The 144,179-nt window shown below is 33.4% G+C and overlaps 1 protein-coding gene across 2 annotated transcripts; it reads left to right on the forward strand.

Moving 5' to 3' along the window:
- The first annotated feature begins 15,805 nt into the window (after positions 1 to 15,805).
- On the forward strand, positions 15,806 to 117,724 carry LOC129946097 (chitin deacetylase 1). 2 transcript variants are annotated; one of them, XM_056056132.1, is made up of 8 exons: positions 15,806 to 16,184; positions 42,818 to 42,909; positions 43,244 to 43,355; positions 48,932 to 49,065; positions 58,466 to 58,608; positions 78,755 to 78,974; positions 79,094 to 79,479; positions 116,988 to 117,724. In XM_056056132.1, exons 1-8 carry the CDS (start codon positions 16,115 to 16,117, stop codon positions 117,316 to 117,318), a joined length of 1,488 nt encoding a protein of 495 aa, XP_055912107.1. In that variant the 5' UTR covers positions 15,806 to 16,114; the 3' UTR covers positions 117,319 to 117,724. The 2 variants fall into 2 exon arrangements, with proteins under 2 accessions (XP_055912107.1, XP_055912108.1); XM_056056133.1 differs by having other exon boundaries at positions 48,938 to 49,065.
- The last annotated feature ends 26,455 nt before the right edge of the window (positions 117,725 to 144,179 follow it).

Genomic DNA, 144,179 nt, shown 5'->3' on the forward strand with positions numbered 1-144,179 from the left:
CGCATCCCAGCCTTTTTTATTTTTACAAATCTTAAGTACAATTTCAAATTAGATACATAATGATCAAGGAAGTGAACCTTCTGTGGGTACCCTTAAAGCCAAATTGTCACCTTAGGAACTTTAAAAAATATGCAATCAAGTTTTAAAGAATTTTGTTATTTTTATAATATTTTTCAGTTTATTTTTTAATTCCTATAAAAAGCTTATCAATTTGATTTTTCTAAAAATGTTACCACTTGTCACAAAAGTTTTTGGCCTTAGGTGGCGAATACAGTTTTTGATCTATAAGAACAAGGTTAACATATTGTTTAACGTGATAGCAAACAAATATGTTTTTTTAAAAAATTAACATTAACGCTTTTTTTATAAATCAAAAAAAGAAAATTTTACGAACAAAAATGATTTTATCTCTAAAACCGTTTTGTGCAAAAAAAAACGTGTTCGACATCTGGTAAAATGTCCATAAAAATCGAATTAATATTTTATTTTACAAAAAATAAAAACTTACAAAAATTAATAAAATCTTATTTTTCGGCTCAAATAACTTTTTAAAACTTAAAGACATTGGTTTTAAATTAATTTTTTTTTTTTTAAATATTGTTGACAAATTTGAGTCATATTTTAAGAAAAATCGAAATGACAGTTTTTTAATAAAACCTAAAAAATAACTAACAAATGTACGTATAAATTAATTTTCGACTTAAATATCTTTTAAAACCTTTGAGATTTTGGCTTTAATTTAATTTTATCTTAGGACAAATATTTTTTTAATATTGTTTTGAACATTCGGTAAATGTTTTTGAAAAATTAAAATGAAAGTTTTTTAACAAAAAATAAAAACCTTAAAAAAGCATTTCTAAAAGTTCGTAAAAATTGATTTTCGACTCAAATGTCTTTTCGAAAATTAAAAATATTATTTTTAAACTTATTTTATCTCGCATAAAATATTGTTTTCGGTATTCAGTAAATTTTTGATAAAAATCCAATAGTCCGTTTTTTCATACAAAATAAAATCTACAAAAAACTAGTACGAACATTTGGTAAAAATGATGTTCGGTTCTCGATATCTCGTGAATAATAGAAACATTGACTTTAAATTAATTTCATTCATCCAATTTGTAAGTGTTTATAGAAGAAATAAAAACTTTTAAGAAACTTTTAAAATTGGTTAACGACTAAAAAATCTCGTTAAAAAAATTGATTTGAAATCAAACTATTTCGTCATATGGAAAACTTTAAATTTTTAATAATAATTGAATTGTCAAAATTTTTAACAAACCACGAAAGCCTACATACCTTTTAAGTAAGACAAATTGACTAACGGAATGGGAAGTTATCAGTGTGGGTCGGATCCCAGCCTCTTTTTTTAGTTCTGTAACGAGTACCTTTTATAATTTCAATTTTTAACATTGCTAAATTAACCGGTCTGTTATGTTTGAAATACTTATTTTATTTTGCTACCCAACACAGACACACAGACAGACATTACGTAAAAACTTGTCATCTGCAAAAATGAAGATCAAAAGCGAACAGAAAAATAATAAAACTTAAATATTAAAAATATAAAAGAAACTTGCTTCTTTCTCTTTGTTTCGTTTCATTTTGTTTTCTGTTTTTCTTCTTTTTTTACTTTCAACGGTCATCATAACCGAAAACTTATTGTCAATGGATGGCAAAATAAAAAAAAAAACTCCAACGGCATAACAGCGACATTAAGTCCAATTCACCCAATAACATGCGGAAAGGAAGTAGGTAGGTATATGTATATAGCCGCTTTTGTAGTAGATAAAGCTACACTGGTAGTCAATTGTGTTGAAAATATTTATTGATTATGAAATCAACGACAAACGACTATGACTGCCAGACTACCGCTGCTGCTGCTGCTATAGACGAACACGACTTCGAAAACGACTTTGGTGGACGTTGTCGATGAAGCGACTATAATGTTATGATGGTTATGGCTAAAGTTGCATGAGTGCCGGTTCCGGAAGAATGTGCCCCGAGTACATTAGTTAGATACAATATAACAATAATTTACTAATTTGATTTTGATTATCCAAGTGAAATATAGAAATAGTGTTGCCTAAAGGTTGGCTGACTTGCGGGATATGGTATGGTATGGCATGGCGCCGCGCCATTATGTTCGACAGATTGTTTAGGTTTTAGACAAATTATATTATTTAGTTTTTTGTTGTTTGTTTTATTTTTTGTTTCTTTCATTTTGATGGTGCATTATTGTGGAATGTGATGATAGGCAATTTGAATGCAATTAAAATGTTGTACGAAATAGTTCAAGTGTTTTTTCAAGTTATTGAATTAAGAATTCTTCTACGATATATTAGGAACTGTCCCTAGTCTTATAAGTTAAATTCTTAGATTTAATTTAATTTTTGAGTAATTTTAAACATGTTAAATGATGAAAACTAAAAACAAATTACTTTTTTTCGTAATTAAGAGCGATACATGATCGTTACAAATTTTCGTTCTAAGTTTGGACTTTGTCATTAATTGTGGAGAAAAATATTGCAGCCTAGAGCAATGTTGGTTGTTTTCTAATTCGTCAAGGATTTTGAGATTACTGACGTACACATCATATCTTACAAAGCCTTTAAGAAAAATGGTATCAAATTGCATGATCTTGGTGGCTAATTAACATTACCAAAACATGAAATTTAAAGCGTGTAAAAAAAAATTTACTAGTGATTAACACCTATTAATCATTCTTGTGTTTGATGAAAGTCAGGGATAGAAGGGACCTACAATGGGAATGACTTTTTTTAGAAAACACTTTTCGTGACAACTTTTACTCTTGGGTGATTTGTCAATGCATTGCAAGAGGCGCCACAAGTAAAAAAACCTTTAGGTGGCAGGGATTGACCGCAAGACATTTGGCGTAATAGTGCTTAGCGATAACCATCTCGCCATAAGTACTCTACGGGCACATAAAGTAACAACTATTTAGACTACGTTGTTGGTCATAAGGTTAGAAGTAGGCATTTTTGAGTACTAAAATAATGGATTAGAAAGAAAAAACTATGGTAAATAAAAGACTATTTAGTTGACAACAAAACATAAAATTTGCTTATAGGAGAGATTTAGCTAACGGAACTTTTATGACAAATTGAAAAGTCAAAAATATGCGAAAATAACTTTTTTAGATTAGAAGCACATCAAAAAAATGAAAATAAAATAGAAGTATTTATGTTTTAATACTTTTTTTAGCTTTTGTTTAATAACTCCAAAAATTCGTTTTTTTAGGGGTTTATAAAGAGATTCCAAGTAATTCAGTAAAATTTCACTCTAAACCAATTTAATGCCATGAACTAGTGCTTTCTTGTCATCGTATTGCCTCACTCTCTCATACACCTCACGTGAAAGCTAGCTCCACACATTTTAAATTATGTTAAGGTTTAGAAATATGGTGACTATATCAGCAAGTGGACGTTTTGGTTAGCGAAGAAGTATTTTACCTCTCGGGTTATGTGTATGGGTGCGTTGTACTGCTAAAATATCCATCCAATTGGCCCAAAAATCTAGTTAATTTAGGAAAATACTTATTGCAGCAAGGTTTTGTAGGTTTTCCTAGTCATTTGGTATATTGGACTATAAATCCTATAGCGCCATAAAATGAAATTGAGTCGCCGATCATAACGCCTCCTTCTCTACTATGGTGAGGTTTTAAGACATGATCCTCTTTAATCAGGTCATTAAAATAATAATTATAACCATATGGTCCATCTAGGTTAAATTTGTTCGTGGGAAAAAATAACCTTCCACCAGTTATTTGCGGTCATTCCAATTTGCACATCTCACCTTATGTGATCTTTCACGAAACAAACCGTTTTTTTCCTTATTTCAATAATTTTTTTTGAGCTTCAGGTACTTTAAGTGGTTAGCATTGTGAATTGTGCAGTACCAGTAGAGAAGCTGTCCTTCCTTCCTAATTGTAGCTGCCGATAAAGCTTCGCTCTTTTGTTTCTTGGGCTAAAATAGGGCAAAAAAAATATCTATAGAGCAATCAACATCTATTCTTGCCCTTTCCTCAACTGTCAAACAATCTATTTCGTTCCTCAAAAATGAATGCTTCTAACCTTATGACCAGCAGCGTATAAAATACATTACAGACCTTAAGAAATCAATAAAACTTTCTCCCGTTTCAACTTCACTATTTTACCCATTGCTCACAAAGTCGACGACGACCGTAATCTCTTGTAATGCTCGAAAAAAGGCTGCGTTGATTTATTTATTTATTTATTTATCATCAAGCAGAGAGCTAACTCTTACAGACTAGGATTTACATAATTTTTTTAATTTATTAATAATATAGATGATGTTCAAATGGTAGACATGTGCATTCAAGAGGACACAAGCGTCCACAGGTTTTTCTCAAAACCCACCTCTGTCTATCAACTCCTACTCTCACCTCCCCGCGGTGAACATCGGGTGCCTAGTACCTCAACTTTAGATTGGGTTCCAACCCCAGTGGAAAGTTGTTGGGGGCAGCAAACGAGAGAGGGGGGGAGAGGTGTTTCCACTAAGGCACCTCTCCTTATCCAGGCGGCAGCGGACGAATTCTCGAGATAGAATCAACGGTGGCGTCTACAGTTCCAGTAAGGTCGAACTACTTAGTGAACACCTTATAGGGCTTCTTCGACATATTCGGAGCCCAGGCCTATAAGGAGCGGTTCATCCGGCTCCCCTTCCTTGGAGTTATACTAAGGATCTGGCCCTCCAGGTTGGGGATTGTGCCGTCGGGGTGACTTCCTGGCCACGTAAAAACATCATAGTTTCGAAGCAACAACAAGCCTCGGATACGGACGGATTCACTGTTGACAACCCACGCAAACGAAATAAGGACAACGAACTTCGGATATGTACGTGGAATGTTAGGTCCCTTAACAGACCACGTGCAGCCGAACAATTAGCGGAAGCCCTAAACTGCTGCAAGGCAGATATTACAGCCATCCAAGAAGTGCGATGGGATGGACCGGGTAAACGCAAACTAAAAGACTGCGATATCTACTACGGCGACTGCTACCGAGAACAAAGACAGCGTCTATTTGGGTGTGGATTTGTTGTTGGAACTAGGCTCAGGCAAAAAGTCTTGAGTTTCAACAGTGTGAGCGAGCGCATCACGACAATCCGCATCAAGGCTAAATTCGCCAACATAAGCCTAATATGCGCGCATGCCCCAACAGAGGAGAAAGATGAAGACACCAAAGATATGTTCTTCGAGCTCTTGGACAAGACATATGAGCAGTGCCCTGGCTATGACATTAAAATTGTCTTAGGAGATTTTAATGCCAAGCTAGGAAAAGAAGACATCTTTGGTGGCATAATCGGGAGATACAGCCTGCACGACACCACCTCCGACAACGGATTCAGGCTGGTCGATTTCGCTGCGGGGCGAGACGTTCTGGTAGCTAGTACGCAGTTCACGCATCTTAATATCCACAAGGGGACATGGAAATCTCCTGATCAATCAACCGTCAACCAGATTGACCACATTGCGATCGACGCACGACACTTCTCCACTATCCAGGATATCCGAACATTCCGAGAGGCCAACATTGACTCGGACCACTACCTCGTTGTAGCCAAGGTACGGCTACGGATATCCCGATCCAAGCCAAAACAAGGAGGTACTGTGAGAAGATTCGACGTTAGACGGCTACAATCGCAAGAGACTGCCATGTCCTTTTCCGATCGAGTCTCTAGTAACCTCCTAAGGAGTCCTATGCTTCCTGCAGTAAGCATTGAAAACCAGTGGCAACATTGCCTTGCAGCCATCAGAGATGCCGCCTCTGAAGTGCTAGGTTTCACACGGCCACCACAGCGAAACCCCTGGTTTGACGACGAATGCCGGCAAGCGCACGCAGCGAAACAAGAGGCATACAAAACGGCGCTGCACAAAAGGACTAGAGCTGCTCGCGAGCTCTACGAGCAGAAGAGAAGAGAGGAACACCGGCTTCTTAGACGAAAAAAAAGAGAGCATGAGAAGCGCGCGATCGAGGAGATAGAGGGATGTCACAACAGGAATGAGGTTCGTAAGTTTTACCAAAAGGTAAAAAAAACCTCCCAAGGGTACCAACCACGAACCGAAGCCTGTAAAGACGATCAAGGGAACATCGTAGTAGAACCACAGTCGATGCTGAGAATATGGAAAGATCACTTCTCCAAATTATATAACGGCGATGAAGAACCGAATTCCGCTGTAAGGGAGATAGAACCACTCAACCTCGGCGACGCAGATCAACAATTCCGCCTACCCGACCTTGACGAAGTGAAGATAGCTATATCTTAACTTAAGTCAAACAAAGCTGCTGGAGCTGACGGCATCACCGCCGAACTATTCAAAGCAGCAGGCGATGACTTGGTAGGGAGCATGCACCAACTCATCTGCAAAATATGGTCGGAAGAAAGCATGCCCGATGAGTGGAATCTCAGCATAGTGTGCCCGATACATAAGAAAGGAGACCCTCTAAACTGCGCCAACTACAGAGGCATCAGTCTCCTTAACATTGCGTATAAGATCCTCTCTGCCATATTATGTTAACGTCTGAAGCTATTCGTCAACAACCTGATTGGTCCTTATCAGTGTGGCTTCAGACCAGGAAAGTCCACTATCGACCAAATATTCACACTACGGCAGATCTTGGAAAAAACCCAGGAGCTTCAAATCGATACCCACCATCTCTTTATCGATTTTAAAGCCGCGTATGACAGCATCTATAGGGAAGAGCTCTACCGAGCAATGTCTAGTTTTGGCATCCCTGTCAAACTTATCCGTTTGTGCAGAATGACGATGGAGAATGCACGCTGCTCTATCAAGGTCGGAAAAGATCTTACCGATGCATTTGATGTCAAAAAAGGTTTTAGACAAGGCGATGCACTGTCATGCGACTTCTTCAACATCGTTCTGGAAAGAATTGTGCAAAACTCAACCGTAAACACTAGAGGCACAATCTTCCAAAGATCCATCCAATTACTCGGATACGCAGATGATATTGACATAATTGGAAGATCAAAGCGTGATGTCAGTGGAGCGTTTTTGAGTATTGCGAAGGAAGCGAAGAAGATGGGTTTAGTGGTCAATGAGGGCAAGACCAAGTATATGCTGTCATCAAAAAAGGACACTGAACGACGACGTCTTGGACAAAACGTCACCATGGACAGCTATAACTTTGAGGTAGTTAAGGACTTTGTCTACCTAGGCACCGCTATTAATGCAGACAACGACACCAGCGCTGAAATCAAACGAAGAATAACTCTTGCAAATCGCTGCTTCTTTGGACTTAGAAGGCAATTGAGAAGTAAAGTCCTCTCTCGAGCATGTAAAATCACCATCTATAAGACACTCATCATCCCGGTTCTCATTTATGGCGCTGAGGCCTGGACCCTGTCAAAGAAAGATGAGAGCGTCTTAGGATGCTTCGAGAGAAAAATTCTTCGGGCGATTTTTGGTCCCGTACGCATAGATGGAGAATGGAGGAGAAGATATAACGACGAGCTGTACGGGCTGTACAGCGACACTGACCTAGTTAGCAGAATCAAAGTCCAACGGCTTAGATGGCTAGGTCATGTAGAGCGGATGGACATCAACGCTCCAGCCCGGAAGGTCTTCGAATCCAATCCCGAGGGACGGCGCAGTAGAGGAAGACCGCGACTCAGGTGGCGCACCCAGGTGGGAGAGGACCTCAACCAACTTGGCGTGCGAAACTGGAGACAGCTAGCTAGGGACCGAGCTGGCTGGAGACGCTTGTTGGTTGAGGCCCAGGTCCGTCCCGGACTGTAGCGCCACCTTAAGTAAGTAAGTAAGTAATAATATAGATAATATTTATATGAATTTTCTCATTCAAAAATAATAAACTCAACAATAATATAATAATAACAACTAACAAAAATATTAAAGTTCAGCTGATTGAATAGTTAATTCATTTAAAACATAATGTTTTGAAGGTATTTCTTGAACAACTTTTAAAAATATCTATTTTATTACATACAGCATTAGTTTCCCTGATGCAACGAGAAATTGGCTCATTAAGTCCATAATTTGTGCGATGAAAATATTCATATAAAAGGTTAGATTCACGAACATTCCTCTGAGGAACACGAAGTTTTATAAGATTTAATAAATTAGGACATTTTATGTGATACGTTAAAATATCTCTGATAAATATAACAGAGAAGCAAGTACGCCGACTTTCCAGAGTTTTAATATCGAATAGTGAGCACCTTGTTTTGTAGGTTGGCATATCAATTCGCCAATGTAGTTTAAAGATTAAATATCGAGTAAAGTTTCTTTGAACTTTTTCAATTCTATTACAGGAGTTTCTATAAAAAGGATTCCAAACTACACTAGAATACTCCAACACAGATCTTACCAGAGAATTAAAAAGTGACTTAAGAGAATATGGATCTTTGAACTCTCTTGTGTTTCTCTTTAAAAACCCGAGCATTTGATTAGCCTTGTTAACCGTATAGTCAATGTGTGGCAGGAATGAAAGTTTAAAGTCTAAAACGACTCCAAGGTCCTTTTTACATTCAACTCGTTCTAGATTTACAAGATTAAGTTCATAATTGAATAGAATAGGGGTAGTATGTCTAAAACACGACATAACTTGACATTTAGAAACATTAAGATGGAGGAAATTAGACTGACACCATTCTGTTAATCTAAGTACATCTTCAAGAAGTAAATGACAATCAGATAGACATTTAATTCCACGATACAACTTAAGGTCATCGGCAAATAAGAGACAAGGAGAATCACCCTTTAAGTAGTTATATATTGTAAAAAAGTTATTAGATTGTAAAGCTATCAATTATCAGATATGCAAACATTAAACTAATATTATGACATTTCAAATGACAGCTGAATCTGACATCTGTCAAATTATAGCTATTAGGAATTTATAAATTGCTCTTTTGTTCTTAAGAAATAGTAATAATAATCATCGTTTAGTCTTTATTTCTGTGCGAGAATAGTCAAATAAATTCTTTTAAACATTTTCAAACTAACTTAATTAAAGTTAAAAAGTTTTCTAAAGTTACTTACCCGTGCTTAACAATATTTCAGTCGATAAATAAAATAAAATAAATTAATTAAAAAATCAAGAGCTGCCTTCAGAAACAACAAAAAATCAAAAATCTCGTATGCACAGCTTAGTTTTCTGCAATAAAAAATTTAACGAATAAAAATAAGAAAAGATATGAATCTGGTTTTGGCTATTAGCCAGACAGGTTTCCAAAATACCAAAAAATAAAACAAAATACAAAATATACTTTTTTGTAAAACTTTTACTTTTGTTTCGAATCCTGTTTTCGTTTTCATTTTTGTTATTATTTGTATTGGGAAGCTATTCAATAATCACAGTTACAATACCAGATATGTCACACTAAGATAAATATTATAAAATATTCAAATCAATTCATAAGATTCAGTTATTGCTTCATATTTTTCAAGCTGGCAAAAATCAACATAACAACAAAGTATTAAAACGTAACACTTATACTATAAACACTATGGGAAGCCGGTTTCTTTTGATAAGGAAGGTCATAGAATCACTTAATGTTCAATAAAATTATGTTATTAAATTGCTTGCAAAATGTCAACGAAATCACAAAGAAATTATAGGGTACAAATAAAAAACAAAAACAAAATCATGAAAAAGGAAATAAATATCTAGTAATATTATTGATTATATACAACTTCATAAACAAACCAGTTGCAGCAAATTTATGTTTTTATTTTTGATAAAAATTCAATGTCACAATAAAAATAATAATAAACTCGTGACAAGAACAAGAAAAGTTGGTTTAAATAAGATTGTTCCTACAAACTTGTTGGATTAATAAGAAATACGAAGATAGTAAGTAGTGATTTGAAATTGTTATTTAATATTAAAAGCCTTAAACTCTTAAGGTTGCAGTTTGATAATCAATCAAACAGGAAGATATAAACTTACCTTATGTATTTAAAGAGTTATATATATATATTTTAACAGTTTAAGTAGCTTGGTCAAAGAGCGTTTTGTAGGTTAAACTTCCTATATCTATGTCAATGGTCATTGTTTTAAAAACACTAAACAATTGTTATCGAATTCTTAAGGAACACACAATATATTTTCTATTCTTGAACCTTTAAGAAACTAAATAAAGGGCTATAAAATAAAACGGACCGGCGGCCACTAGGAACTTGCTCACTTATTCAAAAAATCTGTTGAAAAGTATTTCCTTTATTTCAAGATTTAAAAACAAACTTGCAACATAAATTCGTTCTGAAAAATTTAAACGCCATTTTAATCTTAACACAAAAACTTAGTTTTTCATATTAATCGATTTAATTCCTCAAATAAAAACTTTATTTTTCATATTTTTTAATATCGTATATGTACATACAATTTTTCAATTTTATTTTAACAATATTTGTAGTACCCATGCATTTATTAAGAGGTTTTTAGTATCCGTTTTACATTTCAATTTTTAAGAAAATGATGACGCATTGTCGAAAACAGAATTTGCAATATTTTTTTAAGAATCAAAAATATTAACAATGGCATTTTTGATCATCACATAAATGGTGATTTTTAGCTATTATCCTTTTGGCAATACCAGTTTAAACAGCTGAAAAAAGTTTCTTGTTTTTTTACTATCAAACATCTTCAGCTTGGTCTATAATTTAACCATGAATCGTCTTACAAGGAATGAATCGTCTGTAAAGGAAGTTCATTGAGCGCTTCTTCCATTATATGGTCAGTTTAATCGACCCACTGAAGCGGCTATTCTTGCTATTGTGACTAAATTTTGCACCAAATGCATTGTTGGACATTAAACAACTAACACGCTTACGTAGAGTGTAAACTGAAAAAAATATCGCAGCTGTGTCGGCCAGTATTAATGATGACCATTCGCAGAAATTGACCTCTAATACTTAACAACGTGGGAAGTTTTTTGGAAGGATTTAGGTGTTATGCCTTTCAAAATACAGCTGGTGGAAGAATTGAAGCTAAATGACCTACTGCAAAGCAAAATTTTTGGTGAATGGGTCGAAGATGCTTATTTTTAGCTCACTGAGTACGTAAATGAAAAAGTAGAATTGTCGATTTTAGAATGAATATCAGCCAGAAGCATTGCAAGAGCTACCAATGCATCCAGAAAAAGTAACAATTTGGTGCGGTTTATGGGCTGGTGATGATGCCATTGGACCGTCCTTCTTCAAAGATGATGCGAATCGTAACGTAACTGTAAATGGTGAGCGCTACCGTTAGATGATAACCAACTTTTGTTTGCCCTAAATGCAAGAGCTTCACTTGTATGACATGTGGTTTCAACAAGACGGTGCCCCACATAACGCACAAAAATGGACTTGATTAAAAGGCGAGTTTGGTTAACATTTTATTTCACGTTCGGGACCGGTCATAAGGCCGCCTAGATCGTGCGATTTAACGCCTTTAGACAGTTTATTGTAGGGCATTGTTAAAACTCTATTCATGCAAGCCCACTTTAATTGACGCATTGGAAGACAACATTGAATCATTTATTCTTGAGACACCGGCCAAAATGTTGGAAAGAGTATGCCAAAATTGGACACAGCAGAGGGACCATTTGATGCATAGTCAAATTTACATGAACTAATCTTCAAACATTAAATTATATGAACCGTACTATCGATTCAAATAAAGATTTCATGCATTACAAATCAGAAATTGTATGTGTTTTTTTCAACTTTCCTACAGCTTTTAAAAAATCATGACGGTTTATGAAAGAAACTTAATATAATCGATTTATTAGTATTTGAGTAAAAAAAATGGTGTTACCTTTCTGGAGCAATGTAAAAATATTGTTTTTATATTTAAAGAAGCCAAATAAAGAATACAAATTAGGGAAATAAAAAAACATAAAATGCACGACTGGGTCGCACTAACTTGCTCCTGTATGCAAAGATTCTGTTTAAAATACCTATGTACGATTTAAAAATATACCTGTTAAATAAGTTTGTCTTCAAAGATATAAAAGCCATTTGACTACTCAAAAACAGCCCGATTCATCCCAAGACACAACTCATCCTAGGGCAACTCATCCCGTAAATGAAAAATGCTTGTAAGCACTTCATTAAAACATTATTTGTGTATTCAGCTTTTTCCTTTGGATAGCTTAATTTTAGTTCAATATTAGAAGAACCAGGATGGAAAGTAAATTATCTGAAGATAAGAAAGAGGAAGAAAATGTACATATGTTTAAATTGTAAAGCGATCGCCTATTGGTTGTGTAGTTAGGTAGGTGTCTAAAACGGATAAAGAGTAGTTCATTGGCGTGCTCAGCTTTATGCAGAAAGATAGATAAAGACATGTTTATGATGATAATGAAAGAATTTTATTAGAAGTAGAAGGTACTTACTCCAATCCAATCACATTCCTTCTTTCCTACAAGGTTTCAGCGCAAACAACGAGTTATTACGTTCAGTTTATTTTATTTACAACAAATTGCTATTCATGTGTTAACAGTCAGGCTCTTATGCGTTTTGGATTTAAGTTATGAAGTTACACGTAAGCAATAGTTGAAGAGGTTGTACGTAACACCAATACAGGTATAATGTGTAAACATACGTTGGAAAAGTGATTCTAATAGAAAATACATTTCCTCCTGGATATGTACAGAATAACGGTTTTATAAGCGGTAGCTTTGCAGAGCAATACAAAAATATTTGTTTCTTATTAAAAGAAGCCAAGTTAAAAAACAAAATTTTAGATAAAATTTTAAAAAAATCTATCGGTTTGCTTGTGAGAAAATTCGAATTTTCGTTTTTTGACCAAAAAATTTGTATCGGGGCCGCTGTTAGTTTTGACCTTTAAAAAAATGAAAAAAATACCTAACGCGAATTTCTTTAAAACCTTAACATCCAAGTTTTAACTCAATCGACCCAAATGGCTGTAGGAGCGTGGACAAACAGACAAAACAGACCGGATGGAATCGCGGGACCCACTGTTTTACAGATAATAACATCGATTGATGAAGAAAGAACTTTTGTGTTTTTTATTATGACGATTCGAAAAACAGTGTTAAAATGTTGGTTGACCTCAAATGTCTGACAAAAAATATCGACTTCTATTAAATTGTAAGTTATATAATTTGCCGTTCGACTACTCTACCATCGTAATATCATGTTTGATTAAAATCTCGAGTTAAAAATTTTGCACGAATGTAAATCTTGTCACATAGGTCCTATATGTCGCAAGTAAAAATATGTCGGTAGGAATGTTCTTGAGAAAATTCTTATTTTCGATTTTTGGCCAAACATTTTTTCAAAACCTTAATTTAAAAATTTGAAGTCAATCGACCCAATGCTTTGGATTGTAGAATCCAAGACAGACGGCATTAGGGACCCACTTTTTTGAACCTCTCAACTATAGCAATGTCATGTTTGATTAGAATCTTGAGTTCGAATTTTGGAACGAATGCAAAATTCGCCACATAGTTTCATAATACTTAAAGGAACAGTTTACAGTTTTAAGGTTTTAAACATTCAACATTTAAAAGATTTTTATCAACATATTAATATACTCGTAGCACTACTGTGGTGTGAGATAAAATTAAAGTTATTAACTTGCTTTCTCGAAAACCACTGTCCATTGAATTTTTTAAAATTACAACAAGTTAACAACAATATTTAGCATTTGATAACACAAGTTTGATTTTTATACCTGCTGGTTTTTTTAAAGGAAATTAAAGTCAAAAACCGATTTTTATCAATTTGCTGAGTGCATTTGTTTCTTAAAAAAATAGATTAGATTTTCTTAGTAAATTATATAAAGCTGCATAAAATGAAATAATTTTTAAGTCAATATATTTATTTATTCCCGAGATATTCGAATCGAGCAATATTTGTTTGCCTATTATTTTCTGAAGATTTTTATTTAAAAAAAAACTGAAAGGTGGATTTTTTTTAATTTACTTAATATCGAAAATAATATTTTAAAATATGAAATTAGTTTAAATTTTTGACAATTTTCAACAACTGTAGGTAGTGCTTTTTTAGAATTTTAAGTTCTTAATTTATTTTGCAACATTTTACTAATTTGGTATTACGCAAATTATATAACTTACAATTTAATAAAAAACGATAGCATTATTGTTATTGTCAGATATTTGAGGTCAACCAACATTTTCACATCGTTTTTCGAATCGTTATAATGCAAAAACACAAAAATTCTTTCCTTATCTATCGATGATATTATCTGTAAAACAAAATGTATGAAGTCGATGGAAACACTGTAAAAGGACTACTATAGTACGGAAATTTGATTTTGATTCTAGGAAACTTGAAAGAAAATATCAAAATCTTACGTTCGACTAATCGGACCTATTACAATATCCGTGAAAGGAACATTGCTGCCAACTTCCCATTGGAACCATTAAAATGACTTTTGCTTACAATAATTCAAAGCTAAAATAATTTTTTTCCAAAAATGTCTATTCTAAATATTTTACAATAATCTTCTGTTTTAAAGGCCATTCTTATCGACTGAATCTAAGAAGTAATAAACTTGAATTAAATTTTAGAATTTATTTACTCAGAACATAGAGGCACTTCAGTGATTAAAATTCATCCAGAATGTCCTCCAATAACCTTTTTCGTTAACTAGTTGAGAGACAAAATTGTGCATAGCATACAAACTAGAAACCTTACCAACTTACTTATATTGTATAAATTCAGAAGACAAAACGCTGACTGCATAAATATAGAGCGTAGAATATGCTTTAAAAATGCACAAATAAGAAAAAAAAAAACAAAACTATCTAACTCACATTTTTCTAGAATTGGGATGAATTATTCAACACGAGCTGTGGTGGCTATAGTTGAGATTTAAAACCATGATCGTGCTCTTACTTCTTTATCACCGCCATTTAATCGACTTCTTTAAAGGTCGGTGTTAAAAAAGGTTTATCCTTACCAACTTACTTATATTTTGACTTATTTCCAGGTCGGTGGTTGAACGGGTTTTTTTTCCGTTTTTACTTAAAAAATCATACAAAAATCCATAAAAGTCCCCCTTTTTTTGTGAAATATTTTTCTGTCTACGGTCCTTTTATAAAGTTCGTACCTCTGAATATGAATAATAAGAGATGTACTGCAAATACATTATATACTATGTTTATAAAGAGTGTAAAAATAGAAATAAAAAATGTATATAGTCGTGGTAACCCCCTCTTCCACAGTAACAATTCAAAATGGAAAAAATAACCGAGTTCTTGATTTTTTTTGTTGGTTCGTTGATTTATGTCTCCACAAAAATAGTGACGACGACATATCAATGTAACTCCATAATCAATGCTCTTGGCCATATCCCAAGTTACCACAAGAAAAATACAAAAAGATGAAATAAGTAAAAAAATTAACAACAATGATCATGAATTGAAGGTAAGGCCCAAATCACCAACGATTTTCCAGAACCACACCGGTAATATGCCACCGTCATCGTCATCGTTGCCGTTGTTGTCGTTGTCGAACTTCTACGTCGACGTTGTCAATCCACCATGCCGCCACCGCCAAACATAGCAACATCACCACCAACAGCATAACGATGAGCGGGATGTGTGGTGGGGCAAAAGTTGAAAACCCCTAGACAACCAACCTGTTCCAAACCAGTACCCGATTTTCAATCCAAGAAAAAATTATGTACGCGAAGAGGTGGAGATTCCAATAAGTTTTATGTGTTTTTTGTATTATTTGTACTAAATTAAGCCGAGCTGAGCTGAGCTCAGTTAAGCTAAGGCTACCTTCTTGCAGTTTCTCTGACCAACTTGGAGTTCAGTTGACGGTTTGATTTCGTATCGCTACCAACGGAATCGAAGAAGGTGTCTCTAGGTGTCTCTCGATATTTCGATATCGTGTGTCGTGGTTAAACAAAAATAAAAATACAAAAAAAAAACGAGAGTGCTCTGTGTGCTGTGTTTGTAATCGATCGCACATTCCTGTGTGACATTTGTATCTACAAGATACAAAATCAAGAAAAAAGATACATCAAATTCCTCCTCCCCTTTCCGCACCGTGTGCCTGTGATTCGTTGCAGATAAAATAACACTAGATTTTTGTCATAATTTTGCAAGCAAAATGGTGCGTTTATCTGTTGGATTAGCTTTCTTAGCATTAAATATTTTCTGCATCAGTGTAACTGTAAATGGTAAGTTTTTGGACTTTCATTTTTTTTTCTTTCTTCCTGTTTTTTTTTCTCTCCTTTTTGTATGTGTGGCAAAATTTATTACATTTTTGTACTGCAAAACTTAATCGAGAACACAATTTGATCAAAGTTCAGTCAAATTTGGTTTTGAGATCGATTCAGATTACGCAAGATTTTAGATTTATATATTTGCATATTTTATACAAAAAATTATCATTTCTTCGAAATTGAATATAAATTAGATTATTTTGTATTTTTTTCTTTAATAAATATCTTTACTTACATAAAATGTGATATGTGAGTTTTAAAATATAAAAAGAAAGTCAAGATAAAACCTTCACTTGGTTTTATTTGTATCTTCTTTTTTCTTTAAATTTGATGTGAAAATATCTTGCACTAAAAAAAAAATATACTGCATCGTGTGTAATGCAGCGCTCCTGCTGCTGCGTTGCGTTGCATAAACAAATAATTGATTTTTTGCCATTCGGTCTCTGCGTGATGCACTGCACCTTTTTTGTAAAATATACAAAAAAAAACAGACAACTTATGTCTTTACATCTGCGTATGGATATGTTTTTGCAGAATGAGTGTATCTTAAGAAATTATCATCCAGCAGCGGCAAGGCGACTTCGCACGCTGTGCTAAAGCTTGATGGCTGATGGTAGGCCGGGGCTGTGCGTCGACATACATGTTTACCAATTTCACCGGATCAACTTGATCAGTGCACCTTTTTAATGCATCTTCTTCATTTTTTAGGTAGATATAAGTTTTATATTTAAAAATTGTGTAGGAATACATAATGATATGTATGTTTTTTCTTGTAAAGGCTCTTTTTAAGTTACAAAAGAGTAAACATTTTTTTTTCTTAAAATGTAGGTCGATCGTGTTTTATTGACTTTAAACAACAAATGTATTAATCGCAATTTTACAGTCGAAATCGTGTGTCTGTTATTTGTTTTAAATATAAAATTAAATCATATCGCTTTTTTATCTTTATAGTTTAGTTTATGCATTTTGATCAAAATAAATACATAAAACTAGTGAAGTCATTTCATTCTTTAGTCTATGCATCCATGTCAAGGTGCAATATTCCTCAATCTTTCAGTTGAATCAACTTACTTAAAATCAAGAACATAAAATATCTATAAAGACGGATTCACATTTTTGCTACACCCATCTTGAATTTAACAGGACTGGTTTGCTCCATTGCAAAAATGTTGTGTTCTCTTGAAGACAACTTTATTGATTTTAATATAATTTGGTAAATAATATGAATTATATTCAAGAGTTTCAAAAAGCGTTGGATTTTGTTTTAAACAATTTATAAAATTATAGTTGAGGGCATTCATTTTTGAACAAACTTTTTGTTTGATATTTTTAGATGTATTTTCTTACAATTTGGATCACGAGAATTTCTTTTAAACAAAATATAATGTTACTGAATACCCCATACAATATTAATGAATTAAAATGGCTCATAAGGTCAACGAAAACTAAAATCAATAATAATATTTACAATAAATTGAACAAAAACAACAATTTTTTTAGTTGAAAAAATTATTATATAAAATTCTCCTGTCACAATGTTAGTTGCCATACTCCTCCAAAACGGCTTAACCAATTTCAATGAAACTTTGCATTTCGGCAGGACAACGTTGATTCTTTTTTTTTGTATGCACCAGGTGGAACTGGGAAACAATTCCTTATTTTGCTAATTCTTGAAAAAATAGAATCAATTAATGGTATCGCAATGTCTGTTGTATCTTCTGGCATTGTGGTAACTTTTTTGGATGGAGGCAGAACAGCTCATTCAGTATTTAAACTGCCACTAAATATTCAAAATAAAACAGACGCGGTGTGCAATATTGAAAAACAATCATCCATGGCCACAGTGCTGAAACAATGTAAAACTATCATTTTGGATGAATGCAATATGGCACCCAAATATTCGCTTGAGGCGTTGAACAGGACATTGAAAGATATAAAAAACAACGACTAACTATTTGGCGGTACTCTTTTCAGTTGATTTTAGACCAACATTTCCCGTCGCTTCAAGTAAATCATCGCCACTGTGGTGTAATGTTGAAAAAGTACAAATGAAAGTTCAAGATCCATCAGCTGAAACATTCTCAAAGGAACTGTAAGATATAGGCGACGGAAAAGTTACTACAGATGAAACTGGATTCATAAAATTACCGGTCGATTTCAAGATTATTGATTTACAACACGCTCTCATTGACCATATGTTTTCCGATGTACTCAGACAATGTACAAATCATGAGTGGCGGGCAGAAAAAGCAATTTAAGCAGCAAAAAATGTATATGTCAACGAATCAAATCTTAAGAAGCAGCATTTGTTAACACGGCTGTGCAACGTCACGGTATTAGTTATTTAAAATTTGGTGAAAAATGTTTTGAAAGCCATAATTCTAAATGGAAAATTCCGAGGTGAAAATATATTATTAACGCGAATCCCTATTTTACCCACAGATGAGCCAATTCAATTCAAACGCTTTCAATTTCCCATTAGGCATTAGCAATGACTACCAATAAGTCTCAAGGCCAAACAATGAATGTCTGCGGTTTAGATTTAAACCCTTCATGTTTTGCACAAGACAGGGAAAGGTCATATCACAAAAAATATTGTACACTCTGTTGCATTAAGGGATTAATATTGTTTTTTTGTAGTATTGTCATAACTAGAGATATGTTTATAATTTTAAAGAATTAATTTAAATAGATTTAAAAAAAATTGTTTAATGACTTGTTCGTTTAATATTTTGTCACCGTTTACAGTGCTCTTCACATCTTCTACTTATATACCACATCCTTACACACTAACAATAAGACATTTATTTGTAGTAAAATATTCTCTAGAAATTGTTTATATGACAAAACAACGTGTGTCGGGTCAGCTAGTGATCAAAAAAAGAAATGAAGCATTTCCCTCTATTTCTGAAAAATAATAAAGTTGTACCGTCAAAGTTCGGAATTATTATGTATATTGGAACACAACAGGGTATTGGATCATTTGATAGACTAATTGAATTTTAAACGATTTGGATGATTAGCACCAATTTAGACTTATAATATCTGGCGAAATGAAAATTACCGACAGGAAATATGTAGAAAATTAAATAAACCACATCTTTTAGATGCCGTTTATGTTTACGTTAGATTTTGACAATGGTGTTTGAATATTCTTTACAATTTTGTTCCAAATTGTATGACGATTGGGTTTGTACCAAATTGTAACGATTTCCTAGTTACAAACTAGTCATGGGTGCATTAAAATAAGATGAAATGAAATAACTTTGAAAAAAATACCAAATTTCAAAAATCGTCTTAATTTCACTTTACAAAAGTGGTATAACACTGTAATACCAAATTTGTACGATATATGTATTTATGTATGATTTTGGGGTTTGAACAGGGGGATATGTTGAAAGCCCCTAGCTTGATGACACTTATGGATTTCCCATAGGAAAAGATTGTAATCGGTCGGATTTGTCGAATTGAAAATTTTGACATTTCTCGACGTTTCAAAGTTCCTAGAGTGAAAATAAAAGATTTTAAGAGTGATGTCTGTGCGTGCGTGTGTACGAATGTACGTTCGTACTTCCGTTAGTCTGTTCCTCCTTACGTTCACGACGTTTTTTTTGCTGTCCATAGCTCAAGAACCAGAAGAGATATCGACTTTTTTATACAGATAATAACGCAAAAAGATGCAGAAAGGGCTCTCAAGAAAATTGCTTGGGTGTTTTTTTACCATAGCAGTTTAAAAAAATGGATAAAGTTTTGGCTAACCCTTAGTATAATATATTGTAACGTGATTTCAAAGAAGTATTTTTTTTTTTTTTTGAAAAAAATCCATTTAACGGTTTTTTTATAAATCAAAAAACCGAAAAAAAAATGTGTCACCTCCAAAATTTTAAGACTAAAATATGATTTCATCTCCAAAACAATTTTGTGCACCGAAGAATAATATTTTTGACCACTCATACGATTTTGAGAAAAATCGAATTGACAGTTTTTTTTGTTATAAAAAATAAAAATCTAAGAAAACATTACTCAAAGTTGGTAAAAATTGAATATCGATTCAAATATCTTTTCAAAAACTTGAAATTTAGGATTCAAATTTATTTTATCTTATAATAAATAAATAAAAATAAAAAACTAAAAAAAAATTATTAAAAGTTAGTCAAAATTTATTTTCGACTCAAATATCTTTTCAAAAATTTAAAATATTGGCTTGAAACTAATTTTATCTTATAAGAAATATTGTTTTCAACATTCGATAAAATTGTGAAAAAAATCGAATTGACAGTTTTTTAACAAAAAAAAAAAAAACAATACTAAAACTTGGTAAAAATTTAATTTCGACTCAAATAGCTTTTCAAAATTTAAAAATATTGGCTTCAAACTTATTTTATTTCACAGAAAATATTGTTTTCGATATTCAGTAATTTTATATAAAAATTTAATAGTCCGTTTTTTTCATAAAAAATAAAATCTACAGTACGCAAATTTGGTAAAAATTGATACGAGTACATATAGAAAAACTTTTAAGCAAGACAAATAGACAGACGGGATGAGAGGTATCAGTGTGCCTCTTATTTATATTTGAAAATAACTTCGTTTTTTTCCTTTTTTTTTAACTAAGACAAAGTTGGTCATATTTCTGAAAGAAAACTGTCCTTATTTCAATATTCCTTTTTAGATTAGCTTTTTAAATTTATCTCAAATTGAAGGGAACTAGGGAAATCCTTAAGAAGTATTTTACTCAAAAAACTTGTTTTCAAAAACTAAAAACTATTTTTATTAGCTTGTTGTTTTTTTTTAAATTTCAAACTGATTAAAAAACTGATAGTTTTAAATTTTGTACACTTTTGTTTTACTCTTAGTAAAATTTGTATGATCACAATTTTTTTTAAACATTTTCAAAATATGCAAATTAAATAAAAGTATTTCACAATTTTTTTGCCAAATAAAACGGAGGAACGATAAAAATTGTATTTATGAGTCTAAAACATCTTAATTTAAGATAATCTTTGAAATAAATGTCAAACAAAAAATTATTAAAATAGTTGACCAATATTTTTTTCTTTTTCGTAAAATAACAAAATTTTGTTAATTTTAAGAAATCTACTTAACAAACTAAAAACAATACAAAATATTAGTTTACTTGAAATACATTTTGAAATTTGGAAGTACTTACAATGCTAATACTGCTAGTATCATACCAAATAACAGCTTCAAATGATAATTCGTTTTAAGTCGTTTGCAATTCCCATGTTTTCCAGAATTATTTGTTTATTATGAGTGGAATATTGTATTTTTTAAATATTAATTTAAATTCGTTAAACTTAATATAAAATACATACTAAAGTTATGCATATTCTCATGTTTATGTATTTCTCTCCGTAATAACCAATATCTTTACGTATATCTAATTAATTGCAATTAATATTTCCTTATCTATCTATTTCCTTATTTATCTATTTAATTTAACCAAATTAACAAAAAGCATTCATAGTTTTTGGACAACTTTTGAAATATTTGAAAAATACGTAAGGTTATATCTCAAAAATAATCAAAACAAAAACTAAGATAGAATATTTAGTATTAACGACAAAATAATATTTTTGCAAAATAGAGTATCTATGCATAGTTATAAAAATATATTTCACACTGTTTTTTTTTTTTATTGAAATTCAAACATAAATACGATTCAAATTCCAATATCTAAATATGAACGTTTTTATTTTTTTGCATTTATTCTTTTTATTTTATTTTATCGATATTTTATTCACTGCTGCGTTCAACATTTCAGTAAATTTGTTTTCTGTTTTTAAAATATGACAATGCAAAAAAATATTAAATCCATTTCGAATGGCAATCGAAGAAATATTGAAATATATCTACAATCCTTATACATACATACATATGTACATTCACAAAAACAGCATAGTCATTGACAAAAAAGGAAAATTAAATTTAACAGATATACGACAAAAATAAATTTTAAATAAATAAATATTTTTGTTGTTGTTGTTGGTATTTATTCCAAAAAATAAAGCTTTCATAGACATGTGCATGAAGTTATATACATGTTTTTTATGAACATTCACATGTTCCTAGGCTCATACACATGAGTGTATTTTAGGTACATTATACACATTTAATGGCCTAGCACCCTTTTTGGCCAAAAAAATAAAATATATACCGACATTTTGCAGGTTTTTTTTATTTCTTTATTTATATCTTTGTAAATATTTCCTTGTGAAAAATAAAAACAAAACAAAACTTTTTCAATGAATAATGACAGAATAAGGACATTTTTTTTTATTTTTTTGGTGAGATACACTGAACTCACTGAAAATAATGGCCAAAAAAGATATCGAATAGTAAAGGTTTTTCGGAGTGACCATATTTTCAAAACTCAACACACAAAATATTATCAAGTTACACTCTATTTTGTTATTGTGCAATTCTCTAACTTCATCGTTATAATCAATTAGATTGGAGTTCGAAATGATTTGCACCCTTAATTGTTTAGTAGTTATGAATTAAAAAAAATAAGGGACCTACTTTAGCTACCCTTAGGTACACCATGTTAATTGAAAAAAAATCAGTATCTATACTATAAACAAAATTGTTAGCTTACTTACTTACTTAAATTGGCGTAACAGTCTAATATGGACCTCGGGCTCATCCAAAATGCTTCTCCAGTCCTATTTATCCTTAGCAAGATGTCTTCAGTTTCGAACGCCAAGTTGATTGAGTTCCTCTACTTAAACACCCGGTCTTCTTCTACTGTACGGTTCCTCTAGATTTAATTCAAGGACTTTCCAGCCTGGATCGATGATGTTCATTTGCTCTTAGTGACCCAGTCTGAATGACTTTAATTCCTTTGGTGCTGTACAGCCCGTAGAGTTCGTCGTTGTTATTCCCCATTTGATTTTAGCGCTGGTGTCGTCATTTACTACTTTAAAACGGTAACGTTTTGTCCAAGACGTCTCGTGTAATATCCTTTCTTGATGACAGCACATACTTGACACTGCCCTCATTGATCACCAAGCTTATCTTCTCCGCTACCGTTCCAATGCTCAAAAACGTGGCACTGACATTATGCTTTGATCTGTCAACAAAAACCCAGTTAAAGAAAAAACTCCTATGGGAACCGTTTGGCAATATGAAAAAGCCAATTGGGACGGTCTCAATGAATTCTTCAGGAACTTTAACTCATCACTATGCTTCCTCGATAGTGACGTGGATTCCAGCGCAGAAATGGTAAAAACTTCAATTCTTTGTGGAATGAGAAATTTTTTCCCGAATAGGGTGAAATCTATCAAACCCAAAGAGAACTCATGGTTTGATTCGAGCTGTAAAGAGGGTATTAGGTTCAGAGATGTAAGTTTCCGTTGTTATAAAGCCAACCCGACTGAAGAAAATTGGAATAAGTTTAAATAAGCTAGAAAGACCTGTAATGGTCATATTCGACCATTATTAAGGTAGTAAAAATTTCTGGTCATTTGTAAAAAACGTACGAAACACCACGTCATCCTCGGTTCCAACGCTCGTCCACAATGACACAGCCAATTTGCTTGCAGCACATTTTGCTGTTAATTCAACGCTGCAGGAGAGTGCCATGAGTCCTCCTGTTCTTGAGAGCGTAAACGATTCTATGGGACAAATCTTCTTTCGCACTCGTGCAGTCAAAAGAGTACTGAAAGACCTTGACATACACAAATCTGCTGGCCCGGATAGTATTCCACCTATTGTTCTGAAGAGGTGTTCTTCAACGTTTTAAAAACCACTGCGTAAGCTTTTCCATCTGTCCTATTCTACAGGTCTCTTCCCGAGTGGATGGTAAACGGCATTTTTCCAGCCTGTCCCTAAAAAAGGCGAATCCTCCTCTCCCTCAAACTATCGTTCAATTGCACTTACGTCCTTTCTGTCTAAGGTCATGGAAACGCTGATTAATTTTCAGCTTAAGAAATATCTTGAAGAACGGAAGCTTCTTAAAGACCGACAGTATGGCTTTCGTAGCAATAGGTCCACTGGTGATCTAATGGTTTATTTCACCGAACAGTGGAACAAATCTTTACATCGTTTTGGAGAAAGTAAGATTATTGCACTTGATAATTCAGAAGCATTTGATAGAGTTTGGTACCAAGCTCGTGCGTGCTTTTGGTATTGATGAATCTCTTCTTCGTTGGATAAGAAATTCCCTTTCTAACCGTTTAATACAAGTTGTATTGGATGGTTTCAAGTCTGAAATTCATAAAATAAATGCTAGTGAGCCCCAGGGCTCCGTTTTGTCTCCGACTCTCTTCCTTATTTTTTTTTTTGTCTGTCACTTCTAATCCATTAAACTGTTTCGCCGACGACAGTACCCTCAGCTTTTCATATTCGTTTCTAGATTCACATCCTTGTCCTTCGGATGTGGAATTTAAACGGCAGGGTATGATAAGCTCATTAAAGTCTGATCTTGACAGCATTGTCCAGTGGGGAATCAAAAACAGTGTAGAATTTAATGCTTCGAAAACTCAATGCTGTCTCCTGTCGTTAAAGCGTAACCCACCCCCGGATCCGCTATCTACTCGGTATGAATATCACAGATCACCACTTATGGAATGATCACATATTCGATATCGCCAAAAATGCTGATAGGTGCTTAGGATTTCTTCGACGATGCAAGAAATTTGTCACCCCTTCTGATCTGGCTATAATCTACAAAGCTTTATTCCGTCCAAAGCTTGAATATAATTCGCATATCTGGGCAGGTGAACCCAAAACAAGTTTAAATCTCTTGGATAGAATACAAAAAATTGCTTTAAAAATGATAGGCGATGTTTCATGCCTTTCATTGATTTATAGATATTTTTACAAGCAATGTTCTGTCGCATTAGCCAGTTGCATTCCACCCCTTAAACAATTCAGCCGTAATACTCGCACTTCTAGGAATGCTCATCAGTTTACCCTTGAGCTAAATTTCAGGCGTACTGTCAAGTATAGAGATCATTTCTTAAATCGCACATCGAGAATGTGGAATGCTTTGGCCAACTCTGTTTTTCCCTCCCATTTTGATGTTCAGAACTTTAAGACCAATGTGCACCGGTATCTCCTTTTAAATCCTTCCCTATTTTCCTAACGCTAGCACTGTCTTTAAATATAAACATATAAAGGGTACTAATAACCCCTTGAGTGATTAAAAAAAAAAATCATCCAAGTATTTGAGTAATTGAACAGGCCTTTAGAAAATTGCGCCTCAAGTGTTGACGAACAATGGTGAAGAAGTCACATGACAATGCACCGCTTTGTACAAAACGTTTTTTTGACATCAAAAGCATTGGAAAAATTTTCTCCGATAGCGTTCCTTCTTAATCGTCATTCTTTAAAATCAAAAAAAAAATTATGGAAATTTCAAAACGCATTGCTCTATAAAGTTCATCTCTGTTCGTTGGGTTTTTCATTATAGCCGTTATATATACCTCATAGTCCCCCTGATTGTCTTTATAGGCGTCTATTCGTGACTGACACAACTGAGAAGTTTTTTTTTTTAATTCTTGTCTGTTGATACATTAAACAATAAGGGACCTAATTAGCTACCATACGGCACTCCATTTAAATAATATTGATTATATAGCAAAGTACCACGATTTTACACTTTTAAAAACGCTATAATAATTTGACTTGGCTTAAATCAATTTCATAGGCTGCAATGGTCACCGTACGATTAGTTACGTATTGTATGCGTGCTTGCAATGTGATACGTTGCGTTGTGTAGTGCGAAGGCGGTGAGGGTAGCGATTGTGTTCCGATTCTTCGATGGTATCACAAGCTCAGTTAATTTTAATTAAACTCATTTTTATAGTTGACAATATTAACAACAATTTTCGATAATTATTGTTGGTTAATTAAAAAATATTATCGTGCTCAATAACATTGCACAGAAGAAACACAAAAAAACACCATAGGTAGATGTTTTCCGAGCTTCGTTTCCTGAATACGGATGGTGGCAGTCCAGCAAAAAAGTAAAATAATTTGCAACGTGAGATTTTTGTAGTTGGTAAGTTGGTATATGAGCCAAACCAACAAACAAAAAAAAAACAACAAATAATGTTTAATTATTTTTATTCTTTTATTCTTTATTTATGTCCAGGACATACAACGTGTCCTTTTGCCTACGTTTTGGTCGTTTTTGTCCTTGTTTTTTTTTTAATGAATGGCTTAATTTCGAATCTTCTTTTACCTACCTACATTTAGCCACGTTCGGTTGGACGGTTGAATTGGTTGAGGGGTTGGCCATGATGATGGTAGAGGTGGAGGCGCACCATCCAGGAGGTTTTGTTTGGTCAATTCTTTTGGGACGTATATAAGCGCGTGAAAATTATAAATGTAGCTATATCATTGAGCCTTTTATAGAGACAAAAGCTGCTGGAACTGATTTTATTTTTGCAAGATTTTTTAAGCGCCATCCACTGCTCCACACAGTACCTCCGTCCGATCCGCTTTCGTCCTGCGGGAATTTATGTTGCGTTAAAAATAATAAATTGCATAAAACGTGTGACATGAACGTATTTTAATGCCACCGACCCAATCGTCGTCGTCGTAGTCTACCGCCATCATCATCATCGTCCGCTGACGCTTCTTTTGCTGTTGGGCTGGTAAATATTATTTTATCTTTTGTTGAGCATCCCAAATTGGGATGTTTTTCTTTTTTTTTTTTTGTTATGAAATAAAAGTGTGCCAAGGTATTATAAATCGTTAAGAGTTTTTTAATGGGAAATTAAAACAAAGCTGTGATTTACTCGTTTGTTTAAAGAGATTAAGTTGTCTGCGAAGGTGAATGTGGGTAAACGTAGGTTGGTCTAGGCAGCTACTGTGGGTTTTGTTTTAACTTTTTTGGGTGGAAATAATTTATTATCATTCAGTCTCGGGGCAGTCGTGATGATGGTGTTGAAGAATAACAATACACAAAATTACAAAAAGAAAAGTTGTTTAAAATATTGCACAAAAATCTCGATTAAGTGGTTCGGTTTTTTAAAGCACATAATTAAAAATAAGAACAAAGCCATAAAACCGTAAGAAAGTAAATTAAAATTAAAAATTAATATAATTACTTTAGCCACATCAATCAATTTTTCTGAAAACATATATTAAATTAATGGACTATTATCCTTCAGATTCGAGATTCAAAATTGCATATTAATATTTTTTGAGGTGGTCAAAAATCCCGATAAATTTAGTAGTACTCCTGAGGGAGCAATTAACTAACAATATGCATAGGATTTTGTGTATGAAATTCTGCATATTATATTACTCATGAAATTTATGCTAAAAATGGGCGGGGCAGAGCTTCCGATTGTAAAAACTTTATCATTTCTCTGGTTAAAAACTTATGTAGCTGCATTTTAATGACAATCAAATTTTTTATAACAAAAACATTTAACAAAAATCAAATAAAAAAATAAAAAATGTTTAACCTTATTTAAAAATATATGTAAATATAAATATAAGTATTAATATAAATACACATGAAAATAAAAATATAAATATAAAAATAAATAATATAAATATAAATCTTCACGAAAAACAATGAAAATAGATCAACTTAATTGTTTGTTTTGGCGACGTTAAGTCCAAATGTAACTGTCATACCTTTTTAAAGACACGACTCTTATAGAGCCGATAAAAAAAAACACTAAAGAGCTATAAATCTTATTTCTTAAGGGCAATTTAGTTAAATTCAAACACCTAAAACTATATATATTGTCTTAGTCTTGTCGAGGTAGAAATAAGAAGACTTTTTATTGATCATAGATCACTTTAGCTCAGTCCTTTGGTTTGAGCTATAATCTTTTCATCTTAACTCAAGTTTAGATTTCTTACATAAATTCAAGACCAAGCTTATATCGACCCTTTAAATTGTGTGGACTATATGTTTCTTGATATTTTTTTTCAAGTTACAAAAGCCTTTTTGTCATCACTTCAAAAGGGCCCACAAAAAAAAGAGAAAATAAATAAAACACATTAAAGTGAAATATATAACAAATTGTCTTTATAAACCGAGAATAAGGCAACAATTTTTGTTTCAACATTTTGTTATATCTTTGAATATGTTTTGATAATAAAACATAAGCCATTACGTTGGTCGGTCTTCATTCTTTATATGTATTCCCCTTATCCCAAACTCCTTATAACCATTACCACAATTCTATTTTATCCAAACTCCTACAAACATAAACCCTCCCCTCCTCCCCACAGAACACTATTTATTTGTATTTGTGTGTCCTTTTAACATTCGATCGTAGGAATATAGATACATATAAATTTTCTTAACCCAAACAACATTATTTGGGCTTAAAAACGCATAAAACGTGTCCTGCGATTTGTTTCCTTCGTATTTTTGTTTTTATTTTTATTTTCTTCTCAAGCGAAAGACATCCTTTCTTTTTGAATGCCATTTGAGTTGAATTTACCATTTATAACGTCTTGATATAGCTTGCACTTAGTTCCTTCTTCTTCAATACAATGCTCCTCCTTATATCTAAGAGATGCTAAAAAAAGGAATAAATATCGATTCATAAATGTTTCATGAGCCTTGAGATTTTTTGTCCTTAGCTTTCTTATATGTTTATCAAGGTATAGAACAGATAGGAAAACTCCATCTTTACATATATTGCCAGAAAAAAAACACCAAGAAAACGTCGAAGACGAAACAAGAGATTTTATGGAAACATAAAATCATATCAAAGAATAGAAAATATTTTTACGACTGATGATGATTTATGTTTAATATAGACAAGTCGGTAAGGTAGTCAATTTTTGGGGAATGAAGCTTGAATGATTGCGCTTCTTTAAGAAATTGTTTATGCATTTTATGGTCTCATTAGACTTTTTAAAAAGACTGAAAGAAAATGAAGGGAAAGACTGATAACTCGGTTCTATAAACAAATATTGACTAGACAAACACTAAATCGTCAAAACACCAAATAAATTTTCTTATCCTCTTTCACTTAGACATGTAACGTTTTAAGAGTACACATAAAATTTGAAATGTTGAAAAGTCTTTGAAGGTAAAATCAGTCGAAATTTATTTTGAGCAGTTTATTGACAAAGATATTGTTAATATTTTTTTTGCGTATTTTTATATTTTCATTTCGATAATTTTTTAAAAATATACTATAAGGTCATTAGATTTTTCATATGTTTAAGATATATTATTGTATGTCACGGTTTTGACCTTAAAAAATATCCTCAGTCAATTTAATATTACCAAGTTTTCCAATTTCTCACAAACTCTCGCAAAAAAACACTCTCAAGTCTAAGGTTGTTGGCCCTTTTACCCACATTAACTTATGTTGACTTACGATATTTAGCAAATCATCTTGCATCAACTTAAAGATTCTTACATTTTCAGTCCAAACCAGCATTCTAAATAATTTATCTGGTGTTTATTAAATTTAAAGGAAAAACGCTCTATAATTTATATTTTTTGAAGTGTGTGTGCCAAAAAGACACACTAACGTTTCAAACAATAAAATCAACAAATCAAACAAAAAAAACCAACTAAAACCACTAACCAATAATAAATTGCTGATTAACTACGTTAAGTATCCACAAGTTTTATATCTTGACACATATTATAACCTAAAGCACCTATAGCCTCAGCCTCTATACCTTAAACAATAATTGTAGTTGTAGTTCAAATAGATATAGAAGCTATCTACTTGTATTTAATTCTTTATAGCATTGTTGAAAAGTATCTCAAGTTCCACTTGGCCATTTAACATCATCGCATCATCGCATCAACAATCAAACACATACCACCTTTGAAAAACATAACATAAATTCAAGTAGATAATGTACTTTGGTATAGACACAAGTTCAAACTAAAAGTACTTTTGAATAATTCAATCCAAAATAGGTGCCATGATCTGGACATAAGTCTATATAACATGCGGAATGTGGAGAAAAATGCGCGTGTTGATGCTAAGCTTCTATTTGATTTTGGCCTGATTTTTATACAGGGTGTTTTCTCAACTTACAACTGCATGACTTAAAAAAATGTCTTCGATATTTTGTTTGTGAGGTGTTTTTGTTCAGTAAGATTCTGAAAATTGGAGACCTGGCCATTTAAAAAATGCCTCACGATAGGTAATTTAATTTATTTCAAAAGTTCATTTGAAAATATTTAAACAATTTTAAGAATTTTGGAATTTTAAGTTCCCGCATTAAGTTATTGTAAATGGTCTGAATGTCGCATTGAAAATGTTGACATTTCTCACACTTTTAAAGTCCCTATAATTCAAACCAAAGATTTTTAAATAATGCAAAGTAATACCGAATTGCTATAGTTTTGAAAAGGAATCATTTAACTGTTTTTTTTTTTTATATAAAAAAATGTAAAAATATTTGTTCCCCCGAATAATGTTTTTAAAATCTGCCGAAATTTTGAGAAAAATCAACGTAACAGTTATTTTAAAACTTTATTAACTTCCCATAGGAAGTTATTGTAATGGGTCCGATTTGTCAAATTGAAAATTTTGATATTTCTCGACGTTTCAAGGTCCTTAGAGTCGAAATAAAAGATTTTTAAAAAGATGCCTGTGCGTGCGTGTGTACGTACGTCCGTACGTTCCCGACGTTTTTTTCGTCGTCCATAGCTCAAGAACCAGAAGAGATATCAACTTCAAATAAATTTTGTTATACAGATAATAAGACAGAAAGATGAAGAATGGGCTCTCAAGAAAATTGCGTGGGTGGTTTTTTTACCATAGCAGTTTGAAAAAAAGGTGAACATTTTGGTTAACCCTAAATATCTTACGAACCAAAACTCTAGAGACTTGAATTAAATTTTATACAATATATTGTAACGTGATATCAAAGAAATATATTTTTTGAAAATAATCTATTTAACGGTTTTTTTTTATAAATCAAAAAAAAAAAAACTGAAAAAAAAATTTGTCACTTTAAAAATTGTACGACTTAAATATGATTTCATCTCCAAAACAATTTTTTTCAACGAAGAATAATGTTTTTGACATCTGATAAAATTTTTAGAAAAACCGAATTGACAGTTTTTGTACAAAAAATTAAAAACCTAAAAAATATTTAACAAAAGTTGGTAAAAATTGAGTTTCGACTCAAAAATCTTTTCAGAAATTTTGAATATTGGCTTCAAACTAATTTTAAATTATATAAAATATTGCTTTCAACATTTGATAAAATTTTGAAAAAAATGGAATTGGCAGCTTTTTTTCAAAAAAATAAAAACCTAAAAAAAAAATAAAAGTTGGTAAAAATTTGTTTCGACTCAAATATCCTTTCAAAACTTTGATATTGGCTTTAAGTTACTTTTATCTTTCAAAAAATATTTTTGTCAACATTCAGTAAAATTTTGAACAAAATCAAATTGAGAGTTTTTTGGTAAAAAATGATTTTTGACTCAAATATCTTTTCAAAAATTTTAGATAATAGCTTCTGATTAATTTTTTCTTATAAGAAATATTGTTTTCAACATTAGGAACAATTTTTGAGAAAAATCAAATTGACATTTTAAAAAAAAAAAAATAAAAACCTACAAAAAAATTAGTAAAAGTTGGTGAAAATTGATTTTCGACTCAAATATCTTTTCAAAACTTTGAGATATTGGCTTTAATTTACTTTTTTCTTTCAAAAAATATTGTTGTCAACATTCAGTAAAATTTTGAAAAAAATCGAATTGACAGTTTTTTTACAAAAAATTAAAAACCCAAATTGATTTTCGACTCAAATATCTTTTTTTTTAAATTTAAAATATTGGCTTCAAACTAATTTTATTTCACAGAAAATAGTGTTTTCGATATTCAGTAATTTTTATACAAAAATTCAACATTCCGTTGAGTACATATAGACAAACTTTTAAGCAACACAAATCGACAGACAGGATGGGAAGTTATCAGTGTGGGTCGCATCCCAGCCTCTTTTTTGTTATGAAAACATTACAAAAAGTTGGTAAAATTTTAACTTATAGAAAATACTGATTTTAACATTTAATACATTTTTTTTTGAATCCAAAGGTACGCTTCATTTTATACAAAATTATATTATTTATGTAAGATAATGTTTTAAGAAAAATCCAATCGGTGTTTTTTTTTACAAGAAATAAAAACTTTCAAAAAATGCTGTTAAAAGTGATAAAACTTGTTTTTCAACTTAACATTTTGGGCCAAAAAAAAATTCATATTCAAAATATTGCTGCTAACTTATATTTATTGTTTCGAAAAATACAATTGGCAACTATTTTTATAAATCACTAAAACTTTGAAAAACAACAAAAATCTTATAAAAGTAAAACGACTCAAGTATTATGAGAACAAAGAAAGGTATTGACTTTTACCAAATTTCAACACTTTTCTGGGACGTTTATTGTTTCATTTTTAAAAATGGCGTAGTTCTCAAATAAAAAATGTATTCAAAATGAAACTATTATATAGAATGTTTAAACAAATCACTTACAAATTTAATCCTGGTGTAAATTTTGAGACATTTTTGTTGTATTCTTTTAATAAGTGAATTTCGCTTTTCTCTATAAAACCCTTCTTAACACAATTTTGTGTTCAACTTCTTGTTAATAGAACAGTGCGATTTTTTTAAATCAATTTTAGGTTCAATTTAAAAAATGTCTGTTTACCAAGTCAAATTTCTGAAACACCCTTTTCAAAGTCTACACCGGTTCCACAAACTTTGTACCTATGTCTCTACAAACAAACTCGCACGAGTCTTTCTCTTAACGGTTGACTGTCATTCCCAATGACACTTAAGTGTGTGTGTCAAGAGATTTGTTTTCTCCCTCTTAATACATAGTTTGTCCACTTTTACTCTTTCGAATGACATTTTCAAAAGACAAAAAAAAATCTATTCCCACATCTGCAACACTATAGGCGACAATTAAGTAGAAGACAGAAAGATACTGTATAAAAGATATGTATATGAAAACAATTTAAATTCCGAAAGTCCAGAGATAAAAATGAAAAAGAAAATTTTAAACAGGTGTCAGGTACCGGTGTGCGGTGTAGTGACAAAAAGGAAAATAAAAAAAAAGAAAATTATTCCCACCTCTGCTGAAGTGCGGACGACACACATGAAAGAGGACTTCTTTTTAGTTGCCCTCTTGCCAAATGCATAGATACAGGTATAAGCTAGGTTAGGATAGGAACGACTATGAGACGACTAAAATGAAAGAATTGTCCAGGATGCATATGGTTCTGCATTTATTTTCGCTTCACCAGCATCTGGACTTTAGACCTAGAGCACGAGTTGACCAATTTCTAGATATAGAATATTTTTCTTTTGGTCTTGAATGGGGCGAGTTTTCCTCTGCATTTTTTAAAATCAACATTGGAATATATGCATAGCCAAGAACACACTGCTACCCCCCCCCCCCTCCCCTCGTCAGTCGTCACCACATTCACATGAGGATTTTAAGGATATAAAACATTAGTTCTTGTGCTTGTACGCATAAAAATGATATATTAGATGTTAAAGGAGTATTCACATACCCAACGTTTTCACCATACAGAGTCTTGAAATTGGGTGTGTTGGAGGCGAGTGAGGACTCCCCGCCTATTATACACCTGAAGAATTTTTTTTTAATGCTCGTTAGGTAGTTGAAGATGGTTTGGTTAGTAGTTGTGCAAATTGCTGAAAACTAGGTCACATCTGATTCATTTGGCAATATTTCAAGAAAGATGTTTTTTTGTTAAAGTCGTAGTTTTGTTGAAAAGATATGAAATAAGGCTGTGGAATTATTAATTCCAATTATTTGGTTTGTGAGAAACTTGAAACAATTTTATCAATATTAACATACAAATTAAAAATAGCTAGTAGAAACTTTTTGATACAATATGTGAAAATTCTATATAAAGGAAATATAAATGATAAAAATGTGATTTGGTCAAAAGCCTCTTTTCCCTATTACCGAATACTTTTGAGGGTAAGGTGTCATAACAATTTTTCAGTAACCAAATAAAAATAAAATTATGGTAAACAAATAAGCTGGGAAGAAATTTGTGTGTGGCAGTCTCTTTACACTTCAGTTTTCAAAACATTCAAAGCTTTTATATCAATAGACATGACACGTTTGTAATGTTTTTCAATAAGCCATTACTTTAACAAGAGTGTCACTTTTGCTGTTTTTGTATCTTTAAAATTCGTGTTGAAATCTCTGTTCAGGAACATCTAAAGCAAATTCATTTTGAAAAGTTGATTTCTTTAATTTTGTACGATCTTAAAAGTTTTATTTAATAAAAAATCAATTTTGAAATTTATGTAATGCCCAACTGGTCGCTCGAATTTATATTTCCAATATATTTTAAGATTTCAAAATGTACCAGCAAAATAAGTTTTTCTCAAAAATTTAAATGCTATTTTATTTCTTAAAAAGAGGCTGGGATGCGACCCACACTGATAACTTCCCATAACGTCTATCGATTTGTCTTGCTTATATGTTTGTCCATATGTACTCGTATCAATTTTTACCGAATTTGCGTACTATTTTTTGTAGATTTTATTTTTTATGAAAAAACGGATTGTTGAATTTTTATTTAAAAATTACTTAATATCGAAAACAATATTTTCTGTGAAATAAAATAAGTTTGAAGACAATTTTTTTAATTTTTGAAAAGCTTTTTGAGTCGAAAGTAATTTTTTACCAAATTTTAGTATTGTTTGTTTTTAGAGTTTTATTTTATGTAAAAAAACTGACAATTCGATTTTTTCAAAATTTTACAGAATGTTGAAAACAATATTTTTTATAAGATAAAATTAGTGTGAAGCCAATATTTAAAATTTTTGAGTCGAAAATCAATTTTTACCAACTTTTGTTAATTTATTTTCGGTTTTTAATTTTTTGTACAAAAACTGTCAATTCAGTTTTTTTCTAAATTTTATCGAATGTTGAAAACAATATTTCCTGTAAGATAAAATTAGCTTGAAGCCAATATCTCAAAGTTTTGAAACGATATTTGAGTCGAAAATCAATTTTTACCAACTTTTGTTTATTTTTTTTTTTAGGTTTTTATTTTTTATAAAGAAACTGTTAATTCGATTTTTTTCAACATTTTTCGAAATGTTGAAAACAATATTTCTTATAAGATAAAATAAATTTGAAGCTTAAATTTCAAGTTCCTGAAAAGATATTTGAATCGATATTCAATTTTTACCAACTTGGAGTAATGTTTTCTTTAGATTTTTATTTTTTATAAAAAAAAACTATCAATTCGATTTTTCTCAAAATTTTATCAGATGTCAAAAACATTCTTTGTTGCACAAAATTGTTTTGAAGATGAAATTTAAGTCGTAAATTTTGGAGGTGACAATTTTTTTTTTCAGTTTATTTTGATTTATAAAAAAAAACCGTTAATAGGATTTTTTGCGAAAAATATATTTCTTTGATATCACGTTACATTATATTATATGCAATTTAATTCAAGTCTCTAGCGTTTTTGGGTCGTAAGATATTTAGGGTTAAACAACATCTTCACCTTTTTTTCAAACTGCTATGGTAAAAAACCACCCACGCAGTTTTCTTGAGAACCCTTTCTGCATCTTTTTGCCTTATTATCTGTATAACAAAATTTATTTAAAATCAATATCTCTTATGGTTCTTGAGCTATGGACGACGAAAAAACGTCGCGATTGTTCGTACACACGCACGCACAGACATCTATCTAAAAATCTTTTATTTGAACTCTAGGGACCTTGAAATGTCAAAATTTTCAATTTGATAAATCAGACTCATTACAATAACTTTCTATGGGAAGTTAATAAAAATGCTAATTAACTAAATTTTATTTCGAAAATCATTAAACCCGCTCGGTTTTTTAAATTAGTTTTTATATATACAATTTTCGAGTCGTGTCCTTGAAATTTTTTTGGTATGCAGTTATTTAGTGTTTGGAAATATACATTTTACATTTAAATTTCGTTTGGAATGTGCAGCCCTCTCCGAGATATCAAGTTTTGTAAAAAAAAATTGTATTTTTTTAAACATTAATCAATCAATAATTAATTTGAATATCGATAAGAGATTGATCTGAGAAGATTATCGAAATCGGTTAATTACTTATTTAGAAAACTTAAGGGTTTTATGAAAGGTACTCTTCTGGAGCAATACCAAAATATATATTTCTTGTAGAAATAAACCGAATTAAGAAAAAAAAATTAAAGAAAGTTTTAAAAGAATCTAAAAGTCATTTTTGAAAAAAAATTAAACCAACAAATTTGTAAATGAACTGCTGTTTTTTTCGATATTAAAAAAATGAAAAAAAAAGCTTATCTGTTAAAAAGCTTAATGGGCATAGGGGCCAGGACAGACGGACGGACGAAGACGGGGGACCCTCTTTTTTTGACTTTTCTACCATCGTAATGTGATGTTTGATTCGAATTTTCTTGTGTCGCAGCAATTTAAAAAAAAAACTTAACATAAAATTGACGATTTCCTATTCAAGGTTTCTTCTTAAAAAGCTGAAAATTTCGCTTTATATGAAAATAAATGTAATGCAAATAATTTAAAGCATTACTAAAGTTACAAAAATTTTAAATGTTTTTGACAGCAAACCAGTTTTTGGTGAATGTCGTTAAATTACTTAAAAAATTTTACTTATACCACTTAACTGTATAAGCTCTATGGCTCGTATGATCCCTCACTGGATCGTCTATTGGTCAAAATATGAAGAATTTGTGCTAAGCTTTTGAAATAGAGCTGAATTTCCGATTCATATTTTGTTCTTGGCCAAGTAGTCAGTTAAAACCGGTACTTTTGGCAACAACGTTTTTGAGTGACTAATGTGAATTATTATGGTTTCTTCACAAAATATTTGTATTTTAATAACAGCTTATAAATATCAACGAGATTCATAACTTAAATTTATATGGAAATATTGACACACAATTCTATCATCTAATCTTATTCCATTTTTAAGTTCCACATCAAGTTCCCTTGATATCAAAAATCTTATTTGATTGATTTACAAAAAACAAAAAATTTGCACTTCTAATGACTTTCAACACGTTATACAACGTTCCTGAATAGTAGAAGAAAATTTTAATTTTTAATTTTTAAATGCCTTTTAAAATGATCTTAATTTCCAAATCTTAAGCATTAATAGCTTTAGTTTCCAAAATTTGCAGATAAGATTCCACGATTCTGTATTGACACTACAAATTGGAAATCGGAAAATTATTTCAGAATCACTGGAGTTCTTAAGTTTCTCGCTATTTTGACGTTCTACATGCATGTAATTCTTATTGTCTTAAAAAAATAGTTTTTACGTTTTTATATATATTTCAGACGGTATATGCTGACAATCTAATAAACAACAATTTTAATAGTTAAATATAGCAAACTTATTCCCGTTTTTAAGATACATAGATACTTACATTACATTGTATCTGTATGAGAATGCATCTTTTTGAGCAGTAAACAAAATAATAACAAAAGTTTTATTCTTCTCAACCCCTGAGGATTTGAATCCGCTATACTACACATATACATAGGTGCAGCAATATGCAAAATATTTGAATTGAAAACTTCTTCCACAAATAACTTTATTTACTATTTGTTTGAAAATAAAAATTACAAACTCATCCAAATCAGTTCTTTCTTCTTCTGGTTTCAAGTGAAAAGTATCTTCTATAAGTATTTTTTTTTACATTTTTTCAAAACGTCCAGAACTTTAAAAGTGTATTCAATAATACAAAAAAAAAACACCTGGAAACACCTGCTCTAGTCATTACCTTGTTTATTTTCATACTCTGAAAATTATTACTTTTCCATGTTGATGTCGATGTGGAGTGGATGTCGTTAGATATTGTGTTGGCCTTTCGAAAGTTTTCTTCCTTTTTTTTGTGTTGGTATATTGAATTATACTTTGTTTTATTCACTTTTTACTTAACTTGAACATGAAATTTATGAAATAGTAGGTTATAGGTGAATTGCATGAATAAGTTAGAAAATTGTATACTTTGTTTATTTTGTTGGTTTTGTAAATAAGTTCTTCTTTCTATCGGTACTCGCACTCTTTCCAGTTTTTCGGTTTCTCTCTTTGTTTTTCAAAATATTATGTTTATACAACAATAAAATTTATATCAAAATAGGAACTTTATTTGAGCATTTATTCAGTTTTTTGGGGTGAAATGATTAAAAAGGGTTTTTCATGCATTCTACATTCTGTTTATATTTTATAGATGGTGCTTTGGTAGTATGATTTTGTTGAGAATTCTTTGGATGATTTGTTTCAGTGGTGGATTAATTACACTTAGCTGTTTCATGGGCCGTAAACTAATTCAAATAATTTATTTTATAAGAATACGGAAAGAAAATTGAAAATATTTCATGGTATTTATCGCAGTTCTTTGCTAGCCAACTTTGAGAGTATGAGAGTAATTATAATTTTACTTTACTAATAAATTATAATTCTCTTGAAAAGATTTGAGACATATTTATTATTTGAGTTGAAAATAATGATATTCGTTTTTGCTTCGAACTGATACTCAAAATATTGTAATATTTTTCAAACAATATTTTAAGACATGGTTTGATGCGGGCTAGAGTAAAGTAAATCTGCTACCCATGTTATAAAACTAACCCTGCTGATGAAAACCAGAATAAACCTAAACTATCTTAAAAGATCTGTAACGGTCATTTTTGACGTATTAAATTTTTGTATTAAAAGAAATTACGGCAAAAAATACAAATATCTCAAGAAGATATTCAACATTCCTGGTAATTTGTGGAAAACATACTCAACCCTTTGTCATCATTAATTCTGACTCTTGCTTTTAATGATACTTCTTTTGTAAGTTCGATCGATAAAACCAATTTGCTTGCAGCACTATTAACTGTTAATTCGACAATGAGTGACATGGCTCTTAGTGTACTGGAAAACATAATCAATTTTCGTAAAGTATAGTTGACAGAGTTTTAAAAGATGTCACTAGTCCGCTGGCTCGGATAATATCGCTTCTATTGTTCTGATAAGATGTTTAACAATGCTTGCAAAATTTGTAAGCTTTTCTTTCCTACTCTACTTTTCTTTTTTCTGAATAGATGAAAAACTGAATTTGACCAATAGATCCCTAAAACAAACTAATCTCCATTTTTCATTAACTATTGTCCAATTGCACTTTTCTCCAAGTGTCATGGTCATGGATACGTTGATCAATTTTCAGATTAAGAAATATTTTGAAGAATGAAAACTTAATTATGACCTGCAGTTTGGCTTCTTTAGTTTATTGGTGATCTCATCTTTGCATCGTTTTGGAGAAAGTAAGAATTTTACACTTAATATTTTAAAATTTATAAAGTTCAGCATTAAGCTCTCTTTTTGAAAATGCATGCATCATGTTTCTTCTTCATTGGTTTAGAAACTTAATTTCGAATCTGATACTTTCAAAATAAACGTTGGTCTGCCCCAGGGCACCGTTTTGTCTCTGGTACAATTTCTTATTATTTAGATATGATGATTGAAGAACTTGTTTTTCGGATATGGATCTTCAATTTAATGGGGAATCAAAAACCCTATACAATTGAATCCTTTGAAAACACAATATTGTCCGCTGTCGCTAAAGTATAAACTTCCTCCAAAGCCACTATCCATATCGATGGGAGGCACTACCTAACCTATTCTACCTATAAACTACTTAAAACTAGAACAACCACAGCAGCAATAACTTTCTAACGTTTTTCAGATTTTGTTGTCTTTTTTTTATTGCATGTTATTTTTTTATTTTTGTTTGTGTGTATATTTTTTTTGTGCCACCATGTTTTTTCTACTAAAAATTAAGCCCTAATACTATAAAACAAGTATGTAATCCAGCCAAGGCTTAAAACCCCATCCCGAATACCCACTATCAAGTGCCGATTGAAGCCACCAAAACTGGTTCTCCTGCTTCACCCTATCAGTTCGGTCCCGTTCGGACACAGCCCTATTGAACCGAAGGAGCTCTGCTCCGCCTTGTGTCATGACGTTCCGATTGTATGGGAGTCGCCTATCCACGGTTCGTCACCTGACGTGGTAGATTAGCGGAACTGTCAATCTATCCTGTATCAGACCGCATTTGTCTAAAAAGAGGAATGCCTCTGGTGGAATGAAGCCGCTCAAGCGTGCACTTTCAAAATATCTACTCGTCGTTCGGATAGAACGCCCCGAAAATTAAATTGTTGGTCGAAGCTTTAGCTCTTGCAATGTGACCTCGAACGAGTTTTATCACGAAATTATCAATTCTGTTGATTCGAGCCCAGTTGTATAGGACCTCGTTGGAATAGTAATGCACATAAGAAGACTCGGCTGTTCGATATAAGCCGGTACAGCGTCGATAACACTGCCGCTCGAAACTTCTCCATCTGGGAAGGAGCAACGTTGAACCATACAGTACAACCATAAAGGATCATTGGCCGTATGAGGGTCATGTAGCAAATTACCTTCACTCTGGGGTCAAGCCGACTGCTAAAAAACAGCCGTTTCGTCAGAGCAAAAGCTCCTCTGGCCCTGGTCAGAGCAGCATTTATATGTCTGTCGAAATATAAATACTGATCTTACCAGATACCAATGTAATTCACTACACTTTTGGTCGCTAATGGCTGCCCGTGAAGATCAACGATGACCATCTTGCCCCAATTCTTGGCTCGTGGCCCTAGCCAACGGAGTCCGGAACAGAATTGTCTCTGACTTCTGGACATTTATTTTCAGTTTCCAGTCGTCGCAATATCGCTGAATCTTGTCGAAATCACGCTGCAAGAGAAGTCTAATAACCTCAACCTTCCGGGCCGTTCTGTACGCCATAAGATCGTCGGCGTACGCAATTGCCTTTGTAAGACTACCTATCAGATCGCTGGTGTAAATGCTGAAGAGAATCGGCGAATTCTCCTCTCCCTGTTGAAGACCATTTTTAATCAAGAATGTTGTGGTAAAAGTTACATTGCCCCTTTTGACAACAAACCTTCTACCGTTAAGCATATCATAAAGTATATACAACAATAGCTTGCTAATGCCAAGCTTGCTCAGTTTTAGGTAAAGACCCGGTGTCAAAGGCCTTTTCCAAATCAACCAAAACTGCAACTGTGCATTTTTTTTTATTTATTCCATTGGATATCAGAAACGAGTTTAGACGCAGCATGAATTGTATCATGACCCGCCTTGAATCCGAACTGTTTATCCGGAATTATGTTGTTGTTCGCAGCAGATCTTTTCGTAAACTTTGCTGATGCACAGAAGAAGACTTATTGACCGAAGTTTTGACATGCAGTCCAACGCACTAACCATCATGCTACGGGTACTACAGAAGGAGACTGCACATAACTAAAGTCCATATAAACGGTTTTAAGTTCTTTGGTATTCTTAGTCGATGTAAATTTAAATAGACTTTATTTAATTTCAAAATGTTGACAGGTATTGAGTCTCTTTTATAGAATTGAAAAGAAAGCTCTAAAAATGATATTTGACCGTTGTCGAACTATAATGTTCCTCTCGATCACTGCTGCTGCAAGGCTCCATGCCTTTCATCACTTTAAAACCAATGCTCTAGCCAATTTCATTCCTTCTCTCAAACAATTCAACCGTAATACCCTTTGTTTTAAGAATTGTCATCAGTTTACGCTTAGGTCTGATTTTGGACGTATTGTAAAGTATAGAGATTCTCTTCTTGGTCGCACTACACGAATGTGGAATGCGACTGAAAAAATGAAAACAACACTTCCGAACGTGAATAATTGTATCAGACTGACAAACATTTCTGGCTTTTGGGCGCCATATCCTTCGATTTGCTCCTTAAAATCATTTAATTGTGTGTGTGTATTTTTAAATATCATCACCTCTATACAGAAAATTTACAACAACTCAAAACCATAACCCAATGGAAAATCAAAACCTCATTTTCTGTTTCATAATACAAAACCAGATACCCATATGAGTTTACCATTCATGTAAATTATACAAAACTTTAAAAAAATACAAACATAATTTTGAATAACAGTTCATTAAACATTTTGATTCATTGACTTGCCTCAATGACTTTTATGTTTATTTGTGGTTTTTCAGTAATCTATAGTTACAGTATATTTTTTTTTTTTTTTTTTTTGTCAATTAATATCTATTGAGTGATTGAGTAAAAAATAACTTTTAATCATTACTGAATTAAGGGTATTTTTTGTTAAAAGGTATAATTGTTTTAATCTAGTTTAAATTAATTAAATCCACCTACTTTATGCTTTTATAGCATAATAACTTAATCGAAAACATATTGCTTATTATTTTTTTAGAAACTTTAAACAATCGGTAATCATATTATATTATCACTCATATCGTCAATTAACTCAAACGTGTCGATGAAACTTTATGAACATTCATTTGAATTTACAACTTTTGATATATTTCGTAGAATTTTTAAAAAATAACTAGAGTAGTAGTTTGTCGTGGGACGTTTTTATGATTATTTTAGTTTCCATTCATATTTTTCTTAAACAAAAACATGCATGTTTTAAAGGTTCTAATTAATTTTTAAAATGTGAAATATACAAAACTCATACAATAAATCCTCTTAAAAATTATTTAATTAATATTTTTTAAAATGTTTTTATCTTTCAGCACAAGCAAAAGAAAAGGACGAATTTACCTGCCCACAACAAACTGGAAACGGAAACTTCGCGGATCCTGCTTCATGCCGTAGATTCTATCAGGTTTGTAAATACATACTACATTAATAAAACAATTATCCTATTTTATTTAAGTCCAGTTATTAGGAAAACAAAAATTATTAATTATTTGCTTCTTAAACTTAACCCAAACAAATAAGTCTTTTATGAAGAAATTATATGCACATAATACCACAAATTCATTTTCTTGTCTCGTATCAGTTTTATTTTCCTATGGCAATTTAATTTATTCTCTAAAATAAATTAATTTCTTTTATACCTCAAACTATTTTTTGCTGTATAAACTTAATCCATTTATTTATGTACTTCTAGTTTATATATTTATTTTATATGGTATCCTTTTTTTTTCTTTGTACAGTGTGTAGATGGTTTTCCATACATGAACCGATGCCCGTCAGGATTATACTTTGATGATATAAACAAATTTTGTAATTTCAAGGATGAAGCAACTTGCGGACCACTGCCAACTAGTAAGTATCTTATCGAAATTTTGCAAGTAACAGAGCTATAGGGCAGTGTGTCTCTCTTCACAAAAGGGTTGATGGAGAGGTACACTGCTAAAGCTGTACGTGCCCTTATATATCTTTATAAAAATGTCAAGCATGCAATGGATACATTTTATTATATAATATTTTATAAAATCTAAAGCTAAAAAGCCTGTTTGGACCCGAAATGCACTTTTGTGACTATAGAAGGGAATATAGGAACAAAGTTATCTCCTTTCAAGTAACAGGGTTTTAAATCTTACTCATCAAATATGTAATTCAATTTAAAAAACAGTGGTGGCTTTAAACTTCCAGGGAAAAGCTTCAGTTAATAAATCCGTGCTTTGTTTACTTCTAAAGGAAAGCCTGTTTCAATTTATAAAAAACAATGGTTTAAGGACTTAGATACTTAGACTTTTAGTATGTGAAATTTTTGAGTCCAAGATTAAAAATATGCATTTTATTTAATAGAATTTTGAAGTTTTCATAAAAGAACATGAAGGATTTCTTTTATATATTGGTTAGGTTAGGTTAGGTTATAGTGGCTGTCCAAGATGGAAACGGGCACACTTAGGCCAGTTTAATGGCCCATTGTGATACCACATGAATCTTGAGGCTTCCTCCTAAGCTCAATGGAACCAGCTTGAGTCCCTTACGAAAGGTTAGAGGCTGATTATGACGACATGATTTAGATCGCTTAGATCGTTAAAAAAGAATTCTTCTAGGTAATTCTTGAGTTTTCGAGCTAGAGCAGGGCATGTGCAGAGAAGATGAAGAACCGTTGCTTCCTCTTCCTCGTCCATACAGCTTCTGCAAAAGTCATTTGAGAATACGCATAGTCTCGTGGCGTGCTTTCCTATTAGACAGTGTCCGGTTATGACACCTATTATCGAGCTTATATGCGATCTGCTTAGAGAGAGCAAGCACCTTGAACGTTTTAAATCCATTGTTGGCCAGATTTTGTTTGTAACTTGACCATGGTGATGTTGTTCCACCCTCCTCACAGCATATTGCATTAGCAACAGTTTACAAGTAGCGATTGGTATGCCAGTACTTGCCAAACGTGGTAGGATCGGCTGTACTGTACCGTTCCTGGCGAGTTCATCTGCCTTACAGTAACCTGGAATGTCTCTATGGTCCAGCACCCAGCAAAGGTGAATATGAAACTGTTGCACCATCTCCATTAGAGATGATCGACAGTTATGGACTATTATAGAGTTTGTAGAGACAGAGTCCAGAGATTTGATAGCGTCCTGGCTATCAGAGAAAATACGGATATCAGATGTTGATATCACGTTTTCTTTGAGCCAAGACAATACTTCTTTTATCGCCAAAAGTTCCGCCTGGAACACGCTTCAATGATTGGGAAGGCGGAATGAGAAACTTTATTTCAGTCGTTCAGAGTACACACCTCCACCAACTTCTTCTTTTGTTTTTGACCCATCTGTGTAAAAATGGATTGACTCATCCTCCAAGAATGTCCTATACTCCCATAACGATCTGGTAGGTATAGAAATCTGGAATTTTTTGTCGAATTGTAGTTGGGGGATGGTGTAGTCTGTGTACTTTGGAATTGATTCAAAGTACCTTAGAATTACGGAGTGGCCAATGTTGTTGTTAGTCCACTGCGACGAAGCATTGGAGCGAATAGCAGAGCTTGCTGCTATTAGTTTGCTAAATATGTCAAGAGGTGTAAGTTAGAGAAAGTTGTCTAGTGCCGCAGACGTGGTTGTGCGAAGCGATACTCTTATACATAGGCAGGCTGAACGTTGGACTTTATTTAACCTATCCCTGTTTATACCTTTCTCTAAAGCAGTCCACCATACAGCCACACCGTACGTTAAAATCGGTCTGATAACTGATGTGTATAGCCAATGCGTGATTCTGGGTTGTAAACTCCATTTATTACCAATAGCTTTTTTGCAACAAAAGAGAGCTACAGTAGCTTTTTTGATTGTTTACTGTACGTTGCGTTTCCAATTTAGTTTTTTGTCAAAGACAAGACCCAGGTATTTAGCTTTGTCTGAGAATTTTAATTGGATTATTTTAATATAGGGAGGGTTGACAAATGGAATTTTGTATCTCCTCGAAAATAAGACCAGTTCGGTTTTGTGTGGGTTAACACCCAGTCCACACCGATCAGCCTAAAGTATTAGTCTGCCCAAGGCATTTTGTAAGAGTTCTTTTAGGATGTTAAGATACTTTCCTGAAAATGCTATAGCAATGTCGTCCACATAGGCTATCACTCTTAAACCCTCCGCATCCAGACTAGTTATAGGATTTCAATTACCACTAGGTTCCAGAGGGGAGGGGAGGAGAACACCATATGCGGTGTCCCTCTACTAACGAATTTATATATTGGAGAATGTAAACATTTTGAGATAAGCTACATTAACGTCCATTTAATCTGATAGATCAATTTTTTCCACAGAATGATAATGATAACCAACTACAAGCATATGAGCTTTTTTAATTAAAAACTCTATTTTTACTAACTTTTTTTTAAATTTGTGCATACTTAATTTTTGTATTTGCAAGAAATCTGCAAAAATCTTTAAGACTCAAAAAATGTAAATAGATTTTTTTTTTGTTCACTTAGGCGTAGAGTGCACTTTTTTAAATAATTTTATTTAATTTTTGTTGTTGTTTTGGTAAACCAAAAGATTATAACAAATTATAAATTGAAAATCTGCAAAATCACTTTTAATCACACAAATTTTAAGTTCATTTTTAAGCTTCAAGAAAGCCGTAGTGGCAAATGTATTGTGAACTTACACAAAAAGCATTATTTATTTTCAGTATTTTAAAAATGCGTTAGCCTCAGTTTTTCAAAGTAGACTTACATTCACCAAATTTAATCAAGTAACACTGAATTCTCTTATCAATTAAGTTTTTTATTCTAATTTTTTACCTCAAAACTAAAAACTCGTCGATGTGTTTGAAGTTTATTTTTTAAATAACAATTTTCCTCTGAAAATCTATTAAAAAATTTGGAAACTTATTTTTTACCATAATAATTATCTGTTCTGTATTATATTTATTTTTGGGTCCCACTGTTCCTCCTTTAAAACGTTATTATTTTAGGCTTTAAAGTTGAACTCTGGATGCTTCTCCACTCTCAAAAAGAAATTAATTTTGCAACCAATGAGTAGCGTGATGTATAGGTCCTTGTGCCTGTGCTTTTTTAACCTTTTCAACAAAATAAGCTAGATCGACTATATTACAACATTGCATGCAATCATCCTTGCAAAACCATGCAAACTATGTTACCATGCTACCCATCATCAGATAAAAATATAAAATGGGACTGAGAATGAGTATGAGATTGAAATTTAGTGCAAAAGACCCTTAGAATGGTCTTTTTATAAATATTTTCAACTGAAAAATAAAGCTTTTTAATCACAATCACTCAACTTGGTGGGTTGTTCGTATACCTATAACATCTGGTTTCACATATTGATATAACAATAGATATGTATTATATATGTATATATAACATGTATACATACCCATTTAAACCATTTATAGTTCCTATAGTAAATATATACCTTCATAGCCCCAAGTTTAATTTTTTTTGTGTGCTAAAATTTAATTTGAAAATATAAATTAGAAAATTCCATCAGGTTTTTAACAATCTGGAAGTGTTCTCAGAATGTATACATTGACATGTTGACATCAAATGACAATCTTTGTATACAAAAAGATTGAAGTAAAAATAAGAGTGTGTGAATTTTTAATTTCATAACTCAGAATAACTAAACCGTGAAAAACACAGAGAAGACATATTCCTAATTAGAAAAATGTATTAGTTTGTTTTTGTTCTCAAAAGCTGTGTAGTTCCAAAATTACCTTACACGACAGCATTTCACATCTGAAAGAAAAAATTACAATCATAGTTTTTAGAAATTCAGTATGACACTAAGTACTTTGCTTTTCAGAACATCATGAATCAGAAGAGAAAACAAATACGAACAAAATTTTAAAATTCAAAACTTCAAAGATAGTTTATAAATAACTTGATAACCCTTTAACCAACTTTAATATTTTTAATGTAAATAACATGATCTTGTTAAAAATTGAATTTTAATTAATTTTGAAGGAACTAAAACAACCATCTTACCATTTGTTTAAATAATTCAATGTGATTGTTTATGTTTATATCTTTTAAGTAAGGAAAAAGAAAAACTACTTCTCATTCCAACACCTAGACAAGACACATTATCTCAAATTCTGTATGATGTCTCTCAAAAGCTGTGTAAATAAATAAATTCAAACTCATAAAAGTGTCAAAAATAGCAATTCAAAAACCATTTCTTCTGTCAATAAGAACACACAAAAAGACACATCTAATTTTTATTAAATACTTCCTAAAAATTTATTGATAGAAAAAAAAAAAAAAAACAAGAAAAATAACAAATTCAAAACATTTCTTCGCAACAAATCCAATAAAAAATGTAAACACAAAACTGGATTGGGACTAAGTAGTTATATGTAGGTTGTTATCCTTTTTTGCATTTTGAATTTGAAGATGATTTCAAAAGATATGACACATCCTATAACTCTCTCTGCAAGACATCACACCCTTCCAAAAAAAAAAATTCAAAATCAAAAACAAAATAAAACAACATCAACATCAACTCTCTATCTGTTTTCTGTATATCCTTTAATTTTGTATGTTTTTATTTTTATTTCACATCATCATAATAAAAAGAAAGAAAGACATAAAACCACCAGCATTTGCACATCAGTTATGCTCGTATGGAAATTCAACACAAATACAAACAAAAAGAAGCGAAGAAAACAAATCAAAGGAGATAAAAACAAAAAAATGGGAAAAAATAAAAAGAAGATAGAAAAGTAAGGAGAGAGAGATAAATATTGAGTAACAACTTGACAGAAAATGGATGTTTAAACATTTATCGCTTCCGACAATCAATTTAGACAAAACGACTCAAAATGCTCACAGCTACCCCCTGCTGTTACTCGCAGCGCCCTCTGCTCATCTTGAAATTCAAACAAACTCAGATAAAATATACACACACACACATATACGTGTTCACGCATACAAATTTATAAACGTATATTCCCTCAGCGTCTATTATTTTTCAATCTGCTTAAGAAGAGGTTTAGATTTGCTCGCACCCACTTCACTCCTTTACCAAAATCCTCCCACTTCCCGTCCTTCCATCATTCTACAAAAAACTCCTTCTAACTTCAGATAGAAAAAGATACACAGAAGTAGGTATTTGCAGGAAGTTTTCAAAACACAAACGTTTTATTTTCAAAGAATCTCTCTCTGCATGAATCCTTTTTGCACCACCATCATCAGCAGGACTCAGGACCAGGATATTCATGTGACATAAAATTCAAAATTTCATCAAATTTCATCCAAAAATGCTTGACAGATTTTACTTAGAATTTTCATTCAAGTATTTATGTATGTATTTGTGTGCCTTTGTTGTAGTCTGTGTTTGTGTTTGTGTATGATGCTTTTATGAAATTTTTTTGTAACTCAACAAATTGTTTTATTGAAATATGCCTTCCTTTTTTTCTTTTTATTGACATAGCTGTTGCACCCAAAACAGATGCCCCTGTAGACTTGGCCCAGAGGTGTGATCCAGCTCAATGTGAATTGCCATATTGTTTCTGTTCCAAGGATGGTACTCTTATTCCTGGCGATCTCGAACTGGACAAGGTAAGTGGATGATGTGTGCTTTGTGCATCGTCAGTATACGAGAATATCTATGAATAGAGATTTCCCAGGATATTAATAGAGATACAAGTTGTTATTGATTTTCTGAGAATCTATGTATGTATAGATGGGGGGTTGGAAGGTAAATATGGCTACAAGCTGTCATCCGCAGTTACGTAAACAGTCTTTTTTTGTAATTTATTTATGAATTTCGAGCCAAGTTAAACCACATATGTATAGTTAAGTCCACCACCTTCAACATAATACCACTCTGAAAAGGAGGAAACTCCGGAAATGACATTCCTTTAGCTCCTTCCCTCGCTCGGTCTGTTTCTATAAATTGTCCTGTCTGTCATCGTCATCATCGTATCGTCATCAGTCTAGGGAATACTGCATTCCATAGGTATACATACACTTCCCTACCTACTTTAACGGATCCTTGTACAATCAAAAGGGAAATAGTATGAGACACACTTTTAATTAAGGATAAATCCTGTGGATGTTAGTTCTGTGCATATATAAAAACCACACATACCTACACATTGGGGATCAAGCTTTACCAACTCGCAATACCTCATACCTACTGATGCATACTGCTGTTGCCCGCCCTCACGTCTCTCAACAAAGTTGAAATGTGCAATGGAAGTTTTCGAGTCCCTATACGACCGAACGACGGTATACCTACTCCTACTTTACTTTCGTCCCTGCACAAATACTTAGATGACAACAACAACAACAAAAAAGGGCTTTGGGATTCATGGACTTTGACAAAAACGTCAAATAGCATTGGGGCAACAATATGATGATGGCATGTTATGGACAGACATCCAAATATTTACTATACCTTAGGTATACGAGTATAAGGCTCAGTCAGCATCCGGATATTAATCGTGCCTTGATGTGAAGATTTGTATACACAGGGAGAGTAGAGCAAGATGTAGGAAACTTTAAGCAAGTTTATTTCAAATCAACAAACTTGAAATTTTTGAAATTTAGACAAATTAAATGGATTTAATTAGAACTTTAGCTAAGTTAAAAGAGTTCAAAAGTTTTAATAATTTTTATTTAAGTTTCAGAATTCGCTTTAGAAATTTAAAGTAGCCAAATATTAGGATATTTATAATTTATGTAAATAAGATTTTTAAGGCAGCATTATGAAACCTTAAATGGTACAACAGAGGCCAACAATAAAAATATCGAATAAGTTCAAGAATAATTAACAAAGGTTACAAAATTAAATGCAATTCAAAATAAAAAACAAATTGATTCAGCTTTGCTCAGGTGAGTTAGGTCTAGGGTTCAATCCCTGTCTGTGCCATCTAAAGTTTTTTTGCTCGGGTATTGCCTCTTGCAAGGAATTAAGAAATCCCCCAAGAAAAATTAATAATGTTGTAAAAATGTTGGTCCCCTTTATCTCTTACAACATTACTCGCACGCAGGAATAATTAAAAGTTGTAAGTCAATAGGTAAAAAAACCTCCCAAGGATACCAGCCACGAACCGAAGCCTGTAAAGACGATCAGGGGAATATCGTAGGAGAACCCAGTCGATGCTGAGAATATGGAAAGATCACTTCTGCAAATTATATAACGGCGATGACAAACCGAATTCCGCTGTAAGGAGATAGAACCACTCAACCTCGGCGACGCAGATCAACAATTCCGCCTACCCGACCTTGACGAAGTGAAGATAGCTATATCTAAACTTAAGTCAAACAAAGCTGCTGAAGCTGACGGCATAGCTGCCGAAAAATTGAAAGCAGCAGGCATTGACTTGGTACGGAGCATGCACCAACTCATCTGCAAAATATGGTCGGAAGAAAGCGTGCCCGATGAGTAGAATCTCAGCATAGTGTGCCCGATGCATAAGAAAGGATCCTCTAAATTGCTCCAACTACGGAGGCATCAGTCTCCTCAACATTGCGTATAAGATCCTCTCTGCCGTATTATGTGATCGTCTGAAGTCATTCGTCAACAACCTGATTGGTCCTTATCATTGTGGCTTCAGACCACGAAAGTCCACTATCGACCAAATATTCACACTACGGCAGATCTTGGAAAAAACCCAGGAACTTCAAATCGATACCCACCATCTCTTTATCGATTTCAAAGCCGCGTATGACAGCATCTATAGGAAAGAGCTCTACCGAGCAATGTCTACTTTTGGCATCCCTGTCAAACTTATCCGTTTGTGCAGAATGACGATGGAGAATGCACGCTGCTCTATCAAGGTCGGAAAAGATCTTACCGATACATTTGATGTCAAAATAGGTTTTAGACAAGGCGATGCACTGTCATGCGACTTCTTCAACATCGTTCTGGAAAGAATTGTGCAAAACTCAACCGTCAACACTAGATGCACAATCTTCCAAAGATCCATCCAATTACTCGGATACGCAGATGATATTGACATAATTGGAAGATCAAAGCGTGATGTCAGTGGAGCGTTTTTGAGCATTGCGACGGAAGCGAAGAAGATGGGATTAGTGGTCAATGAGGGCAAGACCAAGTATATCAAAATCAAATCAAATGGGGTGGCGCAACAGTCCGTTGTGAACCAGGGCCTTGTGACTTACAACTCTCAACCATTCCTGTGTGCGAGTACTGTTGTCAGGAATGGAAGGGACCTACAATTTAAGGCCGAATCCGAACGGCTAATTTGAGAAAGCACTTTTTCATGACAAGAATTACTCTTGAAGGATTTGTCAATTCCTCGCAAGAGGCAGTACCCGCGAAAATTATTTTTTAAATTAAGATGGCACAGGCAGGGATTGAACCCAAGACCCCTTGCATGACAGTCCAACGCACTAACCATCATACCACGGGTACTGCAAAAAAAAGACCAAGTATATGCTGTCATCAAAAAAGGACACTGAACGACGACGTCTTGGACAAAACGTCACCATGGACAGCTATACTTTTGAGTTAAGGACTTTGTCTACCTAGGCACCGCTATTAATGCAGACAACGACATCAGCGCTGAAATCAAACGAAGAATAACTCTTGCAAATCGCTGCTTCTTTGGACTAAGAAATCAACTGAGAAGTAAAGTCCTCTCTCGAGGATCTAAAATCACCATCTATAAGACACTCATCATCCCGGTTCTCATTTATGGCGCTGAGGCCTGGACGCTGTCAAAGAAAGATGAGAGCGTCTTAGGATGCTTCGAGAGAAAAATTCTTCCGGTGATTTTTGGTCCCGTACACATAGATGGAGAATGGAGGAGAAGATATAACGACGAATTGTACGGCTGTACAGCGACACTGACCTAGTTAGCAGGATTAAAGTCCAACGGCTGAGATGGCTAGGTCATGTAGAGCGGATGGACATGGACGCTCCAGCCCAGAAGGTCTTCGAATCCAATCCCGAGGGACGGCGCAGTAGAGGAAGACTGCGACTCAGGTGGCACACCCAGGTGGGAGATTAACTCAACCAATTTGGCGTGCAAAACTGGAGACAGCTAGCTACGGACCGAGCTGGCTGGAGACGCATGTTGGTTGAGGCCCAGGTCCGCCCCGGACAGTAGCGCCACCTTATGTAAGTAAGTAAGTCAAAAGGCCTCAATAGACAGTTGCACAACAACAAGTTCCATATTTAAAATTATTTGTTTTCACTTTTACTTTTGAAAAGTTTTATGAGAAGTTGTTCACTTTGTAAATTTAGAGCTATAAAAAACAATTTAACGTAGAAAGTCATCGCAAATAATAAGTATCTATGTCTTTTATTTGAAGATTTGATAGAGCGTAGCTAGTTTCAAATTTTTTATAAAATATCAATGAAACATAGAAAACATCGTTAAGCGAATTAGAATTTGTTAATATTCTTGTGGATTTGGACAGGTTGAAAATTTAATCTATTCAATAATGCACACCTTAAATTTTTCTAATTTTTATTTCGTCCTTGACATATTTTCTATTACCACTCAAAAGAACACCTTTTCATCGAATGATTAAAGAAGCACTTTACTTTAAACATATTATTGTCTTTTAAGTCTATTTATTTAAAAGGTAGGTAAAGGTTTAGACTTGAAAAAACTCCAACAATTGAAAAACCATAAATAAAATGTCAAGAAGCCTTTTTTTATAAATATTCTTCATTCATAAATCACAAAACGATTTAATCTCAGAATTGAAGAGCTCATTATAAAGAGTTGAAATTCGAATCTTTTTTAAATTAATCATTTATCATAAAAATAAATGAATGGAAGATAAGTATACTACATCTGCCTCTTTTCAGGTCCTTGGAAATAACTCTTCTTTTACAAGTAGTAATGTACTCATTTTCAAATAATCTATATAAAATAGATAAAGGTAAGATACTACAGCATCACATATCCCTTCGCTATGAATCAGAAGAAAAAAAACTCATGAAAAAGAAAAGCTTCAGAAAAATGAAACCTAGATCCTTCCTGTCAATGCACAGCAAAAAAAAACCACCATGACTATAAGCATCATCAACAGAGAGGTTCCACAGTACCTCTTATACCTAGCTTCCTCTAGATCTACCTATCAAGCAACCTTTCAAAAGACCACATTATATCAACCAGCGGTCATCTTTTCTCAATTGTTCACTTCATTTTGTTACCGGCGAACTCAGTGTGTTTCTTTTTTTTTTGTATTATCCTGTTCATATTCCACAGCCTGACATGTCCTGTCCATCCATATCTACTCTCCTTCAATATCTTATCCTCTTTTGATTGTTCGTACTTGCAGGCTACATCAGAACACAAAAAAAAAGGATTTTGCAACACAAAAAAAAGGACGATGAATGAAGAGAAAGGATAACAAATGGAGCAAGAATCCAATTATAATCATGTAATATCCCTTTTCAGGTGGTTAGTCACCACACACACTTAATAGCAAAGAAATGAGAGGGAAAAAATATGTTTGTATAGTGGATCATCATCAGCGAGAACCATCAATTACAGAGGTTTCCACATTGAATAGGAGAGGTACCTTTTCTACCTTCTCTAGGATAAAGACATCCCCAAAGGATGATCTGGGCCATTTTCACTCTTGTAATTAGATGGTCTCCCTACCTTCAGTTTTTTCTTTTTTTTTTTTGTTAACTTTTGCATGAGAACGGTTAAGCTATGTTTACAGGACACACGATATAAACTCTTTGCAAAAAAATATAGAATAGACTGAGATGAGGCGAGTTTCAATTGAGGATAATTTCCGATTAAATAACGTTTCCTTAGCTGAAAATCCTTTTTTTTATTGTTAACAATGTTTTTCTCTTCGTCTTTCAATTGGGAAAAAATGTATTGTGTTCGAGAAAATGCTGTCCATCATAAGTTGAGCAAGTCCTTTCGACCATTTTGTACATTGATTATTTCCTTTTTAATATACTATATGTATTGGGTGTGTCTGTGTATGTACAAAGGAGGTGACTTATTTTCTTGCTGGGAGAGTGAAAAAATCCTTTCTATTGTTAAAAAAGGCAACATTGTGTTGCTTGTATTAAATTCATTGAATGGAAAAGGATAATTAGAAATCGATCCACCATCCACCTTGGAGGCCATGTCCGCTTTTTTGTGTTGTTGTGGAAGAATTTACCTCAAGGCTCTGAAGCTACTTAATTGTATGTACAAAATTGTTCACTTCAGCATGTCCTTTGATTTTTCTTGTTTTTTCAATCGATAAATACAAAATTATCAAACAATTCTGGGATAAAATCAATTAAGCTTAGTTTACACTACTAATTGAAAATTTGACGTTTCAATCGATAATGACAACAATTGCCAGACTCCATTTTTTTAACTTTCACTAAACTGGCAAAGAGTTTTTTCTATTTTACATTTTTTGACACCCTTAATATTTCAAAGGTATCCAATTTTTTCAATTTTGTTTAATGGTTTTAAAAACTTCTACAAAATTCCCTTTCTTTACATCAAAGACACTCCGGTCCTGCCTCTTACCGGAAGAACTTCAAAGATGGTGTATTTATGTTTTGTTTAACTTTCTGCGGTTGGAAATCAATTTTAATCTGTTAAAATCTGGCACTGTGAACGATTAGTGGTTATTATGGTACTTCGTTTATTTTGCTCAATCGATTTGTATTTTTGTCAATTATTATAATTTTATGTTGATTTGGCAATAATAATTGAAACATTCTTTTATGAAGACATATTAGCTTTATAAATATTTTGGTTGAATTTTCAGTGGTTAAGGTAGCGGTTGGTAAGTGGCGGAATTCATTATAATTTGAAAACATGAAGTTGATGGGTTCGTGTTTTGAAATTTGAAATGTTAGCCATGAATTAATTGAGCAATTGTTTGAATAACTTTTTAATTTAAATGTGATTTTTGACATTTATGAATAGTAGTATTTAATAGTAGTAGTAGGGCGGAGGAGATGGTTTTTCTTCCTGTAGGAATATAATATCTTTCCTAAGGACTTATTTTTTACATTTCTCAAATAATTATTTTTTTTTTATAATTGTTTCTCAAGCTGGAAATCTAAATTACATATTCAGTTAATTTTCAAGATTCAGAAAATGTTGTTCTAAAAACTTCAGTCAAATATAAGTTCAGTTATATTAATAAGAACTTAAAATAGTCAAATGACTATTAAATTAATTCCCTAAAAGCATCCTGATCACCATTCAAATCAGAGAGAAAAAATGACTTTTCTACTTCTCTTCATCATTTGGATGGAATATAATTTTTCTTTTTCATTTTTTCTTTTAAAAAAAATCAACAAAAATTCCGTGACTCTCTAAAAAATCATTATAAATCATTATTCATCACCAATAATAATAATTTTCTTTCTCTAAAATAAAATTGCGTTCAAACGTTTGTCGTTTATTTGAATCCCATTGCGGAATATTAAGCTATCCATCGACTGGTCACCCGCCATATCGCCAACCCATCATCGTTTTAAGTAGATATTCAAACTAAAGCAAACAGAAAAAAAATAAGGATAAAGATAAAATTCGATCAAGGATATCCGTCAAAAACAACAACAAATCCTGCCGACAGGGAGCAGGACTTTTACCATAACGAAGAACGACGACAACTACGACGATACGACAACGATATTGGATTATGCCAATGAATGAGTAAAACTATTTCAATTTCCACTATTTTCATGGCTCTATAGATAGAGACGAGGATGAGAAATAGAAAATATATCTCCTAGATATAGGCAAAAGAAAGAATTACCATCAATAGTCACACGATGCGCGCTAGGACTCTGAGCTATAATTCCGCACTCTGATGGCATATCGCATCGATATATCGATACAATTATAGTTTAAGACCAGAACGTAGCTATGAGAACTGCAGACGTGGACAGGACAGACGATAGTGATGTTTAGATGAATGTGATTGGATGAATGCATTCCTAATACCATCCAATTTCATTTAGTGCCACAAATGTGGGTCATCAGTGGCATTAAGAACCAGGATTCAGGATTCACCCAGGAACCATCAACATCACCATTGCCATCACCATCAGCATCATCATCATCATCATCGATTGCACTTTCAAACAAAATCGCGCAAGGAAACGCGAACTTGCATATCCTTTTCGTTGGTATTTACGCTGATTCGTGATTGAAGTTTTTCCAAGAATGTCCTTTGGATAGACAGACAGACAGCAAAGCAAGCAAGCAGGCAGGCAGGCAGCCCAGCTAGATATATAGAAATACGATGGATGCTGCTCCGCATCCGACAGTAGTCGATTTAGAATATTATACGCTCGTTAATCTTGAATCGGATGATTATGATGGTGAAGGATTCTGAATCTAGATTCACATGACCGTGCTCTGGCTCTCACTTGCCATTCCTGAGCCAGACCAATCGACCACCAGGCCTCTGAGTATGCGAGTGGTGACTAGCGAGGGCGAGAGCTAGGGTGAGGGCGAGGGTGAGGGTTAGCAGGATAATGATGGCCAATAGATAAGGAATTGGAAGTGATTTTGCATTTTGTTTGAGGCGGATCGAACATAACATCTGGCCAGATGCATCCAATGACAGAATAGAACAGCGATGCTTCTGTGTTTACTCTCATCCTCATCCGTCTGTCCGCGTCCGTCCGTTCGGTCGGTCGTTGTCGGTCGTTTGCCACCGTCGTAGTCATTGCCGGCTTTGTCCTGCAGTTTGCTTTAGCTACTCCATGAAAATCTCTATAAGGATTATTGAAATTGATTTCAAAATGCATCCGCACTAAGTGATAATGCGAAAGCATCGTTGGAACTTTCATCGGGTAATGGAATTGATTTAGAGAAGCATTTGCAGTTTGTATTATTCGATTGTGGAGATTAAGTTGATGGAGGACCAGTTAACGACTAAATGGGACCAAATAAATATGTATCTTCCGATTGGAAAATAGTATTGCGAGTAGTTACTATACTGAATGGTATTTTAGTTGTGAGAGGCAAGCCGAGTGCGGGGGCAGCATCAGCTCATTGCTGTGACAAAACTTTCAAGTCTTAACTGCTGCACACTGACCAATGCTGCTACTGCCGCCAACACCGCTTATTATTTCAATGATAGTTTTGCATTGTTTTTGTTTCGTTTTATGTAATGGAGAGAGAAAGTTTATTTTAGTTGAATTTTCTAGGATTGCAATGATTTTAATCAAGAGATTATTAGTTTTGTTATCTGTAATAATTCATGACAAGTAATATTTTATGAATATTCCATATCAAACCTCTAGGTTAGATATTTCTATTGATAACAAAATTTTATTGTGTTAATGAAACAAAAGAGCTGATGTACGAACTTGAGATTATAATTAAGCTTCCATTATAATCACGGTTGTAATCAGACGAGATTTGAATTCGGTATAGTGCTGAGTTCAATTTAAATTAATTCATCTATTTAATTAACTGTAGTCTATTTAAATAAAGGGTATCTCAAAATGAAATCAAAATAAATGTTAGTCAATAAAGTTTAAAATCCGCCTCAAAAGAATATATGACAGATGTCATTTAACTGTCAGTGAAAATGGAGCACTATTTTTGAAGTATTGTTCAATTTACATAAGCTCTTTTAACTATGTAATCATGTCAAGTAGTATTTTTTATTGATTTCTAATAATTAATAAATAAATAAGTAAAACTGTTTGGCCAATTTTATAAATCATTTTTTAATTCCTCAAGAAGTTTCAAAATACATTAACAGCTTAGCAACTTCTAATAACCAAAGCCATATTATATTTAAAAGGCACACAAAATTATTGTGTTTCCATTTTCGTGTGACTTTATTTTTATATTATGAAAGAATTCAAATCTAAGCCAAAAGCATAAAAACCAACAACTTCTTGTCTTTATATTTACTGAAATTCTTTTAAAAATAAAAAAAGTCAGCTAAATGATTTTCTTTATTTTCTTCTTTAGAATTTTTTCATATTTTATATTTTTTATTTTAATTTTGGTTTTCCTGTGTATTCTTACAGATTCCCCAAATGATTCTGCTTACATTCGACGGTGCGGTAAATTTGAATAACTATGAACATTACAAAAAGATTTTCGACAAAAAAAGGAAGAATCCAAATGGATGCGAAATTAAGGGAACATTCTTTATTTCCCATGAATACAGGTAAGCGCACAAGAAAGGAAGAAAGCAATAAGTATATCATAAGAAAAAAAAAATCAGGTAATTTAAGCCGCCTTTTCAGTCAGTGAAAGAATTTGGCTTGTAGCCAAAGAGCAGTCGCATGGTTTCCTCGATGGTAAATAAAACCGAGTAATTGGTTGTATGTTGAAAGTATTCATTTTTTCGCCCTCTTTTTCCTTACATTTTTCTATTTACTTGTGGACAATGAATGAAATTTATTATTTGAAGTGGAAAAGCTTTTCTTGTTTTTAAAATTATAACACAGAGTACAAAAAGGAATATTCAAATTACGCCTCCACAGAATGGATCTCTGGAAACTGACACTCCTAATGATGTGTCCTAATTGCCTGCCGGCGATATAATTGCACTTACATAATAACCTCATTTGTTTTATCTGTCTAATTCTCAAGTCCCACAGACTAAATCTTCTTTCAAACCAAATTCAACTTCCAACATGACTGAATTTTGCGACAAGAATAGCCACTGTTGAAATATTAAAAAAAATTGAAGGTCCAACAACTTGAGTCTTTATTATATTTTTGATCATTTTCTGACAAATTCACTTCAACTCTTGTCTTGTCCAACCGAACCACACTACACATCCACAGTGTTATAACATTGTAAAAACATCCCAAACCTTGCCCTTTTGGACACTTTACGTCGAAAAAAAAGCAAGGGAGAAAAAACAAGAACAAAAAAGTTTAAATCATTTCCATCAGGACTCATGGCAGTGACAAAGCCATTCATTTCCCTTATCTGAACAACACTTTCCCTCCCATGGTCGAGAGCAGGTCCTTTTCTTCCCTTTTTTTTCTGTGCGAATCTGGGCTGGTGGTAACCCCTCGCCATATACATATAAAATATAAACCATTTAAAGGTTGGTCGTTGTTGGAAATTTCAATTAACATGAAACTGCGAATGAGTGAAAAGTTAAAGAAAACAACAATGAAATAAAAAATGGAAAATGGAAAATGGGGAATATACTGGCCAGGGCGATGCGATGCAATGGTGGATGCTGGTGAGTCAAGTGGATTCAGACATCGTAAAGTTAAAGGATAGGTATCTCTCTGTTATTTGCTTTGTTTAAATTTTTTCCAGTTTTTTGGTGCTAAGAGGATTGGGCAACCGACACGGAAAAATAAAGTTTTCGACAAGAGTGTATAACTTTAAAGGGTAAAGAAATTTGAATGTGGTTTTTGCAACAAAAAAAAAACAATTGAAACAAAATGTTTCTTCGAAAAATTTGATATTTCTGTATTTGAATTTTTGTTCAAAATTAGAACTCGTAGTTTCATGGAAGATTATGTCTTTTGATACCAACACATATTTTGTGTTGATCTTATGACAAATTCTAAAATCTTTATTCAAGGTTAAGATTGTTTCTAAGTGTAATGGTTTCTGATTTTTAATTTGTTGTTTTTGCATTTTTAAACAAATCCTAAAAAATCAAAACAGTGTGTAGTTTTCGTTTAAATATTTAAAAAAAACTGATCTAAAAAATAATTTGTTTTTATATATCACTATTAAAATAAGATTTATCATTGAAAATGAGATAGGTTGAAGTACTACCCCCTATCATGAAAATTTTCTTATCTATTTCCCACAATTGTGACTGTATGTCCTCTATAGCTTTGATTATTCTATCTTCAAGATTTTAAATCAAATGTGGAGCATTAACATAAACCTTATTTTTGACGCGGTTTCAAGAAAAAAAAACAAACTTTGAATGTTTTAAATCACAAGATCTTGGTGAGCGATTTCGACAACCTCGTCGAGAAACAACAAGGTCATTATAATTTGGTTAACAAAACTGTGAACTATAAATGCAAAATGTTCACCAGTTCTGTAACTAGTTATTATCAATTTCATAACATTTCTGAAACGTGAATTGTTAAATTCTTTACAAAGGTGATGCATTTAGCTTTCAATCATCAAAAGAGAACAGCTTTAATAGTGATTCCTTTTTTTGTAGAATTTTAAACTTGTCGTGAAAATTTGTATTTAAAAATGAATTTTTCCAAGTGGGTGTCCCCTTACAATCATCACGTCAAGGGGTATGTCACAATATTTTACAAAACATATTACATTGAAGAAATATTACTACTACTACTATGGGGTGGCGCAACAGTCCGTTGTGAACCAGGGCCTAGTGACTTACAACTCTCAACCATTCCTGTGTGCGAGTAATGTTGTCAGGAATGGAGGGGACCTACAGTTTATATGCCGAATCCGAACGGCTAATTTTTGAGAAAGCACTTTTTCATGACAAGATTTACTCTTGAAGGATTTGTCAATTCCTCGCAAGAGGCAGTACCCGCGCATATTAATTTTTTTTAAATTAAGGTGGCACAGGCAGGGATTGAACCCAAGACCCCTTGCATGACAGTCCAACGCACTAACCATCATGCCACGGGTACTACCCAGAAAGAAGAAGAAGAAATATTACAAACTTAAAATAAATTTCTCCTTTAATTATTTTAAAACCATTTCAAATTACAAAACACCAACAAAATATGAGTTTTTATGTTGTTGTCTATAAGGGGTAACCGTCTTTTGTTTTGACACCTCAAACACTTTAAGAAAGTAATCGAATTTGAAGTCCATATTCAATTATATTGTGCTTTAAGAATGTCTCCTATCTCCTTGCTTTTGATATTGATAAATCTACCTACCTTTCTAATCGTTCAAAGCAAAAAGCATTACACGGTTTCAAATCTAATATCCACAAAACAAAAAGTGGTATGCCTCAGGGCTTCGTTTTTTCTCCGACACTCTTTCTTTTTGTAGTACTTTGATTTTGTAATTATTATGTTGAGACAAAAAAAATGGGACGACTTGAGCCACATTTTGCATCAACTATGCAAAGCCTTTTTGAAATTCATACTGTTTCTATTTTGCATTTTGAAAACAAATGGGAAACAATATTATATTTCAAACACCTATATTTGCAGACAGTTTGATAAATTTTAATAGAACTCAAAACTCAATTTCTTTTTTTTATTATATAAAAAATAAAAGAAAAAAATATAAAGTAAAAATAGTAAGTATACGACCAAGAACACCATAGATTGAATGGACTTCTGGTGAAGATTCACTTGAAATCAGCAGACACTTTTTACTTTTACTACACAGTTACATGTGAAGTTAAATTTACTTTATTAATTCTCAGTTCACAATTGATTGAAGTCAGTTTTGTTACGAAACGTGCCAAATCCATAAAGTTTAGGTTTGTTTTTCGAAATTTTGTTGTGATTAACGTTGAACCAATGTCTGTTAAATTTTGTTTCCTTCAATCCAATATTATAATCAAAACATTAATTTACTGTTAAGTACAGAATATAGCACTATTTCCTTATTAAAACTTTTCTATTTTACCAAAAATTATTTTTCTATTTCTAAACCTGTGATGAATTAGGGTATACAGAAAGTTACCTCAAGTCAAATTATTTTAATCGAGCTGCATCGTATTAATATATAGCACAACACACTGCCCAAATTTCATCTACGAACATATATTCGCATACAAAACAATGGCAAAAACCCCAACTTTTTTTGAAAATTGTTTCAAATTAATTCGGAACAATAAAATATACCTAAACAACATACCTAGTTTTTAAATGCCATAGAGTTTGAAATGGTTAGTCTGGTCGTTGCCCGTTACATATATATTCTCAATTTAATTCACTCCCTAGACCATTATATTTGAAACAATATACATATCTTTACCAATAAAATACTATATTTTTGTTATATATCTAAATGCATTGCATTTTGTTGGCTTAAAAATAAAAAACAGCAGCAAAATGTTATGCTTTAGTGTACATTTTGCTGCTGCTGTTGCTGCTTCACTTTTAAATGAATAACAAAAATAAAATCTCACCCAAACTTACAATCATCAAGGCACGAATATAAGGTACATTATACCATTAAAACACAGAGTGAGTTGAAGCAATGTAGATATGTTAATAAATATATAGGTTCATTTTGGCCAGTGGAGTAAATTAATTGTAGATACCTACCTACCGACAAAACAAAATACCCGAAATAGAACACAACAATACAAAAAAAGGTTCTAGATCTATCTCAAATAGCCATTTCAATATAACCATCGAAATACAGAACAACATTGTTCAGTAGCGTTTCAATAATTTAACAAGACTGACGGGGAATGACATGGGCTCCTCTATAGGGAAGAAGAATCGAGTAAGTTTGATAATCCTCAAAATATACGGTTCTAGAGCATTTACACAAATTAGTGAAGTTATGATTTATGACACATATTGCATGTTACTGTTTAATGATACAGTCTTGAATTATATTTCACAAATTTATATAATTTTCCATATGAGAAATTCACATACAAAATTTAAAAACTACGGGAGTTAAGTTTACTCTTAGTATTTTTATGTAACATATATAATCAAAAGAAAGTAATGGAATTTGAAGTCCATATTCAATTATTTTGTGCTTTAAGAATGTCTTCTGTCTCCAGTCCTTGCTTTTGGTATTGATGAATCTACCTACCTTTCTAATCGTTCAAAGCAAAAAGCATTACACGTTTTCAAATCTGATATCCACAAAACAAAAAGTGGTGTGCCTCAGGGCTTCGTTTTTTCTCCGACACTCTTTCTTATTATTATAAATAATCTTCTGTCGGACATTATTCGCCACTGCATTGTTTCCCTGACGACTTTTTCCTTAGATATTCTTTTTTTAAATTTTCTTAATTCTCCCTAAATAGACAATGGATGATAAGCTCATTGGTCAATGTATAATAAGCTTAATAAGTTCTGATCTTGATAGAATTGTCCAATTGGGTATCAAAAACCATGTTGAATGCTTCGAAAACTAAATGTTGTCTTCAGTCGCAAAAGCGCAACCTTTCCCCAATATCACCATCAATGGGTTGAACTTTTATGGAAAAACTGAAAAACTTTCAGTTCTAGTTATGTGGATTATATCTTCAAAAACGCTGTTAAGTGTTAATGTTTTCTCCTTCGATGGATGAAGTTATTACCCTTTATGATTTGACTATAATTTACAAATACCTTATACAACCGAAATTCTATTTCAACTCCCATATTTCTGTTGGTGCTGCAATAACTCACTTGAGAGTCTAAGACAGAATTTAAAAGAAAGCTCTTAAAATGGTAGGTGAATGTTGCATTACTGAAACACTGCCGATGCGGTTTCATGCTTATCATTATTTTATCGCTATTTTAATAAACAATTATACTCTAGTGAAATAGCCAGCTGCATTCATCTCCCCAAGCAATTCAACCGTAGCTCAGGAATGCTCAATAATTTACCCTTAAGCCCGATTTCGGACGTGCTGTAAAGTACAGAGATTCTTTTTCATCGCACTTGACAAATGTGAAATGCTTTACCTGCGTCAATGTTTCCCACTCATTGCAATTTTCACACATTCAAAACCAATGTCAATCGATATATTCTTAAACTTATTTAGAACAGTGCAAGTTATTCACTATCCTAAGTCATTATAAGAGTATTAATTATGCCTTGAGTGCTCGTTAAATACAGGGTTATCCATTTTGCGTTTTCAAAAGTAAATGTTAATAAAACACATACAAAATATTTTTTTCATGATATTTAATTTGTATTGTAAAGTTTGAACGTTGAAACACTGCATCTTTTTTTAATGACTACCACGCTAATTGTTTGATGTAATTTTTGACCTCTTTTTGACACAGACTGTGCTTTATCTAAGCCACAAGACTTTTTTAAAAATCGTAGCCCTACAAAGTCCAGTGGTGTGAAATAACATGATCTTGGTGGCAAGTTGATATCGCCACGACGAGAAATCACGCGGACAGGAAGTTTAACTTGCAATACAGCCATATTTTTTCGAGTTATGTAGCATGTTGCATCGTCTTGTTAAAAAAACATTGTCTCGGAGTCGTATTCTTCAATAGAAGACAAACAATAGTCTTTTCAATGCCGTTTTCAAAGAAATAAGATCCAATCCCACTTCCAGACCAAAGAGCGCACCAAACAGTGACTTTTTGTGGATGTAATGACCTCTCTTCAATTACTTGAAAATTCTCATAACCCCAAATACAACAATTTTGTTTATGAATATACCCACCGAGTGAGAAATGTCGCTGAAGAAAATTTTGTTCCAAACACCGCCGTCAAGAAAACATTCGAAGTACCTACGACGTGGTGAATGGTCAGCGTGGTCCGTTGTTGCACGAGCTGGACCTAATCTGGATAAAGGATTAGATCCAAATGCAAAATACGCCAAATGTACCGTAAGACAATCCTAATTTCTAAGAATGACGATGAATCGACACATTCGGGTCTTCGGCAACACTTTCACTAACAGCAGCAATATTTTCAGTGGTACGACCAAAACATTTATGTCAGGCCTTACAATATCTGTAACCAATCCAGTGTCTTCAGATTTCTTCACAATTCTTCACAAACTATATGTGGATGTGGTAGAGTCGCCATTTTCGTATAGGTTTTAACAGTATTTATGCATGGTGCGATAGTTAAGAGATCCATGTCAAATGCCAGGGCTATACTTTTGAAGCCGGAAAATTTATAACTTGTTATATATAAAAAAAGCATCTCCACTTTTATTTCAGTTCTCTGAGCTAAAATCTTAATGTTTTAATTGAACTTAATTATGTTTATTTTAAAAACGAAACCACACAAAATGAAAGATAGTACAATAAAAACAAATTCAAAATTAGTAAATTTACACAAATTCAAAGACCTGTCTATCATCCAACTTTTTTCCTAAAATTTGTTCAAGATTTGTTTTAGAAAGGCCCCAATTTCCTTTAGCAACTACGCTACTGACTCTTTTTCCATTACCGCCGCCATACACAAAAAGAGAAAAAAGCGCAACATACAATAACCGCGTGCACTTTACATTTTAGTAAAGAAATTTCAACCCCGAGCATTGCAAACAGCGAGCAAATAAATTCAGCCAGCAACAAAAGTACCTAAACAAAATTTACCTGTAAAACCTCAGGCCTGATAGACTGGCGAAAAAAAAAACAAACAGAAAAAGAACATCAGCTATACATATAAAGGCGAATAGGAGAGAGAACCCACAGGGCTTAAGAAACAATAGAAGCACCCCCTACCTACATATACCCTAACTTCTCGTCGGCTCACCATAGATGTTAGGGGTGTTAGTTGGGTTATGTACCCGTCTATACGGGGGGCGCTAATGTTGAAAAGATGGGTGTACCGGCTCAGGACCCAGTCCAACTCTATACCTACCTACCAACCTACATACCTACCGCTATACCTATCAGAAACTTAACTTTTCACGCAATTAAAATTGTTGTGCAAAACTATAGCAGGAGGCATACAGTGCTGCCGATACCAATGCTGCAACTTCAACTGAAAGGATAGATACTGATGGGGGATGCCTTTTGCTTTGAAAGCTTTTGCACACTGAAGAATGCAAAATTACTTTCCATCTTATCGGAGTTAAACTTTTTGAATCTCAGCATTCTTTAGAGCTGAAGCTGCTGAATGCATCCATTCGGGACCAATTCTCGGCTAAGGTTCGCACTTAAAAAGGCGGTGAGATAGTTCTTGTCTTTGTTTTTTAGTTCTTAGTTTTTATTTTATTTTATTTCCTTCGTCCTTTTATACTAAGTTTTGTTTTTTTACTTTTTGAAATTTTATTTCAATTCTTTTTTGTTCATAGTTTTTTCTTTGTGTTGTTTGTTTGGCTAGTTGCACTCTGCTGAAAAGTGTAACTTCTTCAATTAAAGTTTCACTATTGTTCGCATGAAGAATAGCGGTAGTAGATAGGTATAGACTATGCACTATAGTTGGGGCATCAGATGAAGTACTCCAAAGGGACCCACCCACGCCCACTTGCCACACGCCCACCTACTCACGCCTATTATCTGAGGAAGTGCAACAAAAACTTGCTACAATTCACAAAACACAAAGGATGTTTTGGCAAAACATAGTCATCAACTAGCTAGCTACTGGCAGCGAGAGCGCATTCAAACAATGCAAAATGTGTTCTTTAGTCTTTGTTTTGTTTTGTTTTTCGTGTTGGTTTATTTTTTGTGTTTTTTTTTATTTTGATTTTCTTGCTTTTGCTTTTTAAGAGAAATGAGTCTCATTTCCGACAAAAGTGTCCCACAAGGACTCCTGGCACGGGATGACGTTTTTAAGTACACGCAAACAAAAATATGTCTTGTGTGTCGTTCTTCGTTTCTATGTCTTTTGTTGTTTTCGAGATGCGAGACTTGGGGGAAATGATAAAGATGAAAGAAGAAAAGCATTGACTATGGTTAGTGTATTAACACTCATTTCAAAAAGTCTAGCGTTTTAGTGGGTACGTTTCAAACAAAGATATACATGCATATAAAATATATGGTTTTGGGATTTGTTAGCTTTGAGAGTAACAAAAAGCGGGTATAATCAAATTTGTTGTTGGCAGATTGAGATTATTAATCAGGGAAGAGTTGAAATGACTCTTTTTTATAGTTTTTTGTTTGTACAATCCTAATGCAGCAATAAATTATTTCGCTAATTTAGGAAAAAAAGGAGAATGAAGGATGCGGATATGAAAATTTCAAAGTGCTGTTTTTGAGCATCAACTTGGAATTTTCTTGGGAATATTACTTTTCAAAATCTTTTAATGGCTGAAGTTGTGATGCTTAAAGATTTAATGGAGGAAAGAAAATTTGTTTTGTTTTAAATTCCTTATCTATATTCATACGCAAATAATAAAATATTACATTGAATTTTATAATAAGCATTACTTTTAAGGTTATGTTAAAATTCCTAAATCTATTCGCAACTTATTTTGAACCTATATTATTCAATCAGTTATACTCTTGAATTGCGTCTATACCTTATTTCTTTTTTAAAGTATGTTTTATAAAAATTAAACCATCCATATTCATCAATTTCTTTCATTTTCCGCAAATGATGAATTGGTTCTTCAAAATGACTACAGCGTTCATAAAAATAATGAACGTTTTTGAAAAAAATTCTTCAAATACTGATGAATTTATTCATCAATTCCTTACAACATTGATAAATCTATTCATCAATATGATAAACAATTTTCAATTTAATGAAATATTGACTGGATTCATCATATTGATGACCAAATTCATAAGTATGTATGATGACTGATTTCATAAATATTATGAACAAAATTCTTCAATATGATGATAAAGTTTAATGATGATTAAATTAGTAATATAATATGATGAAATACATTGCATGAAATATTTCATAAACATGATAAATATTTTTATCAATGTGATGATTTTAGCGTAAGGAAAATTATATGATGAATGTAATCACCAATATGATGGACTAATTGTTAAAAAATTGTTAAAAAATCGTTTATACATAAGATAAACATATTCATCAATGAGATGAACCAATTGGTAGTTACATTCGTTTATGTGATAAAAAAAAAAACATTTATTAATATGATGGATTAGTTTCATATATGTGATGAATGACATTAAATAAGTCAAATATATGATGAGTACACATTGGTCAATTTGATGTATCAAATTTGATGAAATGTAGTAGGGTAGATGTTGAAATGGAATAAAATAAGCTGTGTGTGAGGTGGTGCCCAATTTGTATTAGTCGCTAAGCACTTATTGCGTTTGAAATATCACGCGGAGCACTTCGTTGCTGCGCATATATGTACTATTTTTTGCAGCTACATGTGGCAAATGAAATAACTTTTTTTTTTCAAATTTCGTTTATTTTATTGAATTCAGGATCCATTTTCTCCAACAAAAAACACAAGAACAATGTTAACTTAACTTAATTAGGAATAACATATTTAAATAGCATGCGTACTTATTTTTGCATAAAGCTGAAATATTGAATTTGGGACAACCGTATATCAGGATCTGCATGGAGACGGGATTTATGTTTTATTTAGGTTCCAACATATGCAGGGAACCCTGCTTCGTGCATGTATGTTGTTGCAAACGACAGAAGAATTATTTAAGCTTTTATGTGAGAGTAAACTAAACTCGTCTTTCAACAAATACCAGAATTCTGATAGACTTCTTTGTTGCAAAAATTTCTTTTATCGAAGATATTGATGTCAGGTCAATCAAGCTCTCAAATTACAGCAATGTCAGGGGAGGTGGTTTTTCCAACGCGACAAAGAAAATAGTGGATGAAGCTATCCAGAAACCTTACTAGGTGGATATGAAACTCATTTTAAATATCATCGGGAATGTATAAATCTATTTCTCCTCTAAATTCTTCAAGCATTGGAAAGCTGTCTAGGTTTTGATTTTTTATAGATTCAGCCCAAAACTGGCATCGAGAAAATGTATTGCCTTTTCCTGAAGTGATACCTACACTCAAATAATTCATTTTTTTAAATATATCTGACAGATACGCCAATTTCGATAACTAACGCTCATTACACAACATGTACCCAAAAAAAAAGTTGTTATCAATGAGGAAGGATCTAACTTCACCTCTAATTTTGAAAAACCGCGTCAGTGTTTTCCCGTGAGAAAGTCACCTCACTTCTACAATAAAAACAATTTTTAATCAAATTCAAAATTTTAGCACCAGTTGTAGTAGTTGGCAACGGATTGCAGAAGAAATCTTCTTGAAAAGACTAGGTAGCTGAAGGTCTCGTTCCGAGCGGATGCGGATGGAAAACCGCATTTGTCCAGTCTATTCCCACAAAAGGCGAATCTTTCTCACCGTCTAACTACCGACCGATTGCACTTACGTCCCTTCTTTCGAAGGTCATGGAAACGCTGATTAATTATCAGTCTAAAGAAATATCTTGAAGATCGAAAGCTTCTTAATGGCCGTCAATACGGCTTTCGTAGCAATAGGTCCACTGGTGATCTCATGGTTCATCTCAAGGAACAGTGGAACAATTCTTTACATAGTTTTGGAGAAAGTAAGATTATTGCACTAGATATTTCAAAAGCATTTGATAGGGTTTGCCATCAGGCTCTCTTATCGAAAATGTGTGCTTTTGGTTATCATGAATCCCTCCTTCATTGCATTAGTAATTACCTTTCGAATCATTCAATACAAGTTGTATTGGATGGATTCAAGTCTGAAAACCACAAAATAAATGTTGGTGTCCCCCAGGGCTCTGTTTTATCTCCAACACTCTTTCTCATTTTTATTAATGATCTCTTGTCTGCAACATCTAATCCAATACATTGTTTCGCTGACGATAATACTCTTAGCTTTTCATATTCGTTTTCAGATTCACACCCCTCTTCTTCGGATGTGGAACTGCAACGACAAAATATGATAAGCTCATTAAATTCCGACCTAAACAGCATTGTACAATGGGGAGTAAGAAACCGCGTGGAATTTAATGCTTCAAAAACTCAATGCTGTCTTGTATCGTTAAAGCGAAATAAACCCAACCTGCCATTATCCATAAATGACACTTGCATCGAGGAAACTGAACATCTCGATATTCTCGGTATGTGTATCACCAACAACCTTTTGTGGAACGATCACATACGCGATGTCGCCAAAAATGCCGCAAGATATTTGGGTTTTCTAAGGCGATGCAAGAAGTTTTTCTCCCCCTCTGATCTGGCTGTTATTTACAAGACTTATATACGTCCAAAGCTTGAGTATAACTCCCATATCTGGGCTGGTGCTCCTGCAGCTTACTTAAGCCTCTTGGATAGTATTGAACGTAGAGCATTTAGACTGATTGGTGATATTACCATCATAAGATCATTTACGTCACTTGAACATCGTCGAAATGTTTCTTGTCTCACCCTGTTTTACCGTTATTTTAATGGTTTATGCTCTAGAGAAATAGCCAGCTGCATTCCTCCCCTTAAACAGTTCAACTGTAATACTCGCGCTTCTAGGAATGCTCATCAATATACCCTCGAGCCCATCTTCGGTCGTAGTGTCAAGTATAGAGATTTGTTCTTTAGCCGTACTATGCGAATGTGGAATGCCTTACCACACTCTGTCTTTCCCAGCTATTGCAATATTCAGGAATTCAAAACCAATGTGCACCGACATCTCCTTTCAAACCCTCTCTCCTTTTCCTAGTGCTCACACTGTGTCTACATAATAAGGGTAATATATCCCTTTGAGTGTGCGCTTATTATAAAAAAAAATAATAATATTAAGATAGCCAACCCTGTAACATCCATTGATTCATCCATTTTCAGCGCAGATTTTGTGACTTTTATTAAGTAGGTCGTAGTGTCAAGTATAGAGATTCGTTCTTTAGCCGTACTATGCGAATGTGGAATGCCTTACCACACTCTGTCTTTCCCAGCTATTGCAATATTCAGGAATTCAAAACCAATGTGCACCGACATCTCCTTTCAAACCCTCTCTCCTTTTCCTAGTGCTCACACTGTGTCTACATAATAAGGGTAATATATCCCTTTGAGTGTGCGCTTATTATAAAAAAAAAATAATAATATTAAGATAGCCAACCCTGTAACATCCATTGATTCATCCATTTTCAGCGCAGATTTTGTGACTTTTATTAAGTAGCTTTCACATCCTCCGCTAAGTCTCCGATAAATCTTGATATTGTGTTAATTGACAAAGGAACGGTGTCAACTAATTTTTTGGCGTTTTCATCCCACACACATTCAACTATGTCCTTAACACATGAATTAATTAAGTTTTCAGCAATGGTATTGGCTTCAACAGTTTGCGTTTTTTGGAACTTATCAAGTAGGATGCCATCAACGCATTTTCGTTCACTGCCTTGAGTAATAGTAATTTGAAATTTCAGCATACTTTATTTTGAAGATATCAGTCGGTTTGCTTTTGAAATCTGGATGAATCCCTGCAAAGTGACGTTTCATTTTTGCTGGAAACATTGCACTGTTCGGCAACACTTTGCCGCAAATTACGCATTGAGGTTTTTTATCACTTGTCTCAGCAAATCCAAATCGAACCATATGTTCGTGATACTTGGTTTTATCTGATTTTGTTCTGTAGCATTGATCAGCGTGAAACTAGTACTACGCAAACTATCAAACTCAAAACCTTAAGAATTTTCTAACAACGCTGTCTCTATTGCGTCATTTTTCTTCGCACTAAAATAAGTACATGGGAAACCGAAATTTAACAATCAAAATATGATCATTGAAATTTTTTTGTGCGGTTATACATACTTAAAAAGCAGAAGTTCTTAACCGGAGATTACTATTTTACGTAAATTATGATTTTGTTTGGACATACCCGTGCAGATTAAGATAACACCTTCAGACTTGATGAGTGAAAAACTAAGGCTACGAGAAGAATTATTTTGTTGAAACTACTAGAAACATTTTAAAACTTTTATTTATCGAATAATGTTCTAATATTGGTTAAATTATTGACTTTAAGATAAACCAATCCTGGCAACTTGAAACTGTGAACCATTTCTGGTGTAAATGAAGCAAACGAGTTTTTTGTTTTAATTCTAAGACAAAGTTCAGAAATTTCTTCGCAAGACACGATATTTTATGATGCCTTTATCCCTATATATGGCATTTACATCACATCATGCAAATTTGAGAACAAAACTGGAGCTTTAAAATCTTGGCTTGGATAAAATAGTTTGAGGAATTAGAAAAATTACTACGAGTTATGAACAATTATTGGAGGTATTGAGTTCATTCTGAACTAAGTAACAACCTTAAAGAATAGATAACTCATTAAAAAAAGATATCAACTAAGTTCTAACTTCTCAAAAACTTCCATTGAGCACAGGTTGCATTGTTGATTATACCACTTCTCGACAGACTGATGCATACTTTTAAATTAAACAAAACAAAAAAAGTAATAGCAAACTTATGCAGCATGATACGTACAACCATTAACTTCAAAATTAAATTTTATAACCTGCACATAATTCATTTCAGAAAAACCATAATTCCTCGAAAAAGCCAATCTCTAAATTTTAAAACTTTTCCACCACACATCCCACCATACTAAAACCATCAACATTTTTTTTTTAGTTAAGGGTAGGATTTAGGATAATGGCAAGCATTTTTAGTGGTACTTTATTAAACTTCTTCTTATATCACCTCTACCTACCTACTTAACCAAAAAAAAAAAACAACTCATATTGTATCCAACCTCTCAAGGATACACATAACATTAAAAATAAACTTTTTTGTCCGCCTCCAGAGATTACCATTCAAAAATGTCCTAATTCAGATAAATTTCAGTCCCCAGGTCACACATATAGTATTTTTTTTTTTTTTTTGTTCTTGGCTTGGATGACAGCTATAAATCCTCATAAGCATTCTAGTTAGGTTAGACATGTTGAAGAGAAAAGCTCAAGACACGTCGCATCGTCAGTTTCTTCTAGGTGTTTTTTTTTTGGTAGGTATATCTATTTAAACCAACCATTGCGCTGGCTGTATGCAAGTATTTTATATGACGACAGCAGCATCAGACAACAAAAATCCAAGCTGAAGCTAAACTCGTCACCGGAAGCTAAACATTTTCCCAACAACCCTTTTTTCTAAACCGCGACCGTTCCACTTATAGGAATTAAGGTTCTAAAAGTGCCCATCAGCTCATTCCAAATGGACTTTTCTTCATCTTCTTCCTCTTTTTCGTCTTACTCACTAAGCTCAACTTGTATGGGAGTAATAGGTTTGAGGAACCAAAAAAAAAATGAAAACATAACTGAACAACCCCCATAATGACCTAAAGTTTAACAGCTGTCAGAGAACTTTACATTCACCGACATTATTACTATAAGCGCGAAGGACTACGTGATTCCATATACTCGTACACCTCCTATGAAAAGCTTTGAAGAAGAAAACCCTACCCAAGACCGCACAGAGAACATTTTACCTCCACTATACGTCTACGTCTACTTCTACCGCTACACACCTTTTATAACTGGAAAACCGGTGCTAGCTACGTGAAAGGACCTAACTAGAAGTAATATTATGGAAATTTCCTTCTTCAAATAGACGAATAAAATAAAAAAAAAACAAGCTGAAAGGACGAACGACGATGATGAGGATGATGGCGGTAACGGTTACGGTAACGGTAACAGTGACGCTCGGTACGGAGGCGGAAACGACACAAATTCTTTAATAGATGTGCACTTTGGTGGTACATGATGATTTGGCTTTGGTTGTCTAAAAAGTATATGCTAAAGTTGAAGACGAAGCCCCTCGAGGGATGTGAAGTTTTTTTTTTATTGTAACGAAGATGTACAGGATACACGTCCGTCAGGGCACTTAACCTAACTACCTGGGATGTTTAATTTTCTCTGCGTCTCTTGCAGTCGAGGTGGTGCTGGAGGTGCTGTACCTGCGCTTTTTTTTTCTTTGTTGTTGGTTTATTTCATTTTTATTATAATATCTTTTCTTTCCTTGTCTTTTATTAACTACGCTATCACCTGATAGTGTAGCTCGTGCGGTTAATAGGAGTTGTTGCAAGTCTTAAAACAACAGTTTATTGTAGGTCTTTATGTAGTGTAAACATTCCCTTATGGACTCATTAGAAAAGCAAGGCTGCACTGTTGTCAAATTGGTATGTTTTGGCATAGAAGATAATTATTCCAAGTTTGCTGCGGGGGTATTTCTGAAATTAGATATTTTATTATGCAGGTCAAATTTTAAATCAACAGGAGTGGCTGGGATATGACAGAAACTATTAACATGTGTTTTTTTTAAATTCTTTCGAAAGTTGGCAAGAATATTTTAACAAGATAAAATAAAAATTTAGTTGATAGCTTTATTCATTTTCTAGATATTCGAAAAACGATTTTTAATTTTGTAAACAAATCTGTCGCTTCAAAATTTCCAAAAATTACACCAGATATCAATAACGTATTCAATTATTTCGGAAGCAATACAATTTTATTCGAGCTGACAAATATTTTACTCCAAACTGTTTGCTTCACTAAAAAAATGTTGGCTATCAATTGTTTACATGTTTATATTAATTTGGTAACATACAATTTATAAGAAGTCGATAATGCAATTGGTTTGTTAGATAATCGGAGTTAACCAAATTCTATACTTTTAATAAACTTCGGAAAATAAATTTTATAAAAAATGGTCGGATTTGTAGTTTTTAAAATTTTGAAATTTCTCCACGTTTCAAGGTTTCAAAAACTTACCAAAAAATTGAGTGCTATAGTAATTAAAAGAAAGGGTACGAATTCGGTTGACCCCAAATATATCATGAAACAATTTTATCTAAATTTAAATATTTCACAAAATATTGTTTTTATAATTAATTAAATTCTTTTAAGAAATATTGAATAAAATCTTCAAAAAATACTACACGAATTTGTTCAAAACCGATTTTTAACTCAAATATCTCCAAAATCAAAGAAGGAATTGAAAAAATTTTTTCACTCTGCAAAATATTTTTGTTTAAATCAAATAATTTTTTTAAGAAAAAGTAAAAGAAAGCCTTCAAAACATGGCTTACTTAGATCCTAAGACTAATACTAACTAACGTCTGTGTTAAGTATCGGGTAATAGGCCCTCAAATACTTCTTCCAGTCATCGTGTGCGGTTTTAAAAGATGTGTTATAGCTCTTTCCAACTCTAGCCTAATTTAGATGATTTTTCCTTGACTGTTCTTCTCCACATGCTCCGCCGTCTTCTGACTTTTCTGCCTTCTTGAGTGTGTCCAACTCACTTCCACTTACACTTTCGTATAATGGGTTTACGAATCGTTACTCTATATAAATACATAGTTCTTCATTGGATATAAGATTGAAACAGACTAACAAGATTATATGAAGATACCCATAAGAATGAAGATCTCCGATTTGCTGTTATTTTCCAATTGGTATTGTACTGATTTGAGGTTTGAGCGGGACATTTGTAGCTTTGCCTTTAATCTACGAGAGTTGTTCCTTTACACTACCCGAACGCAGCGTTAGATTTTTAGCGACATCTTGTTGAGTTCCCCATTCAGTTGAGACCAAGATACTCAAAACTCTTCCTTTTCTTCTAATTGTTGAATAATGTTTACCAGAAAAGACGAGTGGGAGTTTAACAAGATAATCATCGCTTCTATTTTGACGACAGTGGGTGAAACGTAAATCCCTTTTCAGTTTCCACATTCCATCAGGTCTCGTTTATTTAGAAAGCTTGATATTTATTCTCCTTTTCTACTCTTCAGGAAAGCTTTCAATATCCAATTTATTTAAACTTTATGTTTTTCAGCGCTTTTATTTTTTGCTGAGGGGGTTGTGTGTATTTGGAAATGATTAGAAGATACCAGTTGCTCTCAAATACATGGTTCGAAACCAAAGCAAAATGCTCCTTCTACCTTCTAAGCTGGTTCGCTTGTGTTCAAACATAGTGCCACCAATCACAAGACGGGTAGCGTTGAAAAATTTCACACATTAAATACCGGCAAACACCACTTCGTCGTGGCTGGAAGTTGGGCTGCTGGCTTCGAAAAAAATGGGTCACATTTGGTTTTCAAGTAAAATATCTCGGGGACAAAAACAAAAAACTTTTTTGCACTTACCTATGGGAAGGTATCAGTGTTTGTCGAATCAATATCTCCTTTAAAATCATCACGGCTTCATTTCTCTTCAATAAAAATACAAAAAAAAAACAGAACTAAAATATTAATTTTGTAGCATAATAAATTGAAGAGACCAAGTGTAAGAAGAACATTAAACTTGGTTTCCACTTCACCGATGGCAGCTACGCTTTACTTTATAAAATTGTAGCCAACTTCATTGTAAAAGTAAAATAACCGCAGCCAACTTCATGAAAACGAAGATGAATTCATTCGAATTATAGAAGCCAACGGCCATTGACGCCATTTTTTTAGGATATTTTCCTTAAAAGAAAACTAAATTATAAATTAAAAACAGTCAATAAACGTGTGAAGCACCTAAACTTCTTTGTATTATACCTACTTTATTCTATACCCAATTTACAAAACAACAAATGTGTCAACACATAAGTTTCTATCTTCTCCAGAATTTACTCAATCTGGAATATTTATTTTTAAACAGAGATATTTTTACCTCTTCATATGACATTTTCACACAAACCGTTTTCTTTTCATAAAATTAAAATTAAAAGAATTAAAATTTCACCATGAAATTGTGTTAACTTGTTTTCAACTTCTACGCTTTTAGATCTTAAATTATTGCGAAATCTAAAAACAAATAACTTCACACAATAAACCATAAAAAAGTAACTTTTTATTAACTAGAAATTAATTTATTTAAAAACTATTCCAAACCCACTAAAGTGAAGTAATTCCCCGTCAATTCCTGAGATTTTACTTCCCAGAGCCTTCAAGAACAACATCATTTATCCTCATTTGTTAATAAATATGAACTTCATCAGTATAAAGAACCTCATAAATTGTGCCATCAAATTACATTAACTGTCAAATTTTATTGTTCAAAACTATTCCACTTCTGGAACATAACAAAACATTCCATTTGATTTCCAACATCACTCTTTAGTAAATTTTATAATGCATAAGCTCTTAACTTAATTTCCATATATGTACTTCAAAATGCATATTATCCTGCGTGGTAAACTGTTATCAAACTTTTTCATTTCATAAACAAATTTATAAAACTAAAACTCTATAAGCAAATGAAAATAATGAATAAAGTCATATTCTTCTGTGCTATACGGTGGTTCGGGTTCTGGTTCTTTCTGGTATCTGTCAAATCTTACATGTGGCTACATCTTTTACCTAGAAACAACACATGAATGAATGCAATGCATAAAGCGGGTGACCAATTGTAAATTTTGTTTTTAATCAACTTCAAAAAACAAATTACATTGGGAGCTAAAAAATTAGCCAGGGTTGCCAAATGCTAAAACAAATTGTACGAGAAAAGCAAAAGTTCAAAATATTAATTTTATTAAACTCTCTGAACCTCAAAACTTAGACATATATAAAAATATTTTAATCCTACCAAGTGGCTGGCTCAGAAATTTAAGCAATTGCTTCTTTTCTTTGATACTTAAAGGAGAATTTGCTCTGAAAAATTGTGTTGCTACCAGTTTTCTTGAAAGTATAATTTTTCCAAAGCCTCGTTGTGATTAAATAAGTCAATGCTAAAAGTTGTTAACGAAGCATTTGCTCAGAGCACTTACTACGATTTATTTTTAATAAAGTAACTTAAAGTAACCTTTATGAAGCTCATTATCAATTAAAGGATATATTAGCATATTGAATTGGAGTACTATCGCCGACTTCATTGAAACTCCCCCAAAGTTCTAGATTCCCCTGATGGCAATCTTGAAATACTCTAAGTCGCTTAGAAGAACAAAATCACAACTCCTTATATGATCGAACAAGTTTATTGGCAACCTTAAACTTATCTACGCTGTGACTTCCTCGCAAAAAAATAGAACAAAATTCCTCCCTTTAATAGGTTAAGGTAGTCCCTCAACTATCGTTTTGTGTTTAGCTAAACCCTCCTCATTCTAAATGTATACCAACACCAGAGCTATGTATACTATAGGTACCACGCATCAGAGGGAAACAATTCTCATCTAACTGTCCTTACTCCGGAGATGCTCTTTGCGGACCATTCAAAACGTATTAAAATGTTTTCTAAATCTCATCGCTTGTCTGTCTCTGTTTCTGCAACTTTAGTGCTGTGATGTGGAGTCTCAGAAGTGTGCAGAACTATTGCTATTTTCCTAAAACCCATCTCTTGGGAAGAGGTATACACCTCTGAATTACCACATTTCACTCGAAAATGCTGCACAATACTTTTCCATGCCACATCAGATACGTATACACATTTATTTTTAGGAAAACAGAAGGACAAACTCATTTTGGGGTACCCAAATGCAAATCCCTCTATACACAGAATAGATAGACATCTGAGACATTTCTGGGAAAATGGCCAAAATGGACCATTGAGGGTTTATAGAGACAGAGTCAGAGTCAGAGTCGTATATGCACAACACAGGCACAGGAACCATCAGGAACTAGGAACCAAGCCTCACTTGCAACCATATTATTATTATCGTCAGAGAAAGCTCTGAGGGACATTTGATCTCTCCCATCACACCCACAACCACCCTCTTCCTCCTCCACTCTCTATCAATTCTTCTAACTTTAACTGAAAATGAAAATGAAAACTTGTGTATCAATTGTATAAATATATATTTTATCCTTATCTCCATTGCAGCAACTACCAGCAGATCCAGACCTTGGCCTACGAAGGACACGAAATCGCTACCGAAACAATTTCCCTACAAAACGGTCTACAGGACAAAGGCTACGAGGAATGGGTTGGCGAGATGATCGGAATGCGAGAAATTTTGAGATTCTTTGCGAATGTTTCAGTGAGTGAAGTTGTTGGTATGAGGGCACCATTTTTGAAACCCGGCAGGAATACCCAATACAAGGTATGTAATTTTCATCAGAACTCAGCGACTCGACTCGATTCAAGCTCGATTCGGGTTATCATTTTTAATTATATTTTGTGATTTTGTATGTGTGTTGTCTTTTTGGTTTTGGTTGAAAGGTTATCGAGGACTTTGGCTACATCTATGACAGTTCAGTGACAGTTCCGCCAGTAAATGTTCCAGTTTGGCCATACACCTTGGACTTTAAAATCTCACATGAATGCAAGAGTGGTACTTGCCCGACAAGGCAATTCCCTGGAGTATGGGAAGTGCCATTAAATACCCATTATGTTGAGGGCTATGAGGGTGGTCATTGTCCTTACTTGGATCAATGTGTCTTGCATAGTCTGGATGAGAATGAAGTCGTTGAATGGCTGCAGGAGGACTTCTCTCGTTATTACGAACAGAACAAAGCCCCTTACATGATGCCCTTCCACACCAACTGGTTCCAGACCAAACAGTTGGAACTTGGATTACATAAGTTCCTCGATTGGGCTTTAACTCTGTGAGTATATTGTACTTTGATGATGATGATGATTTGGACTTTACTATATTATATTTTACACCGTTATAGGTCATAGTTTTGTATAATGAGAAAAGTTAAAATGGTTTAGGATGGGGATTGCGCGTGGAAGCCCTTAATTTTTGTTTTTTGGCTAGGGAATCCTTTATATAATTCCGTCAACTAATTTGAAAACTTGCTGACGAAATAATTACGTATTAAATTTTTAATTCCAAATGAAAATAATCTAGAGGTGGAGTAGGTTTATGTGTGACTTGAAGTTTATAGCTTCATATAAATATATTAGTAAAAAAGTCAACATCCAGCTCCAGCCCTAGCTCCAGAGTATAGGTGACAGCGAAGGTGACATAAAATCAATGGCTAGTGTTTGACACTTTTTGTGTCAAACTGGGAATGGAAAAACTAAAATTGTGTTGACAAGGCTGGGGCTACACAAAATACCATTTAAACTTTTCGTCCTCTCCACCAGTTCCATTCCTTATATCGTTGCTATTGATGTTATGGAGTTGGTTGGTTGGTTGGTCATTTTGCAAAGACCAAAGGACATCAGGGTGAAGTATTGTCATTTTTTGTTTTCTATTCGGTATATTTTGCCCCAGGTATATTCAAGAGGACAGAAAGGGGGTTGGGGAGGATGTTGAAATTCTTCATGACATGGAAAAAGTTTTTCGTGCTAAACAATGTATTGGTAAACATTTGCAGTTGATGAAGTTTTTTTTTAGTTTTTGTTTTGTTGTTGTTGTTGATATATATTTTTTGTCGGGTAAGGTGACAAGAGTATTTAATTTGTTTACGATGGTTTTCTAGGCATAAAGATCCTTAGGTGGTGTAGGGAAGAATGTGGATGGATATAAGGATGAAGATGATGATGATGATGATTATATGGATAAATGTAAGTTTTACTATGAAAAAGTTTATTTTTTTGGTTTTTGTCTATTTTGCACCTTAGGTGTTAAGGTGTTCGTGTTGTCTAGAGTAGAAATGAGAAGTTTTATTTTTTTGTAGTTTTCTAGTTGTTGATGGAAAGTTGAGGTGTTTGTTCAACATAGGTTTCCAATTAGAAAGTTTAAGTTTTAGTTTAGTTTTTTTTTTTTAATTTTAATTGTATTTTCCTCGGGAGGAGAAAGACATGAGAAGGATATTAAATAAGAAAAACAAATTATTTTATATTAATTGGAATGTGGTGTAGTTAAATAAAGTATTTCTCTTATGAGAATAAATAACATGCAATTTAAAGTAAATAATTAATTTTTTGAGGGAATTTCAACTTTTAAATGGAAACGTTTATATGGGAGAATCTAATTTAGGAACTTTCCACACGTGGATAACAATTCAAAACCAATTACAAAAACATTTATTGGGGATTTAACTTCCTTACCAAGGAGAAGTTTTTTTGTTATTTTGTTCCCTTAAAAGTGGTGCCAATATGGTTATAAACAGCTCGAAAAATAAAATGAAAATCAAGGCTCTACTACCAACTATTTTATTGTTGATAGAGTCCAGTTGCATTTTATACAGTGTCAAAATTATTGAATTTATTTACAAACCTTTAAACAATTAGAACTTTTAAAGAAATAGTTAGAAGTCCACTTGAAAACATCACTCATTTTCCTCAAACTTCTTCATTTAGACTCAATAACTTTCTAATTAATGACTTTGACATTATTATATATGTATAGGTCAGGTACTCCCTAAAAACTACCCTTATGACCAGGTTAATTGCCTATACATACTTTTAATAGCAAACTACATTATAATATGTAGTAATCTCATTAATTATAAGGACACATACCCAAAGTGATGTACAATCCTGTCGGCAATTTTGTTTTTATTACTGATGTCACACTTATGTAATTAATTTCAATCTAAAGCATTGATTTAATTATGATCCCCCTTAACTTTAGAGTCACTTATTTCTATTATATATATTTGTTGTTTTTGACCTTTGATGGTTTCAAATCATGCAATGATGTAATACAAAGATTTATAGAAGACAAAGTGCACATTCAATAATTAACTTATTCGATAAATAAATCAAATAAAATAAAAGGTGAGAATGCCAAGTGAGATTTCCAATGAAGCAGTAAATCATTTAACTTGTTTAAATGATTCAATCAGGAGAACTTACGCATAATTGTCTAAGAACACACTTTAATAACCTAAAGTTTGCTGATTTTCTGTAGTATTTGTTGTTAAAAAATAGAAGCAGCATATACTTCATAAATATTTTAATCTTTTTGTAATTAAAAACAAAAGATCAAATCGGAACCGATAAAAAGGTTCGGGGAAATAAATCCACGGGAACTAACTCACATGCTAACTGGGAATCTAATTCCGAAAAAATGTGTGATTTAAGTTCTCTTTGAGTTTAAAAATTAATTCCCACTTTTAAAAGAAGAAGCAAGTAGAATATAGGAAACTGTTAACAATTTTATAAGTCAAAAACGAAATAAGTTTCATAATGTAAAAGATGCTACCAAATTTAGTAAGCAAAATTCTTAGAATTTCGATTAAGTAGAAATATACTTAAATATAATACAACAAAAGTCAAAAAAAATATAATGCATGTCAGAAAAAAATAAAAATGAATATATGAATACATAGTTAAATAAAATTGTTTAAATACATATAATTTACAAAAAAACGTTCAATAATCCCTGAACTATTGTTCTACAATATGGGCACAATACGGGGGATGCATCGTTTCTTGACATTGTATCGTAGCAACTTCCAAAGATTTTAATGTGGTTACACGGAAGAAGAAGAATGTCGCGAACATGTTCAAAACCAATAATACACAATGGGGTGTTGATTTCATTGTTTAAATGTTGCTCAAGTCCGGCGCTTCCTGGCTCAGAATCTTCTTCTTCGGACACTTCCAGTTCTTTGTCATCAAGTTTGTTGAAATTTTTGATAATTTGTGGAAGGTATTCAAAAATGTTTATACGCTTGGCATCGACTTTAGATATAAGGGTATCTGTTTTTGCATCCTTTTTTTTGCAAAAAACGGATTTGGTGATGCAAACATAAGCAGAGTTTCAGCGTCTACAGCTTCCATAAAATCGCGTGTGCAGTTGTACTCTTCGTCGATCAGGCAACTGATGAATTTAAAAAAATTCCGTTTTTAAATAGTTTTCTTCCTAGGCGACTATTGTAGCCCTCCAGGGTGCTTGTGGCTCGCATTCGGTTTTTATACACAGAAAATGACTGCGGAGTTTCCTATTGAATAAACAAATATCACGATGAAAATGTACATTTATTACAGATTAATTGTTCTTACCCACAACATCCGCTGACGTTTATAGTAGGCCACAAACGAAGATAAGCTTACAGAGAAAATTCTTATTGCTTCATTTTCAATTATCGAAAATGCTTTGGAAGCTCAATAGAGGCAGTGTCAATAATTGTTGCAAAATGTTTTTAACCACTCTGTCTCTCCTTATTGTTCTTAAAAATCAGGGATTCTCGCTCCTTTTCTTCTAAAGGCCTTGGTGTAGTGAAACCAACACCCGTTTAAAGAAGCATTTGGAAAATCCGTTTTAAAGGCGTTTCGTTAATTCTGTTCGTAATCTGTTGTCAATGAAGCTGCATGAAATTCGTAGAGGTTTCGCTCAATAATTTCGAAAAGATGTGTATACATATTTGTAGACTTATTTGTGGCTGAAATATACAAGAATGGGTATACCTAAAAATATATGCAATGAAAAATATTTTTGAATAAAAAAAGTAAAAATTGATTTCGAAATATCGAAATTCGCCCGAATTCTTTTATTTTCACACTGCAAATTGATTCTATTTTGGGCAAAATTTTTCCGCTCGCGTATTTATTTGATCATTTTCAGAATTTTGAAAACGATATTTCGAAATAAACTGTTGATTTTCTAGATTCTGAAAATACAAATCGGCCTATCGAGTTCCAAATAATTTTGGGAATTATCGGAATATAGGAGATACTTAAGTGTTCTGCATAAGAATTATAATTAATTGGTTGTACCAACATCAAATGTTCCATCTATAAAATAATTTGTTGGTAATGCCTCAGGCATTTCTCTAATCATATTTGTATTTTTAGAGCCATTAAAATTGTGTAGGCAAATTCTTTCTCCAAAATTGTGTGCTGGTAAAAATTGTCTTTAGAGATTAGTTTGGAAAGTCCATAGCTTTCCTTTTTTTACACTTTTAAAATTAATATAAATTGATTTATCACTACACAATCTCAGGAGCAGTTAGCCTCCGCTTAAAAGGTGCGCTGACACAATCTTTTTTCATAGCATTTAAAATTTTCATTTTTTTCATGGTTTTTTCTTGATTTTCATGTGGATGATGAGCCTCATTCGGTTTTATTAGTTTTTTATCACTTTGCTCATCAATAACTAAGCTCCCCTTGCAATTTTGACCATAATAGCAAATGTAACGTAAAATATTATCTCCAGTATATTTTTTAACATACATTTGTTTTTCTTCACGGTCATAAATTAACACACTATTCTTACAAAACGCCGTAATAAATTCAATTTTATTTTTCCATGCTTTTATTAACTTCCCCCAGGAAGTTATTGTAATGGGTCCGATTTATCAAATTGAAAATTTTGACATTTCTCGACGTTTCAAGGTCCTGGAGTCTGTGCGTAGATGTAGATGTCTGTGCGTGCGTATGTACATACGTTTAAACTTTCGCGACGTTTTTTTCGTCGTCCATAGCTTAAGAACCAGAAGAGGTATCGATTTCAAATAAATTTTGTTATACAGATAAAAAGGCAGAAAGATGCAGAAAGTTCTCTCAAGAAAATTGCGTGAGTGGTTTCTTTACCATAGCATTTTAAAAAAAAGGTGAACATTTTGGTTAGCCCTAAATATCTTGCGAACCAAAAACTCTAGAGACTTAAATTAAATATTATTTAATATATTGTAACAAGATAGCAAAGAAATATATTTTTTTTTTAAAAATCGAAGTAACGGTTTTTTTATAAATCATAAAAACTGAAAAAAAAATTTGTCACCTCCAAAATTTTACGACTTAAATATGATTTCATCTCCAAAACAATTTTATGAAACAAAGAATAATGTTTTCGACATCTAATAAAATTTTGAGAAAAATCGAATTGACAGTTTTTTTTATAAAAAATAAAAATCTAAAAAAAACATTACTCAAAGTTGGTAAAAATTGAATATCGATTCAAATATCTTTTCAAAACATTGAAATTAAGGCTTCAAACTAATTTTGTCTTATAAGAAATATTGTTTTCAATATTCTGAAAAATGTTGAGAAAAATCGAATTGACACAAAAAATAAAAACCTAAAAAAAAATAATAAAAGTTGGTAAAAATTGATTTTCGACTCAAATATCTTTTCAAAAATTTGAGATAATAGCTTCTTACTAACTTTTACTTAAAAGAAATATTGTTTTCAACCTTCGATTAAATTTTGAGAAAAATCGAATTGACAGTTTTCGACTCAAATAGCTTATCAAAAATTAAAAATATTGGCTTCAAACTTATTTTATTATACAGAAAATATTGTTTCCGATATTCAGTAACTTTAAATATAAAAATCCAACAATCCGGTTTTTCATAAAAAATAAAATCTCTAAAAAATAGTACGCAAATTTGGTAAAAATTGATACGAATACATATAGACAAACTTTTAAACAAGACAAATCGACAGATGGGAAGTTATCAGTGTGGGTCGCATCCCAGCCTCTTTTTTTTATTTTAATTTAATTCACACTAAGCACGGTTTTTTTAATTTGCTTAAGACTGATGTTCGACTGTATACTAATCAAAATCGAACAAGTTTCAAGAATCTGATAACTAACTGTGATTTGAAGCTATTGTTGTTAGAAATTAGTTCCACCTTCATATTTTTGAATGTGTACTAAATTCCCATAAGAAAGTGGAGTTCGTTCCCACTTAGCACTTTAGTAAAGTGTATTTAGTTCTCACTAAGTAGGAACTAAATCCCTCTGTGGAGTTAGTTCGCGTGGATAAAAATTTGTCAATTTGATTTTTCCAACTAAGAGCTAACGACAAAAAAGGGTGCACTAATTTGTAAACTTTTCTAAGGCATAGGCATGTCAAATGAAAGGTGTCAAGGTGTAGAGCAAAAACTAACAAGTCTGTCTAACTGTACTAGTGACAAAAACGAACAAAATTTCACTCGAAGGTGTGACAAAATAACCCTAGTTCAGTTATGTATTTGAAAAAATTTCATACATTGTACGTAAATTGATACTAGTTATTTTATAGCCAAAGTCTAACGGACGTAAGTTTTAGATTTAAGTGACAGAAGCGTTTAAAACTAAACAAACCTATTTAAAATGTCGAAAACACGACTTTTACTAGCTTTTTTTTTGTGTTGCTTTTTTATGCTTCAGCTTCTATCTAGAAACGTATGTGAGCTGCTCAACATTATATTTGAAGAATACACTTTTAAGCATGATTGCCAAAAGACAGACCGATATGGAGTGATGAACACCCTGGCACCTTGTTTTTTTTAATATTTGTAATTTTATATTATGAAATGCGTAGTATTAAAGTAAGCCCAGTTTTGCTGTTCCTTGTATATTTTTAACTTCCCATAGGAAGTTATTGTAATGGGTCCGATTTGTCAAATTCAAAATTTTGACATTTCTCGACGTTTCAAGGTCCCTAGAGTAGAAATAAAATAATTTTAGAAAGATGTCTGTGCGTGAGTGTGCACGTATGTTCGTACGTCGGTACGTTGGCGACGTTTTTTTCGTCGTCCATAGCTCAAGAAACAGAAGAGATATGGATAGTAAGACGAATTCTCCTAGGAGATTTTTTCATTTTCGAGCCAGAGCAGGGCATGTGCAGAGAAGATGAAGAACCGTTTCTTCCTCTTCGTCGTCAATACAGCTTCTGCAAAAGTCATTTGAGCATACGCCTAGTCTCATGGCGTGCTTTCCTATTAGACAGTGTCCGGTTATGACACAATAAATAAAATTTACAAAAAATAGTACGCAAATTTGGTAAAAATTGATACGAGTAAATATAGACAAACTTTTAAGCGAGACAAATCGCCAGACGGGATGGGAAGTTATCGGTGTGGGTCGCATCTCAGCCTCTTTTCTCATTTTAAATGAGCCTGTTTGATTGTGCTACTGAACTATGATAAAAACCAAAAACAATGAAGTGAACTAAAGTCTATTTTGATATAAAAGTTTAAAAAGTGGTGTCCAAAATTAAGGCATTGAGAGTAGAAAAGGCGTTACTCTAAATTGCATTTATTTAGAAAATCGCGATTTAAAATTTAACGATAAAGAAATGTTTGTTATTTGCTGCCTATTCAAAAATATTCAAGCCTTTAATCTATTCTTTAAAATATTAGTTACTGGATTTAATGTGGGTTACTCCACTATCACTTCTTGGGTACTGACCTACTTATTTGATAACAAGATATGGAAAAACAAATTGATTTTCACTTTTAAATACGATATCATTGGAAAGTTAAGTATAAGTTTACACTACTATGATAGTTACTCACAGTTCAGCTTAACGTCTCTGCTAATGGAAACAGTTTTCAAATTTGTATAAAAGTCGTTGTAATTCGGTGGGAGAGAATTAAGACAATCCAATAAGTCTTTCTTTCTTACTTTACTTACGGCATTTCCTACAGGAAACAATAATTCGAAATCTGTGATGAGTTCATATGTTTTTGTTTTCAAAATCACAGTATCAAAAAGTACTTATATAACATATTGAAATGTGAATCTTTCAGAAATCGAATGCAATTAATTTTAAAATATTATACTTTTTCCTTATTAACATTAATTTTCCGATTTGCTATGTTCTTCCGAAATTGTTTATTTGAAAACATCCAATCATAATAATAATTTCAAATGTATCCTTCTTTTTTGAAGTTGCTATAAGCCGTTGGGTCAAAAATGTATTTTAAATACTTCTTTCGTTTTTTGATTAGTTCAAAGTCTTCGGCACAAGGTAAGTAAGAGTGGCCACTCATAAGAAATTTGTTATCAACTTGATTAACAAGATTGTCACTTTGAGCAAAAATATATTGTTGGAAGAAAGCTGACATCTTAATGTTCCTTTTTGCCACCATATTGATAATTAGCTTTGGAGTGCTAAAAAATATGTTATTGAAATGTAACAAGCAGCTACCAATTTTTTGGGGCAACTCATTCCAAATATACATGTAAGGACAGAAGTCCAAAGTTGACTCTTGTAATAGAACACACCCGTTGTAAGGAACTAAGTGAACAAAGTCTTTATGAGATCAAATGCAATCACCGCAAATGTCAGCAGATTGTTTTGCTATTGTCGAGTCATCATCTTTCATGAACTTTATTGCCAAAACCGCTTTTTTTAAGATGAAGCTTGTTCAATTTTGTTATTTGTTTGTAGTTTAACAAATCACACATCTTCCCAGAATTCTTTATTAGAGCAAGGAATGAAAGGTCAAAATCATTATTAAAAGATCGCTGGAATACAAGCTCTGATGCAGGACTGCCGTAGGAATACTTATACAAATTGAACATTTTAGATATGTTAAGGCCAGGGTATAAGAATTTTTTCGTTTCCAGACTCACATCCCTCCTCTTTGAATGTAGAACTGCAACGGCAAAATACGATAAGCTCATTTAATTCCGACCTACACAGCACTGTAAAATGGTTAATACAAAATCGTGTGGAATTTAATGCTTCGAAAACCAAATGCTGTCTTGTATCATTAAAGTGAGATATACCCTCTTTGCCACTATCCATGAGTGGCACTTGCATCGTAGAAACTGAAAATCTCAACATCATCGGAATGTGCATCAGCAACAACCTTTTGTTCAGCGATCACATACGCGATGTCGCCAAAGATGCTGCAAAATGTCTAGGTCTTCTGAGAAGATGCAAGAAATTTGTCTCCCCGTCTACAAAACCTATATACGTCCGAAACTTGAATATAATTTTCATTTCTTGGCTGGTGATCCACTAAATTATTTAAGCCTCTTGGACAGTCTTCAAAGAAAAGCTTTTAAAATTATTGGTGACATTAACATCATTAATTCGTTTACGTCACTGAAACATCGACGTAATGCTTCTTTTTCCAACCTTTTTTAACTTTATTTTAATGGACTATGCTCTACTAAAATAGCCATTTGCATTCCTCCCCTCAAACAATTTAACCCTTAAGCCCAACTTCGGCCGTACTATGAAGTACAGAGTACGCAAATGTGGAATGCGCTGCCACGCTTTATCTTTCCCTGTCATTGCAATGTTCAGAATTCAAAAATCAATGTACACCAACATTTACTATCTCACCCTTCCCTCTTTTCCTAATGCTCTTACTTTGTCTTTGGCATATTAAAGGTATGCAAAACCCTTTTAGTTTTCGCTAATTACAAAAAAAAAAGAAGAAGTGGTGTAAGTCGGTTAAACCATTTCTGATCTTTGAAAAGTTCCGTTCAGAAACGATGTTTTAGCAGTTTTGCAATGATTTATGGGATAAGAAAATTTGAGTAACATCATTTCTGCTTTGGAGCAACATTTGTTTTTGACCATTCTGGAATAAAAACAAAAAATACATAGAATGAGGGTTACGTCAATTCTGCTGTCAATGCCTCAATTCGCCTCCAGGATCGTGTGATATTATAGTCATTAAATTTGTTTCCTTAGAGTTGGGTGAAAGATAAGATACAGGCCAATACTTAGCAAAAAATGAATTCAAGACTTTGGAGATGGAATCTATTATGTTATCAAGGACATTGATACCAACCACTATTGTTTTCTTGAATTCTCTTTTAAATAATCTTTTTTCATGGTTTAATAATGTTTACGCATTTGTAGACTTTTTCTGTTTTACAGATGAACTGATTGCAATGCAATTCTAAAACACGTTAAAACGTATCTAATTGATGACATTTGATTTAGTTAACCAAAAAACAAAACAATTTTGACAACTGACATTTAAGGGCTATTCAAAATCGATCACAAAAAAAGAAAGGGTTTCATTTTTTTAGCTGATGCTCCTTTTAATTGTCATGCCTGTCAATTAGGTTTTAAAGGTTGCCACCTACCCTACTTCAATCGCTTGGGAGTGACTTTTTAAATGCTTCTCTTTTATTTTTATCACTTTCAATCAAAGCTTTGAAATAATATTAAATTAAAGAAAGTGGCAAATATATTCATGAAAATGTCCTGGGTCAATGTAAATTGAATTTCATATCCCACATCATCGGCTTTTTCTCTTTACAAACGAGAAAACAAACACCAACAAAAATAAACTAACTTTGTGCTGGTGTATGTAGTACGAGTATAGTCATTCAAAGAGAACGCGAAAGAATGTCAAGTGTCCTATTAAAACGGTTGATGGGCTTAAAGTAGGTAACTTGCTTTTTTTTTCTCTTTAACCCTTATATCTAAGTTATTTTTTTCTTTTCTCCATTTTTCTTTTCCTTATTACTTTCCACCATTGCGCCATCATTGTTTGTCTTCGGGGTCGGGGTCTTCTTTTCTATTTTCTTGGGTTAATAGTATAAAAAAAACAAGAGGAGAAAAAAATAAAGAACTAGCTAAGTATCCTTATAATTTCATTATCATACTTTTACTGTGACCTTTGTTCTTCGTTTTTATTGCTGTACGTTGGCGTTTCTTGGCGTTGGCGTTGGTCTTGGTGCCACACAAAATGCAAACACCAAAAACACACCCTTGATCTCTCTCTCTGTTAGGACATTAGTTGGAAGCTTGGCCGCATCTTAAATGTGGGACATTGTACTTGAACTATTTACTTGTTTCTTTGTTTTTTTTTTCTTCCATTTAATAAAAACAATGAAGTATTTAAGATGAGACCATAAACATGATGAGGGAGGTTTGTTTGTTTTCTTTTTTTAGAACCTTAAGTATGTTTTTGAGCTGTCAGTTATAAGTACTTATAGAGTTGAAGTTCATTAATTATACAGTCAGTGAAAATAGACTAATTTAGCATTTAATTCTTTTTTGTTCACTTTTTTATATACTTAGGTGTTAATATAAAGTTTTGCTTTTTAAAATTTTGCTTTGATATGCTAATAAATACTTCGTAGAAAAAACTAGTATAAAGACAGGAACTATGTTTGACAAATTTTATAATAGAAAATTTTAAACACTTTTTTCATTGAAGAGTATTTTTGACTAGTTTTTTTATTTAAAACACAAACTTTTTCATCAACTTCATTTAAATTTTGTTTTAGAAATATTAACGTGAAAAGATGCAGAAAGAGCTTTCATACAAATAATGTGGATTTTTGTACATATATAATTAAAAAGTGAACTTTATTTGACCCTAAATATTTTACAAACCAATAATATATTGTAAAAGTGGCTGTGATGCGACCCACACTAAAAACTTCTCATCCCGTTCATCGACTTATCTTACTTACAACTTTAACAAAATATTAATAACTATATTTTGTTTAAGATACAAAATTTTAAGTTAATACATTTTTTTTCCTCCTAATGCTCGAGTCAAAACTATATTTTTATTAGTTTTCTGTTGTTTTCGTATTTTTTTTAAATTTGTCAGTTCAATTTTTATTAAAAATGCCTAAAAACTACCAACAATATTTTTCACATGATGAAATATCAAAATCTATTTTCTAATGAGATTCTTAGTATAAAACTTATTTTTACTAATTTAAGCATTTCTCAAAATTTTGTATTTCATATAAAAACAAATACAGATTTGATTTTTCTTAAAACAATATCTTACGTTTGCAACAAAATTTAGCGCAGAAAGAAATCATTTTTGATACAAAACCTTCATTAATTCAGGAGGTATTTACCAATTTTGCGTACTATTTTTATCGATTTTTATCAACATTTTACCAGATGTTGAAAATATTATTCTTCGTTGCATCAAATTATTTTGAAGAGAAAATAATCTATTGTTCGTAAGATATTCGAAGTCATAGTTTATTTTGTTCAGTTATTTTGATTCAAAATAACAGTTAATTGCATTTTTTTCAAAATTATTTTGGTATAATAATAAACAACTTAATTCAAGTCGCTAGCGTTATTGGTTCGTGAGATATTTTGGGTTAACCAAAATGTTCACCTTTTTTAAAATTGCCAAAAACCATCAACTCAATTTTGTTTACTTCATTGCTGCATCTTTCTACTTTTTATCTGTATAACAAACAATTATTTAGAGTCGATATCTTTACTGGTTCTCGACTTTGAAACATCAAGAAATATCAACATTTTTAATTTGACAAATCAGACCGATCACAATAACTTTCTATGGGTAGTTAATAATGTGACATGATAGCAATTGACTATTTTTTCGAAAATAGATGAAAGTATTGAGTTAAAAATTGTGTTGTTAAAGTAAGATAATGGTCTTCAAATACAATGGATCTTTTAAAAATAAAGAAAAAAAAATTTAAAAAAAACTCTGCCAAAATAAAAAAAAATAATGTTTTGGACTAAAAACGTCATGAAATTTGTAATTTTTTTTTTAAAAATAGACTCAATTTTAAAAAATTCAAAATTCTACTTAAACGCAAAGTCTTAGTGATCACATATTTGATATCGCCAAAAATGCTGCTTAGTTTGTGGGTTTTCTCCGACCATGCAAGAAGTGTTTTACCCCATCTGATCTGGCAATTATTTATAAAGCCTATATTCGACAAAAACTTGAGTATAACCACTATATTTGGGCCATTGCTTCTATAACTCACTTCAGGCTCTTGGACAAAATTCAAAAAAGATCTCTAAAAATGATGGGTGGCCATTGTCTTACTGAAACATTTGCATCTCTTATTTCATGTCTCTCAGTATTTGTTATTCCTACTTCCATAAGCAATGCTCTAATGAAACAGCCAATGGTATTCCTTTGCTCAAACAATTCAAACGTAATACTCGTTCATTTAGGAATGCCCTGCCCATCAATTTACCCTTAAGCCCAATTTCGGCCGTACTGTAAAGTACAGAGATTCTGTTTTTAATTGCGCTACACGAATGTGGAATGTTTTACCAGACTCAATATTTCCCACTCATTACAATGTGCAGGCATTCAAAACCATTGTGCATCGGTATCTCCTTTCAAACTCTATACTCCCTTCCAAATTACTCGGACTGTGTATAATCATTATTAGGGTATTCATTATGGTGTCCCGTCGATGTATGAGAAAAATGAGCTATCAAAATTTGTGTAATTTTACATAGATAAAGAAAACGTCAAAAAAACTCAAAGAACATGTTATCTTGGGGGTAGTACCGGGCTTTGAAGATTTTTAAATTTCATGTTTTTACTTAAACAAATCACATAAAAACAAAATAAGCAACAAATAATTTTTAATTAATGATATAACCTTAGAATTTAAACTTATTTTTGTGTCCAAATTTGGCATTTCTGCACGAGATTTCAACTTGTTTTTAATAAAGCCATCTTTAGAAGTAGGGTCAGTTCACTCTGTGATGCCCCTGTTACCAGTTTAACACATTTTTCCACAGATTATCTTTTGCCATGATGTAAAGGTCTTCAAAAGAAATATGTCGAAGAACCAGGGGTGATGTTACCTGACATTCGTTTCACAAAATAATTTCGGTATAATCTTTAGCAGAGAAGTTGATCTTTGGTGGTATATATATCCTGCGTTTGTTGATATTTATTTCGATACAGCTCTATAACAAGAGTTCAATCTTTGGAAGAAACCAAGCCGATATCAGCCAAAACAGTAGAAGCGACAACAGCCGCAGATCTCGTCGATAAACCGTACCACATACCTTGGCAACTGTTGGCAACATCTTGAAGTCAATGGTGCCTCTGTCAAAGGGAGGATTGTTGGGTTTGCCTTTGTAACCGAATGTGTTTCTGAGGAAGATTCACGCACCAACTCGTCATTGCAGTTTCTTGAGACAATATCCGTTTCCTGCGTTTTCTTTGACTCTTCAATTTGCCTCTGCGGTCGTTTCTTCACGATATTTGTTTCTTTCTTGTCAACCCCGCTTATAGCCATTTTCATTTCATTTCTTTGATCCAACAAAAAACTTCTCTCATGGATGGGAACTTTCTTTGGTTTTAAGCACGAACAAGTTTCAAATGAAGTGCATTTACAAGCAGCAACGTCGAAAAGCTTCTCAGATGACTCTAAAAATCACTTCAGTTTGTTTTTGAAACTGGAATTTTATTTGCTTTTGGGGTATCGCTTCACAATATTGTACCTTTCGAAACAGGATTTAAGTAATTGAATAAATCTTTCCTTAGTTACAATTGGAATTGAAGCTTTAGCCCAAATATTGTCGATTTCTTCAAAAACAATCGCATATACCTATATTTCTGAATGGGAAGGATCCTTTTCATTGAATTTAAGTTTTAGTTCGTTCCTTACAAACAAAATTAATTTAATGACATCTCTTGTAGTTGGTAGCTGCCGATCGTCAAGTTTTTTTTATGATCCCAATATAGCACAACTAGTCCCACTACATCTTGAACTCATTATTTAAAAAAAAAATCACAAACATTGCTTTAAAAACTGTTACAACGCACTTTACACAACCCGTTGAGAATCTCAAATGAATACTAAGGACTTTAAAGTGTGGCTTTTGTATAAGATCAGGTCTACAAATTATGGAGTTCAACAACCCATTTAGTCATAAGCAAAGGGCGAATGAAAAACCTCTACGTTTTCTCAATAAACCACATATGTGGTTTTTCCCGTATTTGTCCTCCAAGCCGACTTTATTACCGGATTGAATTGTGTAGATATTTTACAGGTAGAAAACGGCCTTCAGTTTTAAATCCGACTTTATTACAGGATTGAGTTGCGTATTTTACAGGTTGGAAACAGGTAAAAACCCATATCCTTAAAGGACATCAATAAATTAAGTCATTTGTGTAGATAGGCCTTAAATTTATAAACAAATTTTTCTTTAAAATCGGATAGGTATAGAAACTTTAATTCATAGACCAGTGGTTTTAAATTCCAGGAAAATGATGATAATAGCAATATGGGCCAAAAATTAAAAAAATTCAATTTTGGTCACCAATTGGGGGTATTTTAACTTAAAACCTTATAAATTTGAAACCACTGGAAACGTATTGTTGCATGCAAATCAAAACGTCAAATATGTTCTAAACCTAATAAGATCAAAAAGTTAATATTTCATAATAAATAGTAGCTCAGAAACCGAAATTAAGGAAGGGAAAAAGCATGAAAATATCAATTTGTCAAAATTTTGAGGGTCGGTACAACCCCATAGACAAATTTTAATATTTTGTTTGTATATTTTTGTAATCTAAGTCCAATTATGCAAGTTTTGAAAGGTCTTTTGTGTGGAAAGTCCAACAAAAATTTTTCGGGACACCCTAGTATTCATATCCCCAAAATCAACAAACGTAGTATTAAATTATTGCTTCCCATCCATTTTATGAAATTAGAAGTATTTTAAGTAATTATTGTTTACAAATTTCATTTCCAAACATAGCTAACCAAAACAATATTTGATTCGCTAGTAACCTCCAACTTATGTGAAAAGTGCAATAGTATGCCTTCCAGTAAAATATTTTCCCGACATTGCAAAAAACAAAATTAGAAATAAAAAAAATAAGAAATCCAACTCTTTGAATTTCATAGCAAATTTAACTTTAATTAGGCCATGGATATGATATTGTTCTAAAAGTCTTACTTTCGCATTCATATTCCGATTTCAAAATTTTTAACTTTTAAATACTAAAGAAAAACTAAATCCACTAAATAATCATAACAATGTAGAATATACTACAATATCGCATAAATTTCTCCTTGAAACAAAAGACAGTTGAAGGATAATTAAAACTTTTTCATGATATACTTATAGTACCTCCGTATCCTTATAACTATCATGATGCTATAAAAACAAATAAAAACTAAATAACTATACTCAAGTATACCACAAACTATGTACCTATATTTAAAAACAAAGCCAACAACAAAACAGGAAAAGAAAAAAATTAAACAACCCAACCAACCTAAGTAAAAGATAGAACTAGATTTCATTAAAATCCTTTAAGGGATTTACTTTCATGTTTCGTTGGTAAAGATTTACACCATAATCATCGACAGGACAAACAATGGCCGAAGGAAAATCAACCAAATAAAAAAAACGAAAAGAGTAAAATCCTTAACAAAAAAAAAACAAGAAAAACACTGAACTTCAGGGACACCGAGGAAGATTACTTTTCTACATAATTTAGTCCTTTTTTTGTTTGGTTGTGTGAACGACGACGACGAGGAGGAAGTTGAAAAAAAAATATTAATTAAAATAAAATACAAAATAAGCAAAGAAGAACAGCTCCTCAATTTCTTTGTATATTTTGATTCTGGTTTTTTGTTGTTGCTGGTTTCTCATTTAGTATGAAATTTAAAGCCAGAGTTGCCACAGGGATTTTCTAAGATTAGTTGTTTTCAGTAAAATAAAAAGAAAGACACAAGCGTCCACAGGTTTTTTCTTAAAACCAACCTCTGTCTATCAACTCCTACTCTCACCTCCACGTGGTGAACATCGGGTGCCTAGTACCTCAACTGGAGATTGGGTTCCAACCCCAGTGGAAAGTTGTTGGGGGCAGCAAATGAGAGAGGTGGGGAGAGGTGTTTCCACTAAGGCACCTCTCCTTATCCAGACGGCAGCGGAGGAATTCCCGAGATGGAATCAACGGTGGCGTCTACAGTTCCAGGTTGAACTACTTAGTGAACACCTTATAGGGCTTCTTCGACTTATTCGGAGCCCAGGCCTGTAAGGAGCGGTTTTATCCGGCTCCCCATCCTTGGAGTTATACTTAGGATCTGGCCCTCCAGGTTGGGGGTTGTGCGTCGGGGTGACTTCCTGGCCACGTAAAAGCTTTCAAAGTTCCGAAGCACCAACAAGCCTCGGATACGGACGGATTTACTGTTGACAACCAACGCAAACGAATAAAGGACAACGAACTTCGCATATGCACGTGGAATGTTAGGTCCCTTAACAGACCACGTGCGGCCGAAGAATTAGCGGAGGCCCTAGAACGATATAAAGCAGATATCACCGCCAATACGATGGGATGGGCCGGGCAAAAAGAGGATGAAAAACTGCGATATTTACTATGGTGACTGCTACCACGAAAACCAACAGCGCTTATTTGGATGCGGATTCGTCATTGGAGCCAGACTTAGGAAAGAAGAGTTGAGCTATAGGTGCATCAATGAGCGCCTCATGACCATACGCATCAAGGCTAAATTCGGCAACATTAGCCTGATATGCGCGCACGTCCCCACAGAAGAGAAAGACGACAACACCAAAGATATGTTCTTCGAGCTCTTAGACAAAACATATGAGCAGTGCCCTAGCTACGATATTAAAATAGTCCTGGGCGATTTTAATGCCAAGCTAGGAAGGGAAGACATCTTTGGTGGAATAATCGGGAAAAACAGCCTGCACGACAACACTTCCGACAATGGATTCAGGCTCATAGATTTTGCTGCGGGGCGAAACGTCATGGTAGCCAGTACGCGTTTTCCACACCTCAACATCCACAAAGGAACTTGGACTTCTCCAGATCAATCTACCGTCAACCAGATTGACCATATTGCGATCGACGCCAGACACGCTTCCAGCATTATGGATGTACGAACTTTCCGAGGAGCTAACATCGACTCGGACCACTACCTCGTTGTAGCCAGGGTAGCACTTCGGATTTCCAGACCCAAGGCAAAACAGGGAGGTGCTGGGAGAAGATACAACGTCGAACGGCTACAATCGCCAGAGATCGCCAAATCCTTTTCCGACCGAGTGACAAGTAACCTCTCTCGAAGTTCTCTGCCGCCAACACAATGTATCGAAAACCAGTGGCAACATTGCCAAGATGCAATCAGAGAAGCCGCCTCTGATGTGCTGGGTTTCAAACAGCCACCAACAAGGAACCCCTGGTTTGATGAGGAATGTCGGCAGGCAAATGCAGTCAAACAACAGGCACGCAAAGCGGCGCTGCATAAAAGGACGAGAGCTCTATGAGCAGAAGAGGCGAGAGGAACGCCGACTTTTCAGAAGGAAAAAGAGAGGGCATGAGAAGCGTGCGGTCGAAGATGTTGAGAGGTATAAAAGCAGGAATGAGGTTCGAAAGTTTTATGAACAGGTGAAACGAAATTCACAGGTACATAAACCTAGAACCGAAGGCTGCAAAGACGAAAGTGGAAACATAATAGTGGAACCGCAGTCAATGCTGAGGATATGGAAGGACCACTTCTGCAGACTGTATAACGGCGACGAAGAACTGAATCCCGCTGTCAGGCAGGATGACCCATTCGATATAGACGACGAAAGCCAACAATCCCGTCCTCCCGACTTAGACGAAGTAAAGATTGCCATATCTAAGTTGAAGTCTAATAAAGCCGCTGGAGCAGATGGCTTGAATGCCGAGCTCTTTAAAGCAGCTGGAGATAAGTTGGTTAGGAGCATGCACCAACTTATCTGTAAGATATGGTCGGAAGAAAACATGCCCGATGAATGGAACCTCAGTATTGTTTGCCCGATCCTGAAAAAAGGAGACCCTCTAAACTGCACCAACTATAGAGGAATCAGTCTACTTAACATCGCCTATAAAATCTTCTCTGCCATAATATGTGAACGTCTAAAGCCCATCGTCAACAACCTGATAGGTCCTTATCAGTGTGGTTTTAGACCAGGAAAGTCCACAGTTGATCAAATATTCACATTACGGCAGATCCTGGAAAAAACTCAAGAGCACCAAATCGACACCCACCATCTTTTCATCGATTTCAAGGCCGCATATGACAGCATCTACAGGGACGAGCTGTATAGAGCCATGTCTAGTTTTGGCATCCCTGTCAAACTCGTCCGTTTGTGCAGGATGACCATGGAGAATTCACGCTGCTCCATAAAGGTTGGAAACAACTTAACAGAACCTTTTGATGTCAAAAAAGGTTTTAGACAAGGTGATGCGCTGTCATGCGATTTTTTTAACATCGTGCTTGAAAGAATAGTGCAGAGCTCACACGTCAACACTAGAGGCACTATCTTTCAAAAGTCTGTCCAATTACTGGCATATGCTGATGACATTGACATAATCGGAAGAACTCAGCGTGATGTCAATGGGGCTTTTGTGAGTATTGAGGCAGAGGCGGCAAAAATGGGTTTAACGGTTAATGAGGGCAAAACAAAGTACATGCTGTCGTCTAGAAAGGACATACAACACCGACGTTTTGGTCAAAACGTCACAATCGACAGACGTACCTTTGAGGTAGTCAAGGACTTCGTCTACCTAGGCTCCGCTGTAAACGCAGAAAACAACACCAGCGCTGAGATCAAACGCAGAATAACTCTTGCTAACCGCTGTTTCTTTGGACTAAGAAAGCAATTGAGTAGTAATGTCCTCTCTCGAGGGACCAAAGTGTTGCTATATAAGACCCTTATCATCCCCGTCCTGCTATACGGTGCAGAAGCATGGACCATGACAAAAGCGGATGAAAGCACCTTGGGTCGCTTCGAGAGAAAAGTTCTTCGTGTGATCTACGGTCCCGTATGCATCGAAGGGGAGTGGAGGAGAAGATGGATCGACGAACTGTACGGGCTGTACAGCGACGTAGATTTAGCAAGAAGAGTAAAAGTCCAACGACTAAGATGGCTGGGTCACGTAGAGCGCATGGAAACCAATGCTCCGGCCCGGAAAGTCTTCGAATCAGCACCCACAGGACAGCGCAGTAGAGGAAGACCGCGGATCAGGTGGCGCGCACAAGTGGAAGGTGACCTCACCCAACTTGGAGCGCGAAACTGGAGACATCTAGCTAGGGACCGAGCTAGATGGAGAAGTTTGTTGGGTGAGGCCCTAGTTCACACAGGACTGTAGCGCCACCTTAAGTAAGTAAGGAAAAAGAAAGAAACACTTAACTAAAAATAAAAAGCTAAAAGGTCAAATTGAAATTGTTTCAATTTCGGGTCAAACATTTTTAAGTTTTCACTTTTAGTCAAAATTAATTTTTCTAAGAAGATATTTCTTTATTTTTTGACAAAAAGTGCAGTTTTTTTTCATTTCTAATAGTGCAACACTTTTCGGCTCCAACAGAGAAGATTCAAAATGAAAAATATATGTATGTTTAGTGAAGGTAACCCAAAAAGTGTCTTTCCTAAAAAAAAAACAATTTGTATTATAATTAAAAAATTATACTCATTTTCAGAAATTGTCTTACGTTTTATTGGAATTTTGTTATTAAAAATAAAAATACTGCCTATTTCCATATTTCAAATAAAAGCTTTAAATCAAACAAATCAGTATTCCTTTATTCATAATGCGGTAACCCTGTTTGTATCTAACCAAAATAACAACGGCTTAAAAGGTGTAAAGAACAATTTTGTTTAAGAGGAGATATTATTCTTCCTGTTTTTTTTTTTATTTTGGTAGGTATTTTATTTTAGGGACAAGGTGATTGACAAAATGGAAAATAGCATTTTGCGATGAAGTAGAAACATTCTAAGAATTGAATCAGAATCAGAAGAGAATGAAAAAAAACAAGAAAAAACTAAACAAAGGTAGAAAATTGAAGATGAACCAAAATATTTTAAGCACCAAACTTTTAAATTAAAAATATCTTTTGAAAACTTGTTTGTTCTTTTTTCTGTTTAAGAGTTTGGGAAGAGGAAATGTTTCTTAAGAAAAAAGAATCACAAAATAACTTAATTACAATATTCAAGTTGAATCCTTTTAAATGATAAGATTTTATATAAATATGCATACACCTAGTCATTTATTTACAAAATTAAAAATAGTCATTTTTGATTATGAATTATTATTTGGACTATTTACAAGCTTGTTCAAAAAAAAAAAACTATTTAAATCAGTACCTACATTAGTTAATTAGAAAATTTAAAAACAAAATAACAGTTTTATAGGAGGTACCCTTCTGGAACGGGACAAAAACATTTTTTTTATTTTAAGAACAAAAATTTAAAAGAAAATTTCATAAAAATGTATTGGAAAGTTTTTGTTACGATTCGAATTTTGATTGTTGCTTTTGGTCTTAAAAAAAATTAAAGATGCCTAACGCAATTCTGTTAAAGACCTTATTATCTTAGTTTGAACTCAATTTTTTTAGACTTCTCTACCAACGTTTTGTTTGACTAAAATCATGTGGAAAACGTATTTAAAAACTGGGAGCAGTGTTGACTTCTCAAACTATCAGAAAGTTAAAAATGTAAGATAAACTGATTTCGGATAACAGACGCTTCTACCTATTTATGAGCACACAATCCGATGGTATATCCTCAAAATTTAAATTACTGGATAAGTAATCTGCTGACGCTGAGATTATTACAAATCTTTTTGCCTAATTCTTCAGCTAATCGTATAGCAATCATCTTCGAGAACCCGATCCTAGTTTTTTTGATTTGGGTACCTTAAGGTATATCAAGTGTGGTGATAGTGTTGACAGTACCCTTGGGGTGATGGTTAGTGTGTATTACTCTCATGGTCTTGAATTCAATCGCTGCCTGTGCCGTCTAAAGTTTTTTAACTTGCCATAGTTCATGGGTCCGATTTGTCAAATTGAAAATTTTGACATTTCTCGGCGTTTCAAGGTCCCTAGAGTCGAAATAAAAGATTTTTAGAAAGATGTCTGTGCGTGCGTGTGTACGTACGTTCCTACGTCCGTACGTTTTTTTCGTCTCAAGAACCAGAAGAGATATCGATTTCATATAAATTTTGTTATACCGATAAAAAGGCAGAAAGATGCAAAAAGGGCTCTCAAGAAAATTGCGTGGGTGGTTTTTTTACCATAGCAGTTTAAAAAAAGGTGAATATTTTGGTTAACCTTAAATAACTTAAGAACCAAAAACGCTAGATACTTGAATAAAATTGTATATAATATACTGTAACGTGATTCCAAAGAAGTATATTTTTTGAAAAAAATCCATTAAACGGTTTTTTTTTATAAATTAAAAAAAAACAGAAAAAAAATTGTCATTTGTTGTAAAATATAATTTCATCTTCTAAACAATTTTGTGCAACGAAAAATAATGTTTTTGACATCTGGTAAAATTTGAGAAATATTTTTTATAAAAATAAAAATCTAAAAAAACATCAATAAAAGTTGGTAAAAATTGAATATCAATTCAAATATATTTTCAAAAACTTGAAACTTATTTTATATCATAAGAAATATTGTTTTCAACAATCTGAAAAATGTTTAGAAATATCGAATTAATAGTTTTTTTACAAAAAATAAAAACCTTAAAAAAAATTAATAAAAGTTTTTAAAAATTGATTTTCGACTCGAAGATCTTTTCAAAACTTTGAGATATTGGTTTTTATTTACTTTAATCTTTCAAAAAAATATTGTTGTTAACATTCAGTAAAATTTTGAAAAAAATCGAATAGACAGTTTTTGTACAAAAAATTAAAAACCTAAAAAAAAAATAACAAAAGTTGGTAAAAATTGAATATCGATTCTAGTATCTTATCAAAAATTTGAAATATTGGCTTGAAACTAATTTTATCTTATTACAAATATTGTTTTCAACACTCGATAAAATTTTGAAAAAAATCGAATGGACAGTTTTTTTACAAAAAATAAAACTCTAAAAAAAAACAATACTAAAACTTGGTAAAAATTTACTTTCGACTCAAATAGTTTTTAAAAAATTAAAAATAATTGGCTTCAAACTTATTTTATTTCACAGAAAATATTATTTTTGATATTCAGAAATTTTTATATAAAAATCTACAAAAAATAGTACGCAAATTTGGCAAAAATTGATACGAGTACATATAGACAAACTTTTTAGCAAGACAAATCGACAGACGGGATGGGAAGTTATCAGTGTGGGTCGCATCCCAGCCTCTTTTTTATATGGGTATTGCCTCTTGCTAGGAATTGACAAATTTTCCAAGAGTGATTTTTGTCATGAAAAGTGCTTTCTTAAATTAACCGTTCGGATTTGGCTTAAAACTATAGGTCCACTAAATGCCTGACAACAGTACTCGCAAACAGTTGTAAGTCACTAGGCCCTAGTTCTCAATGGATTGTTGCGCCACGAATTAAATTAAAATTGTCGACAAATCCGATCAAAATTATGCAAACTCAAGAGATCCTCAAGAAAGTACCTTGGTCCTTTAACAATTGGCCTAGCTATCAACGACATTATCAGTGCCATTGATATTTCAAAATTCTCTACTTACGCTAATGACACGAAAATAATAAAGAATATTTTCTACTTCATCTGATTCTATCTTATTCCAAAATAATCTTGATTCATTTTAGACTTGGTCCCGCAAAAAGGGATAAAACCTGCCCTCCTAAACTAACTTTATCCACATAAGTACTTAGTTTTTGTTTTGAGACAATTTTTATATTATTAAAAAACAAACTCATCCTTTTCTTCATAAAACGTTGGCTTAAAAAATTCTCGAACTTCTAAAAAAAAATAAAATTGGGTGGCCTAACAGCCCATTTAAAACAAGGGCGTAGTAACTTACAATTCTCAACCGACCCTGTGTGCAAGTACTGCTGGCAGCGATGGAGGGGACCAACAGTTTTAAGCTGAACAGGAAAAATATTGGACTTGTATAACACAGATTTCTTCAGTTTGCACACCACAGTGTTTCTTGGGGTGATAAACTATTCTAAACACCTTATGAAGACCATTTAAAATAAATAATCTGCAAACCATTTTTGCGTTCTTGAGCCTATCTCAGAATGTCAGAATGCTGAACTTCAAGAATTTTATTTCCATATCAGTCCTTCCTCCATTATAAAAAACAATCTTTAAAACTCACTCCGGATTTTTTTGATGCATTCCTAGGACCAATTCCTAGAACCAGATCCAACGTTCTTGGTAGTCAAAATGGCTTGAGCTCTTCTACTAACTGAACTTTAGAACTAATTATGCTGTAATATTTCATTTGTTTTTGATTAACATAGAATGCTTCGATTTTTCCCATCGTTTACTTGTTTTGAGACTTTAAACATTTCCACAAATGTCGCTATTATTTAAAAATTTAAGAAATTTCAATGCGTTGTTGAAGCGAATATTGTTCGATTATTAGTAATGGTGTAAATCCGTTTGTATCCGAGGATTGTTGGTGCTTCGCAACGAATCAGTTGGCGCGCACAAGTTGAAAATGACCTCACCCAACTTGGAGCGCAAAACTGGAGACATCTATCTAGGGACCGAGCTAGATGGAGAAGTTTGTTGGGTAAGGGTCTAGTTCACATAAAACCATAAGAAAATTATTAATGGTGTAGTTTTTGCTTTTAAAACTTAAACGCCAAACAGGGAACAGCTTTAAAAGTGATAATTGTGGGCTATAAAAAATATGTATTCTATTTAAATAAAAATATTTTTTGAATTTATTTTCTTTAAGAATCTTTAACTTTCTCTTAAGTACATATTAAAAATATGTTAAGTATGTATATATAACACAATTCAAAGTAGAAGAATTGAAAATCCTAATACCCAAAACTTCATAAGTAATAAAAGGCAAAAGCAAACATTTATCCCACTTCTGAATACCTACATACATGTAGAATTTACAAAAATATTTGTTATTTACATTTGATTTTTAATTCAAAATTCATTATTAAAAATATTTAAGCAATTACGGAACATTCAAAGATCATAAAAAGAGAATTATCTTGTATTTTGCCTAACATCAATGTTTCTAAAGTCATCGTACTTCTGCTCTTCATCATTCCTATATCCAAAAATAACTCTCCTCGAATTTTCGAACATTCTATCTTACTCCAAAAAATCATTTTATTTTACATAATGTACATATTTCAATTTCAATGCAATTTTTGTGTGGGTTTTTTTCTTTTGGTTTAGTTATATGAATGAAATAATTAAATTCCCTCGTGCAGATATATAATTCTCGACTTCGTACATAACTCAAGTGATATATCCTTTTAATGAGAATTCAAAAAACCACATTTTTGGTGGCGCTCTTCATCATCAAAATTAAAACAAAAAGAAAAAAATAACAAACTTAATTAGCTTACCGCATTTTGTCATAATTATTTAGAACTATTTGGTTTTCAGGTTTTTCGGGCTTAGAAAGTCTTTTTAGAATTATGCTACTTAAATTGTTTTTTTAACTCTACTTAAAAACATTATTTGTATGCTTTGCAAAAGTGTGTTAAATATAATTAAGTTCTATTTATCTTAGTTAGGGTATAACGTTCAAGCTTACCTTTTTAAAGAGATTACTTTAGGAATTAGATAAGATTTAATTTATTTAATTGTTTTTAATTTATAAATGAATTCATTGCACGAAAATGTGTTCTTTTTTTTAAATAACCAACTTGAATTTAATTGCCACAAGCCGAACCAAAACCAAGAGGGCTTAGGTCTGAGCTTAAATTGAATACTAAATTTTATTTGAAAATGTTTTTAGTGATGATATTTTAAATAATCAACTTTCCATATGCGTACATGGCCGGATCATTATGCAAGTTTAACAAGTAAACTGTGATTTCCAGCGACAGTAAACGCTCTCCAAATCTTTACTATAGTTCCGTATTTTTAAATCTTTTCCAAGTTAGTTTTTGAAAAAATATTCCACTTACGATAAATTTCTTTATACATTTTTGAGTCTCAGACATTTTTACTGCAATCATTTTCATTTAATTCTTTAAATATTTTTGTAAGTTTAAACTTTTTGTTGATTTCAAATTTCATTGTTGGGTTTTTGTCATTTGAAAGTCTAAAAAATTTAAAATGGCTGCTTAAACGTCAACTGTCGTTTGTAGTGGTAGTCCTACTGCCATTTTCTTTACATTTTGACAGTTTTTCAAATTTTTTTTAACATGACAACGAATGTGGTTAGAATTCCTCAGTCCAACCCTGTTCAGAAACATTCAATATCCTTTATAATTTTGCCTTAAAAATACATCACAAAATATGGAAACACGTGTGATAGCAATATTTTAGTTTGTTACCTACAAAAGAGTAATTAAAATATGAAAATAAGTTTTTTTTGTCTCGTTTTAATGTTTTAAAATGTTTTAATCCGGTTGTGTGGCAAAAAAAAAACATGAAGCTCTATAAAATACACCTCTAAATATCAGTTTAAATTAATGCAAATAAACTTTAGGTATGCACGATATGGAATATAGAGTATTAAAAGTCCCTTATTTCTAAACGAAAATATAATTGCTTAAAATATGCTGGGATTTATTTAATAATTAATTTATTTTCAAAATTTCCTAGAATCATATTTTGTTCCATTTTCGTGTTGTTTGTTGTTGTCATTAAATAAAAAAAAAACAAGAATATTATTTTCACATAGAAAGAGTATATAATATGTTCATTTTATATATGTATGCAAATAGTACTAAGTGATTAGAATAATTGGCAATTAAAATTAATTTTTATCAGCGATGATTTTGCATTTAAATTAATTGCATAACAATAAGTTTAAAATATTTCCCATTGTTCGTTTTACATTTAATGTTAATTTATACTATTTAAAAATAAAAAAAAAATATGGTCAATAATTATTATTTGATAAATGAATAATAAACGAATTATTGGTATTTATATGTTTTCTATACCTTTGGGGGATATACGAGTAGATATTTGTTTTTGAGGTTCGTTGCACTGAATGAAGGTAAAATGAACATCATTTGATTTATTATTTTTTAGTAGGCGAATTATTTACTTTTAATTGTAATCAATCTTCTTTATTTTAAATTAGCTCATATTTTGGATTCTAAAAATTATTTAAATTAATGAAATGGCATGCAATTAAAATAAAACAAAAAGTAAAGAACACTTTTAAGAGTTGCTTAGAATTGTCTTTTAAGAAAAATAAGACAATAGCTGAAACATTAGAAGATGGTGGGATACGACCCACACTCAAAATAAATGTTTAAGGTTTAATTTTTTGGTAAAAAAACATGTTGGTTGCATTTTTTTTAAAACACAAATTATCCATACAAAATTTTTAATTTAAGTTTGATGATATGTGGACCGAAGGTTTCCCGGACGCTTGGGTAACTTTCGGGAAAGATGCATAAAAGACTTTCAAAAATGTGTAAACTGTGTTTTTTTACTACTACGTACTTAATTAATGCGTTATTATAGTCCTGTATGAACTAGAATCTCACCTAAAGAACTTATCCATCTAGCTCGGTCTCTAGCTAGATATCTCCAGTTGCGCTTTGTGCTCGCCAACTGTTCAGCAGTCTTTCTGCATTTCTGTATGTGGGTTAGAAGACTTTCCGGGCCGGAGCATCGGTTTCCATGCACTCTACGTGACCCTTTTGGCTAAGTCTACGTCGCTACACAACCCGTACAGCTGTCGTTTCATCTTCTCCTGCACTTCCCTTCTATGCATACGGGACCGTAGATCACATGAAGAACTTTTCTCTCGAAACGACACGAAGCGTTTTCATCCACTTTTGTCATAGTCCATGCCTCTGCGCCGTATAACAGGACGGTAATGATGGGGGTCTTATAGAGCGAACACTTTCGTTTCTCGGGAGAGGGCCTTACTACTCGAGTGTTCTTTCGTAGGTCAAAGATCTCAGCGCTGGTGTTGTTTTCGTCATTCATAGCAGAGAAGCGTTTAAATTACGTTTTGACTGAGGCGGCCGGCGTTGCGTTGGTTTTCATTCACTTTTTTGGTGACAGCTTTGCTTTCATTAACCACTTAACCCATTATTGCCGGCTATGTTTCAATACACGTAAGAAACCTTTTAACATCATGCTAAGGTCTCCCGATTAGGCGAGTAATTGGGCGGACTTTTGAAAGATAGTGTTAACTAATAGCTCTGCAATATTCTTTGAAAGACGATCAAAGAGTTTGGTTAAGTTATTTCCAATCTTTATGGAGCAGCTGAAATTCTCAACCTAAACGCACGAGTTTTGCAAGCATGATGTAACTAGACATGGCTCTCTGCTGTTTTTTTATTTATTTATTTATTTATTCATACAAGGATATAAATCTTACATATTACTGATAATTTTGATATAAAAATATAATTAAATACTTAAAGCTAATTTATAATATGCTTTGCAATTGGACTTTAAATTCACATCTGTGTGTAGAAAGATCAAGTTCATTACTTATAGTGTTGAAAAATTGTATGCATCTAGAAAATAGTTCGTTGCAACCATAATTACATCTATGTTTAGGATTGTTAAAGAAATGACGAAGACGCAATCTTATTTCCGGAATATAGATTTCAAAATTAAAAATGATTTGTTGGCATTTGTGGACAAACAGTACACATTGAACAGAACGCCTTTTTTGTAATGAATCAAGTCCAATCAAAGCACATCTTGACGGATATGAAGGAGTATCAATTCTCCATTTCAGTTGCTTAAAAACAAATCTTGTGAAAGCGTTTTGAACTCTTTCAATACGAGTTATTCCAATGGAAGTAGAAGGACACCAAACAATTGAACAATACTCAAGGATCGGACGAACTAATGACATGTACACTCATTTCAGAGCATAAGGGTTAGAAAACTCGTTGCAGTTTCGCTTGACGAAACCAAGCATTGAATTAGCCCTTGTAATTACATAATCTATATGTAACGAAAAAAAACAACTTCGGATTAAAAATGACTCCAAGATAACGAATCTCACATTTGCGATTAAGAATCTGGTTGAACATATGGTAGTTGTGAATCATGGGAACTAAAATACGATTCACATTGGACTTTTAATATTCAATGGAAGGATATTCCTATCACACCAATCAAAAGTGGTCTCAGATGGCTACCTTGAGAAACTCCTGATAAGCTTGTATGATATTAGAGAAGAATTTCCCTAATTTCACACATTGTGTTCTTTTATAAAGGTAGCTGGAAATCCATTTCAGAAGCAATTTTTTGTTAAACCCTCTCTCCTCTTCCTAGTGCTCACACTGTGCTTCTGCATAATAAGGGTAGTAATATCCCCTTGAGTGTGCGTTTATTATAGGTAGGTAGAAATGGCGATCTCAAGGCAATCTAGCCTGAGATCCAATTAGCGCTGTAGTGCGCCGTTTTGATACCAAAAACTCATTTGACCTTTGATTGAAATTAAAGATTTATAGAGAAGCTTCATAGCTATTATGTTAGAGCCATTTTGTCGCATTGAGAAACAAGATTAGTTCTCTAGTCTTTGTCTCAGATAGCTCATCAAGTTCTTGAAAGAATGCTTTAACAAAGTATTTCATTCTAGTGTTTGTCAAAGTAGGACATTTGCAGAGGACTACACCTACGGCAAAAGGTGTTGTAAGAGATACCCAACTTCTCTGCATGAACTCCTATAGGCCAATGTCCGGTACAAACCGCAACAATCCTGGCTATGTCTTGCCTTGGCCTGCATAGAAGATCGTTTGTACGGGTTTTGTTATAGTTAGGCCATATCTTCCTAGGTAAAAGGCAGTTGGGTTAATTTCTCCACCTTCGGTTTAATTCAGTTTGGTAGATAGAAAAGATTTTGCCCTTCATAGCACCAAGAGGAATGTTAACCATTTCCGCAAGTGAGCTATAAAGGGCCGATCCTTGCCTGGCTAGCTCGTCAGCCCGTTCATTTCCCACGATACCACTATGGCCCGGAACCCAGATCAGGGTGACACCGAGGTTAATATTCAGGCTCGCAAGCTATCCGCGGCATTGCTGGACCAATTTAGATGAGGATATGGCTGAGTTAATGGCTTTGACAGCTGCTTGACTGTCTGTAAAGGTCGATTGGTAGAAGATCCAAAATAACGTTTAAGGCGTCCGTTGGGCAAGTACGCATGGCACCTGTGGTGCCACGCAAGCTGTTCTCTGAACCTTCTTTAGCTTATTAATATTATATGCTTAGCTAAAAGCAGGCCACCACACAATCGAACAATATGTTAAGATTGGGCGTACTACGGCTGTGTACGTCCATAAAATCATTTTCGACTGAAGTCCCCACTTTTTGTTGAAAGTTTTGCTGCAGGCGTAGAAGGCAACACAGGCCTTCTTAACCCGTACTTCAATATTTAGTTTCCAGTTTAGTTTAGGGTTGAGTATAACTCCCAAATATTTTGCAGTAGAAGACAATGATAGGATTTGACCGTTGAGTCGAGTTAGCGTGAAGGGCGGTACTTTAGTTTTATTGGTAAAGAGCAACAGTTCAGTTTTACTTTGGTTAACTCCTAGTCCACAACTCGTGGCCCAGTTGCTAACTTTCTTCAAAGCTGACTCCGTTATTTCACTAATCACAGAGGTGTACTTTCCTGACACCAATAGCACCAAATCATCCGCGTAGACTACCGCCTTTACTCCACATCTCTCTAATTTAACGTGAATTGTATCCATGACCAGAAATCATAGAAGAGGCGAAAGGACTCCACCCTGGGGTGTTCCCCTACTCACGTTTTTTGTTGCGATTGTATTGCCTAGAGTGGCTCGAATATTCCTAACACTGAGCATGGAAATAATCCATTCTCGAATGAAGTCTTCTACACCGAACTGAACGAGCGATTCTTCTATGGATTCTGTAAGGACGTTGTTAAAAGCACCTTCTATGTCAAATATAAAAGCATTTGATTCTATTTGTCATGAAATTCTTCTAGCTAAACTTCGAGCTTTTGACATTCCCGTTTTTTTTTTTTTTTGTGATTATTATAAAAAATAAATCAGTGAATGCCAAAAGTTCGAAGTTTAGCTAGAAGAATTTCATGACAAATAGAATCAAATTCTTTTATAAAGTCTGTGTAGATAGTATCTACCTGATAACCAAATTCTAATGAATCGACGACATATTTACAATTAAGAATTAGATTTGTTGAAGTAGACTTGCCTGACATAAACTCATGTTGTTCAACGCAAATATGCTCTTTTATTATTTTAGTATAAAAGAAAAACGATCTTTTACTATAAGCTCAAATAATTAAGGTATTGCAGAGAGCTTAGTTATAGCGCGGTAATTTGTTACAAGATTTTTTGAATAAGCTTTGTAAATAGGACTTATGTATGAGATCTTCCACTAATCAAGAAATACGCCAGTACAGAGAGATTTTTTAAAAATTATTAGTAGTGGGAACAATAATCTGAATTGACATTGCTTCAGAACCAGAGATGAAATTCCATCTGTACCAGGATTTGAGCTAGATTTTAATTTTGAGATACCATTAAGAATGTCAGACTCAAAGAGATGAAGTTTTGAGATATTAGCATTGTTAATGCGAACCCACCTCTGTCTATCAACTCCTACTCTCACCTTCCCGCGGTGAACATCGGGTGCCTAGTACCTCAACTGGAGATTGGGTTCCAACCCCAGTGGAAAGTTGTTAGGGGCAGCAAACCTCTCCTTATCCAGGCGGCAGCGGACGAATTCTCGAGGTAGAATCAACGGTGGCGTCTACAGTTCCAGTAAGGTTGAACTACTTAGTGAACACCTTATAGGGCTTCTTCGACATATTCGGAGCCCAGGCCTATAAGGAGCGGTTCATCCGGCTCCCCTTCCTTGGAGTTATACTAAGGATCTGGCCCTCCAGGTTGGGGGTTGTGCCGTCGGGGTGACTTCCTGGCCACGTAAAAACATCATAGTTTCGAAGCAACAACAAGCCTCGGATACGGACGGATTCACTGTTGACAACCCACGCAAACGAAATAAGGACAACGAACTTCGGATATGTACGTGGAATGTTAGGTCCCTTAACAGACCACGTGCAGCCGAACAATTAGCGGAAGCCCTAAACTGCTGCAAGGCAGATATTACAGCCATCCAAGAAAAGCGATGGGATGGACCGGGCAAACGCAAACTAAAAGACTGCGATATCTACTACGGCGACTGCTACCGAGAACAAAGACAGCGTCTATTTGGATGTGGATTTGTTGTTGGAACTAGGCTCAGGCAAAAAGTCTTGAGTTTCAACAGTGTGAGCGAGCGCATCACGACAATCCGCATCAAGGCTAAATTCGCCAACATAAGCCTAATATGCGCGCATGCCCCAACAGAGGAGAAAGATGAAGACACCAAAGATGTATTCTTCGAGCTCTTGGACAAGACATATGAGCAGTGCCCTGGCTATGACATTAAAATTGTCTTAGGGGATTTTAATGCCAAGCTAGGAAGAGAAGACATCTTTGGTGGCATAATCGGTAGATACAGCCTGCACGACACTACCTCCGACAAATGATTCAGGCTGAATGCTGATCGATTTCGCTGCGGGGCGAGACGATCTGGTAGCTAGTACGCAGTTCACGCATCTTAATATCCACAAGGGGACATGGAAATCTCCTGATCAATCAACCGTCAACCAGATTGACCACATTGCGATCGACGCACGACACTTCTCCAGTATCCAGGATATCCGAACATACCGAGAGGCCAACATTGACTCGGACCACTACCTCGTTGTAGCCAAGGTACGGCTACGGATATCCCGATCCAAGCCAAAACAAGGAAGTACTGTGAGAAGATTCGACGTTAGACGGCTACAATCGCAAGAGACTGCCATGTCCTTTTCCGATCGAGTCTCTAATAACCTCCTAAGGAGTCCTATGCTTCCTGCATTAAGCATTGAAAACCAGTGGCAACATTGCCTTGCAGCCATCAGAGATGCCGCCTCTGAAGTGCTAGGTTTCACACGGCCACCACAGCGAAACCCCTGGTTTAACGACGAATGCCGGCAAGCTCACGCAGCGAAACAAAAGGCATACAAAACGGCGCTGCACAAAAGGACGAGAGCTGCTCGCGAGCTCCACGAGCAGAAGAGGAGAGCGGAACACCGGCTTCTTAGACGGAAAAAAAAAGAGAGCATGAAAAGCGCGCGATCGAGGAGATAGAGGGATGTCACAACAGGAATGAGGTTCGTAAATTTTACTAAAAGGTAAAAAAAAACCTCCCAAGGGTACCAGCCACGAACCGAAGCCTGTAAGGACGATCAAGGGAACATCGTAGTAGAACCACAGTCGATGCTGAGAATATGGAAAGATCACTTCTCCAAATTATATAACGGCGATGACGAACCGAACTCCGCTATAAGGGAGATAGAACCACTCAACGTCGGCGACGCAGATCAACAATTCCGCCTACCCGACCTTGACGAAGTGAAGATAGCTATATCTAAACTTAAGTCAAACAAAGCTGCTGGAGCTGACGGCATCACCGCCGAACTATTCAAAGCAGCAGGCGATGACTTGGTACGGAGCATGCACCAACTCATCTGCCAAATTTGGTCGGAAGAAAGCATGCCCGATGAGTGGAATCTCAGCATAGTGTGCCCGATACATAAGAAAGGAGACCCTCTAAACTGCGCCAACTACAGAGGCATCAGTCTCCTTAACATTGCGTATAAGATCTTCTCTGCCGTATTATGTGAACGTCTGAAGCCATTCGTCAACAACCTGATTGGTCCTTATCAGTGTGGCTTCAGACCAGGAAAGTCCACTATCGACCAAATATTCACACTACGGCAGATCTTGGAAAAAACCCAGGAGCTTCAAATCGATACCCACCATCTCTTTATCGATTTCAAAGCCGCGTATGACAGCATCTATAGGGAAGAGCTCTACCGAGCAATGTCTACTTTTGGCATCCCTGTCAAACTTATCCGTTTGTGCAGAATGACGATGGAGAATGCACGCTGCTCTATCAAGGTCGGAAAAGATCTTACCGATGCATTTGATGTCAAAAAAGGTTTTAGACAAGGCGATGCACTGTCATGCGACTTCTTCAACATCGTTCTGGAAAGAATTGTGCAAAACTCAACCGTCAACACTAGATGCACAATCTTCCAAAGATCCATCCAATTACTCGGATACCCAGATGATATTGACATAATTGGAAGATGAAAGCGTGATGTCAGTGGAGCGTTTTTGAGCATTGCGACGGAAGCGAAGAAGATGGGATTAGTGGTCAATGAGGGCAAGACCAAGTATATCAAAATCAAATCAAATGGGGTGGCGCAACAGTCCGTTGTGAACCAGGGCCTAGTGACTTACAACTCTCAACCATTCCTGTGTGCGAGTACTGTTGTCAGGAATGGAAGGGACCTACAATTTAAGGCCGAATCCGAACGGCTAATTTGAGAAAGCACTTTTTCATGACAAGAATTACTCTTGAAGGATTTGTCAATTCCTCGCAAGAGGCAGTACCCGCGAAAATTATTTTTTAAATAAAGATGGCACAGGCAGGGATTGAACCCAAGACCCCTTGCATGACAGTCCAACGCACTAACCATCATACCACGGGTACTGCAAAAAAAAGACCAAGTATATGCTGTCATCAAAAAAGGACACTGAACGACGACGTCTTGGACAAAACGTCACCATGGACAGCTATACTTTTGAGGTAGTTAAGGACTTTGTCTACCTAGGCACCGCTATTAATGCAGACAACGACATCAGCGCTGAAATCAAACGAAGAATAACTCTTGCAAATCGCTGCTTCTTTGGACTTAGAAGGCAATTGAGAAGTAAAGTCCTCTCTCGAGCATGTAAAATCACCATCTATAAGACACTCATCATCCCGGTTCTCATTTATGGCGCTGAGGCCTGGACCCTGTTAAAGAAAGATGAGAGCGTCTTAGGATGCTTCGAGAGACAATTTTTTCGGGCGATTTTTGGTCCCGTACGCATAGATGGAGAATGGAGGAGAAGATATAACGACGAGCTGTACGGGCTGTACAGCGACACTGACCTAGTTAGCAGAATCAAAGTCCAACGGCTTAGATGGCTAGGTCATGTAGAGCGGATGAACATCAACGCTCCAGCCCGGAAGGTCTTCGAATCCAATCCCGAGGGACGGCGCAGTAGAGGAAGACCGCGACTCAGGTGGCGCACCCAGGTGGGAGAGGACCTCAACCAACTTGGCGTGCGAAACTGGAGACAGCTAGCTAGGGACCGAGCTGGCTGGAGACGCTTGTTGGTTGAGGCCCAGGTCCGCCCCGGACTGTAGCGCCTTAAGTAAGTAAGTAAGTACATTTTCTGTATGCTGAAGCTTAATTTCGGTATGTTGAACATAAACCGACTTAAAACATGTTGAGAAAAGTTCACATGAATTCTGTAAATCAGAATAAATACTACCATTAAATTCCATATTTTCTTGAAGAGCTAAAAAACGTTTCTTTCCATTTAAGAAAGTCCAAAAGGCTTTGGAATCCGAAGAAATACATCTTTGGATGTTCAATATTTATTGCTTGTGCAAATACTTGTTTAGAAAATCATATTCTTTACGAAATCGGCAGAAAAGCTTTCTGTCAGCTTCGGAATTTGATTTTCTTAATTTGTTTAAAGCTTTATTCTTAACATTTTTTAAATTAATTAATCGTTTATTAGTCCAAGGTGTTTTAAATGATTTCAAATGTTTCTTTTTTGGAATATATTGTCAAGCCAACCGAAAAAACGTCTATAAACTTTTCAAACGCACCTTGAAGTGATAAACCGGAAAGATCATGCGTTCAGTCAATGGACTGAAGATAATTGTTGAGTTCAATGAAATCTTTTTTGTTGAAATCAAAAACATCATCATTAGACAAAAGTAACACAGTTTTCCGATTTTAAAATAGAACATATTGCAACATGATGAATTGAATTTTTTAAAAGTGGAAATTGAACTTGAATAATTTCAATATTAATATTATCTACAAAAACTAAATCTAACAATCTATTAAGTGAATTAAAAATATGATTAACTTGAGAAATATTCAAAGAATAAATATCAATAAAATTATTCGTCCTATATGTTATATGCGATACAAAATTAGTATCTATCAATTTGAAATTCGTCGGATTTTTCAAAAAGTCTAAAGCCACACTGATAAACACCTGTCGGATTATTGACGAAGGGCTTTAGTTAAAATATTACGGTAGAAAATATTTTCTATTTGATGTTAAGGAGACTGATTCTTCTTAGTGCAGCTTAGGAGGTCTTATGTTAGTATTAACATTATAGAGATTCCATTCGTCGGGTATGCTTTCTTCCGACCATGCATTGGTACCATGCTTTGAGCCGAAATATCTCTAGCTGCTTTGGAAAGCTCGGCATTTAATCCATCTGCTCCAGTGGCTTTGCAAGACTTCAGATCAGATATGATTATCGTCATTTCGTCTAACTCAAGAAAACGGGGTTGTTGACTTTCGTTGTCCATATTGAATGGAATATCCTGGCTGAAGCCGAAGTCCTTTGACGTTATTATCTGCAAAGCATCTTCAAGGTACATATCTCTGTTGGTTGGTCTGTGGCTTTTCATGTTTTCTCATACAAAAAACAAATCTTGCCTGAAGTGAAAATATTTTAATAAAATTAATACCCCTGCACTTATATTTTGTTCTTCAACGAACTAAAAACCTCAAAACAATTTCATTTCCATTAGAAACAAATTAATCTAAACCTCGAATAACATTCTCCCACTTTACCTTTAGGAGTACAATTGCTTATGGTTTTCGAACTTTGTATCATCATTAAATATAAATAACTGTAAAAGTAAATAATAAAACTTCCGTTTCCAATTTCTCCCTTACACAAATGAAAAATCAAAAAGAAAAAAAACCTTTAAAAATTACTCGTGATATTTATCTAAAATGAGGTATACAGAGTAGAACTTAATTTTGAACTCTGTTTATAACAATGGTTCAAAAAATAAAATAAAAAAAAACAACAACACCAAAGTATAAAAACAAAAAACGCATTAAACAACTTCTAGAAAACAAAATATACGTAGCCGAACGATGAAGTGAAGCACCTCTGAATATAGGTCCTTGTACCTTCATCGTCGTTGTCCGTAGAGAAACTTTATTTCTAAGCACTTGATGTCATTCTATTTGCCACCTGTTTTTGTAAACATTTTGAATAAATTAATGTCTTTCCCCTTCCCAACCCAAATTCAAGTACCAAACGTATACATACCTCCATTACCCATCATCATCATCAGATTCAGCTTCCAGCTTTAGCTTGAGCAGCAACCACCCAAACCAAAAAAGCAGACTTTATGACCAAGCAAAGCTTAACGACAGCCATAAACATTTCGACGATGACATTTTTATCAAATAAAAAATAAATAATAGAAATCGAATATCCAAACCCAAGAAGAAGACCAAAACCAGCGATAGAGTAAGCTCCAGGTCTGTGCCGTTGGATTTGGCGCTTGTCGCTTTTCGCTTGGACTTGGGCGAGGGCAAGGGACTCTCAGAATATCCTTACTAAATAAATCTCCTGATGTTCGTCGGATGGTTGTTCTTGTTCTAACACTCCGTCTCCATCTCCATCTCCATTAAAATCGCCCACTCAAAAGGACGAGATTCATAAAGGATAGTGGTCTGATGGTTCTGGTGGAAATCGATTACAAGTAGGAAGAGGAAAAAATATTGTTTCGTTTCTTTTGTGACAAGGAAACTTTATTTATTAGGAGATTGGAAGTTTCAGGGGAAACTTTCCTGACGTCTCGCGCGGCTAACAGCAGTACCATTAAGCTTCTAGTTCTGGTTTGGTTCATTACATTTGTTCTTGATGGGGGGGGGGGGGGGGTTGTATTCACAGTCGATGAATTGTTATATTTAACACATTTCCTAAAATATTTTCTCTAAAATATATATTTCTTTCTTTTCAGGCCCGACGTGTACATTGTTACTGTCACTCAAGCACTCACCTGGATCACCGACCCCAAGGAATTGAGCCGCCTTAGCACTATTGAATCATGGGACTGCCAAAAACGTGTGCCCAGCGCACCAAAACCCTGCAACCTCTCAAACTACTGCGGACTCAGTTTTAAGAATCCCGAGAAAAATATCTCAGACACTCGCTACATGGAAACATGCCGAGAGTGTCCCAACACCTATCCATGGCTGGGTGATGCCGAAGGAACTGGTATTGTCGGTCGGGATAACTACGTTTATACGGGAACTAGTCAAGGAGATGCCCAACCTGAGAATAGGAAATAGAAGTGGGGATGAAGAGTGCTTTAAGTTTCTTTGTTTTTTAACACCACCTACAATCAGTTACATAACCATCGATGAATAAGAATGAAGTGTAGTTTGTCATCGGTGGTGGAGTCAGAAAAATGTTAAGTTCATTTTTATAAAATTTTGACTACCTACTACCCAATATGATCCAAAATTTCCTTAATCCTTATCCAATCCTCTGATTCCTTTCCTCTCTTTGATTTTTTGTTTAGTTTTATCCTCTTTTTTTGTGTACGTTATAAATGATTATTTTTTTCTGTCCAAATGTTTAGTTATTAAGAGGAAATAATTTGTCATTAGATTTATAATGTTTGTATAATGTAGTCTTATTTGTTTGTTTCTTTATACCTTTTATAATAAATAAATGAGATTATAGTTTTCAGGATTTGAATTTTGTTTATTTTCTACAAAAGGCAGTTTCCTTAAATGTTTTGAAGAAAATTAAAAAAAAAACGAATTTTATTTCGAATGATCCAAATTTCTAATGAAACATATGATCAACATTCACTTCAATAAAAATTTGACAAAGCGGGTTTTTGGTATGCAGAGCTCTATTAATGCGTCATTAGTAAGTCCTAAAATTATATTTGTTTAGACTTGAACACCAAATTTTAATGGAAATTAAAAATTATTCGAAAACTAATTTTTTTAAAAATAGTTGTATGTAGTACCCGTGGCATGATGGTTAGTGCGTTGGACTGTCATGCAAGGGGTCTTGGGTTCAATCCCTGCCTGTGCCACCTCAATTTAAAAAAAATTAATTTTCGCGGGTACTGCCTCTTGCGAGGAATTGACAAATCCTTCAAGAGTAATTCTTGTCATGAAAAAGTGCTTTCTCAAACTAGCCGTTCGGATTCGGCCTAAAATTGTAGGTCCCTTCCATTCCTGACAACTGTACTCGCACACAGGAATGGTTGAGAATTGTAAGCCACTAGGCCCTTGTTCACAACGGACTGTTGCGCCACCCCATTTGAGTTGTATGTAGGTATACTCGTGTGCTCATGTGATTCATTTCCAACATTCCATTATGCCAAAAAATGTGATGGGTATTGTTGTTTTTCTCAAACGTTAAGGTTTGGGAAACATTTTTTAAAAGGAAGCCAAGTTTCAGTTTTTCACTGATTGGACAGTTATCTTTAAAATGATATATTAATTAGTCCTTAAATTATAGTAGTCCAAAGTTTTTATTTTTCTTCAAGATTGGGATGAAATTTGGACCTATGCTGGTAACTCAAATACCTTTGTTTTTATGTACATAATGTACATATAAGATGTGTTATTTTTTGGTGCTTCTACCTTAATACCAAGTCAAAGTTTAAAAAAATGACTTAACTCCTTTGTTACTTTACAAAATTCTTAAAATAATAATAAAATATACTTGAAAATAAATGGTTGAACACTTCAAATTTCAGTTTAATTATTTGTTGGCTACACTGGAAATTGACAGCTGTCATTTTAAGTGCCATAATATAAGTTGAATCTTTACTATTCTTTCGATTGTCTATTCCTTAGAAAACTATGAACGCGTTAACTGTATACAAACTTACTACGCAATAATTATTGTCGTAATAATAACTTAAATACGTCAGAAGAAGGCAAAATTGCAAGGATGTTGATTTGTCTTGCGAAACGAGGTTTTTGAGTCGAACACCAATTTTTACCAATTGAATAAGCATTTCTCAAAAGTTTTTATTTCTTATATAAACAAATACAAATTGGATGAATGAAATTAATTTGCTAGATATCGAGAACCGAACATCAATCAAACATCAGACAGCTGGATTCTTAAAAAAAATTACTGAATGTTAAAAACAATATTTTCTGTGAGATAAACCAAGTTCTTAGTTTTAAAAATATATTATTTGAGACGAAAGTAAATTTTTATCAAGTTTTTTTTTACTGTTCTTTTTTTCGGTTTTTATGAAAAAAAAAGCTCTAATTTATTTATTCAGCTTAATACAAGCTATCATAACTTAACACTAGCTTAACATTTTTTTTTATACAGTTCTTGTTATCAGTTTTCAACATTAATTCATGTGGGCCCTAAGGCCCACATAAAGTTCTTTAATGTACAAGAACTAACAATTTAGATTTTATTTGACTTAAAATTACAAGGGACGCTGAATTCGACCTCAAAAAGGGAGAAAGTAAAGGGTATCTTTCAGATGGGATTTGGAAATGTTGAAATCGAAGAGTACCATAGCAGCGTTGCAGTGACGAAGAATTCTGGACATTGGTGCAAAGTGCCCGTAATTAGTGCGGTGATGAAGGATATAGAAAAGGGAAACAGATCGCAGATTTCGAGGGTTGGTGTTAAGATGAATATCACTCAGGAGTGCCGGGGAATCTATATTGCCCATTAACAATTGGTGAGCTAATAATATATCAGCGTGTTTGCGTCTACTACATAAGAGCTGCAAACCTATCACTTTTAGTCGTTCGGCATAAGAAGGCAAGTTGGATGTATCATCCCAGGGGAGGCCACGTAAGCCAAATCGAACGAAATGTCTTTGAACATTTTCAATTCTGAGTGAATGGTTTTCATAAAAGGGAGACCATACTTGGCATGCATATTCAAGATGAGGACGGACTAGGGAAATGTAAAGAGCTTTAGTTACATAGGGGTTGGAAAATTCTTCTGACCATCTCTTAATAAAACCGAGAGATCTATTAGCTTTATTAATAATTTGATCAAAATGGAATGGAAATTCAGGTGTTTGTCACACATAATACCAAGATCTCTAATAGAATCGACTACGTTGACGACGTCAGTAAGGAAGTAGTTTACTCTATGAGATGGGATATGTTTGCGCGAAAAGGTCATTTGTTTACATTTACCTACATTTAACTTCTGGAAATTATGCATGCACAAAAAATAAGATATTAAGATCATTTTGTAAAAGTAAGGAATCAGATGGAGTAGAGATAATCTTAAAAATGTTATTATCATCCGCAAACATTAGGATATCTGAGTTTTTTAATTTAAGACAGACATCGTTAACAGATAAGACGAAGAGAATGGGGCCAAGGTGACTACCTTGTGGGACTCCAGAAGTTGCATGTATAGGACTGGAGACTGAGTTACGGAAAAGGACTCTATAAGTTCTATTCGCAAGATAGAAGTTTATCCAGTTTATAAATATAGATGGAAAGCCTAGGGCTCCTAGTTTGAGATAAATTATCTTACGGGATATTTTATCAAAGGCTTTGCTGTAGGCAGTGTATACAACATCAACTTCTTTGCCATTCTCTATTCGATTTTTCTTAAAATTTTATCGAATGTTGAAAACAATATTTCTTGTAAGATAAAATTGGTTTCAAGCTAATATTTTTAAATTTTAAAAAAATATTTGAGTCGAAAATCAATTTTAGCCAACTTTTATTAAATTTTGTTCAGGTTTTTATTTTGTGATAAAACTATCAATTTAATTTTTCTTAAAATTTTGCTGAATGTTGACAATAATGTTTTTCAAAAGATAAAATTATATTACAGCCAAACTCTGAAAGTTTTTTAAACTTTAAGATTTAAGATTTAAGTCAAAAATCAATTTTTAACAACGTTTGTTAATTTTTGTAAAAAAAAAACTGTATATAAAATTTTTCAGATCAAAAAACATACATTTTTAATGGCATTAAAGAAAGATGCCCACTAAAGGTAAATAATTTACGACAAAGGTGAAATTGTAACCACAGAGAGAAAAGGTGATTTTCCCATAGAGACAAAATTATTATGTTACGAATTGTGAAGTATTATAAAATAGAATAACGATATTTCTGATATACTTAGTTGACATGCTTTTGACACGGAATTATTTGATCGACGACGTCGAATGCTTTGAGAATCCAGTTGTAAATGAAACAGCTTCATCTTATAACTATGGAATATAATTTGATGTTGTGAAGATATCGCGATATTTTTCAATTTTTGATTATGACGATAATGATGATAGCTTAAAAGATCCTGACCTCCCTCTAAATTTTCAAAGCAGCGGTATTGACGCTAGTAATTACAGCGAAGATACTCAGAAAGCCGCAACTCTTTTGGAAAGAAACTTAAGTGGTAATCAGGAAATATCGGTGAGTAATTGTGTTTGTGAAGGAATTATTATAGCTGAAAATCAATATGAACATGTGAAAGAAAGCAGACCTACAAAAAAATCTAATCGAAATACCGGAGGAACCTGCACAACATATTCTGGTAAAGCTATTAAAGCCAGAGAGTTTCAGCCTTTAGTGGATTGTCGCATGAAGTGTAAGACAAACATTTCTGATGAGAACCAACAAAATATTTTTCAAAAATATTGAGCACTAGGAAGCTACAATCTGCGACACGCATATGCATGTGGTCTTGATATTGCTTTGAAACGAAGACAAAAAGTAACGCAAAACATCCTAAGAAGCGAAGAAATCTAAAATTTTCAAACAAAAACTTTCTAGAAGTCCAGCGAAAAAGAACACTCGTTTGCCAAAAGTGTTTCCGCTCAGCTCTGACTGAAGCAGAACAATTTATTAAACAACATATTAAAAAGAAGATCAATTAAGCAGGAACAACGACTCAACCAGACCAGCGCGGATGTGGAGCTTCCAACAAAATTAACCCACAAATAGTAAGCGAGATCCGGGAACATATCAACTCTTTTCTAGCTTTTAAATCACACTATAGCCGAAGAGACAGTGCCTGCAAATATTTTCACAGTGATTTGAGGATTTCATCGATTTATAGATTATACTGCGAAAAATATCAATCAGTAGCTTCACTTTCGACATTTTCAAACATTTTCAAAACTATGAATATAAAATTTAAAAAGAGGCTGGGATGCGACCCACACTGATAACTTCGAGTACCAATCGGCTACCTGAAAGCGTCACACGTTTTTGTTCATTCTGTGCGGTATATAAAAACTTAATCAAAATTTCCAAGAGATCTCATTCTCCAAATGGTGAAGACACCATGTCTTCGCTTAAAAAGAATCAAAAACTAAGCTCTGTAGAGCATAACCGTTGGATACCTCTGCAAACGCATCCCGATACTGATATCGACATCGAAGTGGATGAAGTTGTTGTTCCACCAACTGAATCTAAAAAAAAATCAAAAATTCCCTCGGTCTGTGTCTTGCATCAAACTAGTGAAAATGTCCATGCTTTGTTTCGTGAACTTAAAAGTGATCTATACAGTATAAAAAGAATGTCGATTGGCATCAAAGTTAACTGCGAAGATCTTGATACTCATGCTAAACTGTGTGCTATACTTAAAGTAAAAAATTGGCAATTTTTTACTCACGATCTGCCAGCAGTAAGATCTTTTAAAGTTATGCTATATGGCTTACATGAAGTTAAAGTCGACGAACTTCAACAAGAACTAGTGTCACGTGGTCTTAAATGTCTAAGTATCAAATTGCTAAAAAAAAATTATGATAACTTCATTGATATTTTCTATCTTATCAACCTTGAGTGTGGTTCAATAAAATTAAATGAACTAAAAAAACAATTTCGTTCAGTATTTAGAACCGAAGTTAAATGGGACTTCGCCCGAAGGCAACGAAACAAAATGACGCAATGTTATAATTGCCAAATGTTTGGTCATGGTGAAAAAAACTGCCACGTTAAGACTCATTGTGCCAACTGTTCTCAAAATCACGCAACTAATGATTGTAACACTATATCTATCAAATGTGCAAATTGTAACGAAACGCATAAAGCCAATGACCCTATCTGCATAAGCCGACAAAGTTTTTGTAAAATTAGAGACAAACTATCATCGCGTAATAAAGCACATCACAACAACAAGCCGACTTTTGCAAGAACAATGCACACAATGCCGCAGCAGCGGCAACATCAATCGTTTATAACTGACATGAACGATTTTCCTGCAATTTCGCCACACAAGAGGTCCAAGGTGCCAAACTCAACTGAAGGTGCAGCTGTAGAAAATGTTTCAAACGTCAACAACACAGGTTATACTTATAATGCTTGGTCAAACTCTCCAAAAACCGTCTTTACTAAGAGTACAGGGACAAATGTACTCTTCTCCATGGAAGAGATTAATTTTCTCACTGCAGAAATGATACTTCTACTCGGTCGATGCAATTCCAAGGCCGAGCAATTCAACACGATTGCACAATTAGCTGTTAAGTATCTTTATTCTAGTAAATAATGATGAGTGGAAACTTTAATATAAACTGTTGGAATGCTAAAAGCATTCGATTTAAAACAATTGAATATTTTGCTTTTCTAAGCAAACATAACATTGACGTTAGTCTACTCAGTGAAACTTGGTTAGATAGCAATGTTAATATTTCAAATAAAGAATATATTTGTTATCGTTTAGACAGAGAAGAGAGAAATGGGGGTTGTGTTGGCGTAGTTGTAAAAAGAACTATAAAACATAAATTGTTACCTGTTATTAAAACAAAACTTATTGAAAACATTGGAATTGAAGTACCATTTGAAAATGGACGTTCGATTAAAATTTATTCAATTTATTTTCCCGGTCGCTCTTCTTCGCAAAGCAAAAGGTATGATTTTAAAAATGATCTCCGTAAATTTATAACGATAAAAGATATTTTTCTTATTGGTGGAGATTTCAACTGTAGATATAGGAATTGGGGTTGTTGTAGGGCAAATGATTGGGGAAATATTTTGTCAGATTTAAATTCAAGGCATCCGTTTAACATTTTATACCCACCTCACCCCACCTGCATTCCCCCGAATAATCGAACTAATCCCTCCACTCTGGATTTTTTTCTAACTAACACGCCCGAGCTTTTTACCCAACCCAACGTTGTAAATGATCTTAGTTCAAATCACTTGCCAGTTCTTATAGGAATTAATTCTACCCCTGTAGAGACATGTAATGTTGTCTATGACTTTAAAAACACAAATTGGAACAGATTTAAAAGCATTTTGCGACAAAAACTAAGAGATATACCGGTCATTAATCCTAATGACATACATTTTGTTCAAATTGATGAGTCTGTGAGTGCTTTCACGAACTCTGTACTTGAAAGCTTTGAGCAATCTGTTCCAAAAAAAATTAATCTCCGGAACAATGGTAACGCATTACCACCTCAAATAGTAGAAACCATAAAAATTAGAAATAAATATAGAACTTTATGGATGAGGTCAAGAGATCAATTTTACTTCTCTGAAATAAAAACCTTAAACGAAATTATAAAAATATTGCTTGCCGATTTCCGAAATCAATCTTGGAACCATAAGCTTCAAGGCTTAGATAAAGGGAGTAAACCCTTTTGGAATATTATAAAAGTTGTTAAGAAGAAAAAATTTCACATTCCATCCTTTAAGATAGGTAATACAATATTGCTTTCAAACGAAGAAAAAGCAGGTGCTTTAGCAACCGAATTCTGTGCTAACCACTTAGTTGCAAGCAATATAACTATAAACAGTTATATTGAAAACAACGTCTCGCAATCAATACAAAGGCTTAATACTAGTACTATTGATTTTACCGATGATATTATATCCACTGATGATTTAAAAGACATATTACGAAGTCTTAAAAATACCAAATCACCAGGATTTGATGGGTTAAAAAATTTATTTCTAAAAAATCTTCCTAAAAAAGGTATACAATTTTTAACTGTGCTTTTCAATGCATGTTTTAAAATAGGATACTTTCCAAATACTTGGAAAACGGCAAAAGTAATCCCAATCTTTAAGCCGGGCAAAAATGCTTGCCTGCCTTCTAGCTACAGGCCAATTAGTTTATTAAGCTCTTTAAGTAAGTGCTTGGAAAAATTAATAAAAAGCAAACTATTACAACATGTGGAACAGCTTGATATCCTGCCACAGGAACAGTTTGGTTTTAGGAGACATCATAGTACTGTGCAACAGGTTGACAGAATAACGAAAGATATTAAACACAACCTTACTATAGGAAAAAGTACGGGAATGGTCTTTCTTGATGTCGAAAAAGCATTTGACTCCGTTTGGCACGAGGGACTCATTCACAAACTTCTTATTTTAAATTTTCCAATATATCTTGTAAAAATGATTTTATCCTTCCTTACAAAACGCACTTTCAAAGTCTCCGTTAATAATTGGTATTCCGATGTAATTGAAATTGTTGCAGGTGTACCTCAAGGATCCGTTCTTGGGCCCTTATTGTATATTATATACACACATGATTTTCCGAAACCCCATAACTGTAAAACTGCAATTTTCGCGGATGATACCTGCATTTATGCAACAGATGCAATTGGTTCCTTAATCGAAACAAATCTGCAATCTGCTTTATTCTCAGTGCAATCATATTGCAATGATTGGAAAATAAAATTAAACGCTTCCAAGACACAGGCCCTCTTTTTCACTAGAAAAAGGAAAGCCTGTTTCCTTCCAAGCAATAGGCTTCAGTTGAATGGGGTTCAAACTGAATGGAAATCGAGCGCTAAGTATCTTGGGGTGCACCTGGACAAAACGTTGACATTTAGTTTGCATATTCAAGAAACACTAAATAAACTTAATATGGCGATAAAAACTTTATATCCATTTATAAATCGTAAATCCAAATTGAGTGTTGAAAACAAATTGTTATTATACAAAGTAATATTTCAAAGTATAATGCTATATGGTTCTCCTGTATGGGGAACATGTGCTAAAAGTCATATTAAAAGGCTGCAAATTATGCAAAATAAAATTTTAAAAATGATGCTCAATCATCCCTGGCATTATTCTACGGAGGATCTGCACCAAGAAGCAAAAATTGAAAAAGTTGCATTTCGAATCTCAAAATTATACGATCGATATAAAATATTGTGCAGTTGTTCTGACAACAATTTAATATTAAATTTAACTAATTAAGGTGTTGTAATTTTTCTATTTGCTTGTTTATTATTTATGTTTTTTATTTATTTATTTATTTATTTATTTATTTATTTATTCATTTATTTATTTATTTATTTATTTATTTATTTATTTATTTATTTATTTATTTATTTATTTATTTATTTATTTATTTATTTATTTATTTATTTATTTATTTATTTATATATTTATTTATTTATTTATTTATTTATTTATTTATTTATTTATTTATCTACTTTTTTCGTGTTTATCTATTTATTTATTTTTGTTATTTTTTTAATTATTTATTATTGTTATTTATTTATTTGTTTAATTATTTATTTTTTTGTTATTTATTTATTTATTTTTTTATTTGTTTAATTATTTATTATTGTTATTTATTTATTTGCTTAAATATTTATTTTTGTCATTTATTTATTTATTTATTTATTATTTTAAATTATTTATATACATAACTGTGATAAACATAATTATGTTTTTATTTTTTGTTTTTCTGATATGTAAACAACATCTTTTTTTTTTTTTGTTTTTGTGATTCACACGAACCCATTTCTCTCTTCTTACGGAAATATACTTATTTTTAAATTAAATGAAGGTTTTTCATGTAGCTTTTCCTTCTAAAAACTTCTTGTATCTGTGATATTATTATTGTATAAATGTTATAAGTTTTTCAGTAGTAAGGTAGAAAATACCATTTCTCTGTAAATTGTGCAATCTAGTTATACGAAAAAAATTTATATAAATTCAGCTACAATAAACGTTATGGACACTGATAACTTCCCATCCCGTCTGTCGATTTGTCTTGCTTAAAAGTTTGTCTATATGTACTCGTATCAATTTTTACCAAATTTGCGTACTATTTTTTGTAGATTTTATTTTTTATGAAAAAACGGACTTTTGAATTTTTATATAAAAATTACTGAATATCGAAAATTATATTTTCAGTGAAATAAAATAAGTTTCAAGCCAACATTTTTAAGTTTTGAAAAGCTATTTGAGTCGAAAGTAAATTTTTAATAAGTTTTTGTATTGTTTTTTTTTAGAGTTTTATTTTTTGTAAAAAAACTGTCAATTCGATTTTTTTCAAACTTAAACCGTATGTTGACAACAAGATGTTTTGAAAGATAAAAGTAAATTAAAGCCAATATCTCAAAGTTTTGAAAAGATATTTGAGTCGAAAATCAATTTTTACCCACTTTTATAAATTTTTTTTTTTAGGTTTTTATATTTTGTAAAAAAAACTGTCAATTCGATTTTTTTCAAACTTAAACCGAATGTTGACAACAAGATGTTTTGAAAGATAAAAGTAAATTAAAGCCAATATCTCAAAGTTTTGAAAAGATATTTGAGTCGAAAATCAATTTTTACCAACTTTTATAAATCTTTTTTAGGTTTTTATTTTTTGTAAAAAAACTGTCAATTCGATTTTTTTCAAACTTTAACTGAATGTTGACAACAAAATGTTTCGAAAGATAAAAGTAAATTAAAGCCAATATCTCAAAGTTTTGAAAAGATATTTGAGTCGAAAATCAATTTTTACCCCCTTTTATACATTTTTTTTTAGGTTTTTATTTTTTGTAAAAAAAGTGTCAAATCGATTTTTTTCAAACTTTAACTGAATGTTGACAACAAGATTTTTTGGAAGATAAAAGTAAATTAAAGCCAATATCTCAAAGTTTTGAAAAGATATTTGAGTCGAAAATCAATTTTTACCAACTTTTATAATTTTTTTTTTAGGTTTTTATTTTTTGTAAAAAAACTATCAATTCGATTTTTCTCAACATTCTTCAAAATGTTGAAAACAATATTTCTTATAAAATAAAATAAGTTTGAAGCCTAAATTTCAAGTTTTTGAAAAGATATTTGAATCGATATTCAATTTTTACCAACTTTGAGTAATGTTTTTTTTTAGATTTTTATTTTTTATAAAAAAACTGTCAATTAGATTTTTCTCAAAATTTTATCAGATGTCAAAAACATTATTCTCCGTTGCACAAAATTGTTTTGGAGATGAAATCATATTTCAGTCGTTAAATTTTGGAGGTGACAAATTGTTTTTTTCAGCTTTATTGATTTAAAAAAAAAACCGTTATACTGATTTTTTTCAAAAAATATACCTGTTTGGTATCATGTTACAATATATTATATAAAATTTAATTCAAGTCTCTAGCGTTTTTGGTTTGTAAGATATTTAGGGTTAACCAAAATTTTCACCTTTTTTTCATACTGCTATAGTAAAAAAAACACCAACGCAATATACTTGGGAGTCCTTTCTGCATCTTTCTGCCTTATTATCTGTATAACAAAATTTATTTGAAGTCGATATCTCTTCTGGTTCTTGAGCTATGAACGACGAAAAAACGTCGCGAACGTACGGACGTACGGATGTACAAACGTACGTACACACGCACGCACAGACATCTTTCTAAAAATCTTTTATTTCGACTCTTAGGGACCTTGAAACGTCGAGAAATTTCAAAATTTTCAATTTGACAAATCGGACCCATTACAATAACTTCCTATGGGAAGTTAACAAGCTTGATACCTGTCACAGACGTGAAGTTCTAAAAACGAAAATAGAAATTGAAGCTGAGGAAGAAGAAGCCACAAGTTAATTATAAAAAGAGCAGGAAGAGCACCACAAACTAGCTGACCACGCAAACAAAAGCAAGAACAAGGATATTGGTAGGAATGACAATTCAATCAAAGTGTAAACATTTGACATACAACAGTGTCTTCTTACTCCATTCCTGAGAACAAATATTTCGTCCTGGAAAAGACAACTGTGGGCAATGGGCATACAATCTAACAATCCATGACCGTGCAACAAATAAAGCATAGATAGCTTCGTGTGTGTTTCAGCAACTGAAAACAATCTCAAATACAATTAAACACCTGATCTTCTACAGTGATTGCAGTGCGTGTCAAAACAAAAATGTATACGTAGCTACAATGTTCGAAATTTTTAGCACGAACTCAAGCATTGATGTAATTGACCACAAATTTTTAGTGCCTGGAGTATGATGTTGACCACGCTGTCATTGAGAGGAAGAAAAAGGTATTTCAGTGAAAATCCATCACCCAAGGGAATAGTATCAATTAGTAAGATCGATTGGAAAAAAACATTCATTGTCTATGAAATGACCCGTACAGACTTCCTCGACTTTGCAAAAATGTCAAAGGAAAAATTTATTTGGCGCAAAACATCCGAAGGCAAGACAAAGTATGTTTGGCAAGAAGTTAAATGGTTGCGTTTTACCAATGATTTCGGAACTATACAATACAAAACAAGCCTTGATGAAAACGAAGAATTTCAATATCTTAACATTAAAAAGCGGGGAATCAATGCCCTTGGCGTTGATGAAATTCCAATTTGTTACTCGGGTCCTAATATCATCAGCATAGAAAAGAAAAAAGAATAGTTTGAATTAATGCCTGTTATTGAAAAATCATACTACGAGTTCTATTTGAATCTTAAATCTGACGAAATTAAAGATATTCATCCTGATTTAACTGATGATGAAAGAGAAGATGAGAATTAAAACTAAACATAGGTACTTTTTTTTTTAATGTTGTTGTTTTTAATAAGATTTTGGTACCAGTATCTTTCTATTCGTTTCGTTTATCTTTAGTAAAAAGTTCCGAAATTAAAAAATGAATTACCTAATACAATATCATAATAATAATAATATTTTTTTGTAAGATAAAATTTATTTAAGAAAAAACTGTTTGTCCTTAAAAAAACTTCAATAAGAACAAAAAAATCATATTCAAGTCTTCTAGTTCGTTTTATTGTGAGGTTATTCACTTACAGGTTTTAAATTTTAAACTTATCTAGTAACTTAATTTTTTTCCCATTTTTTTGAAAAAGCTTAAGTAGAAATAAGAGCAAAACATATGAAATATAATTTTTTAAAAACATTTTATGTCACATAAGCTGCAGTGTGAATCTTGAAGCATTTTTTGCAAAAGCTTAAGTTTAAAAAAACATGTTTTTATGAGCTGTATGGACGTTTTTCCACAAAAAAGAAATGTGGAATTTAAGGGCATTACAAGCATGCGTCCTAAAAACTCGTTATTCCAGCATCAACAGTTTCTTAGTAATCATCAAAAAAGTCTTGTTCTCAAAACTTTATATGATCATATTAAAAAATGGACAAAATTGACTTAAGCTGTTTTAACTTATTGGCATAGATATAATATAAAATTTTATTCAATTCTCTAGCTTTATTTATTCGTGAGATATTTAGGGTTTACCAAAACATTCACCGTTTTTTTCATCTAACTTCGTCGATATGGTTTTTGAGCTATGGAAGACAAAAAAACGGATGTACGGATGTACGGAGGTACGAACGAACGTACACGCGAACGCACTTTAAAAATCTTTTATTTTGAATCTAGGGACTTTGAAACGTCTAGAACTGCCAAGATTTTATAAATATGTGGTTTAAAAAAACTGGCCAACAAGCCACAACACAACAAGACTAATGACTCTATTGCATGCAAAATTCATTTAACGTTTCGAAATCATATGATTTGACATTTCTAAATTTTGTTGAATAATTAACATTATTCAAGTTATGGCCACGACCCGAATTTAAAAATTACCCGTACCTTTAAAGAATTGCATGATATGAGAGTCTTCCTAAACCAGTCATTTAAATAATATTGTTTCTTGGCACGTAATGGCAAAGCCAAAAATGTGTACTGAAACAACGTAGAGGGAAACTTGAATGACCCTGCACTGGTTTGTTAGATAGTTAAGTATTATAATATACATACTTTCATCATTACTTAATGAGTATGCTCTTTTACACCGAAATCCGTTTTGAAATTGTTTGCATTGTCCAAAACAATGAAAATTTGTTATGTTCTCCGGTCTTTGAGCTCGCGAGGACATCATGACCCATCAACTTTATAATGTTCGTTAGCCTTTAAGATACCTACCCTATAATTCAACTCAGACCCTTTCCTTAATGTCAAATGTCTAAAATATTCATGATACTCTGTCAGTCGTAGAGCTCTTTGGAAGGTACTGACCATTATTCATTCCCTTATAGGTATGTACCTCCACCTAGATTCATCTATTATGCTATTCACTGTGACTAAGTAAGTGACCCTTTTGAGAAGCACTATCGCACTTAGATATATATCCCATGCAACAATAAACTAATCACCAATACAAATTGTTAATTGATTTGTGCATAGATACAATTTGGCTATCAAAACCCTCTCCTCTCATTCTCGTTTTCTCGTCAAGGCTCTGTTGCTGCTCATCATCTCAAAACCTTATGCATCGCTAGGCACACAATCAATTCGCCATTCGATGATGGAAATCAAAAAGAGGAAGATAGATAGGTACACAAATGACACAATGAGATGAAAATGTATCTAGATATTGTACTATTATGGCACAAGGCGAACAAGAAGGAGTTTCGAGTCCTTTGGATGTATGATATTCCTACCTATAAGAGAAGCGGTGCATAAATACGTGACCTAATTTGTGTCGCTGGGTTTGGTTCATTGTGTGTCATGTGATTCATCTGGCAGCTCTGTTCGGCTTCAGCTCCAGCTCAGGGAATAATATTCTGTGTTCTATTCCAACAAACAACAACATAACGACATACATAATATTATGTACGATGGCTATAGGATGATGATGATGATGATGTTCCTCCTCGTTTCCGATTGCCACCAATCTTAAGGTGGAAAACAAATGCCAAACCTATTCCATGTTCAGCAACGCAAGATGGATGGATCCATGTTTATTCATTGCACATCCTGTGTTTTGTTTGTATCAAATCTACCTACAATATCACTCTCATCTCCGTTCGTCCTTTTATATGATGCGATGGCAGGAACAGAAACTGCAGCGCAGTATTCAGGAGGCAAGAGTAAGAATAGTGATATAGGTTGTTCAGTACATTATCATGGCCGTCATTGTCATCATTGTCATCATCAGTATCAGCATCGAAATCATCATTTTCCACAAACACATCCATATCCACATAAACATGCATTTGTCGTTCCGACGACTTGTCGAACTATTATCATGGTATCCTTGTTTCCTTTAATTCAACTTCAATCCTTATCTGGTTCATGAAATTCCTAAATTCACTTTCTAGGACGTGGAATTGAACAACCAACGTACATTCATACATCAGACAAGTAGAATAAGAAGAACATTCAGAACATCCTTACCAACAACAGTTCAAGTCAATGAAGTTGTCGTAACATGTTCCGAAATGCAATTTCAACTTTGGCCAGGGATGATGTGTTGAAAAGTGTTTCTGCATTGGCTTTTCGTGTTATTGATCATCATATTTCTTTTGCTTTCTTTTTTTCTTAGCTCGATAGTTGTTCCAATTTTTGATACAAAAGATAAAATTGTTGATTTGAAAACGATAAAAAAAAAACTTTTTTTTAAATTGGAATAAAACTCAGTTGAGTGTTGAACAAAACTCCATAGTTCAAACTAGGTCGACTTGAGACATATTTTTTAATTAATTGAAAAAGTATTGTAAGGGAAATGGAAATTGATAATGTTAATATGGTCTTTTAAAGCGTTGCAAAAGTGAAACATGTTTTTCTTGTACGACAACAATTATTTAGGCAAACTGAATAAGTACAATATAATCCCTCTTTTAAATTTTATAGGTCATTGAAGGGCACATTTGCATGATGAATCAAACATTTCAGCACGATTTTGTATTTAGGGCAGATCAGAAACTTGAAGGACATTTGTTTGTAATATCTCAAACTTTTGTATAGTGTGTTCAATGAAGATAAGTTTTATTAAGATGATTTACTAATGTGAAAAATCAGGACATTTTTAATTATACTTAAAATGAAGCTATCAATAAGAAAACTCTAATAGGGAGTTTAATTTTGTTAACGGGGAATTAAACTTGTTTTTTAGAACACTAATTTACTTCATCACAAAAAGTAGTTTTAGCTGTTTGAGCTTTTTTTCGAAAATCATGTTTTTCACCAGAAACAATAATATCGAACATACATACATGCATGCGTACACATGTCTGACTTTTTCAAATAATGTTATCGTAATAGCTAAATCTCTTGACATTATGGTATTTTAATTATGATTTATTCAAGGTCAAATTTCACTCGATGGGTATGTCAATAAATAAAACTGTCGTATTTGGGCTTCTGAGAATCCTCAAGTAATTGAAGAGAGGCCATTACATCCACAGAAAGTCACTGTTTGGTGCTTTGCTCTCTTTGGTCCGGAGATTTGATTGGACCTTACTTCTACGAAAACTACGATAGAACAACTGTCAAGTATCAACGTCAATTCGGAGCATTATGGTTATATGATAACTGACTTTTTTTGCCTACTATTGAAATATGGGGTATCAACAACACGGTGACTGGAGTTTTTTCAGTGGGGCTAAGAAAAACAACGTGTTTATGCAGATAGTTATGTATATGTGTGAAAAATTACCTCAAAAGAAACGATGCTTGCAGCGATTTGCGTGGTGGTCATTTAAATGATATAATGCCTTACACATAATGTCAACGTTCAAAGTTTTCGTAACAAGAATTACTCTTGAAGAATTTTTCATTCCTCGCAAGAGGCAGTAGCCGTGAAAAAAACTTTAGATGACACCGGCAGGGATCGAACCCAAGATCTTTAGCTTGACAGTCCAACACACTTGTTTTTATTCATTTTTTATTAATTCATTATTAAAACTATCTTAAAGCTAGACAAAAATTCGTAAAACTAGCCTAATTAACTTAAAACTAACTTACTGGTCCCATACGGATACTCTAAGTTAAGCAATAATACTTGGTTGTAATGCCTTTCGGTACTAAGATCTGTTTTACTATAATTGCATTTTAATTATTTTTGGCTTTATAACTTACTTACTTCAGGTGGCGCTACAGTCTTAGGTGGACCTGGGCCTAAACGAACATGTCTCCAGCCAGCTCGGTCCCTAGCTAGCTGTCTCCAGTTTCGCACGCCAAGTTGGTTGAGGTCCTCTCCCACCTGGGTGCGCCACCTACTGCGACGTCCCTCGGGATTGGATTCGAAGACCTTCCGGGCTGGAGCGTTGATGTTCATCCGCTCTACATGATTTAGCCATCTAAGCCGTTGGACTTTAATTCTGCTAACTAGGTCAGTGTCGCTGTACAGCCGTACAGTTCGTCGTTATATCTTCTCCTCCATTCTCTATCTATGCGTACGGGACCAAAAATTACCCGAAAAATTTTTCTCTCGAAGCATCCTAAGACGTTCTCATCTTTATTTGACAGGGTCCAGGCCTCGGGATGATGAGTGTCTTATAGATGTTCAAGAGAGGACTTTACTTCTCAATTGCCTTCTAAGTCCAAAGAAGCAGCGATTTGCAAGAGTTAATCTTTGTTTGATTTCAGAGCTGGTGTCGTTGTCTGTGTTTATAGCAGTAGACAAAGTAATCAACTACCTCAAAGTTATAGCTATCCATGGTGACGTTTTGTTGAATGTGCTTTTTTGTTGACAGCATATACTTGGTCTTGCCTTCATTGACCACTAAACCCATCTTCTTCGTTCCCTTCGCAATGCTCTATCACGCTTTGATCTTACAATTATGTCAATATCATCTGCGTATCCGAGTAATGGGGTGGACCTTTGAAAGATTGTGTCTCTAGTGTTGACGGTTGAGTTGTTGAATAAGCCGCATGACAGTGCATCGCCTTGTCTAAAACCTTTTTTGACATCAAATGAATCGTTAAGATCTTTTCCGACCTTGACAGAGCAGCGTGCATTCTCCATCGTCATTCTGCACAAACGGATAAGTTTGACAGGATTGCCAAAACTAGACATTGCTCTGTAGAGCTCTTCCCTATAGATGCTCTCATACTCGGCTATAAAATCGGTAAAGAGGTGGTGGGTATCGATTTGAAGCTCCTGGGTTTTTTCCAAGATCTGCCGTAGTGCGAATATTTGGTCGATAGTGGACTTTCCTTATCTGAAGCCACACTGAAAAGGACCTATCAGGTTGTTTTTTCCGACAATATTTTGCAAATGAGTTGGTGCATGCTCCCTACCAAGTCATCGCCTGCTGCTTTGAATAGTTCGGGAGCGATGCCGTCAGCTCCAGCAGCTTTGTTTGACTTAAGTTTAGATATAGCTTTCTTCACTTCGTCAAGGTCGGGTAGGCGGAATTGTTGATCTGCGTCGCCTAGGTTGAGTGGTTCTATCTCCCTTAAAGCGGAGTTCGGTTCGTCATCTCCGTTATATAATTTGGAGATGTGGTTTTTTTTGATTTATTAGGAAAAAAAAAAATTCGATATACTTTTTTTATTTTTATTTAAGAACTGCTTAAGAAAGGGCCCTTAATACAAAACTTAAAACTAACAAATTATCTATTCTACCTATAAACAACTTAAAACTATAAAAGTTCATGTTTTTTTTTAATTCATATACATTTTTTTAATTTTTTTTTGTGCCATTCCCTATTCTACTTAAAAATTAACTCTTAAACTATAAAAGAAGTATGTAAGCCGGCTTAGGTTTAAACCCCCATCCCGAATACCAACTATCAAGTACCGACTGAAGCCTCCAAAACTTCCTTCTCCTGTTTCATCCTATTAGTTCGGTCCCGTTCGAAAATAGTCCTACTGAACCGAAGGAGCTCTGCTTCGCCTTGTGCACTAACGTCCCGATTGTACAGGAATCACCTATCTACTGTTCGTTGTATTACGTGGTAGACATTCCAACGCACAAACTATCATGGCACGGGTGCGAGTACAATTAACGAAAAAAAAAATAATATTTGTATTTATTTATTTATTTACTTATTTATTTATTTATTTATTTCATCAATCAGAGAACATTTTTCTTATAGACTAATATTAGTTCTTAACAACTAAACTAGTAATAAAATAAAATTATCATTTTATATTACATATAAATAATTATAAAATTTGATTATTTAAATTAAGGCAGATTTTATAAGTTAGATACATATAGCTTAAAAGTATCTCTATTGCATCTACCAAACAAGTTTAATCTGTTGCAAACCAAATTAGCTTCCCTGATGAAACGAGATACTGGTTCATTACGACCATAGTTCGTTCTATGAAAACGCTCATGAAACAAAATGAAATCACGAGAATTACTTCTAGAAACGCGTCTACATATTGAAGAAAGTAATGGAGGACATTTAATATAGTGTGAGACTATGTCCCTGATAAACATTATTCCAAAATATGTACGACGACTTTCCAGACTTTGTATTCCAAATAACTTGCACCTGGTTTTATAAGGTGGAGTATCAATCAATAATTTAATTTAAAAAAATGCGTATCTTGTCAATTTCTTTTGTACTTTTCGATAAGTTGGATTCCAAACTGTACTGCAGTACTCAAGCACTGATCTAAGCAAAGAATTAAAAAGGAAGTTAAATGTGTATGGGTCATTAAATTCTTTAGGGTTTCTCTTAATGAACCCTAGCATTAGATTGGATTTATTAATTATGAAATCTATGTGCGGTAAGAAGGAAAGTTTTGTATCTAGTACAACTCCAAGATCTTTTTTCTGAACCACCCGTTCTAGTTCTGAATCGTTAAAAATGTAATTGAAGTATATAGGTGAACTGATACGAAAACAGGACATAACTTGACACTTAGAGACATTTAAGTGTAGACAATTTTTGTCACACCAAGCAGCCAATCTATTTAAATCATCATTCAACAAGGAGCAATCTTGAATGGTGAAGTGGTGTGATCCAGTTTCAGATCATCTGCAAATAGGAGACATGATGAATTTTTAAATATATTAGGAATGTCATTGATAAATAATATTAATAAAAGTGGTAACAAATGACTGCCCTGAGGGACACCAGATGGCTCTAAGATTCGTTCCGAAAAATTATTATCATTTTTAACAATTTGAACCCTTCGAGATTCAAAATTTTAACTGAAAAATAAGTTTGTCTTCAAAAATTTAAATACTTACTTACTTAAGGTGGCGCTACAGTCCTGTGTGAACTAGGGCCTCACCCAACAAACTTCTCCATCTAGCACGGTCCCTAGCTAGATGTCTCCAGTTTCGCACTCCAAGTTGGGTGAGGTCACTTTTCACTTGTGGGCGCCACCTGATCCGCGGTCTTCCTCTACTGCGCTGTCCTGTGGGTGCGGATTCGAAGACTTTCCGGGCCGGGGAATTGATTTCCATGCGCTCTTCGTCACCCAGCCATCTTAGTCGTTGGACTTTTACTCTTCTGATTAAGTCTACGTCGCTGTACAGCCCGTACAGTTCGTCGTTCCATCTTCTCCTCCACTCCCCTTCGATGCATACGGGACCGTAGATCACACGAAGAACTTTTCTCTCGAAGCGACCCAAGGTGCTTTCATCCGCTTTTGTCATGGTCCATGCTTCTGCACCGTATAGCAGAATGGGGATCATAAGGGTCTTATATAGCAACACTTTGGTACCTCGAGAGAGGACTTTACCACTCAATTGCTTTCTTAGTCCAAAGAAACAGCGGTTAGCAAGAGTTATTCTGGGTTTGATCTCAGCGCTGGAGTTGTTTTCTGCGTTTATAGCGGAGCCTAGGTAGACGAAGTCCTTGACTACCTCAAAGTTACGTCTGTCGATTGTGACGTTTTGACCAAAACGTCGGTGTTGTATGTCCTTTCTAGACGACAGCATGTACTTTGTTTTGCCCTCATTAACCGTTAAACCCATTTTTGCCGCCTCTGCCTCAATACTCACAAAAGCCCCATTGACATCACGCTGAGTTCTTCCGATTATGTCAATGTCATCAGCATATGCCAGTAATTGGACAGACTTTTGTAAGATAGTGCCTCTAGTGTTGACGTGTAAGCTCTGCACTATTCTTTCAAGCACGATGTTAAAAAAATCGCATGACAGCGCATCACCTTGTCTAAAACCTTTTTTTACATCAAAAGGTTCTGTTAAGTTGTTTCCAACCTTTATGGAGCAGCGTGAATTCTCCATGGTCATCCTGCACAAACGGACGAGTTTGGCAGGGATGCCAAAACTAGACATGGCTCTATACAGCTCGTCCCTGTAGATGCTGTCATATCGCACCTCCGGTGCAATAATGACGTAAATGCAATTTGCTTAAATGTTCAGGAATCACGGTTAAAGTTTGCTTGCTTATTGAAAATAATATATCGCCCTAAAATAGGCCTACAGAATCGACTTCAGGAGTCCTAAAAATAGCTGACTATTCAGTGAGTTAGAGTTCATATTATTACCTTTTATATCTTTCACCTGTTTCTTTTTTGAGCTTGTGAAGGGTTTGAACTATTGTGGAGCGCAAGGTACATTACGACTTTGTTGCTCCGAAAAATTTTATAGTTTAAACTTTTGTGTCAAACAAAAAAGTAGCCTCTTTTGGGCACTAGCAAAGATACAATCACGTCAATTTTACCACGGATAAAACTTGACATTTGGGACATTATGGCGTTCTTAACTCAATTTCAGAAAAAATTGCAATTGCGTCGATATTGCACCGGAGGTGCGATATGCGGCCTTGATATTGATGAAAAGATGGTGGGTGTCGATTTGGTATTCTTGGGTTTTTCCAGGATCTGTCGTAATGTGAATATTTGATCGACTGTAGACTTTCCTGGTCTAAAACCACACTGATAAGGACCTATCAGGTTGATGACGATGGGCTTTAGACGTTCACACATTACGGCAGAGAAGATTTTATAGGCGATGTTAAGTAGACTTATTCCTCTATAGTTGGTGCAGTTTCGAGGGTCTCCTTTTTCAGGATCGGGCAAACAATACTGAGGTTCTATTCATCGGGCATGTTTTCTTCCGACCATATCTTACAGATAAGTTGGTGCATGCTCCTAACCAACTTATCTCGAGCTGCTTTAAAGATCTCGGCATTCAAGCCATCTGCTCCAGCGGCTTTATTAGACTTTTTACTTCGTCTAAGTCGGGAGGACGGGATTGTTGGCTTTCGTCGTCTATATTGAATGGATCATCCTGCCTGACAGCAGAATTCAGTTCTTCGTCGCCGTTATACAGTCTGCAGAAGTGGTCCTTCCATATCCTCAGCATTGACTGCGGTTCCACTATGATGTTTCCACTTTCGTCCTTGCAGCCTTCGGTTCTAGGTTTTTGTACCTGTGAATTTCGTTTCACCTGTTCATAAAACTTTCGAAACTTTCGAAATTCTCAGATCACTTAGAAAATAAAAATAAATACTTTTCATGACATAACACAATAAAAAGCACTACTTTTACTTTCCAGTAATTTCTTCCATTTTTTTGTAAATCAATCAAATTTACGAACAAACATGTGAAAATCTTTTTCATCTGAAATTACAATGAGCTGCAATTCAACTTCTGTCAAAAAATAAGATATGTATACCCCAAAAAATTGAATTCGGTTACAAAATATGGGGACTTTTTAGTGAATGACAAGGACCTATAAATGAACACTCAATCGAAATTCAGCTCTTTCCGTTCTTTTTTGAGTGAATATTTGGACTATTAGTTGAGATCTGTCAATAATGTCTTAAAATTCTTGTTTCTTTTTTCATTAATATGGTAACCTTGTTTTTGGTGCAATCAATAAAAAGTAACCCTCCAAACCAAAATATGATGCCTCTTTACTTATTTCTCTATTTTTAATAATTTTAAAGTGACAGCTGTCAAATAATTTTTATTTTAATGCTTGTCAACATTTAAGCCTTGCATTACTTTTGGGACACTCTTTATAAAACATTTCAACTGTTACTTTAAGTTACGTATACAAACCTGAATTTTTTGAATAAAATACCATTTACCAGTATTTGTCCATGTGTACATTACGTATTCAAATATTTGTACGTATTTTAATGTTTGTCATTTTTGACAAGTTCATTATTTGAAAGAGAAATATATTCAATGATATTCACACGTTTCCTTCCGTTAGTTTTGATACGGTGCGAAAGCGCACATAGAAAACATCATCATAGAACAAAAATAAAAAAACAATACAAACAGGTCGGATGTACTTGCACTTTAAAGAAATACTAAATGAATGTCATTACACATATTTTAAAATTCTCATTGGTAGTCCAATTTTGTTTTTTTAATAAATTTTTAAGGGAGCTTACTCTAGTTTACAGCTTCCATTTCAGAACATTGAAACGTCAAACTTAAGTGTCATTTTCTCGTTAACTTGGAAGCAATTATGAAAGAACATTAAACATTTCATGTACTTTCTCAACATCAACTTATACATACATTTTTGTGATAAATGAAATGATTTTGAAGTGAACTTTAAACCTTTTTGACACCTCTAAATCAATTTTTTATTTTTGCACAAAAACCTAACTAGACCCTTATGTTATCTTTCACATTCTTAGTAAAAATGCATTTCGTGCAAAGCAATCCAACATCAACTACACCAACCGCACCTAACCTAACACGATGGTATTGAAATGTCAAAATGGTATACAAAACGCCATGTTGATAATGTGAACTGACATGATGCATATCATTTTTACATGTCATAGAAGTTCAGATGAGCGAACGAGAACAATATACTCGTATGCAGAAGGTAGATGGGATATGACACGATGAGTGCAAAAGCAAAAGCAAAGAAAAAATTTAAAAAGGTTGGCGTACCATGAAATGCAAAATTCAACATTATGCATCCGTGAGTGCGTTACGTTACGTATGTATATTATATCATATTTTATATGAGCAGTGTGAACAGGGTTTTATTATTCTATTCAAAAAATAATATAACAGCCAGAGAAATACTATTACATAGGTAGGTACAGTACAGTGCATACCCATAGAAAAAAGTAAAATAGGGAATAATGTAGTGACTGACATTTAGCCGAATCCTTATGTCAAATTTTGAACGTGGGGATTTCTTTCTAGGTAAATAATATGGGTATAGATTATGGGATTACTTGAATAAAGGTGCTTTTCTTATCATACAATCAGAGTTTTGAAGGCAATGCGTTTAATTACATATTTGATTTAAACTCTTATTAGAACATTAAATTTTTTTGTTATACTGGTCAAGAATTTTCAACTAACAATTGTTTAATAAAATGAAAAAGGAAAGAATCTCTTTTCATACAAATATCTCTAAACTATGATGTAACTTCTTACTTTGTTACTTAAAGAGACGCGTTGGCCGCAGTGTGGGTTCGAAGACTTTCCGGAGCATTATGGCTGAAACACAAACACGCTTAAGTTTCGGCCTCGCCTGACGTTTACGAGTCCAGCCATAGGAATTCAATGCATGCTATCACAATGAAGCTTTGACCTCACGTTTCTTTTGATAATACTAAGGAAACGAACGTAATGTGACTCCAAACGGAAGCTCTAGCTCAAATTTGCTGAACATTTGCTTTTCTGACAGTTCAACAAGTGTATAAAAAGTCAACTACATTTGCTTTTGGATGGATTTTCATTGGTTTTCATAAAAAGTTAAAAGGTAAGTTATTGAAATATACATAATAACTACATATATAATTTTTTTTTGAAAACGTGTAATTTTTCTAGAACAGAAAATGAGTTTCGAAGAACTCCTCATGGATTGAGCTCCCGGACCCACCGGTTTTTCTCAGTCTGCACTTCTTCTTGCTCCATGAGCTGAACATACACACGATTGGCTGTTAGCTACTTCCGCGATAAATTTATTAACTTCCCATTGAGTTATTGCAATGGGTCCGATTTGTCAAATTGAAAATTTTGACATTTCTCGACGTTTCAAGGTCCCTAGAGTCGAAATAAAAGATTTTTAGAAAGATGTCTGTGCGAGCATGTGTATGTACGTTCGTACGTTCGCGACGTTTCTTTTTTTTTGTCGTCCATAGCTCAAGAACCAGAAGAGACATCGATTTCAATTAAATTTTGTTATACAAATAATAAGGTAGAAAGGGCACTCAAGGTTTTTTTACCATAGCAGTTTGAAAAAAAGGTGAAAATTTTGGTTAACGATAAATATGTTACGAACCAAAAACGCAAAGAAGTATATTTTTTGAAAAAAAAAAACAAATAACGTTTTTTTTATAAATCATAAAAAACTGAAAAAAAAATGTTTACGAATAAAATTTGATTTCATCTCCAAACCAATTTTCTGCAACGAAAAATAATGTTTTTGACATCTGATAAAATTTTGAAATAAATCGAATTGACAGTTTTTTTACAAATAATTAAAGACCGAAAAAAAAATTAACAAAATTTGGTAAAAATTGATTTTCGACTCAAATATCTTTTCAAAAATTGTAGATTTTGACTTAAATTTACTTTCATATTTCAAAAAATATTGTTGCTAACATTCAGTCAAATTTTGAAAAAAATCGAATGGACAGTTTTTTTTACAAAAAATTAAAAACCGGAAAAAAATTACCCATAGTTGGTAAAAATTGGTTTTCGTCTCAAATATCTTTTCAAAAATTGTAGATATTGACTTTAATTTACTTTTATCTTTCAAAGTATATTGTTGTTACCATTCAGTAAAATTTTGAAAAAAATCGAATTGACAGTTTTTGTACAAAAAATTAAAAACCTAAAAAAAAATTAACAAAAGTTGGTAAAAATTGATTTTCGAATTAAATATCTTTTCAAAAAATTGAAATATTGGCTTCAAACTAATTTTCACTTACAAAAAATATTGTTTTCAACATTAGGACAAATATTGAGAAAAATCGAATTGACAGTTTTCTTACAAAAAAAAAAAACCTAAAAAAAATTAATAAATGTTGGTAAAAATTGATTTACGACTAAAATATCTTTTCAAAAATTTGAAATATTGGCTTCAAACTAGTTTTATCTTTTTAGAAATATTGTTTTCAACATTTGGTAAAATATTGAAAAAAATCGAATTGACAGTTTTTTTTACAAAAAATAAAACTCTAAAAAAAACAATACTGAAACTTAGTAAAAATTTACTTTCGACTCAAATAGCTTTTCAAAAATTAAAAATATTGGCTTCAAACTTATTGTATTTCACAGAAAATATTGTTTTCGATATTTCATAAAAATATACATATGGACAAACTTTTAAGACAAGACAAATCGACAGACGGGATGGAAGGTTATCAGTGTGGGTCGCATCCCAGCCTTTTTTTTTAATTTCAAAATTCTTATAGTTTACTGCCAGAAAAATCAAAACAAACTTTTGGGAAAAAATAACAGCTGCTAATGACAGAAGTGTAATTTTAGAAAGGTCATATTACAAATGTCATTCAAAGCAACCTCAAAGCTCTCCCCTTGGAACGCAAACTAAGCCTAAAATGAAACGTGTTTGTGTTTTAGCCATTAGTTTCTTATCGCTTTAAGGGGGTATTCTGGTCTAGAGACATGAATTTTAGGTAATTTTTGAAGTGCTGTAGAAAAAAGCAAGCAACAATTTTACCATCAATATTTTTATACAATATTTATTCACATTAGAAGCATACAAAAAAAAATAAAAAGTTAGTTATCAGCTGATGGAGTGGTGCGTCTCAAAAATTTGGTGCGTGACCATACCCACGATTTTAACTCTCCTAGAAATCTGAAATCAAAAACTAAAAAAGATTATTAATCTACAATAATGTCGCAATGTCTGGAACTACGAAAAAGTTACAAACATTTTTTTACAAAATGGCGGCTGTCTAAAGAAAAATACAAAAAATTTACTTTTTTTTTGAACATTCTTCGATTTGTTAAAAATAGTAAAAATGAAATTTGGGGATGGCCGTAGTTCCGGACGTAGACAAGTCCCTGAAAAAGACTTTCTTAAAATTTCAAGTAAATCGGTTCGACAGAACCTGAGAAATCGTGGGTATCAGATTCAAAAAGACAGTTCTGAGAAAAAAGCGTTTAAAGTACCCTATTATGTCTTTTGTTCTATTAGTTGCAGCCCAACCGATTTGGATGGCTGCTCAGTAAAATACTTATTTCTCCGAAAATAATTTGAATTTGGAAAAATCCTCTCGTAGACATATACTTAAATAGTTAAACTATGAAAATATGAAAAGAAAAAAAAATCGATTTTTTTTTAATTTCTAGACCAGAATACCCCCTTAAGTAACCCA

Source organism: Eupeodes corollae, chromosome 2, assembly GCF_945859685.1.
Source record: "Eupeodes corollae chromosome 2, idEupCoro1.1, whole genome shotgun sequence".
Taxonomy (NCBI): domain Eukaryota; kingdom Metazoa; phylum Arthropoda; class Insecta; order Diptera; family Syrphidae; genus Eupeodes; species Eupeodes corollae.

Excerpts from the sequence above, each read along its gene's own strand:
- LOC129946097 (XM_056056132.1), top strand. The coding sequence starts at position 16,115 with ATGGTGCGTTTATCTGTTGGATTAGCTTTCTTAGCATTAAATATTTTC. Across the intron at positions 16,185-42,817 it reads CATCAGTGTAACTGTAAATG|CACAAGCAAAAGAAAAGGAC; the intron begins GTAAGTTTTTGG and ends TTTATCTTTCAG. Across the intron at positions 58,609-78,754 it reads TTTATTTCCCATGAATACAG|CAACTACCAGCAGATCCAGA; the intron begins GTAAGCGCACAA and ends TCTCCATTGCAG.